Here is a 125,476-nt window from a genome sequence, read left to right on the forward strand (position 1 = left end):
AATGTACAGTTGGTTGACTTGTCTTTCCAAAATGCCCACAGTGTATGATTGGGGGTGTGTGTCTGCTTGTGCATTGTAATGGGTTGGCATCCCATCCAGGATGAACCCCACCTTGTTCTACAATTAGCTTGTAATAGGCTCCAGGCTCCTATGACCCCACACAGGATACACAATATACAGTAGATAATGAATGGATCAGAGTGTAGCTCAGTGTTTAGTAGCAAATCAACAGCTTTTTGCCTCCTAAACCATGATTCTCTCAAAAGGATGCAGGTCTCCATTTTGTATGGTTTTCATTTTGGTGAAATATTTTGTTCACAAGCAGGGTGCTTAACTGTAATGCATGTGTTCACTTCCTGTAATGGTCCGATTATCTACTAATTAGGACCTACGTAAAGGGTTTCAGACCATTACATTACAGAGCATCCTCCATCCATCCATCACACTTGGCATTTCTTTGTAAGCACGCATGGAATTATTTCTCCTGCTTATGACAAATTTGTGTTAACAAGATATATACAGTATATCTACTGTATATAATATCAAATGTTAGTATCTTTTATCTTAATTCTATGTGCTTTTTGGGAAAAAAAAACATCTAATTATACAACAAAATATATAACTTTTTCACTGTGCAATTATATATTTAAAAAAATGTAGCCAAAATTATAAAAATAATAATAAAAAAAAAACGTGTGCGCAATACTTAGTACCCCTTACTACTACCGCAGGATTTAAGAGGGCAAGTTGAAACCAGGTGCTGTTTATCATTATTCCTTGAATAATTAATCATGATCAGGTGTGCAGACCTCTATAAAAGCAGACATTTGGCAGTTTGCTGGTCTGAAGCATTAAGGTGTGTGATAACACAATGCCACAATGAGAAGATATATAAGCAGTGGTCTTAGAGAAGCAACTATTGGTGAACATCAATCTGGAAAGGGTTATAAACCATTTCCAAAGGTAAAGCATTCTAGACTGTTGCCAATCTTCCCATAAGTGGGCGTTCCAGGACATTCACCCAAAGCCCAGGCTGTGCAATGCCCTGAGAAATGCAAACAAAAAAACAAGAGCTTCATATCAGACCCTACAGGCCTCAATGGGCTTTTTACATGTTAAAGTCCATGACAGAACAATTAGAAGAAAGCTGAACAAGTAAGTTTTGTTTAAGAGTTGCCAGGAGAAAGCTACTACTGTCTAAAAAGAACAGGAAACACAACTAAAGTTTACAACTGCATCTGAACAAACCACAAGACTTCTGGACCAATGTCCTTTGCACAAATGAGACCAGAGTGGAGTTGTTGTTCCTTAATGTCCTGAGCCATACAGTATGTGTCACCTCATACCCAGTGTCAAGCACATGAGTTGGAGGGGTTATGATTTGGGCTTGTTTTTTGGGCCACAGGACCAAGTCGACTCCCAACTCCTCTTTATACCAGAGTATTGTAGGGGCAAATAGTAGGCCATCTCTCCGACTCCTGAAGTTTGGTCAAAATTGTGTCAAGCAACAGGACAATGATCTGACTAGACCTCAGCAGAATTAAAATGCTGTTGAAGGACCTTACGAGAGCTGTACATAAGGAAAAGCCCCTCAAAATCCGTCATAACGGGCCAAAATTCATCCATAACAGGCCAAAATTCATCCATAACAGGCCAAAATTCATCCATAACGGGCCAAAATTCGTCCATAACGGGCCAAAATTTGTCCACAATGATGTGAGAGACTGATAAAACCATACATAAAAGGATTACCTCAAGTTATTGCTGCTTAAGGTGAACCTAAAAGTTGTTGAAATATAGTGGGTACTTAGTATTGGCTGGATGTTTTTTGAGGTCTTTTTGGCTTAATTTTTGTTAAATAAATAATGACACCTATTTAATAATTTAAAAAAAAAACGTTATATGTTCCTGTTTGTCTGAGGTTGTACTTGCCTGTACTGAGACTGGCTATGATCAGATTTTTCATGTTTTTACACAAAAAACTGAATTAAAAGAGGGGGTACTAACTGACATAACTAGATCAATAGAGAGATTGACATTGATTTCCCTTTTGCATTTGGCTTTTTGGGGAGATTGCTGTTACTAAACCTGGCCTTTTTTTTGGAAATGGAATGCCATTGAATTAGTGCCATTACCAGTCCAGGTTTTTCAGGTTAAGGTTTTAACTAATTCTAACGTCACAGTTTGCCTCCACCCTCATGTTAGAGGAAGCTGAAGACACATGATGTCACATTTCCTTATGAAATTTGAGGAGGCAGCAGAAACTTTTTTCTTTTTTTCTGATTCTACAAACATAGAGGAGGACTGTGAACCAGTAATAGGCTAATGAGACACTGGAACAGCTTAAATGAGCTTCGAGTTGAGTGTGACCGTCAGATCATACAATTAAGACCATTTTCATAGTCATGGTAGTATTCTATTTTTGTTTTTTAAGGTGAAAGAAAAGTCTAATGGGTGGCACAGTGGTTAAGTGGTCAGCACTTTCATCTTGCACCTCTAGGGTCCAGGTTCGATTCCCAACCTTGAGGTCTGTGTGCATGGCGTTTGCATGTTCTCTCCGTGCTTGGTGGGTTTCCTCTGGGTAATCTGGTTTCCTCCACCACTCGAAAGCCATGCTGATTAGTCTAGTTGGCATTCCCAAATTGCTCAAAGTGTGTGAATGAGTGTGTGTACCTTATGCCCTAAATCTCCTGCGATAGGCACACTGAATACAGGATGAAGCGGTATAGAACATAGAGAGAAAGGTCTAATGTGGATTTGTTGCCTTTTGAGAGTAATTCAACTACTGTATCCCAACTAACTATCTTAAAACTCATCTTATAGTCCACAAAATACAGTAATATGTTTAGAAAGGTGTTTCTAGGAGAAGGAAAAAAGGAAGGTGCAAAAAAATAGTTGTATATTGAGGCATCTGTTGCTGTACAGCAGTTACAAAACCTTTCTAGATTATATTAATTTCTACAAGTGATATTTATAGAACTATACATCTTTACTGTACTGTACATATCTACTGTTTCTCTAATTGTAAAATGTCTTTTCCCCTATCCCTTCTTCTTTTTATTTTTCTTCTTTCTTTTTCCTGTTAGAGTGTGTCAGTGCAGTATCGCAGAGCTGTAGTGCCCTTTATGTTCACTAGAGGGCGAGCCTGATCTCTCCTTCTCTCTCTTTTCCTCTTCCGTCTCTTCGGTCAGGAAACTTTGGAAAGTCTGAGCTCGAGGGATGAGGGTCGTCATCGGACTCACACCTAAGGGAAAAGCATAAGACAAATTTTAAGCGAAAGACAGCAAGCGAGTCAGACATACAGACCTGCAATCAGAAATGCAGGTCTCAGTCGGTGTCACGTTGATTTGTGAATTAAACATCATTCGTCTAGAACCAAAATATGTGATGGTTGGTGAGTGAATAACTCGTCCTGCATGTTCGCTCTACTGACTCTACACACCTCTGTCCTTAAAGACAGCTTTGTGTGTGTCCTAACACTCCTGTCACCTTGGAAATTGCTGTCAAGCAAGTTGCTGTGTGTGTGTGTGTGTGTGTGTGTGTGTGTGTGTGTGTGTGTGTGTGTGTGTATGCGTGTGTGTGTGTATTCTGGGCTCTCAGGTGCTTTGGGATTTGACCTGAGCAGAGAAGAATAAAGGAGCAGGAGGCACACACACACACGCACACACACTCACTCGCACACAGCTGGTTCAGTCTCCTATTTATACTGCCACTATATTTACTCCTTCATATCATGGCAGAACAGAGTATCTCAAAATCGCAATGCAACACCGCATTTGTCATGGCATAATGCGTCTTATCATGGCATTATTAATTTTTAATCCATTTATTTCCACTCTCCAGGGTCTCTACCTCTTTAAAGACAACAACAAAAACAACAACAACTACAAGAATGACAATATGTCTCAAACAGGAGATTGGAACAGATGTAGATTACGTTTAGCATGTTAATAGGGAAGGAGAAATCAAATTATTCAAGGTAGGCAAAGTCAAAAGGCTAGAACGTTGATACAAAAAAAAGAACGCATGATAAAGGCACTTACTTTAAGTCATTTTACACAACAATTAATTCCGACCGAGTAATCTGATCAGATGAGAAGCATTACACGAGTGATGATATAGAGCGTAACGTCACTGGGATGTGTAACAATACGCATCATTCCATATCAGAAGTGTTCTAACAATCGTTAATAACACTAACAGTCAGTCACCAGCATGAAAGTAGGTCGGTACGGTCCACAGAACTGGAGAGAGCAGCTGCCTGCCAAAACCCATAGTCAGCAAGAAAACATATCTGATAACGTTATTTCATCTTAAACAACACTTTCTTTCCTTAGTTACTGCTTTTAAGTTGTCCACAATTGCCTCTGAACAGTCTGTGTTTTTTTTGTTCACGGCTAATGTGAGCTACAATGCTAACTAGCTTACTAAATCCCAAATCTCTCTCTAACCAACAAGCACTACTTGGTGTGTGGAACAAGGGATTATATTCACTAGTGCACTGCCTTTAATTTAACACTACTTGGGATTCATCTCCAGAACCTGGAAGTTGGTCGATATTGTAAAGTCTTGTAAGTATTAAAGGACCGTCCACCACCTCCATTGTTTATTCTATTGTATTTGTTTATTCTATAGATTGTTTAATCTTTTGGCAACATACTGTAGTACTGGTTTAAAGAATTTTAAACTACTTTCACTCTTGGTAGTTAAAGAAACCGATGGTTGGACAGCTGATTGCATTACAAACTTTAGAGCTTGTCGTCCTGCATGGCTCTGCGTGGTTCAACTCCCTTTTGTGTGATACTGCTTAACATAGCGGATTATTGTGTTCAATTGTGTTTGATTAGTAATCAGAAGCCTGGATGCATGTCAAGGTGCATGTGTGGTAGAATGTGTATTTGTCAGTGCCAGTGTTTGTAGGCTGCGTTGTTTGTTTGCAGTTAGAGGCTTTTACACAACTATTACACCCCTGAAAGGGTTTACCACATGGGGTTGAGCGTTGGGGATTTCAAAAGACCTTAATGACTGGTCATACTCAACCTCCATGTTGATTCTGAGGGTCCCTCTCTGATGTTTGTCAGCTTGGCATTTCTTGACTTTGGCCACTTTTTTGTAAAAGTTGCTGAATGACATTTGGAGTTTTGTGTATGCTTAGCATTGACATAGAAAATGCCCTCAATCTGTTTGGCTAGAACTACAATATGTTCTTTGGAAACATCTTGTCCATTTATCTAGGAGTGGTGATCTAAGATTGGGCAGTTACCCCAAGTTTCTTCATAAAACTAGACCAGCCACTGGATGGGAATTGGGTGCGTCAAATGCTTATGACATCCTCTGATTTTCAAAAATAATGGAACACATGGTGGGTACCTCCAGGCAGTAAAATCACATGTATGCATTTAAAAAATCTGTCTATAATTCTCATAATGGTGGTGTTGCCTTGTGACTCAAGAAATCTTTTCACCTGGTGTTGTGATTTAGGTAGAATATAAGTTGTCCTGCTGGTCGACCTTTTGAAACTTTGGCTTTGGCACATGTGGTGCAGAAAGAATTGAAAAGTAAAATGTCCAGTTAGTCTGTGGATGGCCTGAGGATTGTGTAGAATGTGTCCAATTAGTGAGTGCTGCGGTATACATTTATTATATGTAGAGCATGATCTCAGGGTTTGATTAGGCAGCTCACAGACCATTTCCTGGTCAATGTTTCTGGCTATAGTGCCAGAAAACATCATAACATCAAGTTATGTTTCTTGCTGGGTTCTCTTAGGGTACCAAGGAAGATGCTAAAGAGACGGAATAGTTCTAAATGGAATAGTGAATCAACAATCACATTTTTTGTTATCTTGGGTGATACAAGAGGTAGATTGAAATCTGATTTCAAACAGCAACCATCAGCCCTGGTGTGGGTTAAGTTGTTTAGCTGTCTTGTTCTTGTTATGGTGCGTGAGGAGGGAAAAATAATATTTGGCCCATTTTAACCAATGAAGCTATTTTTCAAGTGGTTGTTTCAATACAAGCAGTTCACAATTCCTGATGTCACAATGTCTTTTGAGTGTGAACCCTTTATGTAATTTGGGCCTCTCTCCGAAATTCTGGCACATGATGGCTCTCACACCTGTGTTGGAGGCAATTGCTTCTACCACAAATGGCTTGGATAGATCGGGGTGTTCAAGGATTGGTGCTATGTTTTATGTCTGTTGGAGTGTTTGAAAAGCTTCTTTGACTGAATTGTTCCATGTGAGGCGCTTGACCCTGTTTTCCAACAAAAACATGAGTGGGTGAGAAATTTAGCTGAAACCTCGAATGAATCTCTTCTAGAAATTAGTGATGCCAAGGAAACATTGCAGATCCTTAACAGTCTTGGGAGTGGGCCATGTTCTGACTGCAGAGGCTGTGCCGTGATCCTCTGACACTCCCTCTGAGCTAATAATATACCCCAGGAAGGAAATCTATAGCATGTGAAACAAACAATCCTCACTTTACTGAAGAGCTGATTTCTAGAAGCCTATGTGGTTCTTACTGGACATCATGAACATGAGTTTTATAAGAGAGGCAGTATATAAAAATGTCACAGTGCAGATGACAATAAAGGATCTATAAGGCATGTCCCTCAAAGTCTTGCTGATCAGAACCTGGAAATCAGAGAGGGCACATATGGCATGATGATATTCATAGTGTCTAAAACTGTTTTCCACTCATGGACTTCTTTCACTCCAAGACCATATAATCAAGACCAGATTACAGTATATGTGCTTCCTTAGTGAAGCTTTGTAAAGTTCTTGGGCGGTAGCAGCTGTTCCATTGCTGAGGTGAACAGCATTAGTGGGTATTGGCATTTAAAAGTGATTTGGTTAATTCTACAGTAATTATTGCAGGGTCTAAGGCCACACACTTTTTCTCCACAAAGAAAAAGTCAGATGGAACAATATATCCTTGCTGGAGTGCTCCTTTTATGTATTCATCCATGGTTCCTTTTTTTCTGAGAGAGAGTGGGCAAATGTGATAATGAGATGGGGTTGAGGAATTCAGCCATACAGTCACAAGGTCAATGTGGTTATAGACCATTAGCTCTTGAAACATGAATGACGTCCTGGTATTCCTCGGGTATCGCTTGTTGTTTGGCATTCTGTGGCCTCTCAATAGTACTGGAAATGAGTGTTAACTGAGGTTTCATGAGACAACTCTGAGGGTAGTAGTGTGACCAGTGTTTGAGTTCTTTCTGAGCCCAGGAGATTTGTGAGTCATGCAAACTCATACATGGAAGTGGGTGGGTATACTGTATATCTTTAGCTCTGGGATTTCCAGCACATTCTTACCCTTTGAAGTCTCTATCTCGTCTGTACTCAACCAGATGCAATGGCAGATTTAAAAACAGCTGATCCAGATGAATGTCTAAATTGATCAGTGAGTCTAGTGCCATCTTCTTGTCTTTGCATGCCATATTTTAAAGGGTGTTTGAATTTAGCCTCTTATAAAAAGGCAGCCTTGATGGTGGGCTTTTTGCATCCATGTCTACGGCTATGGTGTCGGAACTTGAGAGCATATTCGGCCACTTTGAGGAGAACATTTTGAGATAATGGGTTTCTCCCTGGTTCATGGTCAAAAGTCCTTTGAAATATATGAAGAACTGATTTTAAGGTTAGAGTTGTTCAGTGTTGTTGTTGTTGCTTGGTTAAGTATGCTGTCACAAACAGTAGACTAAAGTATGCGCAGATGCAGTTTAGGATTAAACTCAACTCAACTCAACTCATCTTTATTTGTATAGCACTTTAACAACATGAATGCCCCAAAGTGCTTCACATAAATAATAAAATAACATTGTAATCTAAAAAAATAATGAATAATAATAATAATAATAATAATAATAATAATAATAAAATAAATAAAAATAAAATAATACAAAAATAAAAGATTATTTGTAATAAATTGTAAAACAATATGTAAAAACAACATGTCATGTTGGTTTAAATGCCAGGGAAAACATGTGAGTTTTAAGATGGGACTTAAACACCCTCAATGATGTGGCCTCACGAATGGTCAATGGTAAATCATTCCATAATTTGGGAGCCGCCACAGAGAACGCCCGATTGCCCCTGAGCTTGCATTTAGTCTTGGGTACCATTAGCAAACGTTTATCTGATGATCTGAGAGACCGGGGTGGGGCATAGGGCTGGAGCAGTTCTGAGAGGTAGGAAGGGGCAAGGCCATGTAAACATTTAAACGGAACCAAGAGAATTTTAAAATTAATTCGGTACTGTACCGGGAGCCAATGAAGAGAAGCCAGAACTGGAGAGATATGTTCTCTTTTACGCATAGACGTTAATAGTCGAGCAGCAGAGTTTTGGATCAGCTGTAGCCGATGTAATGCTGTCTGAGAAACCCCAAAATACAGAGCATTACAATAATCAATGCGAGGGTCAGATTAAAGGGTCAGATGACTTGCAAACATCAACAATGGGACTTGGCAGTAATTATAATATCTAAGGCAGAAAAACGTAAAAACAAAATAAATAAAAAATAGATAGAACAGTATGCCAAAACTGATAAATTCATGTCAAGTCCTTACATGCTTCCCAAACATGGAAAGTTTGGTTGGTGATGGCCATACGCCATTTGTAGGCTGCAGTGTGTGCTAGAAGAGTCTCTAACAAATTAGAGTGACTTTCTGACACAAAAGTCATGTGAAATATCTATCAGACTAAATAATGTAGGCCTAATAAAAATTTTTCTCAAAAATGATTTTTTTTAAAAATCATCTGAACGGCCAACCACAAAGAAAAATAATGAGTAGTCTTAGAAAAAAGAACGGAGTAAAAACACAATATAAGGTATTAAAAATATACATTTCCAATAGTCCTTTCACAAATCTTTAACTCGCCCTGTAAAGTGTATCCAATTGACTGCGCTTTCTCCTGTTTTCGTTATTTTTTGTTTTTTTAACCATAACTGGCATATTTTTGGTCTCCGTCAAACATACTGCAGCTTGATAGAATTTATTTCCCATCAGTGAACTCGATACATTCTTCTTTTGATTCGTCAGAAAGCCAGCAACTACCAAGCAGGAAAATCAATTGCTAAGATTACTTACAATTTTACTATTACTTTCTTAGAGTTTAGAAAATTGTCAAAAATTCCAGATTTGTTTGTTGAACAGATTGTCTCATCATTACTGTTGTCACCTCTAACAAGAGCAAAACACTTTGACAAAAGTGTCCATTTACGTAACTCTGGAGGTAGGTCAATACACACTCACACACTAATCAAAAGAAAATAGTCAGGATGACACACTTGGAAGCAATCAAGCTGATCGAAGCTTTTAGATGCTCTCAACAGCCGAATCAGGCCACAGTGTGTGTGTGTGTGTGTGTGTGTGTGTGTGTGTGTGTGTGTGAGAGAGAGAGAGACCAAGTTTTATGTGTTTCTGGGGACCAAATGTTGTAGAGTCATTCTACTTCTTCTTTTTTTTATTGCAATATGTCCCCTTGGTTACCAAAGTTAAGACATTTAATGTTATATAACCAATATTTAAGCTGCAGCAATATACACTAATCAGCCATAACATTTAAATCACTCACTCACTCACTCACTCATCCATTATACTGCTTTATCCTGTATTCAGGGTCACTGGGGCCTGGAGCCTATCCCAGGAGGCTTAGGGCATGAGGCGGGGTACACCCTGGACAAGGTGCGAGTCCATCGCAGGGCACACACACTCATTCACACACTACAGGCAATTTGGGAATGCCAAAAAGTTCTGCATATCTTTGGACTGTGGGAGGTAACCGGAGTACCCGGAGAAAACCCACCAAGCACGGGGAGACCATGCAAACTTCATACACACAGAGACGGGAATCGAGTCTGGCCAGAAATCGAACCTGGAAACATTTAAATCATTAATGTTAAATCCCACCTAAATTTTGGGTTCCCCATGTGTCAGTGAGGTAGCTCTGCCCCCTTCGGGGAATGGCTCTGCAGGGTCTCTGGGAGCGTGCTGTGGCATGTTGTCCAACAACAGGACATTGGCAGCGGAATGCTTTGGGACCTTAGTGGACTCGTTTGTCCGGTGAATCCCACTGGCGCTCAGTCAATGCCACGGATGTGGATGAGCCATGGGTGCCCATGATCCTGTCAGTTTACTTCCAAATAATTGGTTGTTGATCAATGTTAATAGGTTAATGTTATGGCATGAATACATTGCAGTATGTTTGTGTCCTTGTCAGCTGTCCAAGCTAAAAAGAATAACCACTTCTATCTCCTTTATCTTTATCTTAAACAAAACCCCCAAATCTTCCCAACAAGAAGCCAGCTGAGAGACAGAAATGAATGTTTTAAAGGACTTGTCAAACAATGCTCAGTCTACTTCATCTGTAGCGTGTGTGTTATTACCACAAAGAAGAACTGACATGTGTCTATGCTCTGAGAAAAGAACAAAGAACCTATTTACATCACATACAATGAAAGTCTGATAGGTTGGTGAATTGTGATAAATGAAACAACATAATGTGAATTCATGGCCACATCCATTATTCTATGACAATAAATATGATCAGAAGCTTATTGTAAATGAATTCCTGTTACTTGCCTAAAGGTTACATGTCATCAAACTCAAAGAACCAGAACCTATAACCATAAATACTTCCCAAAGCTATTACAGTGTAGAGCATAGCATTGTATTTGAGAAGTCTAACAAAAGGCTGTCTAACAAAGGCTTTGTACATGTTCATTAATTCTACCGCCTGAGGGGCCCAGCTTGATTGAAAAATATTTGAATGTGAAATCACATTGTGACATTTGAACTCGTGTTGATTTTCAAAATGTAGCAGCACCAGCACTAGCTTTATAAGAGTGACTTATACGGTCGGAAAACTAATTAAAAGTAAGATATTCATGAATAGGTGACATGGTGGCACAAAGGGTACTGATGTTGGCTCACAGCTTCAAAGTCTCCACTTTGATCCTTTATCACTTAGGTTACTGTCTGCGAGGAGCTTTATATTGTCATAGTGTGTGTGAGTGTGTGTGTGTGTGTGTGTGTGTGTGTGTGTGTAGATTTTCTGCAGGTTTTCTGCTTTCTTCATACATCCCAAAAACAGGTAGGTGGACTGCTTAATCTAATTTGCCCTTGGTGAACAGTGACTTTAGCTTCTACCAAAGTCATACACTTATACTTAAGTCTTACTTTCAAGTACATACTATAATGAGGTGAAAATAACAAATAAATGATAGCTAGATGGGCTGTATGAACAAAGTCTCTATCTATCTATCTATCTATCTATCTATCTATCTATCTATCTATCTATCTATCTATCTATCTAATGTATTCACATACATACAGTAGGTATAGAAAAGAATGACATTTTGTTGCTTTGCAGCATAAAATTAAGACAGACAGTTTTTGTTTATTCAGCTGTATTTACTCAGTGCAACTTTTAACATCCAAGTAAAAGATGCCACACCAACACGTCATAAAAAATGCAATCACTGATTTGGAAAAAAATAGCCCTCTCCTAAAAACCACTTATAAACTCAATCAGATGAAGCTAATCACCTTCTCAATGGCACACTAAGCTTTGCGCATCTTTTTTTTTCTTCTTTTTTTTTTTTTTGCAGAACTGTATGGTGACCATTTGTGAACCGCAGTCTTCAAGTTATTCTAAAGATTTTCAATGTGGTTAAGTCTAGACTTTGACTAGACCATGCAAGGACATTCACCTTTTTCTTCTTCAGCAATTGTGTGGTGAGTTTTGGACAGCTGTTTGATTTGTGGTCAAAAAATTCAATTTTAGTCTCATCTACTGTATCCATCTGTGTTTTTGCAAAACTCTTGAAAAATGGCATTTTTTCCCCATATAAGCCACATTTGTGAAGAATTTGTAATATTGTTGTCACATGCACACAATGACCACTCGTAGTCATACATTCCTGCAACTGCTTCAGAGTTGCTGTTGGCCTTTTGGTATCATTTCTGACCAGTTTCCTCCTGGATATTTCATCCAGTTAGGAACAACGTCCTGATCCAGGAATGGTCTGTGTTGTACCAAATACCATCCATTTTGTAATAATCAGTGTGCTTCTAGGCAGTGATAAAGCCTTTGAAGGTTTTTTTTGTATCCATCCACTGACTTATATATTATACACAACTTGAGATCTTTTAACATTGTCTTGCCACAAATCGTTGATTGTTTGCTTCAGTTGCACTACCACAGACTGAAATGCTCCAGCTTTTTATACTTAGATAATCAAAATGACTGTAGCTGATCACAGTTGAGAGTCAAACGACTTTGTGTCATTGAGAAGGCAATTAGCTTCAGTCATATTTAGGAGGGGACTGAGCCTTTTTTTTTTCTTCTTATTTTTCTGACATGTTAGTGTTATATCTTTCACTTGGATGTTAAAAGTTGCACTAAGGAAGTACTGCTTACTAGTTAAACAAAACTGTATATATCTTCTTTTCGGGCTGCAAAGCAACAAAATGTGATTATTTTAAAGGCTTTTTTCTATACTTACTGTGCATATGTACTGTATGAATGTGTTTTTCTATCAATGTCTCTTACTCACTCACTCATCGTATGTACTGTTTTATCCTGTATACAGGCATGTGGGGGCCTGGAGCCTATTACAGTAGACTTAGGGCATGAGGCGGGGTAAACCCTGGACCAATTCATCGCAGGTCACACACACATATACAGTGGTGTGAAAAACTATTTGCCCCCTTCCTGATTTCTTATTCTTTTGCATGTTTGTCACACTTAAATGTTTCGGCTCATCAAAAACCGTTAACTATTAGTCAAAGATAACATAATTGAACACAAAATGCAGTTTTTAAATGATGGTTTTTATTATTTAAAAATAACTTAACTGTGGTTTATCACACCTGAGTTCAATTTCTGTAGTCACCCCCAGGCCTGATTACTGCCACACCTGTTTCAATCAAGAAATCACTTAAATAGGAGCTACCTGACACAGAGAAGTAGACCAAAAGCACCTCAAAAGCTAGACATCATGCCAAGATCCAAAGAAATTCAGGAACAAATGAGAACAAAAGTAATTGAGATCTATCAGTCTGGTTATAAAGCCATTTCTAAAGCTTTGGGACTCCAGCGAACCACAGTGAGAGCCATTATCCACAAATGGCAAAAACATAGAACAGTGGTGAACCCTCCCAGAAGTGGCCGGCCGACCAAAATTACCCCAAGAGCGCAGAGACAACTCATCCGAGAGGCCACAAAAGACCCCAGGACAACATCTAAAGAACTGCAGGCCTCACTTGCCTCAATTAAGGTCAGTGTTCACGACTCCACCATAAGAAAGAGACTGGGCAAAAACGGCCTGCATGGCAGATTTCCAAGGCGCAAACCACTTTTAAGCAAAAAAAACATTAAGGCTTGTGTCAATTTTGCTAAAAAACATCTCAGTGATTGCCAGGACTTTTGGGAAAATACCTTGTGGACCGACGAGACAAAAGTTGAACTTTTTGGAAGGTGCATGTCCTGTTAGATCTGGCGTAAAATTAACACAGCATTTCAGAAAAAGAACATCATACCAACAGTAAAATATGGTGGTGGTAGTGTGATGGTCTGGGGTTGTTTTGCTGCTTCAGGACCTGGAAGGCTTGCTGTGATAGATGGAACCATAAATTCTACTGTCTACCAAAAAATCCTGAAGGAGAATGTCCGGCCATCTGTTCGTCAACTCAAGCTGAAGCGATCTTGGGTGCTGCAGCAGGACAATGACCCAAAACACACCAGCAAATCCACCTCTGAATGGCTGAAGAAAAACAAAATGAAGACTTTGGAGTGGCTTAGTCAAAGTCCTGACCTGAATCCTATTGAGATGTTGTGGCATGACCTTAAAAAGGCGGTTCATGCTAGAAAACCCTCAAATAAAGCTGAATTACAACAATTCTGCAAAGATGAGTGGGCCAAAATTCCTCCAGAGCACTGTAGAAGACTCGTTGCAAGTTATCGCAAACGCTTGATTGCAGTTATTGCTGCTAAGGGTGGCCCAACCAGTTATTAGGTTCAGGGGGCAATTACTTTTTTACACAGGGACTTGTAGGTTTGGATTTTTTTTCTCCCTAAATAATAAAAACCATCATTTAAAAACTGCATTTTGTGTTTACTTGTGTTATCTTTGACTAATAGTTAAATGTGTTTGATGATCAGAAACATTTTGTGTGACAAACATGCAAAAGAATAAGAAATCAGGAAGGGGGCAAATAGTTTTTCACACCACTGTATATATATATACACACACACTTTCACACACTACAGGCAATTTGGAGACACCAATTCGCCTAATCTGCAAATCTCTGGATTGTGGAAGGAAACCAGAGTACCCGGAGGAAACCCACCAAGCACACGGAGAGCATGCAAACTCCATGCACACAGAGATGGGAATCAAACCCAGACTCTGGAGGTGCAAGGTGACAGTCCTAACCACTAAGCCGCCGTGCTATCTATGTATCTATCTAAAAGTTTTGCATTTACGTGAATTAACCAAGACAGTCGGATTTCTGGCAGTGTCTGTAGGTAGACATGTCCTCAATATGTATTTATTTGTCTCTATGACAACATTGGGGGCAGTGTAGAACATTCTACACCTTTGTCAGAGCTTCTGTTATTTTCACGTTTTTATTTTAATTGTTTGCTATCACTCTATTTTAATCAATCTGTTATTGTTGTCGAAAGCAACTGAAGTAGCATTTTGAGAGATAGATCTGTCTTTATGTAACATAGGCTGTTTATTTTACATATTTTTCATTTGCATGTTTTGCAGTATGTTTTAATCAGTCTTTGCTTTTTATTTAGAACACAGTTAACATTTCACATGTGCTTTTGATCTTATATATATATCTTATATATATCTTGTTATTTTCTAAGAAGTATGCCGAGTGTTTAGTTGTAAGTCAAAAGCACATGTGAGATGTTATATTGTTCATTGCCGTTTACTGTAGGCTAAAAATACAGAGGTATTATTATAAGTTCATAGCACACATCCCCAAACCCCCACCCCGCGCCCCCACCCCGCGCCCCCACCCCGCTACTATAAAGCACTGGCATCCAGCCTTATGCTATAAGTGTTCCCAGAATAGGCTCCAGATCTATTGCAGCTCTCACCTGGATCAGTAAATTATGAATAATATTCATGTACATATTAGATAGTATACTGTACGTTAAATACATAATAAAAAAACCACTCTGGCTTAAACACAAAATGCAAGCATGGTTTAGATGTCTGCAATATTGAAGGAAATGTAACTTTATACAGCACTATTCAAGGCATGCATTGCAACAAATCCATTGAACAGCTTTTCACCACCACCATAGCAAAATACAAAATACAGCACTCCCATACATTCAATAGATGCAACATATGTCTGGTTAGTTGTTTATTTAAAAAAATTGTGCAGAGGACTATTCTGTCTTTAAGCGAAGCATAACTCTGTCCCATAAAAATCTAAAAAGAACCTGATATTAAAAAACTAGGAACATTCACTCCAGGCCAATATTACGCATCAAAATTTTTTCTAAAGTATATTAAAAATTACAAATGATGAATCACTTATTTATCAGATGTACCGCTAAATCCTGTATACAGGGTCAATGGGGCCTGGAGCCTATTCCAGGAAACTTAGGGCACGAGACGTGGTACACCCTAGACACACACAATTTGGAAACGATTGATATAGCCTAATCTGCATGTTCTTGGACTGCGGGAGGAAACCGGAGTACCCGGAGGAAACCCACCAAACACAGGGAGAGCATGCAAACTCCATGCACACGGAGATGGAAATCAAACCCGGACCCTGGAGGTGCGAGGCGACGGTGCTAATCACTAAACCACTGTGCCGCCATCATGTAGACGCTCTTAAAAATGATTTAAATATCTACTTTCATTCATTGTATTACATTATATGGAAGACTTTTTTTTTTTTTTTTTACTTCTTTACTTTTTATTGTTACCTACTCTCTATTTCAGTGATAAGGTCATACAGTCTACTCAATCATTATCCAAAAAAAAAAAAAAAAGAATAACATCCTGTTGAAGTTCTTGCTGAGGAGAATAAACAATCCGGATGAATGCTCACTAAGTCAATTGCTAACGGTTTGAAAACAGTTGATGGATGGAGCAGCATTTTGAAGGCATTTGGTTGAAGAAAAAAACAAAAACAAACAAAAAAACTAATTTCCTTTTCTTGAACTCACTGACTAAATGTTAAAACAAGTTTATCAGGGTTTAAAAAAAAAAAAAAAGGCAAGAGAAGGGAAATGGATATACAGTATAGTAAATCATTGTGAAGTAACATAATGTCTGCAGATTTGCATCACCTCATATTTATACATTCATCAAAATATAGCAGTCAAATGTGCCACCCAAAGGGCATCTGCGTTGCCAAGAGATATATTTTAGTACGATTTTTTTTAGAACATTGAAAACAGAGACATTTACTGCATTGCTCTCTCTCTCTCTCTCTCTCTCTCTCTCTCTCTCTCCTCCAACACAGAATTCATTTCTCCATTTTTAAATGCAAGTATATTCTGCCGAATTTGTATTTCTAAGGATAATAAATGAGTGGGATGAACACCCACTACATCAAACACTAATGCTTTGATAATACAAATGCCATGATGATGGATGAGCTGCGTTTTAAAGGCACTGCCTCATTAGAAAGACAAATTTCCATTTGGAAGAAAAAACAACAAAAAAAAAAAAACACTGACAAGATGTAGTCTTATTTTTTTTCTTATTACAAGTTATTTTTTTCACCTCAAGGTACAAATTATTTAAAAATTAGCATACCTTTTTGTGTAACATAACTGTGACATTTGAGTAATTATGTTAGTTTGCGGGTAACTGACCTCTTATCTCTTACACGAAAGAAAATCCATTTCAGAAGGGCCTGCATCAAGCAAAGACAACAAATAAGGAGACTGCTGAAATGACCAGAATAGGGTTGAGGATAGTGCTGTAACATCGACATCACCGAGGATATGTTTGTGGTCAGAAAACTAATCATGTAATGTAATGCGTAATGTGTTACTGTAGGTACGCCATTAAAAAAAAAAAATTACTCTGTTATTCAGACAATTTGATCTGTGAGCCAGACAGCAGTCATTCCCAATCCATTAGTGTGTGTGTGTGTGTGAAAGTCGTCCTAAAAGCCCTGCCCCCAATGACCCTCCCCACTCTGTTATTCCTGCTTTTATACCCCTATCTCACCCATGCGGTTTGACTATGCGAGGAACGACGCGCGGAAAGATTGAAACCTAATCACAGCTCCAAAACTCGAGGTGAATCATGATGAACCGTGCTAACGGCCACCGCGCGAAACCGCATAGGTGAGCTAGGGGTATTAGTAGTTATCCTAGAGTGATGGGTGTGTCAGGGGAAGAAGGGAGGCCATGCACCCATCATGGATAGTGTTATGATCTGGGGTTGCCTCAGTTGGTCAGGTCGAGGCTCAGCAACGTTATGGGGAAATGAAATGAAGTCAGCTGATGACCTGAATGTACTAATGGAGCAGGTTATCACATCTATGCATTTGTTCTTCCCTGATGGCATGGGAATATATTCCATAGGGTTTTAAATGTAAAAGAATGATGCTGACATGAGGAATGTTTTTCCTACATGAACTGGCAACCACATTGAGTCAAATGTTAGATTGAGGGCATTTGATTTTGGCCAGTGTATACTGTAACATCCCACAGCCAGGCAAAGAACATAGTAGCAAAACCGAGGAGATAAAGATTTTATTAGATATTTTTAGGCCTGACATTGGGGCTGTGGGATTCATCAAATTTTATTGTCAATTATGATTTTGGCTTCCAACAATTATGAAATCAAGAGAATCAAGATTAAATGATTACTGTGCCGCATTCCTTTTCACAATCATCTTCTTGTTTCATGTTAGAAATTCAGCACATTTATTACAGTGTGCTCGAAAAAAAAATTACTCTCAGCCAGACTGTGGCTCATATTTATTAAAATGTTTTAATAGATTTTTTTTCAGTTACATTTTATTTATTTATTTATTTATTTTATATTAAGAAAAAGCCACTGGTAAAAAGACAACACTTTTTTAAAAAGGTCAATAATTTCCTGATTTTCAATTTCAATTTTGTTTTTCATGATTATGATTTATTTTTTTTTTTTTATTTAATTAAGCAGCCCTTCCTAACAAAACGATAAATAGAGAATGATAATAAAAATTTGACCTACTGTATGGTAACCTAAAATAGGACAAACACTAAACTACAACTGTACTGTAGGTCAAAGTTTAAACACTCCTTGATTGACACATTTTAATGACTTCTCCAGGACAATTTTTTCAAGACATGATAAAAAAAAAGTTTTTGTTCCACTCAAGAAAAAAAAAAAAGGGAAACAAGTGATCATCACTGCATGAGACCATTATGAACATGCACCTTGTGTAGAGGAAACAGCTGGTACTGTATGACGTCTCATCCTTTGAAAATGGATGTTCCCATTTACTGTGTATCATTAGAGATGTTTAGGTTAAATTTTTTTTTGTTCAGACACTAACTATTAAAACGTTGAATGATTCCTTTCCATCTGGTCTAATAGTGGTGACCTGGACAGATTAAGTTGTTCTAGTTATCAAGCACATAGATATACTGTAATTCCTTTATTCCTTACTTTGAAGAGCAAGTAATTTAAAACTACAGTACAGTGAAATTAACTGATCTTCATTGTGAACACACAGTACAGTGCCAGTCAAACGTTTGGACACAAGTTTGGATTTATTGCAAAGTTAGTGACTGACAGTAACCAAGGGGTGGAGGGGGGTGGTGATGTGGTTTGTACTATGTAGGCAAAAGTTGCGCAGAATAAACCATAGAAAGTTACATGATGTACTTTTATTTCTACAGTACTTATTCTGCTTTGCAAGTTTTCCGCAGGACAAGCAAAGATTTTTAACAAAATTTGACTTTTATACACACACACACACACACACACACACACACACACGCCTGCGCCTGCGCACACAAACGGATGTCCGGATTTATTTTTAAAGGTAAAGTGCAGATTAATTTGTTTTATTTTTACTTTATATTTTGTGTTAATTATTTTTATGTATTCATTTTTTGGGGCTGTGGAATGAATAATTTGAGTTTCCATTCTTTCTTATGGGAAAATTCGATTTAGTTTACGAGTGTTGTGAAATACTAGTCTGCTTCTGGAACGAATTATGCTCGTAATCCAAGGTTCCACTGTATTAGGTAAATTTTGGGTATCCACAGTTGAATCTTAAATAGCATTAAATGGAAATGGTCCCTTGTTCCACACATCAAGTAGTGTCCGTGATCAGGGTATAGAGAGGAATCTGAAATTCAGCCTTGTATCTAGCATGAGCCATAAACATGGACTGTTCAGAGGTGATTCGGAACGATTTAGTAACAATTACTAAAGTGTTTTCCTCCTGAAAGTGCTTTTGTGACTGGTTTTAAATGTGCATTTTAAACTGAAGTTGTATTTCTGCTGTTAGTGTACTGAATGATCGCTATAACAATCAAGCAGAGTGATTTATATGGGTAAATGTTCCAGTGCTGTTATGTTCTATATCATGACTCGTGGAATGCTTTTCCAATTAGATCACACGGTTGGAACAAACTATTGCATAATAATGCACTCATCGCGCTGTCACCTGATTGGTTGATTGGGTAATTGCATGGATGTGAGATGTTTTAGTCATTGTAGCCTTTAATTTCTTTAATCAAAACACTATCTAATGTTTTTTTTTATTTAACCTCCTAATAATACAAACATCAAAGAAACTAAGCTGCAGCTTCTTTTTCTACACTTAGATATTTGAATTGAGTTGAACATTGTACTGATTTCCTTTGACATATTTTCTTATTTCTGTGTTCCAGTGCTTTCATTGAAATATCTTTTGTTTACCATCTAATAGTGCCAATGCCGATAAGTTCCACTCAGTTTGGTCCACCCAAAAAAAAAAAAAAACATGAGAGAGTGGCTTAAACATTGGACAAACAGCATCACATACTATGTACAGTCCTGTAGTTCACCATGCTCACCATGTTTCACTTACATATAGTATCTTGATGCAATAAATCATGCAACCTGCACGTATTGGCACAGTGCTTTATGCACAAACACTCAAGTGATCATTATTAAAACCCCAAATGGTGGTTTAAAAAAAATAACTATTTTCAAAAATCCTATGACGTTTCTATACCTTTCTGATATGTAATACTTTTCATGACACTTTCAGGTGAAATCATGCCATGATTTCTAAATTCCATAATTTTTCCAGGCTTTTGATGACAATACAAAACCAGGTAAGTGCTGCATTGCAAATGTTATGTAAAACAGAAAGAGATGTATAGCTTCATTCCACATGTGATCCAAATATAATAACTATGAAAAAAACAATTGTTCTACTGTGTTAACGATTTCTGCAAACAATACATAGAATTCTCAAAGAAAAAGATCTATAATGTATATTCATCCCCTATAAACTTGTGTAGGGAAAAGCTATTTTATTTTTTAAAACTGTAATAAATTGTATAACCATACGTTATGCATATGCCCCCCCCCCCCGTATTTAAACCTCCTGATAAAGGAATAATGTTGATAATATAATGTACAACGCACCTGTTGTCTTATCTTGATAACTGTAAATGTCTCCCATGCTGTTCTGACGTGTGATGTGATGCCAGTAAGCGCTCCGTGGCAGAGATATCGACTTGGTTAATGTGTTCTCGCTTGAAAAGGTCTGAAAAGAGCAAAACAAACAGAAGAAGCCTTAACAAGATTGAACAAAACCTTGTCGATTAAACAACATTTGAACTTTTATTTGAACTTTTATTCATTTTCATTTTACAATAACACAGAACATGACAAATACTATAGAAGATACTATTTATTATTATCAAGCTTTTTTATTATTATTATTATTAGTAGTAGTATTATTATTATTAATAATAATAATAATAATAATAATAATAATAATAATAGTATTATGAATAAAACATGTGTGGAGGTCTGGGGAAATCCATCAGATTTTCCCTGATTAACCTTTCGCTAATATGAAAGGGATTGTTTTATAATAATAATAATAATAATAATAAAAAGTTAAACATAGGCAGGCGTAAATTCAATCATTCTGTTCAAAGATGTCTTAAACCTTCGAGCTAAGTGTGGTTTTCTCACGCTACCAATGTCACACATTAATCTAGTAATTGGATAGTTACGGTCTGTTAAATGTTCAACGGGCACAAGGCTTCATTAATATCCCATACCACTTACACTGTGTAAGGTCTGGAACAGGTGTGTACACTGGATTTATCAATTCTATTTGATTTTTTTATTCTATACAATTTGTGATATCTCATACAAAGCGTAAGCCAATCTACAAGGGTGAGGTAAAGGTTTCTTAAAAAGAATCATTACTGGTGATGAGACATGGATTCATCACTACGAGCCTGAGACTAAACAGCAGAGTAGGGAACGGAAACATCCTTAATCACAGACCAAGATAAAGTACAAAAGTCAACCATCAGCTGGAAAATTGATGCTTCCAGTTTTCTGTGATTCTCAAGGGGCAGTATTGGAACATTATCAGGAAAAAGGTTCAACAATCACCAATGCTCGTTATATTGAGAGATTTATTAAAGAGCGCAAGCTTAAACTTGGGATTAAACTCGGTGCACTGCTTTCGACAGGCGTTGTGATCCCACAATGCACGTCCGCATACTTCTGTCGACACTCTGCTAAAACTTTGTTTTAAAGTGTTAAAGAATCCTCCCTATAGTTCCAACCTCGTTTTGTTGGACTTTGGTCCCCTATAAGCAGCCCTATGAGGATGAAGATTCGCTTCTGATGAAGAAGTGAAGACAACAGGGCATTTAACTAAAAAAAAGGCTTAAAACATTTTTTAAGAGGGAATGATTTTAAAAGAAAATTGATGTATTTACTGTATCTTTTCTTTTTTTAAAGCTTATTAAAATAAATCTTACAGCCAAAGTGCGGATAATTTTGACTCATAACATTAAAAGTAAAAAAAGAGATTGATATGTTTTTTTAAAGGAATTTATCAGTTCTAGAGAATTTAACATTAAATCAACTTGTAATGTCGTGGGTATTGTGGCAGGCAAACCCACAGACAACTGCTCCACGGGTTTCCAGTAAGGCAGGCCCACGGCCACCTTCACGTGCAGTTGCTAGGCAACGCCACCATTATGGCAATCAGGGGGATGCACGACACCTGGAAGGATGTCTATATAGGCCCCCAACACATGGCAACAGACTGCAGACTTTTTGGTAGCACCAGGTCTACGAGCATTGCTCTGGTATAGGCAGAAGAAAAGAAAAGAAGAGAGAAGAGAAGGAAAGAAAAGAAAAGAGAAGAGAAGAGAAAACTGAAAAGAGAAAAAAAAGAAAAAAGGGAAAAAAAGAAAAGAAAAGAAAGAAAAGAAAAGAAAAAAAAAGAAAAAAAGAAAAGAAAAGAAAAAAAAAGAAAAAAGTGAAAAGAAAAGTAAAAAGAAAAGAGAAAAGTAAAAAAAGAAAAAGTGAAGAAAAAAAAGAAAAGAAAAGAAAAAAAAGAAAAGAAAAAGTGAAAAGAAAAGAGAAAACTGAAAAGAAAAGTGAAGAGAAAACTGAAAAGAAAAAAAAAAGAAAAAAGTGAAAAAAAGAAAAGAAAAGAAAAAAAAGAAAAGAAAAGAAAAGAAAAAAAAAGAAAAAAAGTGAAAAGAAAAGTAAAAAGAAAAGAGAAAAGTAAAAAAAGAAAAAGAAAAGAAAAGTAAAGAAAAAAGAAAAAAAGTGAAGTAAAATAAAAAGAAAAGAAGATAATAGTGAAAAAAGAGAAAAGTTAAAGGACTAACCCTGTCTTGAGGGAACAGGGGCGTCTTGGTTGTGTTCATGTTGGATGTTTGTCTTTTGTTTTCGTAGTGATCTTGCGTTCAATTAATAAACCCACGTTATCTCCGAACGGAAAAGCCTCCTGAAAGTGTCCACAATCACTCGCACAGCTCACACACACAGCCTCCCCTCGGACGCCCTGCATCGGGGCTCTGTATACAACACCCAGGATCGTTAGCCTCATCACCACATGCCCTCCCTCAACATTATAACACGACTGACAAAAAAGATACTGTAGATTACAACACATAACTGTTTAAATCGTACAGCTCACATACAGTACTAGGGGCAATCTGGAAACACCAATACGATTACAACTTCTGTCTTTAGATTGTAGTTGGAAGTGTATGGCATTACATATATATATATATATATATATATATAAAATGCAGCCCCATTATTTACTTGTTTTTGCTTACAGGCAGGTCTTGTTGTGTCTAGGTGCAGTATCGGGGACTGAGACGGACCAGCGAAAAGAGAGGAGACATCAACAATTGTCCCCGCCTCTAAACTCTCAAAACTCAACTCGATGCTAAGCGCATGTTGAACAGAGTTTTAAGACATATGCCAACTTTTTCAAACACAACTTTTGATATTAATGTAATTCCATAAATCCTACACAATTCGTATAACATCCAAACTCCACACACACACACAGATCAGAGCTGAGATTGTAATCCTCGTCCCTAGAAGTGCTAACTGCTAATCCACTGTGACTGCTGGACTTAATCCTATTTAAATATAATAAGATACAATCATTCGAAAATGTCTGCGTCTGTACGGAATATTTAAATGCAGGTTTTTCTTCCTGTAACAGGAAGCCAAGGTGACACCAGGTAGAAGGACTTTTCCTCACTTACACGACTGTCAATAGCATTCACGTTATACCACAAGCTAAACAAACCTGACAGTAGCTTAAAGAACTAGCTAAGCAGCAAAGATATTGACAGGAACCTTGTGCTTGCTCATACTGATGGAGAAACCTTGTCTTTGAACTGTAAAGACAGAATCGATAGAAACACTTCTCCAAGAAGTACCTGTCACGTAACCATGACCTCGCACACCTTAATGCCTCTTCAGAACGAAATTAACTCCATCTGTTTTGGTTTCTCAAGCAAGCGATGATGGGAAACGTGACCAGCTTGCAGGATGATGCACAGTAAAAGCATACCGACAAAAACAACATTTTACTGCTAACAAGCTACGGCTGCAGGTAATGAGTTCCTGATGTAGAGCAAGAACTGAACTGTGGACAGAACATATACGATCTTGGGAAGCATTAATTGGCCAATTACCGAATGTTCCCTAGACGTGAATCATCATTCGCCTTAAAGTGATAAACTATAAACTTTATCCATCCATACACCCATCTGGGAACCTCTGTAGTCCATCTCGTGCCCGTGGAGGCCAATGGTGGGTAGTGTATTTATTCCCATTTTATACTAACTATATAATAAAAATAGAAATATAAAAACTATTTGTATAGTACAGAATAGCATCGCTAGCTCAAAGGGAAGCTCTGGATCGATTTCCAGGGGACATTCAACGTATAAAAGTCACCCTATACTGTATATTGTGAAACATTTCCAAATTGGACCGTTGGAAGAGTTTTTTCCCAGGCTACTACAACGGTCATTTCCAGTTTGTAAAGTGTTCCAAGATTAGCCCCTCAACCTAGAACCCCTTGCCTAGACAGACCCCAAATAAACCCTATTTCTACCCAATAGTGTAGTCTAAAATCTGTCGCAAAACCTTAAACACATTATCACTTTACATGATGTGAGCAGAGCAGACTTTGGAGTGTGTAAGAGTGTGCTGAAGACTTTGCACATTGAAACGCTGCATGTATTATCCAAGTAGTGTACAGCAGGGGGGTTATGCATGACAGTGTTAAGGGTTTTCTCCTCATTTAACATGGTTCATTTTACTCATGCACTAATTACCATGACTTCGGCATCAGCACTGAGCCTCATGCATCTTTTTAAGTCAGTTAATGTACATCCTTACACAGAACAGCATAAAATTAATCGCCAGCATTTAGCATGCATCACCAGCATGTGTACTAGTACAGGTATTGGGCAACAGTCTGAAAATGTGTACTTGTACAAAGAGTCTAATACCAACATCTAATATGATATGGCACGATGGATGTGGCTTCATCAGCAACTTCATTAGTTAATACACACCTCCATCAGAACCGTCTTAATTTATTCTAGCATAGGTTTCTTCCATATCTACATTACAACATCATGCAGTTGCCACAGATTTGTTAGCTGTCCACCATCTCCCAAAGGTGCTCTACTGGATTGAGATCGAAGAAGAAACTAGCTTGAAATGATTTTAGCTTTGTGACATGGCATGTTAGCTGGCTGAGTGTAGTCATCAGAAGATGGGCACTCTGTAGTCTCAAATGGTTAGACATGGGCAACAAGCCTGAGGGTTAGTCCACATGAAGCCGGTGAGTTCCCTATCCGATATTTTTTTTCCCCTTGTTTTAAAAAATAATTGCGTAAAAACGGCGTCGTCTCAAGAAATATCTGCGTACACACGAAACCACTGAAAACGATATAGTATATATGCCAAACCAGTATGGGGCGCTGTAATTCTGCCATAGAGATACAATATACATGAAAAAGGAGACTTTGAGCATGCGCATAACCTTGCGCGCTGTATACGAACCAAGATTGTGTTGTCCATTATCGCTTGTTGCTCATAACAGTTGCATAGAAGCAATAGATTTTGCTGTAATAAAGCTAGTAGGCTTTGTAGCAACACGAACACAATCATGTAGCTCGCCATTATTGTTGTTACTGTTACGTGTCACGCAGCCGACACGTGATGTGATGACATCATCGTTTCACAAAATATACGGATTGGCCGTACACATGAAGACGCAAGGGTGTCGTTTTCAGATTTACCCACTTTGGGACCCGGTTTCAAAAAATAGCGGTTTCAGTCTCCTAAAACGCCGGATCCGTGTGGACGAAACGGCAATACGATAAAAAATGTATACGTATACAGCGAAACGCGTCTCCGTGTGGACAGGCCTTGAACTGGCAAGGTGGATACCAAATTCCTGACCCTACCATGCAAATGTCACAGCAGAAATCAGGCCTCACCAGAGCAGGCAAGCTTCCAACCTTCTATTGTCCAATTATGATGAGTCTACAGTATGTGAACTGCAGTCTCAGTTTCCTGTTTGTAGCTGACAGGAGTGGCTCAAGACACGTTAAGGTCTCCCGCTGTGATTCAAGGTTCCACATGTTGTGTGTTCAGAGATGCTCTTCGGCATACCTCTGTTGTAATGATATATTATTTGAGTTACTGTTGCCTTTTTCGAGACAGCTCGATCCAGTCTGGCTACGCTCCTCTGACCTCTGGCATCAACAATGCATTTTCATCCAGAGAACTGCAGCTCACTGAGTATTTCTTTTTTTTAAGACCATTCTCTTTAAACCCTAGAGATGGTTGTGCGTTAAAATCCAAGTAGATCAGCAGTTTCAGAAATACTTAGACCAGCCTGTCTGGCACCAAACAAACATGCCACGTTCAAAGTCACTTCACAAAGTCAAATCACCTTCCTTTTCCTTTCTGAAGTTCGGGTTAAACTTCAACAGATGCTAAATGCATTGAGCAGCTGCCATGTGATTGGATGATTAGATATTTGTGATATCACGTAATTAAAAAAATATATGTTTTCTTGCTTTTAGACAGTAGAAAAAGAATAGTCTCAACACATCCCTAACTGTTAGTTTCTAATGTCTGACAAAATAGTTGAATGGAAGGAAAAAATACAATTAACCTGTGACTTTTTCTCAAATTCCTGCATCATGCGTTCGTGTTGTTCCGCGATGGACAGTGTGGCGGAGTGAACTCGCTGGTAGATCACTTCTCCTTCCCTTGTCTGGAATGTGAACAATCCTTCTCCTGTATCACACATTCTGTAACACACACACACACACACACACACACACACATATGTCTTACTATACTTGGGCATATTTTACACTGAAATATTTATGTATGGCAGCTAATTTATACCGTGCATAAACCTTACTCTAACCTCAACATGATGAAAATCAGACTTTAATAAAAATATATATATATATATGTATGTTGAAATTAATTCTGCTGTTTCTGTGAAAAAAAAAAAAGAACCAAAAGGAAAGGTCCTCGGGGGGACCAGCCAAATGTTCCCACGAAGCCAAAACTGTCCTTGATAATGATATTCCAAATTTACCCCGGTTTTATTCCCCCTGTTCTGTCCCAGGTCACCTCTTTAGAGTTTAAATGCCCCATTATCTAAAAGCACCTTTATAATTTCATTAAAAAAGCTAAAATCCATTAAACTCATTTCGTCCTTGAAACAAAAGTGACTTTTCCAGCTTTATTTTTATACACTGTCTGAAAAAAGGAAAAAAAAAAGTCAGAAGGGTCAAATTATTGTGCTGCATCATGCAAAGAAAACAACAAAGGAGATTTGAAATAGCTGAAATTGGGTTAAGGACCCTTCAACAAAGTATCAAAATCTGGAAGGAGAGTGCCATACTGTCAACTTTGTCAAAGAAATATGGCTACTGTATGTTTAATAGTGAAAGTAAGATCATTTCCCTATGCACACTTAATGTCACAGGATTGGACCTAAACAGATGTGTGTCCATAAGGAAACCAGCCTGATCAGGAAAAAGGCTTGAATTTGCTATGAAGTTTAAAAACTGGTCTTTAAAGCAATAGAAAAAAGTCATGTGGTCTGATGAGTTTAGACTGACCCTTTCCGCGCGTGTGACGCACGTGTTTGGGTAAGAAGGAAAGTACGTGAAGCACTTCACCCATCATGCCTAGTGCCTACTGTACAAGCCACTGGAGCACCACCATGATCTGGGGTTGCTCAGGTCTCAGGTCTAGGCTCAGCAACGTTGCTAAGTCAGCTGATGAGCTGAATGTACTGAATGACCAGGTTATCCCAACTGTGGAGGTTTTCTTCCTTGATCGATCAGCCATACTGTATTCCAGGACTCAAACTCAGAAACAGAATTTTCTGGGAGCATGAGGAACCATCTTCTCTACAGCTCTCAACTGGACACAACATTGTGTGCTATAACAATTAATAAGAAGCAGGGGTCGTCCAATGGTTAAGGTGTTGAATTACGGAAGGTTCTAGGTTCGAACCTCATCACCACCAAGTTGCTAATGTGGGGTCCTTGAGCAAGGCCCTTAACTCTCAATTGCTCTTATGTCAAATGCAGTAAATGTAGATGCAGTAAATGATAATGGTGATTGAATATAAGCTTAGACTGTCTGACTGTTTTTGGCCAGGCGGTGTACAGTACTGTACGTTGTGTGCTGATCAACACTAACATGAAGAGAAACTGCTTCTGGCTTTGCAATGTGCATTTTTGTCCTCTATTTTTATAGGTAACAACGTGTCAGACAGAACATCCACAAGTCTCTCTGAGACACTGAAGTGAGCCGCGTCTCACAGATTAAGACAAGCAGGGAAGGATTTTAACGACTTGAGGCTTTAAGCGTCCACTCTTATTAGCCTTCCGGCTCTAAACCATGACACCAATAAATAAATAAATAAATAAATATAAGGTGAACACAATTACTGTAATAGACAACTTAAGATATCTTTTCTAGACCTGGCACAAAATTGATACTTTTATATTCTAGATTTAATAATAAAATACAAAAAATATTCATGTAGAATGGAGAAACGAAAACATTTACCTTCCAGACTCGAAAGTAAAGCATGTGGAGTCGCGTCCGTACCGTCGCAGTGAACTCAGAGGCCACATGACCAGTTTAACTCTGGCGTTATGGACGTCCCACAGGTAAATGTTCTCCTGCGTGATCTGCATCGTGCACTCGCCATAAATGTCCAGATTGGGTGTGGGCATCAGATACACGTTAAACCTCTCTGGAGACAAACAATCATAAACAATATCATCTCTCAAAAAAGAATCGATGATATTAAAATATTAAACATACTGTATAGCAACATCAGTGAGTATTAACTGAAGGCCAAATAAAGAAGATCGGATTATTATTGACGTAAAGACAGAAGCAAGGAAAAAAAAAAACAGTGTTGACACCAGCAACCCACTCAAACCTTATTATCATTATTATTTTCCTGTTATGCCATTTTCCACTCTTGAATTATTCTAGCATGTATCTGAGTCATGGCCATGAAGGCCAACCAACTGTTGCCATGGGAAATGAAAACTGGACTTTAGCAAGCCATATCAATTTGTTCCAAATAGACTAGCGCGTAACCCAAATGACTCATCACTAATTACTGCAAATGCGTTTCCTTTTCCAAGGGAAAAGCGCTGTGACGTTGCTGTTTTGCTCAAATTAAACCTGATATAATAATGAAACATTCTCCTGTAGAATGCAGAATATGTTTCACAGCACTAAAATTACTTATGAAATCTAATCAATATCTTCCTGTCTTAAAAAAAAATTATGTATGAAAGGAGAGAAAAAGAGAAAATCGCACATTAATGCTATCACAAATTATTGCTCCTATGGGTTGTGTAAACTGTTGTACTGATATTTTCATTTATTTCACACTACATTACCTGGATACCTACTGGACACACATGCACGAGAAGATGCAAGATGCTGACAGATTTTTACTGGGTTAGAAATAAGGCCGTACGCATATCTACTGTAGTTACAGATCAGCACAGCGGAGCAGTGCACCAAATTTCAGCTTGATCAGAGATACAGTACAGCTAATAAGTGACAGTTCACGGGATTAAACACTGCCCTCTATACTGTATGCGGCCGTGCATGAATATCTGCATCCTCAGACGATTTGCATTAACGCTGTCTAAGTAAATTAGGCTTTATTGGTATGTGGAACCCATGTTATTTGCAATATGCCTTATTAAGGGTTAACACAAGTTTTTTACATTATTAAGCAAGTTAGTTCAAAGGGGTTGCATCAGGAACGGCATCCGGCGTAAAAACCTGTGCCAAGTTGTTGCGCGGATCAGGTGGTCCACTGTGGCGACCCCTTGACGGGAGCAGCCGAAAGACAAACCACAACAACTTCCCCATCAAAACAAAATCAAATAAACATAAATAGTGAAACTGATTGAGACTCTGAGATGAAGTCTCGCACAGGTTGCTACTGTGCACTTATGTAAATTTACCAGAATATTAAACTGGAAAGCAGCCAAAACGGTAAGCAGAAAAACATTGCTTAACTTCTGAGATGTGTTCTGTGAAAAAGTGCTGCGGTCTAGCCACTGTGCAAAGACCACTTTACAGTATATAGGTAATAATTTGGATGCTACTGTACGATGCACCTCATGGTAATATTTTTAAATGAAAATGAAACAGAGGGGTAACGGTACAACACTAAGAGATGTATAAGATAAGATTGCATGCTCTATGTGCAGGAAGCTGTCTGTCATCAGAATTCAAACCCTGTTCAAAACATCAGGGAGCATTAATGTCGTCGGACGTTTTTTGCGATTGAAAGTTAATCGGTATAAATGCTCCGAATGAGGTTTTTGAGGTTGCAAGGTTGTGTTTGGGACATTTATTCAACGTTCTCTCAATGTCATTCAATCAAAGTCATTCGAACTATCAAAACGACTTCAGCGCTTTTACAACCAACATTGGGGTTCCAGCTGAGTAAAAGCATAAATTTATATTTCATATGAATCTAAATTCCCAGCCTGTCATACATATAAAAATAACTCCTGATTCACCGTAATGGCAAGATGTTTCTTCCTGTTTAGGTTTCTTCATCCGTTTCTGGTCCCTCTGTACGCTCACTGGTGTAAAAGGCACGATGGTGAATGAAACCAAAATGTGCAGACTGTCCTTAAAGGTACTCAATCAAGCAAGTCATGTCTGGTGTAGGAATGTGTTTTCCGTCTAATTTTCAATACTCAAACATCCATAAGAGATATGAAAGGGAAAAACAGCTTTGATGTGGTGTAATCAAGTATCATTTTGCCGCCGCAATTAAAATTTCATCTTGTCGGCGATGGCGACAGTTTTATGTGTTTGATAGATGTGTTATAGAAAAAAATAAACGGACAGAAATCTTAAACTCGCAGCAAAATGTTTTACCAAATATCAGTTCAGGATTTCAGCCTGTAGTCCTGGTGTAACAGTGACATCAGTTAAAAGCAAAAAACGTCATTAAAATCTCATAAAAACAAGCAGGATACCTAATTGGCGTCTATTTTAGTGCAGGGCTTTTAATGCGATCGTACTGAATATTACTGGAAATTGTCTCTCATTTGTCCTCAAGTGACATATTTAACTTTTGGCCTCGACTGAATCCTAAACAGTGATAGATGAAGTATTACACACATCCTCTACTTGAGAAAAAGAAGAGAGTTAAATACTACTGCAGTAAAAATAGAAGTCCTCCAGGTATATTTCTATTTAGTGGAAGTACAAAAGTAATCACCTCCCAAGGTACAAAATACTGCTTTTTACAGTGCCTTGCAAAAGTATACATACTCCTTGAACTTTTTCACACTTCGTCACGTTAAACCCACAATCGTAAATGTATTTCATTGGGATTTTATTTGATAGACCAGCACAGATTCGTGGCGCATACTGTCATTGTGAAAGAAAAAAAAAGTGGAAGAAAAAAAAAAATAATAATAATAATAAAAAAAGTGGGGCATGCATTTGTATCCAGCTTCCTTTCCTCTGATACCCCTAATTAAAATCCAGTGGAACCAATTGCCTTCAGAAGTCACCTAATTAGTAAATAGAGTGCACCTGTGCAATTTAATCTCCATATAAAAACAGCTGTTCTGTGAAGCCCTCAGAGGTTTGTTACAGAACATTAGTGAACCCAGGGAACACACCAGACAGGTCAGGGATAAAGTTGTGGAGAAGTTTAAAGCAGGGTTAGGTCCTAAAAAATATATATACAGTGGTGTGAAAAACTATTTGCCCCCTTCTTGATTTCTTATTCTTTTGCATGTTTGTCACACTTAAATGTTTCTGCTCATTAAAAACCGTTAACTATTAGTCAAAGATAACATAATTGAACACAAAATGCAGTTTTTAAATGAAGGTTTAAGTTATTAAGAAAGAAAAAAAACTCCAAATCTACATAGCCCTGTGTGAAAAAGTAATTGCCCCCTTGTTAAAAACTAACTTAACTGTGGTTTATCACACCTGAGTTCAATTTCTGTAGTCACCCCCAGGCCTGATTACTGCCACACCTGTTTCAATCAAGAAATCACTTAAATAGGAGCTACCTGACACAGAGAAGTAGACCAAAAGCACCTCAAAAGCTAGACATCATGCCAAGATCCAGAGAAATTCAGGAACAAATGAGAACAAAAGTAATTGAGATCTATCAGTCTGGTAAAGGTTATAAAGCCATTTCTAAAGCTTTGGGACTCCAGCGAACCACAGTGAGAGTCATTATCCACAAATGGCAAAATCATGGAACAGTGGTGAACCTTCCCAGGAGTGGCCGGCCGACCAAAATTACCCCAAGAGCACAGAGACAACTCATTCGAGAGGCCACAAAAGACCCCAGGACAACATCTAAAGAACTGCAGGCCTCACTTGCCTCAATTAAGGTCAGTGTTCACGACTCCACCATAAGAAAGAGACTGGGCAAAAACGGCCTGCATGGCAGATTTCCAAGGCGCAAACCACTTTTAAGCAAAAAGAACATTAAGGCTCGTCTCAATTTTGCTAAAAAACATCTCAATGATTGCCAAGACTTTTGGGAAAATACCTTGTGGACCGACGAGACAAAATTTGAACTTTTTGGAAGGTGCGTGTCCCGTTACATCTGGCGTAAAAGTAACACAACATTTCAGAAAAAGAACATCATACCAACAGTAAAATATGGTGGTGGTAGTGTGATGGTCTGGGGTTGTTTTGCTGCTTCAGGACCTGGAAGGCTTGCTGTGATAGATGGAACCATAAATTCTACTGTCTACCAAAAAATCCTGAAGGAGAATGTCTGGCCATCTGTTCGTCAACTCAAGCTGAAGCGATCTTGGGTGCTGCAGCAGGACAATGACCCAAAACACACCAGCAAATCCACCTCTGAATGGCTGAAGAAAAACAAAATGAAGACTTTGGAGTGGCCTAGTCAAAGTCCTGACCTGAATCCTATTGAGATGTTGTGGCATGACCTTAAAAAGGCGGTTCATGCTAGAAAATCCTTAAATAAAGCTGAATTACAACAATTTTGCAAAGATGAGTGGGACAAAATTCCTCCAGAGCGCTGTAAAAGACTCGTTGCAAGTTATCGCAAACGCTTGATTGCAGTTATTGCTGCTAAGGGTGGCCCAACCAGTTATTAGGTTCAGGGGGCAATTACTTTTTCACACAGGGCCATGTAGGTTTGGATTTTTTTCTCCCTAAATAATAAAAACCATCATTTAAAAACTGCATTTTGTGTTTATTTGTGTTATCTTTGACTAATAGTTAAATGTGTTTGATGATCAGAAACATTTTGTGTGACAAACAAGCAAAAGAATAAGAAATCAGGAAGGGGGCAAATAGTTTTTCACACCACTGTATATATATCCCAAGCCTTAAACATCTCACTGAGCGTTGTTTAGTCCATCACCCGAAAACAAAAAGAGTATGGAACAACTGCAGATCTACCAAGACATGGCCATCTACAGTACCTAAACCGACGACCTGAGCGAGGAGAGCGTTAATTAGAGAAGCAGCCAAGAGGCCAATGGTGACTATAGAGGAGCTGCAGAGATCCACAGCACAACAGGACAACTATTAGTTGTGCACTCCACAAATCTGGCCGCCCCATGGGATGTGATAGTAGGTACTGTATAAGAGCCCTTAGTGAGTTAATTAAATAGTAGGACACAATACCTTCACGTTCGGGTGGACAGCGTGAGATTATTACTTGGAGTACTGAAAAGTAACTAAACTAAAAATAATAAAATCAACTCTTGCCCTATCTGGACGAGTCAACCCGTTCCTGAGGGCTTTTGTGTTATTTATATGTGTCTTAACTTAGAGCCAAGAGTGCACGCTTGACAGATGGTGTGCTCCTCTCTCTCTTAATAATGCCGGCTGTTTATGTAGACGCTGGCTGGATCTTTGATCTTGTCTTGTCTTTGGCTCCGATTCCATACCAGGTGCTACCTAATGTTCTCGGGGAGTGCCAGGGATCAGGGATGCACCCACAGGTTGCATCTACAGTGTTGCTTTGCCTGCGGATCTGAATAATACAGATTGTTTTCTCGCGGTTCTGTCTTTTGCGAGACCCGCGTCGTTACACAGTCAACATGTACAGTACAGTATGTGAGTCATTACTATTAGTGAGAGCTAAATGGATGTGAAATATCAGGATTTGAGGACTTTTTTGTTCAAGATTGATCAGTTCTGCTCATGTTTTTTTTTTACCTTCACTAGAGGAAAGAAAAAATCTTAGGTGGACTGAGATCGTTTGATGGTTCGTTGAGGTCGTGATTGGCTGAATTTGTGGAAATAGTAATCTTGGTTTGTTTAAGAAGAGCTCCACTCCACCGGTTAACACTTTCAGCATCATCAGCCGCATGCACAGCTTGCAAAAACAGCTTTAATTTACCCAAGTCCAATTGTTACTGCACGGAATGAGAGCTTTATTCATTTAATAAGCTTCGCACACAATAAACTAATATAAAACACCCTGCTAGATAATGGGAATGCATAAAACTGCAAGTGATTACTAGCTCTAGCCTGCGTTGCTGTTTTTATATTAGGTTGTGGTGTAGTGACGCTTCACTGCTCAAGAATTACCAATTACTTAGCTAACTATCTGGCATGCACACACCAAAATCACGGTAATAACAGATTCATTTGCAACACATAGATGAAAGATTTGCTGCTTCAAGCTAGCATTAGATTACCCATTACCCACAAAATTGGGCTACTATTGAGCCAGACAGAAAAAGCATGTAAAAAAGGAACAACTCTTTCTTCTGTTCCACATTGTGGAAAAAATAAATCTTTCAAATAAGGCCAAGGGTGTTGAGGTGGTGAGTCAGAGTCCAGATTTTTTTTTTTTTGGTCATATTTTCCAGGTGCTCAGCTCTTTAGGCTGTTACACTTTTAAACAGTAACCGTCTATATTCACCAGGTAGATACATCTAACATACAACCAACAGGTCAGAGGAAATCAGACATAAGAAAGCAAGTAAAGCAAACCCTAATTGGCATCTTTTTTCCACTCATAAGTAAGAAAAAACAATAGATGTTGCATAATGAAGTAAAAAAATAAAAAAAGAAGAAGAATGTACGAGGAGCGTTCAAGTCAAACCAGGACTGTTTTTTTTCAGACTGCCTGCTTCAGGTCTGAAACACTGGCCTCCCAGGAACTCCTTTAGCATTAATGTCGTCAGACGTTTTGCGAATAAGAGTTAATCGGTATAAATGCTCCGAATGAGGTTTTTGAGGTTGCAAGGTTGTGTTTGGGACATTTATTTAACGTTATCTCAATGGCATTCAATCAAAGTCATTCGAACTTTCAGGGTTTCACTCACGATTCACAGTAATGCCAAGATTCAGTTTTTTTCCTGTTTAGGTTTCCGTAGCTCCGTTTCACTACATCAGGGCCATAAACAGTCTGCTTTATGTTTGAAACACTGGCCTCCCAGGAACTCCTTGAATGGCCCAAACATGTAAAAATAGCTAGGAGCGAGGTCAGGAATGTACGGTGACATGTCGAAACAGCTCCCAGTCGAGTTCCTGTAATGTGAAAATGATTGTGTGTCCAGTTCCCACAGACAGATGTGTCTCTTCTGCAAACATGTGACCAGATTTTCAGGTTTCCACTCTCTGGATTTTCACGACAGCAGTGGGGTCCGAGCCACCTCGACCGAGATCATCATTCAGGGACGTACAGCCTCCTTTAAACCGGTGGCAGCATTCAAATGTCTTACTGTGTGTGATAAGAGCCTCATCAGCATACTGTGCTTAAAGACTTTTGTTAATGTCAATCGCCTTCATTCCTAAGAAATATCATCATATCACCTGGTTTGAAAATAAGACCTGGTTTGAATCGAATACCTCCATGAAATCTTTTACTTTAAAATATGGTGCAGGAAAAGTAAAAAGTCCATCAAAATGGAAATACTATTCCAAGTAAAGAACAAATACTTTATAAAATGTACTTGAGTAACAAATTACGTTTACTTTGTTAGTGTCCACTGCTGATCCTATATGAATAGAGGTTGAAATAATTTCTACTGCTTTTACAAGTATTTCAGAGTCGCTTATCCACTATGCCAATTCAGACATAAAAATATAGAAAACAAACTTTTAAAAATACTGTAATAAGCAATAGACAATACATGAAACTGCTAAGGATCTGTTTGACCTGCAGTCAGATTATAAAAAAAGCTGTGATTCATCATTTAATTTTCTTTTTGATCTATTGATAGAATTAAATATTAACATTTAAACTTTTACTTTTTAACTTTTTTTTAAATTCCATCACCTCTGCTGCGATCCAGTCATATCCATCATTATTCACAATAACGCACTTCTTTACTTGTTCTGTTATTTAAACCCCCAGCCCACACTATACCATTTCAATTTCATAACAAAACTCGAAATGAAGTCAAGCACCTACAAATCCGAAATAGGTTCATTCAAATAACGTTTATAATTGGGTCGTTTTTGAACCGAGCATCTCATAAAGGATGGCGTTTACAAATTTGCTGATCTTCAAAGAATTAATTAGCAAGTGCTTAATTAAACACGCACCGTTCTGTTCCCTCTGCACTCCAGCTGCTAATAAATCCGGCTCACCGAGGCTGATGTCATTGATCCGACTGCCCAAGCACTCGAAACAAAGCAACTTACACCACTCCTCTGCCTCCAGCTCTGTGGACACACACACACACACACACACACACAGGTCTATGAGATTGGACAGGAACAGAACAGAAACACATAGTGAAAACTTACAGAAAGTAATGGCAAAAGTTTTTTGCTACTGAGGGTAAGTTCATGTTGAAAATCGTATCATCATCATCATCATCATCATCGTCATTGTTAGCGTCATTGGTGATGTCAGTAGATTCATTTGTGCTGTTTATTTAGGTAGCTGATGTCATAAAACTGCTGTTGCTTGGCAACTGGAAAAAAATAGCTAGGTTAAGTATGTCTTTTTGTTAAGAAAATATAAAACAACAGCGGAAAGGAATTTCTAACTCAACTAAAACTTCTTGCTAATTACACTTAGCAACAATCACTAGTTGATGCCATATTTAGATTCTTCACAAACACTCATTTCCTCGCACATTTCGAATTTTATGGATGAAAAGTAAAACAACGCACATCTGTCAAACTCCGAACTGAAAAAAAAAAAAAAACGAAACAAATTACAGTGTTTTTTCGCATTTCGTTGGAGGGTCTGCTTCCCAAACCACTGACCTTTAAGCTGGTATAAACACACACACACACACACGCCCGCCCGCCCGCACGCACGCACGAAAACACACACTTTTAAGGTTCACCGAGTGGAAGATTGGATAAACAAACACTTCATCAGCATGATTGAGCTGTGTTGCTTTCCTGCTCCTACGTGAAAGCACTGCACAATTAATTGTGTTAATTAAAAAATTTTTGGGGAGCTTCAGGATTTATTTTAAGTACGGCATGAGACAGTTCATACTAATTTTATTCAGTCATTATAGAGTGTTGCTGTAGTTGTTGCTGGTTCTGTATATTTAATGGCCTCTGTATCTGCAACGCTCCAGTTGATGCTACTTTCCTAAATGTCTAATACCTAAAGCGTAAGATTTGCTTTTTGTTTGCTGTTCAGATTTTTTAAAAAAATTATTGAATTTTGGAATTAGCTACACTTTTTTACTTGGTACTGTACAGTGCATGGAATGAAGGTATAAGATTGCGTTTATTAAATACAGTAGTGTTAAAAAGTGTTTTCTCGTTTATTAGCTTTTGAGGATCTTTTGGTCTATTTCTCATCAGGCCTGGGGGAGGCTATGGGTTATACCAGGGCTACAGGTATGTAGTTTTGGAATTTGTTTTCCCTCAATAATAAAACCTTCATCTAAAAACTGCATGATGGGGTTTACTTGTGTTATTTTCGACGAATATTCAAATTAGTTTGATGATCTGAAACATTAAATTGTGACAAACATGCAAAAAAAAAAAAGAAAGCAGTAAGGGGGCAAACACCACTGTAGACTTTAAATGCACACTAATAAGAGCATAAAAAAATGTACAGCGCCATCTTTATGAAATAATTATTTAATTTCTTAAATTTAAATTAGAATATATTAAGTAGAATATGTTCTCTTCCAGTGGGCCGACTACGGTAAAACAAAGCCTGTATGTTACATCAAGTTCAGCAAAATAAAACCCTATGAAAACCCCATAAAAATTAATTTAGTAGTTTTTACGTGATGCATGCAAAAAACAGACAGATGTGATCTATTACTCATCCCCCAAATAATTTTTCCGCAAATGTCTTAAATGTATACACACACACACCGACTTTACAGTTCTATTATATGTATAGGAAGATATATACTCACTACAACTGGAGCACTTAGGATATAGGACAGTCTGTCTGGTACTGTAAGTCCTAAATGCTCCAGTTTTAGTGAGTTTGTACCACCAGTGACCTCAGATTCAGGACTCCTGGCTAACAGTGTTACAACCCAGTGTGTTAAACCTTACACACATTACCATTTGACATGTTAACTCACTGGATGTATTTTTTCCTTTCACTATTATCTTAAAAAAAAAAAAATCTGGAGACACTTCAAGTCACTGAGATCACTTTTTTTTTCACCTATTCTGATACTTGATATAACATACCTGAAGCTTATGATCTGTCTCTGCATGATTTTATGCAATGTGCGCCTGGTGCATCATTGGCTGATTGGATACTTGCATGAATGTGCTTGGCCAATTATTTGTGCCCATTCTCTTTATGCATCGGCATACACGGCCTGGCTGAAGAAAGGTTCGCACACTCTAATGATGTTTTATCACAATGATCGGTTATACAGTAGCAAAATGTGGTGACCAATTCATGTGTGAAAATGTTTCCCCATGTTCTTTCACACTTTCAGTCCTGGAATATGGCTGTGCCACCACCAGGCTAGAGAAATGAAATTTGATTTGATAACCTGGACATTCTGTACACTCAGGTGGTCAGCTGTGTTATTGTATTGCCACATTGATGAGTCTAGACCTGAACAACTGAAGCAACATCAGATCATAGCACTGCTTTTAGAGTCTTGTACAGTTACAAGACTTTTCATGATGGGTGCATCATTCCCCTTTTGACCATGACACACCAATCACTCTGTAATAGCGTCAAAATCATATGACCACTCATATGCTTTTTTTTAATTAGTCTCACTAACAAGTGTTTTTCTTATGGCCAAACACTGATTTAGATTAAATTCTGTGAGTCTTCATCACACCGTGAAAAGCTCTTACTGTACTTCCATTTATAAATACAGCTGTGGTTTCTTTCAAATGAATTTTTTACTATGTAACTTCACCAAGCCATAAAGTGTTCTCTACAATTCCAGTTATTCATGATTCTTGTTTCTTCATGGCTGATGGTTCAGATCTATTCTTCACGGTTAAATTTTTTTTCCCTTGATGCCGGCAAACAATTTGATGCATCTGAAACAGCAACTTGTTTTTCAGTTAGGCAGGAAATTGACAGACAGACAGACCTAAATCACCCTTTCATCCTATTTTATAATTACCTGTCAGTGTGAAGCTATGTACAGTAGGGTACAGTATAGGTATTGTGTATAGCTTTCACATTCATCATTTTTATAAACCCTTACTCAATTGCGATTCATCCAGACCACCACAGATACCACCAGGTCCTTTCAGCCTCAGGCTTGCTAACTTCACTCTGAGACACATCTGAAGCAAGACAGTTATAACAGGTGTGACAATTGCACCACAGGTCTCAGCCATGATTTTTCATAACCTTGCACACAAAAGGAGCATGCACAAATCCTGGAAGCTCAGCTAATATTTAGTTTAGATTTAAGGGGACGCAACCTCACAGATTTCACAAGGACAGATTCTCCCACACACTGCAGGATATCCACCAGAGGAGAGTCTGCAGAAGGGCTGGTATTGTCATCAAGGTTCCCTCCCATCCTGCCCACTCATTGTTCCTGCTCGTGAAGTCTGGTACATGGTACCAGAGAATCATAGCCAGAAACTCCAGACTCTGTGATAGCTCATACCACCCAGTCTGTCAGCTTCATAAACAACAGCCACCCTTACAGTACCACTTCCACCTCCACGCTGTCCTTACACACACTGACACACAATGTATAAACATTGCAGTGTGCATTTTACAGGACAATACCTCTTGTAAATAGAACCAAAACTACACTTACTGCATTTCCTACCGTTTATTCTATATCCTAAACAGTTGTTATATATTTCTTTATGCTGTCTTATTCTATTCAAATACTGCACAAGCACCTTAAACAAATCCATACCGGCTCGGTGTAGGATTATTGCTAAATATGACATGCATTTTTTTTTATGTTGCATAAATGTTACTGTGTTATTAGCAAGTATTTTACTTTTATTTCTACTATGACAACATTCTAAAAGTATCATTGTGTATATAGTATTATAGTACTTTACATATAAAATTTTTTTGTAATGGGAGGTTGTGTCTATATGTTGTTTTGTATTATTGAAATATTTTTATTGCAGAGTTTTATTTGAATGTTTTTTTATGTATAAGGAGGTTATGTGTGTATTTTTTGTATTGTAAAGTCTTATCTGAATTTTGTTTTGTTTTATAAGGTTTAATTAGGCTCACTATCAAGTGTTTTTCTCATGGCCAACCAGTGGTACTAATTGTATTACAACATGTTCTGTGTTTAGTATGTGTTCTGTTAATGTTGTTTTGTGGTGCAAGGTTTTGTCTACATGTTTGTCTGAATATTGTTTTGTATTGTGAGGTTTTATCTAAATGTTTTATATTGCATGGTTTTCTCCACTAGTTGTATATTAGAAGTTTTTGTGTACATGGTTTTGTGTTGTTTTGTATTTAAATAGTTTGTCTAAATTTGGTTATGTATTAGGAAGGTTTGCCTAAATATTATTTTTGTATTGCAAGGTTTTGTCTGCATGTTTCATATTTGGAAATTTTGTCTACATGTTTTATACTGGGAGGGTTTTCTAAATGTGGTTTTGTTTTGTATTGTATAGTTTTGTTGACATGTTTTGTTTGTGTGTTAATTATTCTATTAGGAGTTTTTTTTTCGAAATGTTTTGAGTTATGAGAATTTGCTTACATGCTTTATATTTGGACGTTTTGTCTTAATGTTATTTTGTATTGGAAGGTTTTTTCTATATGTTTTGTAGTGCAAGGTCTTGTCTAAATATTGTTTTATATTGTAAGGCTTTGTTTACAAGTTCGGTTTTTACTTTGTTTAAATAAATGTTTTGTGGTGCAAAGCTTTGTCTACATGTTTTGTTTTGCAAAGTTTTGTATACATGTTTGTATTATGAGGTTTTATCTAAACGTTTTGTATTGTGGGGTTTTATCTGTAGTTCGCATTTAGAGGTTTTATATATATATTTTAAACTGTATGGTTTTGTCTACAAGTTCTTAGAATGTTTTGTGTAAAAGGTTTTTTTTTTTTTTGTTGCAAGGTTTTGTGTACATGTTTTTTCTGTTGTTTTGTCTTTTAAAAAGTGTGTCTATATTTTGTTATAGGTAGTAGGAAGGGTTGCCTAAAATTTTTTTTTGTATTGTGACGTTTTGTCTTCATGTTTCGTATCAGGAGGTTTTGTCCACATATTTTAAATGTTTTGTCTAAATGTTGTTTTGTTTTGTATTGCAGTCTTGTTTACATGTTTTGTATTAGGAGGTTTTGTTTGTGTGTTATTTTTTCTATTAAGAGGTTTTCTCTTAATTCTCATTTAAGTTATGAGAATTTGTTTACATTCTTTATATTTGGACATTTTGTCTAAATGTAAATGTTGTTTTGTATTGCAAGATCTTGTGTGAATATTGTTTTGTGGTGTAAGGCTTTGTCCACATGTTTTATTTCACAAGGTTTTGTATACATGTTTTTGTCTAAAGGTTTTGTATTGTGAGGTTTTATCTGTACTTTCGCAATTAAGAGTTTTTTTTATAGTGCAATGTTTTTTCTACAAGTTGTGTCTTAGATGGTTTTGTCTAAATGTTGTTTTGTTTTGCAAGGTTTTGTGTACATGTTGTTTTGTATTTAAAGAGTTTACCTAAATATCGTTATGTTTTAGAAAGGTTTGCATAAATATTATTTTTGTACTGCGAGGTTTTGTCCACATGCTTTGTATTAGGAGGTTTTGTCCACATGTTTTTATATTTTGTCTGAATGTGGTTTTGTTTTGTATTGTATAGTTTTGTTTACATGTTTTTTTTATTAGGAGGTTTTGTTTGTGGGTTCTTTTTTCCTATAGGAGGTTTTCTCTAAATGGTTTGTATGATGAGGATTGTCTACATGCTTTGTATTTAACTTGAGTGTTAGTCTAAATGTTATATTGTGAAGTTTTGTCTATATGTTTTGTCTAAATGTTTTTTGTGGTAAGAAATGTATTAGTTGCATGCATGTGTTACATTCAGGGGTTTAGTCTAAATGTTGTTTTGCACTTGAAGGTTTTGTCTAAATGATGTTCTGTATCGAGCTTTTTTTTCCTCTACAATGCCTATATATATATATATATATATATATATATATATATATATATATATATATATATTTGTAATCAAAACAACATGCTGTTTTGTATTTTGAGGTTTGTGTGTACATGTAACAGTATGTTTTGCGATTTATTTATTTATTTTATATATATTTTGTATTGGGAGGTTTTATGTGCATGTTATATATCAGAAGATCGGTCTATATGCTTTGTGTTGGGAGGTTTTGTCTGCTGCAACAAGATTTGTGATCCCTATCTTAAAAAGGCAGTATGATATATATTAGCGCTGATCAGTTAGAGATGTACGATAAATAACATTTATTGTTCATTTTGTCTTAATATTTATAATATGTCCCATTAATTTGGATATTACTTAAGCTGATTAACTAAGATATTAATGAAGCTCCATAACTCTTACACACAAAAGTGCCACAAGCTCTACAGCACTGATGAAGAAAATAGAATAATTATTCGAAGATTAATTAGCAAATATCAAAGCTTGTAACAGAGAGAAGTCATCAGGACCAAATGTGCAGTCGTTTGAGCCTTATTGCTCACATTTATTATTATTTTTTCCCAGGGAAAAAAATCACAACCCAGATTATGTCATTACTATGGCATAGAGCAACAATCTAAACTTTTTTATATTAAAAAAGAAAATAATAAAAAAAAAAGGTTAGGAATTTTACACAAAAGAGCAAAGCATTATGATTCGTGAGATTTTTAAGCTTTATAAAACAATGGCTGACCCACATAATGTCCTTATTCCTATAGCAGCACTATTGCTAAATATAAAAAAACAGTAGGTGCAGTTAAAAATATTTAACAAGTTACTGCACTTCGAACATAAGATGGAGGATAGAGAGGAAAAGTGCTAGTAGAGAAAATAAAAAAATGTTCCAAGTGTGTTTGAGTTCAGGAGTGTGTGTGTGCGTGTGTGTGCGTGTGTGTGTGTGTGTGTGTGCGTGTGTGTGTGTGTGTGTGTGCGTGTGTGTGTTTGAAAAGCAGGGGTGTTAAACCTAACAGCCCAAGATGAGGTGAAAAAGAAGAAGATGATGAGAAAAGATGTATAATTATCCCTGCCATGCACAGTGTCCATACTTCTACACCATTCTTTTTTCTTTCTTTCTTTCTCTTTTCAGAAATATATAAGACATAAATTCTCTTCAAACTAGAGCTGCAAGAAAAATCACATTACGATTAGTCTGACACATATTGCAGTTGCGATTTAAACTGCAACGTTTATAAGGATGTTTGCCAATATTTATTTATCACCTTTAAATTATTGTAAAAAACATATTAATGCACATTTACACATTCATACACACTTGCACTACATATTTATATATTCATTTCTGGACCACTGCACAAGACACTTTAATAAGACACTTGAATAAGACACTTTTTATGCATATTTGCACACCACAGTCACTGCCAAATTTCTACAAATTTCTATTTTTTTCTTCTATATTATGTAATATTATGCCCTTATTTGTACAGTGTTTTTTTTCTAATTAAATTTTAAAAGGTTACATTTATTTTCTTTCGTATTTCTTTTTATTCATATTTATTTCTTATGTATAAGCTTTTATTTTTTTAAGGTCACTGACGGTCGTATAAGCATTTCACTGCATTATCGTACTGTATATGACTGTGTGTGTGACAAAATTAAATTTGAATTTAAATAAATTGCTGACTATTTGTATATTACCTGTAATAAATGACACATTAATGCAATTAATAATACACAAGTCCATAATTGGACAAGTCCATACTGCGATTTAGATTTTTGTGCGATAAACTGTGCAGCACTATTTCAAACCGGTTTAATGTTATATACATTATCATGCTGATTTATATGAAGTGTTGCTTCACTTAATTTAATATGGCTGATACTGATTGATGCTCCACACTTCTGTCTAAACGTCCTAGAGAACTAAACTTCCTGACCAGAATTAAAAACTGATTAAAGTGATACCGTTGTATCCCTAAATCTCCAGGATATGTACAGTATGTATGTATATAATTATGTTTAATAGTTAACTTCTGAAACCAATAAAACGTCTTTTGACCATGGGTGCCTAAACTTTTTGATTACAACTATAAGTATGTATTATGTATATGTGTACATAATATTGTGCTATTTCTAAAATGTTAGCTTTCAGCACTCCGGCCTTGGACCTCCAGGGTCTGAGTTTGATTCCCGCCTCAGGTCTGTGTGCATGGAGTTTGCATGTTTTCTTCCTGTGCTTGGTGGGTTTTCTCCTGGTTCTCCGGTTTCCTCCTACAGTCCAAACACATGCAGGTTAGAGTCACTGCCGTTCCCAAATTGCCTGTAATGTGTGAATGACAACCAGGTGTCACACTGCCACACAACGATGGAGATATCTCCAGGGTGGGAAGAGGATCCGTTGCCGGATGACACGTAGACGGACCAAAATACAAAATAAATAAATAAACAAATAAACAAATAAATAAATAAACACAAATCTCACTATGAACATCCATTTCTCAAAATCTTTTTTTTTTTCTCCAAAAAAAGACCTTCTAAAACAGCAGTCCTTTGATTTGCCTTCTAAATTAAATGGGACGGACTTTATCTCCTGAGCACAAACGCTGCCCAACACCGCTGCCTAAGTAGGGAGTCTCTTTCTGAATGCACCGCAGGGGGAATACTTTGGAACAATAGTGCACCTCCAGAAGACCTACTTTCCTTTAAATTCTCCATGGAAAAAAAAACCAAGGTCCTTTCATGACACGTGTACGTTTACTTGTTCATGTCCTTCATGGTGCCGTGTTTATTACCGTAACCCTGATTCAGTCAGGACTCATACAGTGGGGAGGGGTATCTGTGATATCTGTGATAACCGGATTGGCTGAGACAGGACGGAACACTCAGAGGGTGATAACGATTTCTCAGCAGGAGTTTCACCCGTCTCAGCGTCACGTGCGCATGATAACTGACCTCAGCATTGCACTGACCCTCCACACACACTTCAGTCAGAGCTCCACCAACGACACAGTCATGCTCTCTTTTTATGGGAGCACAGAGCGTTCAGAATTCGAATTAAAAATGTATTAAATTCCATGCATTCCAATAACTGGAGTTCAGTTTCTTACTCGTTCATGCAATTTCTCATCGCAATAATTGGGCTGTTATTGAAATTCTGTTTACAGTGAGATTTAAATGCTTTGTGTGCAGCAAATTGGAAAATTAAATTAATTCTTTTCTGAACTGAATGGATTTCAGTTTGCCTTATAAGAGACTTGGGGGCATGCTGTTATGGAAAATGATAGAGTGGTGTAAACAAAGCTGAATTTCCCTGTTGCTGCATGAGAAGAGTTTTATTCCTCTTATACCACTGAGATATTCCAAAGATACCCATTTTTACTTTTGATCTATTTATAGCCACCCTCGGGAACATCTGCGCCATACATATACGCCAACTATATACAGTGGTCCCCTCGCCAACGTCTCTGCTTTTCCCTCTTGAATTAAGACCAAACTTTTTGTCATGTTATAGAGAAACTGCCCGGAAGACTTGTCAGAAAAAAGAACAGTCTCTTCTGCCTGTTACAAAGCACTGACATCCAAGACTCCTTCCATAGCCGATAAACAAACTGTTTCTCGTATCAAGTATTACTCACATTCTTATTCTGTTTAAGTAGCGCATCCCTGAACTAAGTCCTTGTGAATATGCTGTTACTATAGAAACAATAAGGTTTTACTTATTATGCATGCACTATGACATTAATATAAACCTGTGATTTTCATTACAGACAGAACTTCTCTCAGATCTGCTTTATAGACAAATCATGTATAAAAATAATAATAATAATTATAGCATTTGTGATGAATTGGCACCCTGTCCAATGTACCCTGTCTCGTGCCCTAAGTCTCCTGGAATAGGCTCCAGGTCCCCCATGACCCTGTATACAGAATAAAGCGGTAGAGACGATGAGTGAGTGAGTGTTATACTGTACAGTGGACAGATACTGAACAGAGAGTCGAGACACTAGCACAGGGTTGCATGGCAGAACACTTCAAAGACTTTTTAAAATACTAGATATATTATGCTTTTATTCAAATTTCATAAGCAATAGCCCATGTATAAACTCATACTGACTGACAAATGGGAATAGAATAAGGGTGCATTACAACAGATTGCATCACATCACAATGTCTTTTGTGTTTTGTTTTTTAGTTTCGTATTCGTTGCCAAAAATCTGCGCTCAGTATGCATACCAACTGTGCAGTTCCTCTAAGTATAGACCTTGTGCCTCATGAATGCCTCCACCAAGAACACTTTATATACAATTCTCAGTCAATTGTTACTCTGTGCTTCACACGCGCTTCTGCTTGTACTGTATTCTTACCCACTTTTGCTTAGTGTCCTTCCCTTACGTCATCTTTTTTATGAATTAATTAATGCAATTTAGTTGCTGTTTAAGCATTCAAACTTTACCCCTTGTTAGTCACATTTACACAATGTTTATGTCCAGTTGTAAGTTACATCCAGTTAATTCTATATTCTATTTATGCCAGTGATTACGATCTTACTGGTTTGTTACTGGTTATTGTTGCTATCTATGAGGGTGAGTCAAAAGTGATCCACATTCTGGCTGTATGAATTCTTGTTTTTTATTTACTTTAAAAAGACAAATACATAGGTTTTCGAACCTCCTAACCTCCTTGCTTTTCAAAACACTTTGTCAGTCTGTCAACAAGATTTTGTATTTCCTCATTAAAAGGTTTTAGGATAGGCTGTGAGCTACAAATGCAGTGTGTCTTCACTTATTTAATTTATATCAGAAGTGAATCTCGGTCTTCGCAGGGCTGCTTTCAGGTGACCAAACAAGTGAAAGGTGGAGCAAGATCAAAGAGGTGGAGCAAGATCAAACAGGTATAAGGTGGAGCAAGATCAAACAGGTAAAAGGTGGAGCAAGATCAAAGAGGTTAAAGATAAAGCCAGATCAAAGAGGTGGAGCAAGATTAAACAGGTAAACAGGTGGTCCAAATGAGCAAGATCAGGACTATGAGAGGGATGCAATGTTGTCATCAGCTGTGGCGCGAACAAACATCCGACTCCTTTTTGATGGCTAAAACTTTTTCATGTGTATCCTTCCTTGAACTTCTTTGTCCATATATAAACGAAGTGCGGATAATTTTTGACTCACCCTTGTATTATGTAAGGGGTCATAAACAGGTGGACTGAGCTCTGGATTACAGGTCCAGTGGACCAAATCAATTCCTAAAAACAAAACTGTAGTATAGTGGAAAAACAAACAAAATTAATGGTTGTAGTTCTAAACATAACCCAAGTCAGCTTCTTTAGCAGATACTACGTTATGTATTATTCAGTCATGAGCTGTTCATGAGTTAATAATTTGTAAAAAGGTTTACAGAGTATTTTCCCCTCTGGCCAGAAAATACTAACATCTTTAACAACATCTGAATTCATAAAACAGATCGTTTACAGGCACACATTTATTCCACATTTATTGTTCTATGTCAAACACTTTACTAGTAATAAGTTTGAATCCCAATGATGTCATGGCCAGAAGTGGAAAGTAACTAAATACATTTACTTTGTTACTGTGCTTAAGTACAGTTTTCATATCTATACTTTACTTGAGTAGTTTTATTATTTTTTATTTGACATTTTACTTTTACTCCTAATATCTGTACTTTCTACTTCACTACAATTGTGCATTACTTGCGTTACATAACCACAGTGTATTGTGTGTAGTATTTCAATCGGTAATATCGCCACCTGCTGACTATTATACGTAATTGTGAGATATTTCTTCCCTATATAAAGTAAATTGATTGATTTGTTTTTGTTTCTACACATTGTAGAATCAGCAGCAGTAACTAATAATGCTTATGGCATAAGCAGTAATCAATTTCACGGACTGCGCTCTAGCTGGAAAATAATGCAACTTATTTACAAGAAATACTTGTTAGCCTTCAACCTTCCTGGGTTGTAACTGTCATATGATAAGGGAGAGTTGGCTGCGGATGGGAAATGAAAGCGATTAAACTGTCACATAAACTAGATAGTCCTGGTTAACATTCAATAATGCGTGTTTATTCACCCTTATTTTGTTTTGCTCCTGCACTCCTGTCCCGGTTCTGTTGTGTACAACCGCTGTTCTCTTTTCTACACCGTACCTTGTCATTCTTCCTAAATCAATCTTCTTACACTTGTGTCCATCAAAGTCAGGCTCTGATCTTGTGTCGCCCTCATTAAAACAGACGACAGTCAGAAGGATGGATGGACGGTTAGATGGCTAGATGGATGGACGCCAGGTTTAGAGTAAAGGGGGAAAAAATGATTTCCGGCTTCCAGTCTCATTTTTCAGCAGATGGCAAGATATCTAACAAGTGTCAAAAAAGAGCGTCGCAGACGTGCACAACAGCTGGCAGGAATAAATAAATAAATTAATAAATGGATTTATATAAATATATATACATTTTTTTGGCTGACATACAATATATGTCTACATTTTTTGGCTCAGTGGTAGATCTCTCGCCTGTCATGCGTAGGGCCTGGGTTCGATTCCCTGCCAATGCCCAAACCCCAGCCCCTGGATGCAGTGTCCGTCACAAGCCCGGATAAAATGGAAGGGTTGGGTCAGAAAGGGCATCTGGTGTAAAACCTGTGCCAAGTTGTTGTGCGGATTAGATGGTCCTCTGTGGCGACCCCTTGATGGGAGCAACCGAAAGACTAACCAAGAATAACAATATATAGACTATAAATACTGTATATATATATAAGAGAGATGAATAATCTTTTTTAATTATTATTATTACAAGTGACTACAAATCCAAGTGCTTTCCAGACTGTGTGTGTGTGTAACAATTGATTCTTGCTCTGTGCACACCACAGCTGTGTGTGGTTTTTTTTTTCATAACGGCTTAAACAAATATCTCATTTGTAGTCCGTGTAAAAGAGCACAAGAGTATGGGTAGCATCAAACAGAGGAGATCTAGGGGGAACACTTTGTATTGCTATTGTATTGTTCTTGGAGTGTAATAGCAGATTGCAGGAATGATGTACAGATACAAGATTGAGACTGTGGTGTAAACACAATAAACATAATCAGATCAAATGAATGTAATAAATACTAATAGTTTTTTGCAACTGCATACAGATTACTGAAAGATGAGTTGTGCTGCACGGTTCCTGGTAATTAAAATGTTTTATCTGATATAAAATGAATTGCGCAATGAACATCTGAGGTTTGGAGAATTTAATCTACCATCACATTTATCTTATAAAGTCTAACTGCAGGAGGGAGGAAACAGTTCTTAAAGCAGCACTCATTACAGCAGGTATTAAACCAACACCGTGTTACATACAACGTGCTAAATCAATACTTTCATTTGACTCTGTTTGCTCATGTACTTTCACTAGTCTATTAGACAGGGCTAGTGGCAGGTCTCTGTACTGTGTGTACCAACTTTTTGCCTTTTGTGTTTTTTAGTACAGTACAAGCTATTATACTCTTTTTAATTAGCCTTGAGTTGAGCTTAGATGAATTGGATCTCATGCAGCAAATTTTTTTAACCTTTTAAACTCACAGGATCTGTCATTCGGTCCAGACGAACATCCCTCACTCTCATAACTGCATCCCGTTTTTATTAGACTCACTGGTGTTAATGAATAAATCATATTAATGACTAAATAATATGCTTTAAATGTGGTACGAGCCTTAATGTGGGGCTGCCTGGTTTTAAGTATAAATACTAGATTCAATCCTAATACCCCTATCTCACCTACGCGGTTTCACGCGGTGGCCGTAAGTACGGTTCATCATGATTTACTGCTGGTTTTGGCGCTGTGATTACGTTTCATCTTTCCAGCATGCAATCGCAGCGGCTCACGGTACCTAACAATGCATCTCACCGCAAGTCAAACCGAATAGGTGAGACAGGGGTATTACACCATTACTTTAAAAAAAAAAGCATTTGTATGTCGCCGTACTTATATCAACCCGCTGGACACAATGACAAATTAGTAAGTACAGTATAATGACACCTGGCAAGAGCGTGGCGCAATCTGATTGGACATACTAACAACTGGTTAAGGCTCAAGCGCTATGACATCAGCACGATGACGTCATGGCTACGACGACGATTTCATATCGCTATGAAAGTGTTGACGTCTGATAGTGCTGATGTCATAGTGTGTGAAGAGCCCTCTTGTTCTTCTAAGCATGAAAATCACAAGTGTGGCACGAGAGGCGATAGTCAAGGTGCTTGGGCCCGCTCATCACTGCATGCAATTACAGTATATTTACCTTTATTTGATTATTTAATATGTGTAAACATAAGGAATGTTGCTTCTGTAAGCTTTCTCTCACCTATTTCCTTTTTTCATCATACTTCTTTTAGTAGAATAATGATCGTGTCAGCATTGGTGAAACAAATTACAGTGTATAATTTGATAAAAAGTGTTCTTTTGTCTTCCTTCTGCGCAGCTTTTAAGATGATACAATTTCTGATGCAATCCTAGTTTTGCAATTATGGTCCAAAGTTTAATGAACAATTTAGCTTATCTAGCTACATCGAAAAAAATTGGAATATCAAACAGTTTGAATGACTGATTGAAGTTCCTTTGATTGAGTGGTTCCCAATGAGGGGACTGGCTTCTAAGGGATCTGTGATGCACATTTAAAGAAACGTTGATGGGAATTTAGCTAGTGGTTGAAATCTGATCTGATTGATTATTACACAGTATGTTGAGAGTGCAAAATAACAACTACACAGTTATGAGAGTAAAAACAATCTTTATTTCTCTCTATAATACCCTGCTACACTAATGCACCTAATCCCAGTGCTGGGATACCATCAAGGTAGGAAGTTTTTTTTTTTTAGTCCAACTAAGTGGTATGAGGTCGTGCCTCGTCTTATAAAAACAGAAAGACTTTGGTGTTCAAACCAGGACATTTTCCCATTAAATGAGTTCCTGGGAGGCCAGTGTTTCAACAGTGATGATGAGGATGAGGATGATAAGCAGTCTGACCATCCCTCTGGTGCACTGAGGAAACTTTCTACCATGTATTCATTTTGGTTTGATGGCTGCTTTAATCTTTTACTACACCAAGTAGTTTATTGTATTAGGTGCTTCCATGTATTCAATTATTGCTTTTTTTCATATTTTAAATACGTTTATAATAGCTCAATAGGCATTTACTCTGACTTACTCACAAGATAAATTTGATTTGTTCAACTTCTGTGCATAATAATATGCTTTAGACCATTAGATGTGCACTCTCTCTCTCTCTCTCTCTTTAGTATAATGGTAATGTGCAATACTTTTGTAAGGATAGAGAGATCGTTTACCTGAATCGCAGGCAAATGTCTTTGACGTCTCATCGCTGAAGATAATTGCCACGGCATGTTTCTTTGTCTCCCGAGGCATTCTGGTAATGTTCTTGATGTTGTGCAGCTCAGTTATCTACGCAAGTAAATGACAAAACTCATTACTGAAAAGAATAAAAAAGGGAACAAAAGACAATGAAAAAGGGACGATGTAATTATCATGGTATGTGCACCAGCTGAAAGGATTGTGCAGGTTGCAAGAATCCTACGGTTTTACCAGCAGCATAATATACTGTATATTATAGCCATTGAACAACTGTGACATAATGGAAAAGTAATTTCAGGAGGGCTGTATTATATAATGATGAGTGTAAAATTGTTAGCAGTGCAAAATTACTGTTGTACATGTATAAAAGAAACGAAACCTTGTGTTATGACTATAATCCAAATAAAATTTGGTCTGTAAACACATAACCCTAATGTTTATTATTTTCCGTGATATTCACTGTGATAAGATGTATTGTGCAATACAAGTGACTCGATACAACTTTGAGGCTCTATGTGCTTTTAATAGCGATAACCAAGCCTACAATACAGAATTAGTTATTTATCAGTCAATTTCCTTATAGGGCAAGCGAACAGGAAGCTGTGAAAATAATTCCATATGTAGGGAACGGGGACCTCTGCTGGCATGGAGGATAAACATGTTAGTTTACTGTGTGTAGCCAATTGTGTTAGTATTCTACTACCTAGACAATGTTTGTTGACTTACTGTACGAATGAGCTTGGCATACAAATTTAATTTATCTGGAGGCGAGTTCTTAAGGCGAAAATTCTTATTGCGATACAAATTTTTTGCAAAAGAAATTATCTGTAAATGCAAATTATCTATGCAGATAAACACAGATAATCCAGCCACCCGAAAATATTACCAATAATACCAATTTCCAAGACTATAATCATATTTGTGCATATAAAAACAATGACAAACATTTTGGAAGACATTTTAATGAACTTAAATAGAAAATAAAATCTAAAATAAAATCCACTGACGGAAACAATTTTTGGACGGTTTTTAGACGTACACGCAATTTAACTGGTGTTCATTTAGATTTTAAAAAAGTTCTGTACGCCCATGCCAATATCTTGCAAAATTTCAATTGTTGATGTGGAAATTCGTGATTGAGGGCATGCGTATGCCGAGGTTGCACTTTATGTACATTATATACAAAAATCTGACACAAATAATTCATCAGATTAATTGCACAAACTGTTTTAAATAACAGATTTGTTTAAATTCAACAAATTGTTAAAAAAACAAGTATTAAATGAATAAAAATGTTTTTGGCTGATTTTTATAATGCATTCAAATTTATATGTCCAACTACGGTAGGAAAGATTATGACAATATACCATGGGCCAAGAAAATATTAAACGGTAAGCTAAAAAAAAAAAGAGTGGTATTTACAGAGGAGTCACTTCACTGCTGCTTTAAACCTGACAGCGACAGCATTAAAGTGTTTAAAAGAATAATAAATGTTTTTGTTTCATATGCAGTTTTAACTACCTCAGGGACAGAGAAACCCTATGCACTTTACTCTACGTGTGACAAAATCCAGCTTCAACTTCTCTTAACAAAGAAAAAAAAATAAATAAAAAATAATAATAAATATCTAAAAACAGAAGTTCAGCTGCATTTCCCACAAACTCTGCTCTACAGAAACATTTTGACAGCAGATGTTGAATTTCCTGCCAACTGGGGACTTTGGGGGTGTAAAATCGTGTGTGTGTGTGTGTGTGTGTGTGTGTATGCTTATATTAGTCACACTCGCAGCAGACGGTACAGCTCACACTCTGGCAAATCAGAAGAAAAATCATAGTTTTGGAAAATGTGCACAGCGATAATATAATTCAACATAATTTATTTTAATATACTCTACCATATAGGTCATGCACTGTACCAGTATGACTTTTTCTTTTTATACTGATATAACTGTCTAACATTTCATTACAGTTGCTACATTTTTTAAAATAAAGGGTTCTAAATGATGTCGTGGCTGTTTTTTTTTTTCTTCTGACAATACCACAATACCATTCTATTTAAATGGAACCTGATACTGTGTGAATAAATTGGTGAATTCGTATTTGTTGTGCAGCGATGACAAAAAAAAAAGAACCACAGACACAACATGACAGTTTCTAAAATAAGAAAGTCCGACTGCATTATCAAGTGATGCCTCTATATCACAAAAGCCCAATGCCATCACATCGATCAATTTGATAGAGAGCAAAGTGTTTTTATGGCCAGAGGAATAAATGAGTTTCTAAACCTCTTGATTCTTCATGTAGCACCCGAATGCCAGACCAGAACAGAGGGCAATAACTCAAACTCAATCAATCACCATGTCCATTTAATTGCAGTCAGGACTGGTTACGCCAAGTGAATGTTAATTCAACTTAATTCAATATGTAGCATTACATTTGGTAAACACAAGATTAGAACAGGGGAAAAAAAAAAAGAATCAAATTGCTTACTATGTGCTCTACTCTTAGACTATACACTGATTATCCTTGATTTACTTGATTATCCAGAAAATATAAGTTTGTAGAATTGAATTAAAGCCTTAAAAGGAAATGACATCAGCATGCAGGTCCATATTATACAAAAAATATATATTGGTGAAGGTAGGGAGAAATACTGTACTGTATGTATGCACAAAGGGATGGAATAATGAAATAGAGATGGATATGGTTAAAGAGAGGAATATCTCTTGCTGTGTTTCACACGCTACTCACAAGTCAAAGATTTAAGACATTGTTTATTTCTATTGTCACGCATAAGTGATGGGAGTTTGCACAGATCTTTTTTCATCCCTCACTCTCTTCAAACAGCTCACTATGTACAGTAGCCAGCCTCCCGTTTTGCAGGTGGGTAAAAGGGCAGGGTTGCTAAATCTGGCATGGCTGGCGGCAAACATTCATCAATGGACCTCAGGCTTGCTCCGCTCTTTAAAATGAGACGTGGTGCCTAACTGCCAAGCGCATCGTTGAGGAGCATGCGAGAGCCGCTGTCTGCACTCTGCTTCCGTCATCACATGCTAGCAGCAAGGAGAGTGGCACAAGAAAGGGGCCATGCCACGTGCCCCATGGGCTCTAAAGGTGTGTGGAATTATCTCACTGTTTAACCGCCTGCCAGGAGACAAGCGCTGAAGAACTGCACGAGCTGCGCCAGCACTTCCAGCTTCTCAGAAAACCAGCCATCACGACACAGCCGCCTAAAGGGAAAAGGCCGCTGTCTTGACGTAATGCCCTTGTTCCCGGCCAGGAAAGCCATTCCAGACGTCGGATTTTCATGCTTGTCTCGCTCCTGAGTCTGGGCCGAAAGAGTGCTGGACGGGGACGGCGGGCCGCGACTATAGAATGTGCTGTCGAGGAATCTGGAAGAGCTCCTGTCTGAGAACCATTTCTGCCACTCTGCCATCGCTATTGCTCACCCACTGAGTGCCTATTTGCCAGCTGTGCAGACCAGCACGTGCACATCCTTACTCCTTTCTTCCCTCCCTTCCCTTCCTTTGCACATTTTCTAAATAAAACCACCCTTTTTTCATAATACCCCATCTCGTGTCTGTGGTGCACCCCAGCAAAAGATCATAGTATGGATATACAGAATAGTTGGATGGATGGATGGATGGATGGATGGATAGATGGATGGATATGCAATGGAAGGGAATGAAAGATGGTTGAACATATGGATAAATGTATGAGTAGATGGATGGTCAGACAACTCTACTCATGTCACAAGTTGTAATGTTTGTGATATCAATATTGTTTGGATGGATGGACAGAAAGATGGATGGTTGTACAGCTCTCTTACAGATTGCTCAAGTGAAACATTTAAAATATTGTTTGGATGGATGGATTTATATGGGGATGGTTATGCAGATGAATGGAGTTCATCTTTTCATTTATCTTCTATATGGGTTATCCTGTGTACAAAGTTGAGGAGGCCTGGAGCCTATCCCAGAAGGCTTTGTGAATGGGTACACCAATCCATCACAGGGCATACAGCAACACACACCCACACACTCATTACAGGCAATTTGGAAATGCCAATTTTACTAATCTGCATGTTTTTGGACTGGGGGAGGAACCCAACTATAAAAACTCTATGCATACAGACAGGAATCAAACCCATGACCCTGTACTGTAGGTGGGAGACCACAGAGATATCCATTATGCCACCAGGCCACCTACATGGCTGGAGTAATAAAAAAAAGAAATGATTGGATGGTTGGTCAGATAATCATGCTACAAGTTAATATGAGATAAAGCTATTGGATGGATGGATGGATGGATGGATGGATGGATGGATGGATGGATGGATTTGATGGATGGATGGATGGATGGATGGATGGATTTCTCAGTGAGTTTTCTTAGGTTGCGCACACCACTCACAAGCCAAACATTCGAGATATAAATAAAAAAAGTTTGACAACACTAAGACTTGCAAGGACATTGAAAGCCAGGTGAATTTCAAGAGTGCAGTCTAGAGAGAATCCACAAGTAAATAAAGTGGAGAACAAATCATCTCATAAAGCTGATATAACTTAGATTTGACATGTTCTCTCTGCAGAATATGTTTCCCTCGCAGCCACATTCTCAGCAGTGCATAAAGGTATAAAGTGTTTAAACATTTCCAGCATGGGTCTATGAGTTTTCAAAGTCTGGCAGCATCATTGAGCATGTTTTTTTTCCTGCCACCCCCCACCACCACCACCACCATGTTTATAACTTGACATTTTGGTGCACTCAGAGTGTTGCTTGTCGTTAAACCACCCCAGGCAACTGTGTCTGTCTCGTTAGGCACTTTTTCAGTGGGACCTTTCAACATGATTGCTATATTCCCTCAAATCTCAACTGTGCGAAATATCTGAACAAACTTTCGCAGTGACAAAACACCCCTGCAGATGTGTTTTTTGCACTTTAATTATAAATCAAGGAAGAAAATACTTGGCTTTTACTATCTACATCATTGTTACACGCAATTGAGGATCTGTCATGGACTTGTAGCCTAATCTCGCTGACACACTGTGAATCCTTCATGGGTCTGGACTTCCTTCCTCTTCTATTGTGTACTGCTGATCCATCATGGTCAATTGATTACATCTGCAATTGCTCTTCTCTTGTTCATCCCTGTATTCACCACCTATTGAATCCCAGCTCACTAGGAAGTGAACCAGCCTCAATTTTTGTTTTTTATTCTACTGCTAAATTATATCTTTTTCACAGTGTCTTCATAAAAGATCCAAGGCTGTTATTGCAGGGCGGTATTTGTTTGTTTCTAAAATGAAATTTTTTTTTTTTTTTTTTTTTTTTTTTTTAGATAAATGTCAAAAACATTAGCCACAAAGATGCTGCATAGGCTCAAGTTAAATCTGCTATTCTGCATCCTCTTTTCCCCTTCAAGCTTACTTCTTATTAGGAAGTATTCTCCTTTTCTCTTGAATATTACCTTCATTTTCCTTAACAATAAAAGTGAGGTAATTTCTAGTTATAAAACCTACAACTTGAAATAATGTCTCCAGTAGGAGCCATTATAGCACAATGAAGAAAAAATAAAATAAAATTACAATGTTGAAATGTCATGTTTATAAGTTACATACCCACAAGAGAGGCTCGAAAGTCTCACCAGAGTCTTATTTATTACAATAGTTTTTCGCAAGTGTGAATTATTTTTGCATTTGTTTTTCTAAGTCGTTGTTTCCGACTAACTCTAACTAATTTATCACTCACTATATTTTAGTTGATTTTAAGGACAGACTTTGTTGAGATATATTTAAAAAGCTTTTACTGATCAAAAGTTAAAATATAAGAGTCAAGTTAGAAAAACGGCCATTTATTCTCTCAGAAAACCTAAATAAAAATGTTTATAAGCCTTTGCATTACCAAGATTGTCTGGCTGGCTGGAATAGCTGGATGGCTGGATAAATGGCTGGATGGATGGATGGATAAATTTTTTGTCCGATGTATGATTAGATGGAAGGACAAATAGATAGATGGATTGGTTGCTGGAGGGATGAAAGAGTGGATAGACTGACACACAAACACACATACACACACACTGTGGATTAACAGATAGATTTGTACAAACGGATGGACAAATGTAGACATACAGTAGTTGGATGAATGTTCTGACTGATATACAAATGGATACAGGTGCATTGACAGCACCTGTTGAATGCGTAGAAGAAAGAATGGATAAATAGATGGCTGGATTGTGGGACAGATTGACACATTTATACATAAATAGATGGATTAATGGATGGACAAACAGATGAATAGATGGACGTATGGATACAGTAGGTTAATGAATGGATAGAGGGATGGATGGACAGATTTATAGGTGAATTAATAGATTATGGATGGACAGATAGATCACTGAATAGAAGAATGGGTACATGGATAGAGACAGATGGACAAACAAGTTGATTGTAGGAAAGAAACAAGCATAGAGAGATGGCTCAGTAGAGGAATGTATAGACATAGACATATAGATCTGAAAACCTTCTTCTTGTTTCTACAGAATATGACTGTTCATGCATTTAACACTGACTTTTAATAGAGATTTATTGATAAGGTTTTGCTTTTATATCACACTGTAAAGTATAATTTACATAATTACTGCTAGGTGAATAAGAAAGAGCAGCAGCATTACTGTAAAGTGCTCAGCATATTTATCAACTATTAATTTTGCACATTAACTGCAACATTTAAAAACAGAAAGAAAATAATGTTGTAACTGTTTTCATTTATGCAAACGTTTCCTAATGGAATAATAAATAATATTATGCACTAAACAATAAGCTCTGCCATATGTGAAATGAGGAAATCTAAATAAGAACCTTTTTAAGTGGATATATTAAGCAACTTATTTTAACAGGCTTACATAAACCTTATTGGTCTCCTAAATGTGTCTGTGAAGTTAAAACACAGCTCAGAAGTTAAATGCATGAAAGGAGCTGTAGGCGGCTAGGTTGATGTGATGCCAGCATGGCCAAAAGTAAAGTCGCTCCTCAGTCAGCACCCATTCAGGAAGAGTGCCCATTTAAAACTTCCTGTGTTTTGGATGGCCTAATGGCACGTCTGGCAGCACATAATGATCTACCCACTCCGATTTGTCTCTCCTACAAAAAATACACCAAACTGTCAGACAAGGGAGAAGTGTGCAAAATCCTCGGTGTTTGCTCTTCCTTAAACATATTGACTCCAAAGAGGCTCATCTAACTCCGAGCAGCCTGCTGATATAAAGTTGCCGCTGGACACTGACCAACGAATTTGATTCCTCACATTCCCTCTCGGCCAGTCACTGATGACCCTGAATCGTGCCACCTCTCCAGCCAACCTTCACCACCAACCTTTATGCCATGCACAGGACAATTCACCACCACACGACCCATATCTCTACAATACCTACTGTAACTCCACTTCTTCAAAACTTTAAATAAAAGAGCACTAATATAACCATGGTGTGGGCATCCTGCATCCACTGGCAATAGAGTTTCACCAGTGAGTTTAAAAGTCAGACCTTGCAACAGGATGGAGCTGACTGGCACGCAGCATGAGCAGTAACAAAACCTCTAGCCCTTGTCTAATTCCTGTCCTCCCTTTCAGTTGAGGTGAGAGAAGCTATAACAATGCAGGCCCCCACTTTAACCTAAGAGATAATCTAAGCCCTGCACTGTGTGCCTTTCTGGGCATTTACCTGAGCCACACCAGAGGGCCTCCAGATCCATGAAAGCAGAAACCCAGCGATATGAGGCCATGCGGTCCCCACAACGTATAAAAACCTGCTCTGATTTACGTCACTAGCTAGTGCGGTGGATGTACTGTAAATCTGAAGAGCACCAAGTGGAGACAGTAAGTGAAGTCTTTCCTGCTCCGTAGCTGTAAAGGCGGAGGACAGAAGCTTCGAGAACAACAGGGTGCATAGTCGAGAATGGAACCTTTGGAAGATGGTTGGGGTGAGAATGCAGAATAGCTTTGTTCAGTCCAGGGGCAAAGACACGACAAGCCGAAATAGCGGCTACGTACGTTCTAAGAATACTAGAGCAAGAGCCCAAAGGTCGATTTTCTTGTAGGAACTCCAACACTGAAACAATTTGGCAGTGGACGGGGTCTACATCTTTTGCTGTGCACTAATTTTTAATACATTCCATTTGAGGGCATAAGTTCTTTTAGAGGACTGACTACTTCGGGGTGGGGTTTCCAAACCCCGTGTGTCACAGCTTGCCTGCACAGCAAGTCTGCTCCCATATTCATCTGCCCATGCTCTCCAGATTCCTTGGACTGGACGGCCATCTAAGACCGCACCCCTGTCCGTAAGGGAAGCGTCTGTTGTTAGTGGCTTGCGACGACAACACAGACCTAGAGTGGGACCCAGAGTCAAGGACGAGGGTCTGAACCACATAGAAAGGATACAAAGCCCTCGGTGCGTAACCCTTATTGCCTCTGGGGATTGGCCCTTGGATGAAATTCTCTGCCTTTTAGCTACAACTGAAGCGATCTCATGTGCAGAAGGTTGAAGGGTATCACCGTGGGAACAGCTGCCATAACACTAACAGAGACCTAACACTCTTTGAAAGTAGTAAAAGTTACTTTCTGGCCTAGCTTAATCTTCGTTAGGCTATTGAAAATGAATTTGACATGCGCAGGAGACAGCTGTGCCCGAATTGCGGGCGAATCTCATCTCTTCTTTTTTTGGTTGTTCCCTTTCAGGGGTCGCCAAAGCGAATCATTTGCCTCCATCTAACCCTATCCTCTGCATCCTCTTCTCTTACACCAACTAACTTTATGTCCTCTCTCACTGCATCCATAAATCTCCTCTTTGGTCTTCCTCTAGACCTTCTGACTGGCAGTTCCAACCTCAGCATCCTTCTACCGATAAATTCACAATCTCTCCTCTGAACCAAATGTCCAAACCACCTCAATCTGCCCTTTCTAACTTTATCTTCAAAACATCTAACAGGGGTTGTCTCTCTGATAAACTCATTTTTGATCCTATCCATCCTTGTCCTTCCCAAAGAAAACCTCAACATTTTCAGCTCTGCTACCTCCAACTTTGCCTCCTGTCTTTTCTTCAGTGCCACTGTCTCTAAGCCGTAGAGCATTGCTGGTCTCATCACTGTCCTGTACACCTTTCCTTTCATTTTCGCTGATACTCTTTTATCGCACAACACACCTGACACTTTTCTCCACCCATTCCAACCTGCCTATACCCACCTCTTAACCTCCTTTGAACACTCTCCATTGCTCTGGACCGTTGACCCTAAGTACTTAAAATCCTGCACCTTTTTTACCTCTGCTCCCTGTAGCCTCACCGATCCTCTTGGGTCCCTCTCATTTACACACATGTATTCTGTCTTGCTGCGGCTAACCTTCATTCCTCTACTTTCCAGAGCATACCTCCACCTCTCCAAATTTTCCTCCACCTGTTCCCTGCTCTCGCTAAAAAGCACAATGTCATCTGCAAACATTATAGTCCATGGAGACTCCTGTCTTACCTCATCTGTCATCCTGTCCATCACCAGAGCAAACAAGAAGGGGCTTAGAGCCGATCCTTGATGCAGGCCCACCTCCACCCGGAACTCTTCTGTCACACCTACAGCACATCTCACCACTGTCTTACAGCTCTCATACATGTCCTGCACAACTCTAACATACTTCTCTGCCACTCCAGACATTCTCATACAATACCACAGCTCCTCTCTTGGCACCCTGTCATACGCTTTCTCTAAATCTACAAAGACACAATGCAACTCCCTGTTACCTTCTCTGTACTTCTCCGCCAGCATCCTCAAAGCAAATACTGCATCTGATGTACTCTTTTTAGCCATAAAAATGCTTACAAATGCTCACCTCTGCCCTTAACCTAGCTTCCACTACTCTTTCCCACAGCTTCATTGTCTGGCTCATTAGCTTTATACCTCTATAATTGCCACAGCTTTGCACATCTCCCTTATTCTTAAAAATTGGCACCAATACACTTCTCCTCTATTCCTCTGGAATCCTCTCACTCTCCAAAATCTTGTTAAACAAACTAGTCAGAAACTCTACTGCCACCTCTCCTAAGCACTTCCATACCTCCACAGGTATGTCATCAGGACCAACAGCCTTTCCACTCTTTATCCTCTTCAACGCCCTTCTCACCTCACTTCTACTAATATTTGCTACTTCCTGTTCCACATCAGTCACCTCTTCTACTCTTTGTTCTCTTTTGTTTTCCTCATTCATCAACTCCTTAAAGTACTCCTTCCATCTTCCCATCACCCTCTTGGCATCTGTCAGTACATTTCTCTATCTTTAATCACTCTAACCTGCTGCACATCCTTCCCATCTCTATCTCTCTGCCTTGCCAACCTGTACAGATCCACCTCTCCCTCCTTACTGTCTAGCCTAGCATACAAGTCCTCATATGCTCTTTGTTTGGCCTTTGCCACCTCTACCTTCACCTTACTCTGCCTCTCCCTGTACTCCTGTCTACTCTCTTCAGTCCTCTCAGTGTCCCACTTCTTCTAAGCTAGCCTCTTTGCCTGTATACACTCCTGGACTTCCTCATTCCACCATCAAGTCTTCTTGTCCACTTTCCCCTTACCTGATGATACACCAATTACCCTCCTACCTGTCTCCCTGATCACATTGGCTGTAGTCCAGTCAACTGAAAGCACCTCCTGACCACCCATAGCCTGTCTCAACTCCTCCCTAAAGACTACACAACATTCTTCCTTTCTCAGCTTCCACCACTTTATCCTCCGCTCTGCCTTTGTCCTCTTCACCTTCCTCACCACCAGGGTTATTTTACACACCACCATTCTGTGTTGTCTGGCTACACTCTCCCCTACCAACACTTTGCAGTCACTGATCTTTTTCAGACTACAACGTCGACACAAGATGTAGTCAACCTGAGTGCTTCTGCCTCCACTCTTATATGTCACCCTACAGTATGTTCCTGCCTCTTCTGGAAGAAGGTATTTACTACTGCCATTTTCATCCTGCGGCGAATCTCATATGACACCCATAATATGTCGTAATTGAGCAGGAAAGAGAATGCTTTCCGTGGCGTTGAATCTCAATCTCAAGAATTGAAGTAAGCTAGGATGACATCTCAATGTCGAAGCGCTAGCTGCTAAGACTAAGCCAGAATCAGCCAGTCATCTGTGTAATTTAGGATACGGATGCCCTGGAATCATAGAGCCAGGGCTGCATCCTTACATTTTATATATGAGCGAGGTGACATGGCTAGGCCAAATGGAAGGACCCGACACTGGTAGGCTTCGCCCGAAAGCAAACCTCAGGAATTTCCTGTGTTGTGGCAATAAAAATATGCATCCTCCGGGTGGATTGTCACAAACCAAAAGCTCTGGTTGGATAAAAAGAAAATTATTTTGGCTGTCAAAATTTTGATATTTAGCCCAAAAAAATTTAAATTGGATGCAACCCCCCCTTGTGTCCAAGAAATACTAACTATAATAGCCTGATTCTTTGTCTGGCAGGGTAACATGTTCTATGGCCCCTTTTCCCAGCAAAGCCTGTAAACTCTGCAGTGCTTTGTGCCTAAAGTGACATACCAGGCAGTAGGTTCCCCGCTGCCAGCTTCTCAAAAAGGTGCACAAATTTTGACACTTTGGCTAAATGGGGGAGGGGGAGGGGCCTTAGATGTTCAGCATCCTGAAACACGGCAGATAGAACCGAACACCTAACATTTCACTGGACACCGCAGCTCCCCGGACACTGAACCGCCTCCCTGAAGCGGACTGCAAGGCACGGCGAGTCCCGCCCCAATCTACAAGGGGGTGCTTAGCAATCCGACAATCCCAACCGCTGAGCATGATGGGAAGAAACCGTACAAAGGCCTGCTTATAGAGCTTTGCTTCCAGAAACCTAGAGGCGGCTGTGTTCACGGCTTCGCCAAAAAGGCCGGAGGAAGACGCGATCCCTGTCCTTAATGTCCATGAGGTTAGGCCACAGCCATCTCTCCGTGGTGACCATGGCAGCCATAGAATGGCCAATAGCACAGGCTGTCTGCTTGGTGGCACAGAGTGCTCAGATCTCTTAGTAGGTCAGCCTGGTATGCCTGCAAAGCCATTGTGTGTTGTGTGCAGGGCAGCACCAGCCTGACCTGATGCCTGAAAAAAGCTTTTCCCACCAACGAAGATTTTAGTCTACACAGCTTGGTGGGGAGTGTGGATTTTTTTTTAGGGAGGATGAGCTCCCAGGAGAGAAATAGCCCGTAAGCGTCTCTTCAATCTGGGGCATCATCATATAAAACCACACTTTTCACATCAATGACATTTACCAAATTAATTTCGATAGCCTGAGGATAGCATGCTCTTCCCCCAAACACTGAAAACAGAAAGCATAGAGATCGCCCTCAGCGAGATATTCTTCTACACAAAGGGACGGACAACTGTCTAACTCTACTACGGACAACTGTCTAACTGTCAACTGCCATCTTTCTGGTGAGTAATAAGACACTTTTATTTTCGCTTTCTTTTAAAAACATACTTGCACACACACATGCAACAATGCAGTCCTAAAGACAAAAAGCAAAAAGCCGAGGATGTTTCCGGTTCATGCCTATTTATAACCTTCAGGTGCACCTAATCAAATGACGTCACCTGACCGAGGTTATATATGCCAAATCTTTGGCGTGTTTGACACACAACAACCAGTCACGCGGAGAGCGTTCCCATAGCATTTTCACACAGCATTAAGTGTAGCTTTTGAAATGGAACTCTGGGTCACTAGGCTGTGTCCTCTGGGAGAAACTTTCAGTACCAGCTTTAACAAAGTGGCTCATTGTTGGAGGAGCTTCTATCCCCATTGCTTCTAGACACAGAAAGTATGGTGACTTAACCATTCCACAGGATGAGCAGCCATGCAGGCCCTTCCTGATCACCTGTGTCCATGGATATAGGAGGGATGTCCCTGTCACAAGTAAACCTTAGCCCTAGTAGACTGTAGTACATGGGCACCAGGACTAACCACCTTCCACCACCTTCCACCACCTAAGGAAAGTCCCCAGAAGTGCTATCTCTCTAAGCACTAAGTCCCCAAGAAGTGCTATTTGGGGTTGACCGATGCACTGTACCTGGGGTATCGAATTGGCCTTAGATTATTTAAGCTACCAATGAAGGTGGAAGCAGACTGCATCTATTCCAGCCAACAACAAAAAACAGGTGCTTCCGATTTAACCATGAAAGAGGTTCCAAGAGCTAAACAATTTCTTTACCAGCAACTCACTTCTTCGCGATCTGGACTTGATGAATAATAAAGATATGCTGCAATTAAATGATAGTCTGTCTGGTCGCCATTTTACCCTTGTAAAAGGCCACATTCAATGCAGTAGATGGTAAGAAGTAAACCCATGGATGGTAAAGGACATGTTTAGCCTCAGCATACTTTTATGCACAATGCTCACAATCTCTCCTTAGAACATATCCAAACCACCTCAATCTGGCCTCTCTGATATTATCTCCAAAACATCTAACATGGGTTGACCCACTGATGAACAAATTCTTGATCCCATCAACCTTCCCGAAGAGAACCTCAACACCTTTATCTCTGCTACCTCAATTCTGCCTTCTGTCTTTTCTTCAGTGCTACTTTCTTTAAGCAGTAGAGCATTGCTGGACTCACCGCTGTCTTGTACACCTTACCTTTTATTCTCGCTGATATCATTTACGTACCTGACAATTTTCTCCACCCATTTCAACCTGCTTGTACACACACCTCTTCACCATCTTTCCACACTCTCCATTGCCCTGTTGACCCTAAGTACTTAAAGTCCTGCAACTTCTTTACCTCTGTTTCCAGTGGCTTCACTTTTGTCCTTTTTATTCACACATCAGTATTCTGTATTGCTATGGCTAATCTTAATTTCTCTGCTTTCCAAAGGATACCTCCACGTCTCTAGATTTTTTTCCCCACCTGTTCCCTGCTCTTGCTACAAAGCACAATGTTATCTGCAAACATCATAGTCCATGGAGACGCCTGTCTAACCTCATCTGCCATACTGTCTATCACCAGAGCAAACTTCTGAATCTGTTGTATTCTTTCTATGCATAAAACCATATTGCTGCTCACAAATGCTCACCACTGCCTTTAACCTAGCTTCCAGTACTCTTTTCCAAAGCTTTATTGTATGGCTCATCAGCTTTATTCCTCTGTAGTTGCCATCACTCTGCACATTTCTGTTCTAAAAGATGGGCACCAATACACTTTTCCTCCATTTATCTGGGATCCTCTTACTCTGCCAAATCTTGTTAAACAGACTAGTCAGAAACTCTCCTGCCTAAGCACTTCCATACCGCCACAGGTATGTCATCAGGACCAACTGCCTTTCTACTCTTCAATGCCCCCGTCACCTCACTCTTACTGATTTTTGCTCTACTACCTGCTCCACAACAGGCAACTCTTCTACTCTTCTGTCTCTTTCATTTTCCTCATTCATCAACTCTTCAAAATACTTCTTCCATTTGCCCATCACCCTCCTGCCACCTATCAGTACATTTCCATCCCTATCTTTAATCACTCTAACAGGCTGCACATCCTTTCCATCGATATCCCTCTGCCTCGCCAACGTGTAAAGATCCACCGTTTGCTCCTTACTGTCCAATCTGGCATACAAGTCCTCATATGCTGTTTGTTAGACACAAGATGTATTCCACCTGAATGCTTCTGTCTCTACTTTTATACAGTATGTTACCCTATGTTCCTGCCTCTTCTAGAAGAACGTATTCACTGCTGTCATTTCCATCCTCTTTGAAAAGTCCACTACTATCTGTCTTGCGTTAGTCCTAAAGACCAAACTTGCCCGAATGCAATCTCATCACCTCTGTTCCCTTCCCCAAGATTAAAAATCTGCATCAACCACCTTTGGGAATGCACTGCATTACTTCTTCTAACTCACTCCAGAATTAAATCCGCATCGTACCTGTGGGGCATAACCACTAACAACATTGCTCATCACACCATCAATTTCCAGCTTTAGACCCATCAACATTCCTGATATTCTTTTTACCTCCAGAACATTTCTTACAAACTTATCTTTCAGGATAACTCATGCTCCATTTTTTCACTATCCATACCATGGTAAAACAGCTTGAATCCTACTCCTAAGCTTCTAGCCTTGCTACCTTTCCACCTGGTCTCCTGTACACAGTATATCCACCTTCCTTCTCTGCATCATGTCAACCAACTCTTTTGCATTCCCTGTCGTAGTCCTATCATTCCCTACTGTCACTCCTAAACTCTTGCCTTTGCCTTTCTCTCTCTGCATATGGACACATCTTTCTTCTTTCCTTCTTCGACCAACAGTAGCTCAATTTCCACCAGCACTCTGTAGCACCAGTGGCGGTCGTTGGAACCCAAGCCACAACAGATCCAGTATGAAAGTCCTGTTAATGATTCGCATAATTGATTTGGCAAATGTTTTACATCAGATGCCCTTCCTGCCAGAACCCTCTGCATTTATCCAGACTTGGGACTGGCACAAGAAGACATTGGATTGTGCCTCCCAGTGGTTGCATTGGCTATTATATATTAATGTCTTTCCCTAATCTCTGTCTCTATTCCTGGTTCATCTTAACAACACTCAAACCTTTCCTACTCCATAATGACTCTCTCACCTACTCTCACATTCTCCACTGTTAACCTAATGAGCCCATTTAGGCAGGAGAATCTTTAAGAATCCTACTAACTTTTATCAGACCAAAGAAACTGCTTGCATGAGTAGTAAAATGTTGCAACGTAAGACGTCCAGGTGACGTGACTCATCTTCCAAACAACCTTACCTGGATGACTGACAATCTTCACAGGCAACAGCATGAAATTTTTTTTAAACCTTTTTTTGGAGACCAATGTCAAGGCAGTAAAATACAGTACTTACATAAACGTCTTACCTTATGAAAACTTCGAAAGTAGGCAGCTTTTTCATCAGGATATTTCTCTAATCGTCGCGGGCCTTTACTTGATGCCTTTTTGAACACGAGCCAGCACCGCCTAAAGATCTGTCAAAACAGAAAAAAAATCACGACAAATGAAATATATGCTTTTTAATCAGAATTAACACACTTAACTTCATGTTTTTTTTTTTTTACATACATCACATGGTTACTTTTGTTACAGTTAGTCTTTCGGCTGCTCCAGTTGAGAAGTCGCCACAGTGGACCAACTTCGCACATGTTTTACGCTGGAGGCCCTTACCAGTGCAACCCTCTCATTTTACCTGGACTTTTGACCGGCAATGCATCGAGTGGCAGGGGTTTGGGCATTTGGTGCGAATTTAACCCAGGCTTTCCACATGGCAGGCGAGAGAAAAACCTACTACTGAGCCACCAATGTCCTCCTACTTTTGATATAATAATATTACAGTATGTGGCAAAATATACAGTACTGAAATGAAAAGACGAACAATAATTCCTTGTTGTCATCTTTGAGTTTATTTCTTCTGCAAAAAACTAACATACACACTATTAGCATGTTTATTTACCATTGTATGCATAACAAAGTGTGTGTGCACCACCTCGCTGTACAGTGTTCATATTGTTCACGTCGATTCTCAGACATATTCCGAAACAAAGGGTGCTGCAGACTCCTGCAGGAGATTGCTCATGTCATATTGACACAGTATACTTCCAAAATAGTGGAATTTCGTAACAATAGACAGTGTTATATAGACATAACAGTTTTACCTGGTGCCGTTTTATTAATTTTTTCTCGGAATTGAAATTAAAATTACAACCAATTCCTTATGAGCGGAAATAATACTTAACTATGAATGCTTTTTTCTCCATTTAAAAACCAATTTCCAACAACAACTGGATAACACAATTTCCTTTTCACTACTAGGAACACCTGAAGCTATGCTCCATCGACCAAAGCACAGGCGCGTTCAAGATACGTGAGTTTTAGTATTGCATAATTTGTATGTATACCGTACTTAAACTTCATTTAAAGTATTTTTTTTTAAAGCTGAAACATGTGGAATCTAATAAGGTCTTCTTATGTTGTATCCCATCCTCTGCATGGTTGGATGCTTTTTGCATTTTTAAATGCTTTTCTGCTCACCTCAGATGTAATAAGTGCTTACATGAGTTCCTATATGCTTCGTGGCAGCTCAAAATAATCCATTAAGAAGACCATTTTCCTCTGACCACTTTCATCAACAAGTAGACAACCAGTAGAACTAATGCTCACTCAATGTTTTTTTGTTTTTCACACCATACCGTGTAAACTCTAGTGTGAAACTCAGCAGTTTCTTATTTGTTCAGTTTTACCGCAACACAAATTTGTCTTCATTGTATAGTATATTCAATTCAATTCACTTACTCATCTTCTATACCGCTTTATCCTGTATTCAGGGTCGTGGGGACCTGGAGCCTATCCCAGGAGGCTTAGGGCATGAGGCAGGGTACACCCTGGACAGGGTTGCTGATTCATTGCAGGGTACACACACACAGTCACACACCCATTCACACACTACGGGCAATTTGGAAACGCCAATTAGCCTAAGCTGCAGATCTTTGGACTGTGGGAGGAAACCGGAGTACCCGGAGGAAACCCAACAAGCACGGGGAGAACATGCAAACTCCATAGACACAGAAACGGAAATCAAGCCTGGCCGAGGAATCAAACCAGGACCCTGGAGGTGCAAGGCGACATTGCAAACCACTACACCACTATGCCGCCAATTCGATTCAATTCAATTCAATTCAATTTTATTTGTATAGCCCTTTTAACAATTGTAATTGTCGAAAAGAAGCTTTACACAATCAAAATAATCATTTAAGTTTGTATGGAATGAAATGTGTATGAATCAAAATTGTCAGATAGTCCCTGGTGAGCAAGCCGAAGGAGACAGTGGCAAGGAAAAACTCCCTGAGATGGTAATAGGAAGAAACCTTGAGAGGAACCAGACTCAACAGGGAACCCATCCTCATCTGGGTGAAACAGAAAGCAGGAATCGATCTGCATTCATACTGTGTGTTGGGTGGCAGGCAGTTCAGTATATTTCCGGCTTTCTACTTGTGCTGTCTCTGGGTACCATGACGCGTCATGGTAATCATTTTAAAAGACAATTAAGCCGTAAGATAACACTTTAACTCTCAAGCAATGTGCAATCACTTTGTGGTAACAAAATGTTGTTTTTCTGTACTTTCTGTCACTGAGAAGAACAGGTTCTATGCTCATTTATAGCTGACGTACTGTAAAACACAAATATAGGACATGTTTGTGAGTCATCATTAAAAAATACTTTACGATGTTTATACAACAATGCAACTAAATTCAAATAACTAATTGTTAATGAAAAAAAAAAAAAACCTGTGTGAGTTTAATCCTTTGTGTATCGATTTGTCTTCTGTGCTGCAATGTCTCAATCACAGTTCATCCTATTTTATTTCTCACATATTGATTAAGGAGACTCTCTAGCTTCAAATTCCCCATAGCAGTGCTGAAGCTTTTCACACATCAAGCACTCAAATGTCACTTCAAGGTCAATTTTACAACAGGTTGTGCCTGAGAAAGTTGTTGATACGCACGAACACACCGAGACTTCACTGTATCTTTATAATGCGGCTGAACAGACAAATTCATATAAGAGTATAGGTTAATATCTACGACTACACCATATCTGCGGTCAGATTACTATTCTGAAACAACACAAAATTAGTGTTTTCTTATCATGGTGTACAGCCATACAGATATATCATCACACCCCTGCTGTCCTGTGTTTCATTCTGTCCACACTCTTTGGGCCAAATCAATAATCCAACAGCATCATAATTAACTAATGAGGTCAAAGCAGGACCGTTCACATCTGTTTAACATCTCTGATTTATTCACATAATAAAATGTCATATGTTAAAAACTGGCAGCAGTTCAGACTAAAGCAGTTTATGATGCATTAGAGAGGATGCTGGAAAACAGGGGAGTTGGATCAAAGCCATTTTTACTCCAACTCATTTCGTATCTCTCTCTCTCTCCCTCCCTCTCTCTCTATGCCCCAAATATAAATATGCACAATAATCCAGAAAAATAACTACATTAAGACATTAGCCATTTAACCTTGAGAGAATGACCATTATTCTGTGATGCATATATCTTTGACTATACAAATATCCAATCCACCATGTCATGTGCTTGCATTACAATGTATACCAAATGTATATGCAAAGCCCCAAAGTTATGGAATTGTCTTCCAATTAATGTTCAGGTCACAGACACTAGTCAAGGCTAAAAACCTATTTATTTAGCCAAGCATTTCTGCAAATAGATTTGTCTTAGATAATGGAGCAGATCTAGGGGACTCATGGACGTAGAGTATTATGGTGAACTGGTATGTTTAGATGCCGTCTTCCACACTCTCACTGATCACTCAGGTTTATTGACGGTGAAGTGATTGGTTGCTTTACATCTCAGATCCCCTTTATGTCTGTGTTTCCTTCTGGCTCTCTCTTTTAGTTATGCTGTCATGGTTCACCTTATACATTGTTTGACTGTGACCATACCTAACTGCCATCTCTCCTTCTCTTCTGCTCTTTCCTCTTCTCTTTCTTCTCCTCTCTCTCTCCCTCTCTCTCTTTCTCTCTACCTGTCTCTCTGTCGAGCTACACATGTCGCTCCTGAGCTGCCAGTGATCCTGACCTTCTCTGCTCCTGGAGCTGTCTGACTCATCCTGGTGTCCCGCATCTGGTTTGAGATCTCGTCGCATGGATGCCCCGTGTGGTCTGCCTGGGATGCGTGTCGTGACTGGCAACGGTTCCACTTTTCCACGAAGACGATCCTGTCCTCGGCTGATGCAGGCAGCTGTTCTCTGAGGACTTGTGACTTCAGTCCCTCGATAGTTCAGGACTGGAGTTTCCTACAGTCTACCTGAGCCTCCAATAACGAACTGGACTCAATTTTAACTTAAACACATCTCCTGTTATACTGAACTTCCAGTCTCACACAGTATGACTGCAGATCAATCCCTTCTATCCGTTATCACCCAAATAAGGATGGGTTCCCTGTTGAGTCTGGTTTCTCTCAAGGTTTCTTCCTATTACCTTCTACGGGAGTTTTTCCTTGCCACTGGGACAGTCTTATCATTTTGATTCATACACGTTTACATCTCATACAAACTTAAAAAATTCTTTTGATTGTGTAAAGCTGCATTTCAACAATGTCAATTGTTAGTACCATAAGGGATGGTTTGAGTAGTACAGAAACTGCTGATCTCCTAGAAACTTTACAAACAGCTCTTACAGAATGGTGCAAAAAGGCCAAAATATCTTGTGAGCCAAAGGGTCTGCAGGCTGCAACACCTTGTTGATTAGAAAGATTAGAGGAGATTGACCAGACTGGTTTGAGCTGTCAGAAAGACAGACCTTTCCAAACTGGACAGGCTGAGATTAATGAAGAACAAATGAGACAGATTTTTTTTCCCTCCCCAATCTTCAAATGTCCAGTTTGGTTGAGTCTGTGCCAATGATCGCCTCAGATCCCTGTTGAAAGCTGACAGGAGTGAAACTTGATGTGGTCTTCAGATGGTAAAGCCCATCCGCTGCAAGGTTGGATGCTTTGTGCATTCTGAGATGCTTTTCTGCTCACCACAGTTGTAAGGAGTGCTTATATGAGTTACTTTGTGCCTTTTGGCAGCTCAAATCAAGCTGCCCATTTTGCTTTTAACTCTCTATTCAAGTCAAAGTCGTTTCCACCAGTAGAACTTTGGCAAACTTTTTTGCCCCATTCTGAGTAAACTCTAAATACTCTGTGTAACAATCCCAGGAGATCAGCAGTTTCTGAAATACTTAAACCAGCCCATCTGGTACCATCAATCAGGTCACAGTTTTCACAAGAGGTACGCCTTTTCCTATTTCTGATCTTTAATATAAAGGTCTTGATCTGTATTTGTATATTTATAGAGTATAAATATTACTCTATACAAACGCCATGCCTTACGAAAATCCATCTTAAGAACTAAAATTTAGCAATAAATCTTTTTTTTTTTGCATTTAGTGCATGCTTTTTGTAATTTAACCTGGAACACAGCAAGAAGAAAAGGGAGCCACTTACAATTTAATTTTAAAGCAGCCGGTGCTAAGAGGAATCATAAATTAAGGTTAAGTGAGGGTTAATGTCTATTAATTTAATCTTTTACTTTATTTACATGTCCTTTTTTTAAGTTTTATAAGTTATAATAATATTTGGATATTATTATAGTGTTTAAAATTGGTAATATTGCTATTATATATTATTTTCTTTTGTTTTATTTGTTTCTCAAAATGAGATTTCGCCTTAAGAACTCGGTTCCGGAACTGATTAGATTCATATGCCAAGTTACCACTGTGCATACATACTGTACTGTTTATATATATATATATATATATACACACACACACACACATGTATTTATGTATCTATCTATGTATGTACTCCATGTACAGTAAAAAATAAAAAAGTATGTTATGTATATATAAATATAATGTATTTAAATGTAAGTATAGCTCGTTACTACCCACCTCTGTATATATATATATATATATATATATATATATATATATATATATATATATATATATATCTTCTTCTTTGTCTTTCGGCTGTTCCCTTTCAGGGGTCGCCACAGCGAATCATTTGCCTCCATCTAACCCTATCCTTTGCATTCTCTTCTCTCACACCAACTAACTTCATGTCCTCTCGCACTGCATCCAGTTGCCCAATTTCCACCAGCACCCTGGCGGTCGTTGTTAACCCGGGCCACGACCGATCCGGTATGGGATTTATATTCGTGATTCGCATCATTGATTTGGCAAATGTTTTACGTCGGATGCCCTTCCTGACACAACCCTCTGCATTTATCCAGACTTGGGACTGGCACAAGAAGACACTGGATTGCATTCTGTATATATATATATATATATATATATATATATATAAGTATAGCTTGTTACTACCCACAGAGGTGGGTAGTAACGAGCTATACTTATATTTAATTACGTTATATTTAATTAAGTAACACCTTTTTTTATTTTACTGTAAATGGTTAGAAAAGTAAAAGAGAAAGAGTGTAGCTGAATGTAGTGGAGGATGAGATCTAGCTCGTTACTACCCACCTCTGTATATATATATATCAAGCTATATATATAAGTATAGCTTGTTACTACCCTCTGTGGGTAGTAATGAGCTATACTTATAATCAATTACGTTATATTTAATTAAGTAACATCCTTTTTTTTTCACTTAAGCAGATTTGTGAAGAAGAAACGCTACTCATCCTCCACTACATTCAGCTACACTCTTTCCCTTTTACTTTTCTAACCATTAACATTGCTCTACACATTAGACATTCTTTATTTTTGCCAGAGAAATGCAGCCTACCACATGACTGTGTTTCACCAATCAGACGCAGTAACAATAACCACATGTAGTCACATGACCCCACAAACTTGCTGCATAGCAGGAAAAAAATCTTCAGCTTTGGTAGACAGGGAATGAAAGCATAAAAATGGCAGAGGCATCTGTCTCCAATGCTAACCACCTCTGGCCTTATATACAAAGCATGTTTTGCTTACACACAGTGCAAAAGAACAACTTCATACTGTGGTGTCTTCTCTTTCTGTCAAAACAGACAGACACTTCAGCATATGATGTGGTATATATATATATATATATATAATAAATAAATACATAAAATAAATCAGACCTTACAATGAAACAGTTACTCAGTACTTGAGTATCTTTTCACCGAATACTTTCTTACTCTTACTTAAGTAACATTTTGGATGACTACTTTTTTTCTTCTACTTGAGTAAAATAATTTACTCTTACTTAGGCTACTCTACCCACCTCTGCATATATACATAAACACACATTTATATATGTCATTAACTGAACTGGACTCTTTTGTCTATTCTTCTATTATAAGCTTTAAACTCTTATTAGCAATTATTTCGCTTTATTTAGACAGTTCAGCAGATAGCACTTCAACTCTCTAGCGATGTGTGATCATTTGAGACACATAGGACAAATGCAGTATGTGAAAGGAGTTAGGTTAGGTAAGGCCTTTATTTATTACATATACTGCAAGATGCAATTATTTTCTTTGCATGTACCTGCTTGTTACAAATTTGGGGTCAGAACATATCCATGATATGCCACCCCTAGAGCATACGGGGTTAAGTGCCTTGCCCAGGAGCCGAACAGTTGAAATTTGGTGGAGTTCCAATCAAGAACTCAGAGCCATAACATACAGAGTTAGTACTGCACCTTGCTAAACCTGTTGCATTTGCTATGGTTGGTGGATTGATTCCTACCCAGACTATTATACAGTAAACTGTCAATCTGGCTTGTTTCAGCTAGTCAGCAAGTTAGGTTTCCTTGTTAGGTAGTAAGTGTTGTTAATTTATGTTGTATGTAGCAAATTGGTCCTGGAGGAACGTTGTTTCGTTTAACTGTGTACTAAATTGTATATGGTTGAAATGATAATAAAAGCTTACTTGAACTTGACCTACTATGACAACGCCCTGTTGACAACATGGCATAAAGAAGCTGAACCTGGTAGAGTTTCAGGCCAATGTTTCTGTTAATGGAACTTTTAGTAAGGTTTTAGAGTTTCTTGGGTTCTTGTGATTTTCAACAATCTTTGTAATTGGAAAGGCTTTGTGTGAAACACGACTCTTTCGTTCTTGTTTAAATTTGCTATCAGTGACTCACTACAAAAACACAATAAATGTATGACCCTCATCCAACATATTATTCTTACTACTGTAAATTTAATATATACAGGGCCACAAAGACAACTCCAGGCTGATTTATGCATTTTGGCAGAATTGTAGGCAGTTGAGTTATTATTTTGAAAAATCATTTTAAATTCACACTGAAATATATAAAAGAAAATGTGTGTGTGTGTGTGTGTGTGTGTATATATATATATATATATATATATATATATATATATATATATATATATATATACTATTTCGGAATTTGTGGCTTTTAGACAGGTTGTCACTCACACAGCCTGATAAAGGGTGTAATGTTACCCAGCAAAGGACAATTTACAATCGATGTCCTCAAATAAAACCTTGTTGTTGATCATAGATGAATTAAAATGTTTAAAAAAAGCTCTGTATTTAATGAAGCCTTTGGAATAAATTTTTTTTATTAAATTTTTAAATTTTTATATGGAATAAAAAATAACAGACGTGCAGGGTGGTTATTAGAAAATAATAAGCAAAGGTATAACGTGATGTGGCCCAACACAAAGCTTATTTTATGGAACTGTTTCCTTCTTGTTACCATCTAATCAAAATTTATTATTTTCCCACATAAGCATGCACCAAAGTATTTTTTTTTTGCTCTCCTCATAAGCTTTAGCAAATGTCAAATCATTTGATTTTTTTTTTAAATAAATGTTAATATTAAAAGAATGACACCACACTTTTCTTTCCATTTATAGAGTATTTCAGCTTGGTCAAAAGGAGTTCTACATTAGGAATTTGGAACTGTGTAGTGATTCATAAAACCCTGTGCACTGTATATTAAAGTCATAATAAATTGTTTAATGTTTATGTACATAGGTTGCATCATAAAATATTGGCATCATAAAAAAAGTGCATAATAAAATATTGACATTTAAGGCTGATTTTTTGTTCGACCCACAAGGCAGAATAATCTTAAATTATAAATAAACATTGCTTAATGGTACATTTGCACCAAATACAGAACACATACTGGATATCTCCCACCTCCCCATGTCTTGTCTCACTGCCTGAGACAGGCTATTTATAGCTTTACACCAGTGCAGTTTGGGGACATACAGTATGGGGCTATATATAAAACCGCTATGAGTGCTTCACTCTGATTTTGCATGGAATTTATTAGAATGTCCTGATACGCATCAAAACATAACATAATGAAACATAAAATAATTCAATTATGTCCTGCATTGTTTAATTTAACACATAATCTTTGTATGTAAATGTACCTATACAATAATAATGTAAATTACACAATAATCCACTTCTTATAGTTTTCTGAATTTCGTGTGTTAAGTTCAGTAAGTAACAAATCCTGTACATCTGAATGTGCTCTCTTGTATGAAAATAATTAACAATGGGTCGGTGGAATGTGTGTCAGACACCATAACAGTCCTTAAGACTTTCACAAGAGACTCCCTTCATATGTAATTATTTGCTACGCTTACAGAGGATGCATGATTTATGTGAAGATTGTGTGCCACACAACGTCAAAGGGTCCACTGTCCATCCATCCTTCTTCTATACTGCTTATTCTGTGTATGGTATTGGGAGTTTATCTCAAGGACATGGAGGCATAAGGTGGGGTACATCCTGGATGGAGTCAAAGGACATACACACACACACATACACTCAGTCATACACTAAAAGCAATTTGGACATGCCAGTCAGCCTACACCACTGTGGTCTGGGTGAGGAAACCGGAGTACCTTGAGGAAACCCACCAAGCATGGGGAGTACATGCAAACTCCATACACAGATCTGAGGAAGATTTAACGCCCAACCCTGGAGTGGGACCACTAAGCCAACACTCATTTTAGCGCATTAACCACTAAGCCACCAGGTGTCCCAGTGTATCAGTCCTCACTATGGACATAAACTCATAAGTAAAATCGCACTTGATGCTAGAATTACAGTCAAATGTTTGTTATCTACAGTGTATCTACAGTGACTATATCAACACTATAAATCGTGTCACGTGATTGTTTAAAACAACAAATCAAGGAAATGGTTTCGTGAACAGCTTCGACTGGCTGTAAAGCATCTCTGAAAAAGAAACCCGTTCTAACCGCGCGGTGCCTTTTAGGATTAATATTCAAACACATTCTCCATTTCCTAATGCTGACAGCCAATACTCATTTGCGTGATGCATTGTGCGCGCTTTCCGCTGCTCTTCATCACCATTCGGATCCACTGGCGAGATTAATTTGTTTACCAAGCTGGTGTAGTGAATTAAGAAGAACAATGCTGTGTGAGGACGCGGTGTAATTGTGCGGCGTAGGAAAAATATTCCTCCTCCGTTCCATATTTCACTTCAGGTTAAGTAGAACAACAAGAGATACAGCATACGAGATATTAAGACAACCCAGATTAAAGAATTTCTTCCTCTATAGATAAGTGCGGATGGATTTTCTTTTGCTTTTGCAGGATGTAGGATGGTGAGGCATCATTTATAGATAATGTAGTTGACCTGTGCTTTTTGAAAAAAAGCCGGGAAATGACTTTTGACTCCTTGCCTAATGTGTTTCTTGGTGTTTCAGAAGGGTCAAATGATTGTTCTGCATCTAGAAAAGGAAAGAACTTAGGAGATTGCTGAAACTACTTGAAAAGGGTTAAAGGTAAGGCACATTATTAAAACTTTGAGGTTAAAATGTGGTCAGAAAAACATCATGAATGAGTCTGATTGGAGATCACTTAAGCATTTCATAATAAATGAATCATGAAAAAAACAACAGTAGAACCCCTGGCTATGTTAAATAGTAAAAGGAAGAACATTTCAAGGGATTGGGCCTAAACAGCTGTGTATCCTTAATAAAACTACTTATAAATGGGGGTAATTATAAAAAAGGCTTCAGTTTGCTAGGGAGGATGAAGAATGGACTGTGAAGTATGGGGAATAAGTGATTTGGTTTGATGAGTCCAGATTATCCTGTTACAGAGTGATAGAAAGAGCAAGGAGCATAAGACATTAACCCACTTATAATCTTTGGGATATGCTGGAAAAGGCTGTAAACAGTGGTCTGACTCTTTTATCAATAACGGAGAAATTAATGCGACTCTGGACTGAAACAAATGTTGACAGTGCCACGTTCATGAAAACGATGCCATGGCAGTGAAAGTAAAAAAGAAGCATAGAAATATTACAATTCGGACATTTTATATATATATATATATATATATATATATATATATATATAAGAAAGACAAAGACAGATTGCACACATTTTGTGCGTGTGCATGCGCGTGCGTGTGTGTGTGTATCAGCATGGCAATAACTCTTTTTTTTTCTCCTGCCGTTACTGTTAGATTTATGGACTTGGTGATGAGCCCATGGATGACGGTTTATTAAACAGATGGTTTATTAAAAGTCTGAGCCAAGAGCGACAATACTGTGCAAGATTTGAAGATTATACACTGCTAAGATCGTGGTGCACAGCATGTTCTGGTGTATATCATGTTTTCTAGTGGGTCCATAATATCAGCTGATATTACCATTCCACACATTTAGGAGTAAATCATGCTGATAAAGCAACAATATTGCCTACATGGGGAAAGCAAATGGATAATTGGGACCCAAATAACACTAGGAGGTGCTAATCAAGCAGGTCATCATATGGTGTGGAAGGCCACTCTTTCTGCTTTGCTGATCTAAATTAAAATTTGTGGCCGCAGTTGCAAACCTCATGACCTAACAAATCTTGAGGCGAAATATATTAAAAATGCAAAAAATATATATAAATAAAAATGTAATGCGATTGATCTGCTATATTGTTCATATCATGAAAAACAGTCACTTCCAGAGATTGTTGGTACACAGTACTTTAAAAAATTATAAATGACTTCTTTATACTTATTTTAGTGTCCATAAATTTCTAATTTTTCTTAGTATAATCACACTGGCTGCATCACGTCTGAAATTCAGTGAATGTTTAAAGGAACGACTGCAGTGGGCGTTCAAGCCACCTCGACGGGAACGTCATTCACAGACGTACGTCCTTCTTCGAAACGTTTCCACCATTCAAATGTTTTACTGCAGCTAAGAATCTCATCACCATACTGTGCTTGAAGTCTTTTGTAAATGTAAATCGGTTTTATGCCTTCATTACGCCTCAGTCTACAGTAGGTATTTGGTCTGTATCTATCACGTGACTCAGGCTGCCGCTGATGTGTGTAGTTCCATCTGTGAAAACAGGCATGCATTTCAGTTTAATTATGAGATGCAAAAAAAGACAAATCAATTGCAATGATTCCGACATCTGTGAGGCAATGAACATCTTACAGACACTACAGCACCAAATTCTTCAGCAAGACCGCTCAGTGGACAGCACATGACTGAACACTCATGCAAAGACATTCTGTCATGCAGAACTGTCCAGAACATAGGGGGGAACAAAATATAATGTCAAATCCTTAAGCAGATTCATACAAAGGTGAAGATAAATATAATGTAGTGAAGGAGTTACTGTTCTCTAAAAACACTGGCAGCATTTCCTTTACTACTGATTGCTGGGCATGGGCTTAACAACTCGTTTTATTGACTATAAAAGAATCCAGGTGGTGGCGAGTGTGTAAGGCACAGTGTGTAATTCCCATAGAGGAGAGAACACATTTAAGACATTCCAAGCCGCACACTCGGGATGTAACTGAGTATGAAGACATTATTCAGAATAAGTAGATAATGTCTTCTATATAGATCTAACTACAGGTACAAATAGGAGGTGTATTGTTTGTTTGCCAGTAATGATCAGGTCATCTGCTAGAGAGGAGAGGTTTGCAGCTGAACTTCTATCCCAAGCGACACTGCTATTGGAACTGGTATCCCAAGTGACACAACAAAGAGGTTATTATTTTGCTTTGTGCGAGAGTAAAGGGTCAGAGATTACACGAAAACAATGTTCATAAATACAAATGCGTGTTGCATTCGGTATTTTACATCTCAATGGGTGAAATAAGGCCACCATTTACTTTTTTTTTGGGGGGTGTGTGGGGGGGTGCAATTAAAAAACAAGTCCAACATAAGGCTTCAGTTAAGACCGAATATGTCCTTGAGCAGTGTAGCTGAGGCTGAAAAACTGTCAGAAGCCAGGCTTTATTCTGAAACTGCTGGCATTTCTACCCCTGCTTTTCCCCAGTGAACTTGGAGTCACACACTGGTATGTTATTAGGAAGGAAGGGAAAAGGGAGGAATGAAGGAAGGAGGGAAAGGGAAAAGGACGAATGGCAGAGGGAAGGGGAAAATAAAAAAATGAAGGAAGGAAGGAAGGAAGAAGTAAGGGAAGAAGGAATGAAGGGAGGGAGAAAAAAAGGGAGGAAGAAAAGAGAAAAGGAAGAATGGCAAGAGGGAAGGGGAAAAGAAAGAAATGAGGGAAGGAGAGAAGGAAGGAGAGAATGGAGGAAGCTGAAATGGAAGGAAAAAAGAAGGAAGAAAGAAAGTAGGCACAAAGGAATTTTTAATTGAGTATGAAAGAAAGAAAGCAAAAAATAATAAATAAATAAATAAATAAATAAATGAATAAAGGAAGAAAAGAAGGAGAGGGAGCCAACGCAGTGAGCACAAAAGGAAATTTGGAAAAACATGAAGGATAGGATACAATTATATAATAGTACAGTAGGTAAGTAAGTAAGAAGAGAAGGAAGGGGGGAAGAAAATAAAAAGAGAGGCAAACAAAAACAGAAAGAGAGACAGAGGAAAATAAAATATATTAATAAGCCCAAAACACAAAGAGAAAATAGAGATAATGAAATAATTGTACAAAAAAACACAATCCAAAAATGAATGGGAAAAAAGGAAGAAAGAAACCCTTCGACCCACACGTTGAGTCTAAATACAAATTCAGATATTAGTAACACTGAACAAAATGGGGAAAACGAGACTGCACACACTGCAGAGATGTATAGGCTTATGCACAATCGTGTCCATGGACGCCTGTCAAACTTGAAACTGCTAAAAGGAAAGTCGCATCACACCTCGCCCAAGTGCACAGCCCATTTAAGAGGCTCACGCTTGAAATCCTGCATTCCCACGCAGCCACCATGCATCATGCACACAGTTGGAGAGCTGACACATCTTCTTCATTCAGACGGGTCACGCACCAGGAGGATCCACACAATGAGAGAAACAATATTCGATAGCCTTGAGGACATTTTCCCAGATGACTGAGAGAAATGAGGTGGTATTAAGATGACTTGCTGACCCAGGCTGAAGCCTGAGAAAGCGCCAGTGCAGATATCGCCAGTGAAACCATTTACACCAACTGCAGGAGATAAAAGGCCAGGAATAAAGGCAGAGAGTCAGAGTGTCCTGGGAACCCAACTGTGAAACAGATGCACCTGAAAAGCCACACTGCTGCGTCAGAGCGGCTGGAATAGACAGGAAGACAGGCAACCCTTCTGAGTGCTGGTGACATCCCACTGTCCAGCATCCATCTCCCAATTGCCATGTATTTAACCCTAAAGGGAACATTTACGATTAAAAAGGGAGTGAAGCTTTGCTGAACAGTGTTGTCTGTTTATCAGCATGATGACGTCCAGGAAATGTGCCTCAATTAGCATCACAGGATATTGGATTTTAATACCAGAGATATTTTTTTTTTACTTTTTACTTATAAGGGGTGTCCAGATCACAAATCGAGTTCATAATGCAACATGTGAACGTCTACTGTATGTGTGCTTGTGATCTGCATGTTAATGCAAATGCAAATTGCACACGAATCATACCAAAGCATTCCTCATGGAAATATACTACAGTTTGCACTTCGTTAACAATGTTAGCATTTGTTGCTGTGTTGTTGTTTTTTTGGCTAGCATGTGCTTCCTCTGAGATGTGTGAAGCCAGCCAACTGTAGCGTTGAAACTGCTGCTTATGCTGCATCACTGGGCAGCGTTCCACTCTCAGAGGCAAGTGCTTTCTGCCCTTTTCTACTTTCATGAGCTGAAAACCACGAATGTTTGGCTAGTCGAGTTGTGAATCATATTCCGTGCGTCTATTAAATTCAATCTGCCTTTTTTTTTTTTTATTTGACCTGATTAACTAGCATATAAGTTACAGACGTCTGCTTTTCTGCAGAGTTCTGTTTTCTACCCTATTAGAAATAGTGGCTTAATGGTTAGCACTGTCGCCTCGCATCACTAGAGTCTGGGTTCGATTCCCACCTCGGGTCTGTGTCCATGAAGTTTGCATGTCCTTCTCATGCTTGGTTGGTTTCCTCCAACAGTCTAATGACATGCAGATTAGGTTGGCATTCCCGAATGAGCGTGTATGTGCATGAATAAGCATGTATGTGGATTGGCACGCCGTCCAGGGTGTAGCTTGCTCTGTTGCCCAAGTCTCCTGGGACAGGTTCCAGCCACCCCATGACCCTGTATAAAGGATAAAGCGGTATAGTTCTCCAGGGTTTGAAAGTATCAAAAATGACCAAACATATATAATAATCATTGAAATACTGTGTAACCTGTGTTGTTAATTGTTTAAATGTCATATCTTGTCCAAATGCTAACTCAAATACAAAGAAAACAATATTGCATTTTACAAGCACTGGAGGCCAATTTAAAACTATTTACCAGTGGTACATCCCCCTACATATAAATATTCGAGTTACAAACTTTCGAAGATACAAACATGCATTCGCACATGTTGAATCGCGGAAGTTAGATCACATGTGCAGTGTGCATCCCGAGTTGTCCAGATGCCATTGTAAAAGCAGCGGCGATGAAGCTGGTACTGCTAAGAAGCGCTAGGCAACAACGATAGAGACAAAAGTGAAAATAATTTATGGCAGCAATGATAAAATGATAAAAGATGGCAGACATATCTCGTTCTATTAACATAAATTGTTTAACTATTCACACAATTCTAAGAAACAGGGACAAGATGATGGAACATATTAGAGTCAAAGTATAATTAGTATTATACTGTTTATAGCTAATTGTTAGTATCCTAGTACCTAGACAATGTTTGTTAGACTTACGAACGAACTGGATTTACGAACAAGCTCTTGGAATGGAACTTGTTCGTATGTTGGGGACTTACACAGTTTTATTGTAAATTGATTCTGAATCAAGAACTGACCTATTAATTTAAAAAACCAACAAAAGGTTTGATTGAACTTTTAATTTAATCACACAGCTCTGTTGGCTAATGTCACTGACAGAACAGAGAGAGAGAGAGAGAGAAAGAGAAAAAGATAGAGAGGGAAAATGCCATCCCTCTCACCCAGAAAACAGAGCATTTTGCTTTTTTTGGCTGCTAGCCATGGATGGATGTGGCATCATCTGTAATCAAACTAGCAATCTCCTGCTGATAGGGTGAACGCTGTTCTGTTTGCATGCAAAAGCTCCTGAATCAGCTTCTGCTTGGTGGAAAAGATGACTAGACAACTACTAAAAATTAACAGCCGTGCAATCATTAAACTCTAGTAATAAATGTGATGCGTGTATCAGACTACCAATACGGAGATGCCTCCATATCACTTCTACATAATCCATTTTGTGAAGGTTCAATTTCCAACCAAGCAATCTTACCTTCCTTGTAAATTACACCAGAATCTTAAGGGGATTTTTAAATTTATTTATTTATTTTTTAACTGCTTGATGTTTGTTCCCCTTGCCCCAGACTTTAACTCATTTTAAAGCAGGGATGTCAAAGTCATATCCTGGAGGACCAGTATCCTAGAGAGCTTTGTGTTTACGTCTTCTAACACACCAAAGTCAGCTCAGGGGGGGCCTTGGGAAATAGTTAATGAGTTGAATCAGGTGTGGTAAATGGGGTAGAAAGCAGAACCCTGTAGAGAGCCGGTCTTCCAGGAAACGTGTCTGACATCCAAGGTTTGCAGCATCTGTAGCTTATGTGCGATTATCACTGTCGAGATTTTATACCACAGTGCTGCTGAATCTGCCATTTTGTTCGGTCATTCTGAAGGTGTCGATTAATTTTTTATACCCGCAGCTCTGACTTTACAGAGCAGGGCGAATAACAGGTTTATATTAACGCGCATGCTCAAATGCATGATGATGGATTTCTATAGTAACAACCTACTCAATTAAATACATTCTTTTAATATGTGTGTTTTTACTTAACTCTCTTAAGACGTTTTTTTAAAAAACATTTCATGAAAGATGTCTCTATGTCTCAGTCTTCTTTCAAGTTAAACACAAGAGAGAGGACAATTAAACCCTTACGCAAAAAAAACATTTTTATCTATATATTAACTGTTAATATCTTAAATGATTTAGGGTTCTGATCTACTGGTAAGTTGAAAAGATTAATTAATAATGTTAATATTATGAGGACATTGCTACACTAACTGATAGTAACTAATAATTAACAGAAAAAAAAAAGATATTCATATTCAAAAAAAATATTCCCAATATACAGAATATCGTATTAATATATTACAATAAATTGATAAATACATAAGGAATTTTCACTTTTCATATATTAAAAAAATACATTCAAATGTATATCTTAATAAATAAATATAAGCACAAATTTTCTATATATGGAAATGTATTATTTAATACAATATATTGCCTTTTTCTTTTTCAAGGGTAAATAGAAAGAGTATACACTGATGAGAGGAGAAAATCTATTTACGTCTGCTAAACAGGAACCAACTTAAATGTCACCAAGTTTAAACTGAAAATATGTCCTTTTTTAATATAAAATGCAGTAATTAGGTGAAAACAAACCAATAATCATATGACTGGTAGAAAATTACTGAAACACTTTCAGGTGGGCTGTTACTAGAAAACTATGGACTTTAGGGAAGTAACAGCTAGGGGTGCAACGGATCACAAAATTTACAATTTTGGATCACATCACAGGTTTTTTGGCATGGTGCAAATCATTTTTCGGATCAGCAATAAAAGGGGGGACATATCAGTTTTCAGTTACTTTTATTACTTAAAGAACACTTAAAGCAAGTGAACCTTTTCATATGGTCTTAAATAAAAACAATATACTCTAAAACTACATACTCGATACTCAGTTTCCAAATATTTTTTTCAACTTTTTTTGATTATTTCAACAGAAAATATTTTTTTCATTCATTCTTGTTCAAAAGATGAAGGTCAGCACATTCTTCCTTTAAACAATAATGAATGAAAAACTTAGACTAATTTGATTTTTAATTATCTTTGCAATAAACAATAAAGTAATTATAGTGAAACAAAATATGTGATGTTTTTGGCCCGCTTTTTATCACAGTGGGTGGATTTTCAGCACTGCACAGCGGGGGTTTGTAGGTGTGATCTGGCAACCATGCCGTGCCCAAAGTAAATGGAACAATTAAGAGTTTTTGAACGAGTGAAAATATGCTCAGTTGATGTATGCCAGAGAGCTTGAGTGAGTGAAAATATAATTTGTGTGGGGAAGAAAACTTTTTCAATTAGGATTGGGCCCAAGTATAACAACATAACAACATATTAAACTTATTAAACTTTGCACCTATTCCGCAGAATCACATCAATCCACATCACACCTGTCACTGATAATTATTATTATTAGCAGCCTACTCTATGTTATGATTTACACCAATCAGCCATAACATTAGGACCACTGACAGGTGAACTGAACAACATTAATCACCAACTGCACACTAGCAAACTGGTGACAGGGTCATGGGCATACACGGCTCACCCATACCCATGGGAATCAATTGCTCGCCTTTTTGGTCCAATCGAAGAGAAAAGCCAGTGTAGCCCAAATCATTGAAAAAGCCAATGATGGGCACGAAAGAAAGGCACCAGAACACCCAGTGCACCATCATCCACCATACAGGATCCAGCAGGCAAAGAGTCCAAGGCCACCGACCCAGCCTCTAAACTCATCGGATACCAATCCAATCAAGCACCCATGCGATGCATGAACAAACAAATCTGATCCATAAAAGCCCCAGAGACCCTGTGAAGCCATGCCCCATGGGGCCAGAGCTGCCTAGGCACAAGGGGAACCCCAAAACTTATGAGGTGGTAATGTTAATAGTTTAATGATCAGAGGGTTTTTTAACACTTGCATAATGCAGTTTCAGATCTGTTCATGGAACATTTTAATAATAAACGACATTACAAACTAAATGACAGACAGAGAGATTTTTATACCCAAGTCCCATCCCACACAGATGGCCATGCAGGTAATATATGACCAAGAATTCTTGGGTTCCTGCTAGAACTACTACTTACTGTATACAGCTTCATGTTTAAACTTACAAACATTTCTGTAATTCTAAAAAAAAAAACGTAGGTTTGCATATTATTGCAAGGTTTATTTATAAAATGCAACTACGCTTAGTCTTCCAAGTCTTCCCAGGGAAACATATTGAACTGTCTTTGTTGTGGTAATTACACATATGCTACAGAACAGATGAACGCACAGAGAGGCAAAGCTGAAGATGACTGAGTTTTCCTTTTGTCCTCTTTTCCCTTGTTTTTCTCACTCTTTGCTTGCTCTGTCCTGCTTTTCCTTCTCCTGCTGTGTGAGACTGAGATGAGCTAATGAGATGACCTTCACCTCTGTTGGCTAGTGACTGGTGGAGCACAACACACACACACCCACACACACACCCACACACACACACACACACACACACACACGCCACTCTGAAATGTGAAAAGGTTAGACATTACTTTCCAGTATCTTTCCGGTTTGTATAAACATGCACATATTTTTACTTAACATATATTCTATCCAATCGATATATATGAAATTACAAATATTTAGATTTTGAAATGTGATTATTAAAAAAAAAAAATTTAAGAAGTGTAAATGTATCTTCTTTTCAATGATTTAAAAAAATCTAAAATGTTAAATATTTCTCTTGGGAACACAGATGCCCATTAGATGGCATATTTGATTGGCATCAAGTAAGAAAGAATAGAAGGAAAAGAAATAGAAAGGAAGTAAAGAAAAAGAGATCTATGGAGCAGAAGGAAGGGAATAAGATTGAAGATGAAGAACAGAAAGGACGAATCTATGAAAGCAGGGAGGAATTTCAAGAATGGATTGGACATTAAAAACAAGAAAGAGAGAAAGAAAGGGAGACGAATGAGAGGAGAAAGAAAAGAAGGAAGGTGACTAGTAATGTAAAAGAGGACGAGGTGGAAGTGAGCAGAAGGAAGGTAATTAGGAATGAAATAAAGTTAATTAAAAGTCAAGATGAATAAAAGGACATACTGTATATATGAAGGAAAGGACAAGGTTAGGGGAGGAAGATATAATAATAATAAACTACATGAAGAAAAAAAAAAAGAAAGAACAACGGAAAAGGAAATAAGCCATTGAAGGAAGTACTGTACAGTAAGTGAGAAGGACTGCACCAGTCTCAGTAGCCTGTATCCAGACAGACAGTAATCTGAATAGCGAGCTCAGTCATTAATGCATCACAGTAATTGAATAAATTTCATGAATTTTACTTTAATCTGTGTAAAAACCCCAAAAATCAGGCCGGTAATTTCTCTTCTGTTGGAAGAGAAGGATGAATGCAGAGCATGACATTTACATCAGAACGGAGATTCATTCACATATTTATAACTCATAACTTTATGAATCATTTACATGCGTGAGCTTTATGTCCGATGTCTCCTGTTCCGATCTGAATTCCTTACATGTCCGTGACTCCTCACGCTACTTCCTGTAGTTCTCTCCGGGTTTGCTTAATCCCAGACCCAGCCCATGTCAATGTTTTGCTCCATTACAACATTCATCAGCTGTCACTTATTCAAGATCATGAATCAATACTAGAAATAAATACTTTCATAACAAACCCGAGATGTAATCATTTAAACACATTTGAGCCTTAGATCTGTCAAGAGTGATTTGTTAATAGGATGGATTTTCACGCAAGTCTAAGATTAGTCCCTACAGACCACTGTTAATCACATTTAATTAGTTTTAGGTTGCCAAATATGCCAAAAGTACCCCGTTGACACTGCAAATGCAGAGCAAAATTTCTAGCAGATACCAAACCACTCTCAGCATGTTTAGATTCATCTATCAGTTGCTTATTAAACTGTCAGGAAGCTGTTGTCCTATATTTATAATGTTGCACTTCCAAATTAATATTATACAGTATTTCATTTTCATCCCTCCCATTTCTCGGCCCAATTTTGATCAGCTGCATATTAAACCACAGCATAACTGTGACACATGCTTGCTTTGAGGGAAATGAATCCAGCCATATGCGTGCTACATCACAGAGCAGGATAACACCTTCAGAGGAAAACGCTATCCGCCCTCTTTTACATACATAAACTCACAGACATGTCACTGTGATTCACAAGAAGGAATGAATATAATGGCACTTGTTGTATCATACCCTGTTCAGTTCTGTCACCAAAATTCACAGAGGTACTAAAATTAGTATTATTAATGCAGAGACAAAAATGTCAAAAGTATGTGAACATCTAACCAGTCACACCCATATGTACATACTGTATGGGGCATCTTATTCCAGGTATGGAAGATTTCCACTTAAGATTGGAAAAAAACATCAAAAGCAATGAGAAGATTAGTAAGGTCAGGAAGTAAGGTCAAGACGAGGAGACATGGTGTGCAGTCAGTGTTCCAGTTCATCTCAAGGGTGTTCAGAGATGTCAAAGTCAGGGTTCTGACTTGAGCAGGTCACTTGAGATTTTACAACCCAACCTTGCATTTGTGACTCACAGCGGGACATTTTCCTTCTAGAACAGGCTTGGGCCTCTGTGTTACAATTTAGTTTAATCTTGATGCTAGAGCATATAAAAACATCCAGACACAAATGTGAGGGGCATAGTCAGGTGTTCACAAACGTGTGGTCATTTAGTGCATGTCATAAATAAAGAAGAGACATCAGAAAGAAAGTAAACCAGCCCACTTTTACAAATACCATACATTTATCCTTTACTATTAATCTTAACAGGGGACTAAGTGACCAGTTGGGGATTTGAGCCCCAACACTGCCAAGTTGCCACTGCTCAGCCCTTGAGCAAAGCCTTTAAACCAGTCTGCTCCAGGGGTACTGTATCCTGGCTGACCCTGTGCTCTGACCTCAGCTACCAAAATTAATTATTATTATGTATTCACCAATCATCACAAAATCATTCCATGCAATCACGATGAAAGTTAATTTAGGACTAAAAAATACTCCTACCTCAGAGTAGGACATAAAAGTAATTTCTGTAACGTTCTACTCTTACTTTCAGGGAAGAGTTGGACTGTGCCAAGGATAGCATACAGTATGACATCACTATTTATGGGACTGAGAGCCGCAGGAGAAGGCTGCAAATTATAGTACAGTAGGTGTTTAACTGTGGAAAATAGGAAAGATGAAATCAGTGCCAGTTTTGTAAAAGCTTTTTGCACATAGACAAAACTTCTAGCTGCATTACGTTATCCTAAGCAGACTTCTCCAGTCACAATTGTCTAAAGCTGTGTAGGACTGTCATAATCTAAAGAAGATGAGACCCTTTTACTTGTTGAGGAGTTAGTAAAAAAGAAATAATTAAAGGAAAATTCTGTTCTATGCTGACTTCTAAAGATTGAGTGGATAGCAATTTGTGAACCCATCAATGCCACCTGTCAGTTTGCCACACGTACCACTGAGGAGTGTGAAAAACTTTAAGCGGTGAAATTTCATCTTATAATGTAATCTCAAAATGTGTTATAAAAAATGCATGACATTTTTCTTCAAACGTGTCTTTTATGAGCTTAGTTTTACTCAATGGTATTAAAAACATCTTTTCTCTACATGCATCGCTGCCTGAACACCATTTCCTCACTTTCCCTAACCCTCTGAAGCTCTCCTACATTTTGGTGGTGATAGAAGTGATTTCCTACTTTAAGAATCTTAAGAAATGGCTTTTACTCCTACTTCTAAAACCAGGACCAAAATTTTATCACTGAGAATTTTTGGTTGAAAAAAATTGGCACATCAACATGGCACGGGTTTTACACCGTCCCATTTTGTCCTAGCTTGGGACCGGCACTGTATCTAGTGGCTGGGGTCCAGGCATTGGCTGGGAATCGAACCCGGGCCTTCAACATGGCAGGCGAGAAACCTATGACTGAGCCACCAATGCTCAGTCTATAGTGTGTACAGTATATATTATATAAACTGGGCGTATTAACCGACATAGGCCATTTAAATTGGACTCTTTAACATAGATTTAAACTGATTTATTTGCACTTTATTGAACCCAACTATCAAATCCTCTTTAAAAATCCGGTTTGTCTCAGTTGAGGGTATTCGACTGGTTTCTCTATCTTTAAACTTTTTCTGTCAGGGTATGCCAGGTCATACCCACGTCTTGAACCAAGGAATAATCACCCACAACTTCTTTCCACACTCCAGTCGACTGCTTCTGTTTTGCTGTCTCATTCAACGTCTTGAGCCCACCTGTTCCTTATCTCATTTATCACTCTCCGCTATATAACTCTCTCACAAACAACCATTTCTTGCCAAATAATTGTGTGCTTGTAGCCCAGTTTTCTCATGCCTCTTGTCAAGTTATTTGGTCTTGCTTTCACGTTGCTGACTCCTTGCCCTTGTTCACGTTTCTCGCCTCAGGGATTGGACCTGTTTGCTACACTGACAGAACTCTCTGCTTTTATCTCTTTCACCCTCGACTATGAACTCTCCTGACAATCTGGATAAATTATCACACTGACTGCATTCACGACTCTGAGCTCCCGTCTTGTACCCATGCCGAGGTCGAATTGCGTCAGGCCATCGCCCTGCAGGGAACGCAGCTGGACGCTAATCAGCAAAGTCATTGGGGATCCGCAGTATGGGACGCTAATGATCCTAGCCTGCACAAATTTTCTGAGGAGATTAGGAGGATATTTGCCCGCTCCCATTCAGACAGGGAGGCCAACTAAAACCTCAAGTCCTCTAATCAACTCATGATCACACCATAGGACACCATACCCATGAACAGTTCCTGCCTGGAACACTAACCTTTTCGATGCATCCGTTGAACTCGAGAATGCCAACCCTCTCCAGACAACGCTGCCAACCCAAGGCCCGTTAGAGGTTAATAAAAACTAAAATATGTCCTGTCCTGAAGTATGTGACACCAGAACCATGCTTTGTGTCATGCTCTGTCCTGTACTGTGAGACGGCTGAATCATGTCTTGTTGCAAGCCATGAAATCCCTAAATCATGTCCTATCCCGAACAATGCAACACTGGAATCGTGCTCTGAGTCATGCTCTGTTCTGTCCTGTAGGACAGCTGAATCATGTCCTGTTCCGAGCTCTGAGGTGCCAGAGTCCTGCTCTGCCATGTACTCTGGGACACCCGAATCATGCCCTGTTATCATCTCCAAGGACCTCGTTCAGGGTCCGGTCCGCTCCAAAAGCCTCGCTGAGGCCCCAACCTGCTCTGAGGACCTCTCTTCAAGTTAGACTTCCTCTACCCTCCACCATGTATCTGATAAACCCCCCTTCCAGGTGTCCCAGACCAAGCCTCTGGCCTCACGCCTACCATCTTCATTCGTCTGTGAGCATGGCGTCATCTCTATGAACATTCTGTGGTGCAATGGGAGACCATTTGAGATTGAGAAGGTTCAGAGAGTTGGGTTCAACAATGGTGGAAATGCAATTTGAATAAAATAAATAAATAAATAAAATAAAACTTATACCCACTTTTACATATTGTCTGGTGCAACAATTAAACAGTTAATCTGATATTAACGTTTGAAAATGTTAAATAAACACAGGGAATTTTACTGTGTGTATGTCCCTAAGCCAAACAAAATTGAAAACAACAAAACCAAGGACCATGTGTCAAATTTCCTTCTCCCAACCAAAGAGTGACATGCAGCCATTCTAGGTCATTCTTTAATGTTCAATTTTTTTTTTTTACCATGCCTTTTTTACTTCAAAAAAAGAAATCAAAAGCACTTCCTTTTACATGTAAACACCGTTTTTGTCAACCACTTTATTAAAGTGCCTGCATTTCATTGCTTTGTGCTGCTGAGCTCTGTGCCTGCGTTTCATTTCTGCTGTTTTTCAAGGGCCTGATTCATAATTAAATAGTGCATTATAGAATGGAGGTTATTCAGTAAGCAGTCTTTGATATATTAGTGTGCAATCAGAGAGATACAGTCCATATTTAATAAAATAAAAAAATAAAGAGAGAGAGAGAGAGCATAAGAGAGAGAACGAGACAGGGTGGACCGCACCTTTGAAATGCATTTAGAAATGACAAAATACTCCAGAGCGAGCTAAAAAAAAAAAGTCAGAGCAAAATGACAAATGAAAAAAGGCTAAACATTAAACGAATGACATTGCATTAACATCATAGCAAATGGCATGACCTGTAAGCAGTAAAATGTTTTATTAGGGATGCATCAGTACCCATACTAGAATACTCATTTACTCATATTCATAAAAAACACTCTGACATTCATGCCCATGACTCAGGTTTGATGTATTTTAATGCGCAGATGTCTCAGATGGGAAGAAAGGCAGCAATTTTTTACATATTTCATCACGTACTGTACTATAAACGATGCCAATCAAAGCGACTCGGACTGCAAACAGTTCGCTGTGAGAATACGTTACAGGTTCGAACAATATCTTCAATTGAGTGCGCGAGGGCAACAAACATAAGTGCACACGGCGGTATCTGTAAGTGTCGTCATTATAAACGAGCACACACAAATGAATGCCCAAGTGTGAATCAGTGAACGCACTTCTGCTGCTGCGAGCACGGAGCCTTGAGATACACACCTGCTCCACACGATCTACACTCTGCTCCAGATTTAGGGTGCAAATCACTACACCTTGTGCTTACGTTTTCCTTGCTCAGCATGCTCAGGTCAGCCATCCACACATTCTTCTATTACAGATACAGGGGTACCTTGGCATAGAACTGTATCCGTTCCGGAGGCGAATTAGTTCTAAGGGCGAAATTTCGTATTGTGAAATCATATTTTCCCAAAGGAACTAATGTACGTAAATGCACATAATCTGTTCAAGCCACCCAATATTACCCATTTTTTAACACTATAATTATATATGGCTCCATTTTCTCCTTGTTCCTAACATTTTTGGGACCCATGCACAAAATGCAAAAAAAACACAAAGAAAAAAACTTCGCTTGGCTTTCCACTAAACGCAAACTGAAAACTTGCAAAGTTTTAGTTCTTAAGGTAAAAATTCGCAAGGCTAATAGCATAGCATTTTCGACACAAATCTTCAAAAAATTGTCGCTAGCCATAGTTGTTCTGTCATCCTACTGTACATACTGTATCTTTCCCCACGGGAAATGTGTCACGGTATGTGAACTGCACAGTACCTGCAAAGTTAAACCATAGTACTGTGAAATACAGTTTTATTAATTCTGTATATATGTAGTTATATCTGTGTCTCATTAATAAGTGGAAAAGAATTTCGCCTGCACATACACAAACACACACACACACACACACATTATATTTTCCGCTGTATTTGCACGCAGACAAACGCTCACGCTCATGCTAATCTTTTGCTCATCACAGTCGCCAAATCACACTGAATAGGATTGGTGCTGAAAACCGGCCCTTCTCCAATTATAAATAGGTCAAATATCAAATCAAATTCAATTTTAATTGTCACATACACAGTCATACACAGTACGATATGCAGTGAAATGCTTATACAACCGATCCTGACCTTAAAATCTAAATTATCAATAGAAATAAAAAATAAATTAGAGAATGGAATAAAGAATGAAATATAAAAACCTTCTTACTAGAATAGAGAAAACCTGCAGAGAAAAGAACAAAAAATAAAATACAAATATAAAATATAGACATAAAATTTTTTTTTTTTAAAACCTAGCTGTACAAATATGCAAAATGTGGAAAATGTGCAAGAATGGGCAAAACTAAATGGATATAAATGTCCAGAAAGTATGCAAAAATGATTATATCATTAAAAATATCATTACTACGACTCATATTGTGCAATATAAGTATTTTCTTATCAAAACACTGAATCCAAAATATTACTCACTCACTGTCTATACCGCTTTATCCCGTATACAGTACATGGTCTCGGGGCGACCTCAAGCCTTACAAGCATCACAGGACTACAAAATGATTTTTTTAAAAATATTTTAAATATTTAGCAATTAGTGGGGCAAACTATTTGCTAAGCTTGTTTGATATAAGCTGTGCTGTTGGTAAACAGTGTGATGCTAAAGTTAAATATTCTGGTAACATGACAAACAGTTTGCTAGCATCCAACAGCGAACGCTGGACACGAGCTGAAACAAGATTCCCAGCCGTTTAGATAAAGTCAACTTTTATTACATCCTCTTGAGACCCGAATGTCCTCATATGAGGACATGACATTTTCTCCCAGCGACACCGTCTATATGTCCTTGTACTGTACCATCCTCATATGAGGACTGTGGGTATTATTCTTTTGCCAAACCATGAGGAGAAATGACTATGTACACTTCAGTCCAGGTCTCAAGAGGTTAAATAAAGCTTTCATGGATAGAAAGATTAAGAAGTACGACTCAACATTATTCTTAGTTTGGAAAAAAAAAAAAGTGTAATATCAAATCGGGGTATTTACAAAATTGTAATGTTTACAGAATTGCTAAACAAATCAAATCAGTTTATCAAGGTATTGGGATAATATCTTATCAGCTGGCCCCTAGTGATCTCAATCCCTATTACACTGTACTGTATATGGCAGTCCAGACTCCGGGCCAGATCCGGACCGCACAGTAACTCAATCTAGACCCTACAACTCATATATTAGTTATACAATTATGGAATGTAATACATTGTAAATTTACTTCTGTGAAATTTAAATCTAAAAGGGCTTATTAATAAATTTTACCTGAAATATACAGTATCTCCTGAGTTATGGCAGGCCTAACCTGAGATTAAGGTTAAACGTAACTGTTTCCCTGTTTGACCTGTATGACATCACAGCTGACGAGCCTACAGTATGACAGAGTTTAAAGGTTGGCTAATAGGTGCCTGTTTAAAACTTTGCCAGTTAATTGAATGCAGATTTTGCCATTTCTCACACTAAGGCTGCTATGCATTTTGATAGTCTTAGGGTCCATTCACATGTTGCATCTTTTGTGTGCTCAATTGTGTTATTTTAAATGGAGACAGGCAACAAGCACACTCACAGTAGAGAGTGACACCATTGTGAAACTTGTGCGATTTCTGAGATCGCACAAGAACCATCCAATCATCTTTACTCTTCCTGTCTTCCGTTTTCTTCATGCTTGAAGGATGGAAAGCACCCAAGCACTTAATTTATTTGCGGACAATAGGAAAAAAAAAAGTAACAGATCTACCTCAGGGGATTTTATTATACCCTGCAACTTCTTTGTCGTCAAGCATTGCGCTGCTCGTGGTCGTTAGGCAAGGACAGACGCCACAGGAGCGCGAACGCTTTGGAGATGATAAAGCAGCGTGGCTGGCATTTCCTATATATTTTTTACACGTTTTACTTTAAAACCATCTTGGTATTACAGTGTCTTGTTGTGTTGTCCTTTATGGTCAGTTTGTTCTATCGATTTATTCAGGCATCAAAACATTGAAAAGTTGTAGCTGTTTTGGTTCATAAACAAAAATTTCTTTTGAAACGTACAGTATTTTAAATCTTGTGGTACAACATAAGAGGGTCAATACCTCTTTGTCCACCAAAAAAAAAACATCAAGCCTCATATTGCTTTCAATTAAGTTTAATTAAATAACTGAGTATGACAGGAGCACAGTGGTGTAGTGGTTAGCGCTGTCGCTTTGCACCTCCAGGGTCCACTGGTTCGATTCCCAGCCAGACTCGGTTCCCATCTCTGTGTGCATGGAGTTTGCATGTTCTCCCCGTGCTTGGTGGGTTTCCTCTGGGTACTCTGGTTTCCTTCCGCAGTCTAAAAACCTGTAGATTAGGCTAATTGGCGTTCCCAAATTGCCCGTAGTGTGTGCCCTGCGATTGATTGGCACAGGGTGTACATGGTTTCGTGACACAGGCTCCAGGCGACCATACACCCCCCCACAGCCCCAAATACAGGACTGGATAAAGCGGTATAGATAATGAGTGGGTGAGTGAACTGTGTATGATGCATTCTATACTACAACTTAATTTAAATACTGAAATTTTTATTTTTATGTAAGACAAGGGGATCTTCAAGCACAATGATATTTGTCTCCCTTTTTTTGCCGATCTGAAAAATGATCCGACTCGTGACTCAAAAACCGTGAGCCAAGCCGTGAGTTCTGTGATCCAGCACGTTGCACCCCTCCAAGCAGCACAATGCAGCAGCTAACACAAAAGGCGAACAAGTTGCCTATAAAAGGGCTAAGTAGGTTACACATTCAGAATACAAGTTCCAACTACAGTACATATACATAAAAAAAAATTGTGACCGAAATTCTAGGTATGAATCTGTATTTATTATATATTATTACAAATACTGTAAGCTAGTAAGCAAAACTGCTTTTTATTTAGAAACTGAAAATCTAAAAAAAAATCAGCACTGGAGCTGCACGATGCGTGTTATTGATGCACCTTATTTTCCCTGTTTGAATGATTCTTTTTCCTCAGCCGTTTTTCTCTCAGAATGCCTGAGTACTTAACTACTTAAATACACATTTCCCATTGTCATTGAAAGGTCCTGTCCTCCCCATTAAAACACAAGAGGCCCGAATTCCCACCATCCAAACTAACACCCATGCATTTTGTGTGTTTTTCTCTTCCACACTCCAAAGCCACTTCATTTAAATGCTAAGTAGTTTTTTGCACTGTAACAAATTGTTTATCTGCACACATACCCCAACAGCTAAAAAAAAAAAAAAAAAAAAAGGAAAAAAAACACACTTGTCTCTAGGGAGCATGTAGGGCACACTAACCTTTAGCGGGGAACATTAGTTAAAATGTCAAAAATGAGGCAGGAGCTACACATGCACACAGGGACGCTACAAAAATAGCAGAGAAATAATGTCAAAAACGCAAATGTAGGTCAATATTGGGGTTTCTCAGTGTGTTTGGCTGCAACAGCATGCAAACATGTCCTTGTTTTAAAAGAAAGGACGTTCGTCGACCTTACTTCTGATGCAAAAGGAACAGAATCTTCCAGAAAAACTAAACTGGGGCTCTGCTTGGTTCTTTCATCCTTTACTGTACAGTAGGTGCTCTGGGGCAGGATGCTTAGAATGAATAAGACAGAAATTATTAACATTGTGGTGATGTCATTGTGCTGTAACAAATATGAGCTCAACTTACACAGGTGAATAGATGCCCGTAGTTCAATGATAAAATGCATGCAACAAAAAGATATTAATATGTAAAATACTATTATAATATACTTTGTTGACTTTCCTTTAACAGCTTTAGGTGCAACATCTAGCCTAGGTAGAGAATAAAGGCGTTTCTTTAATAGAGCTTTAAACAGCACAAAAGACTTTTTCAGAAGGCCTGTGTCAACCGGGTTGTGACTCTATTAACGTTTTAGCCGTTTCTTTAAATTAAACTATTATACGGTAGAAAGAGGGATTTCGGGATTGGCAGTTATTTGTCTCTGGGACGGTTCACCCTGAGACTGAAACTTAAGTGGCACGGATCAGTGCCAAAAATCTTTTTTTTTAAATGACTAATTAAAGAAAATGCTTATCAAACTGTGCATTTGGGTTTTCGGATATGTTAGGTAGACCCAAAGTTGTCATTACTTTTAAATCACATAAATTTTACCCCAGTGGAATATGGCAATGGTGCAAATTTGTCAATTATTATTATTGTTATTATTATAGAAACAACCAAAAACAACAATAAAACCATGTATTCATTCATATACATCTAGGAATTTGGCAAATGCCCTTATCCAGTGCGACTTACTTTTTTTTTTCTCTCATTATACATCTGAGCAATTAAGGGTTAAAGGCCTTGACTGAAGGGTGAAGGGTGATCGAAGGGTTTAAATCTTGAATGTTTTGAACCATAGTCCAATGCCTTAAAGGGGTCATACAGGCCTACATGCACTTTTTTAAGCTGTTTGAACTGAACTGTGTGTTAGGAGAGTGCGTACACAACCACTCTACGATGATAAAAAGCCGCCCAGTGATTTTCTTTTCATTTATTACAATAACATGCCCCCTCTGAAATCAGGCCAATCACAAATGCCTGTCGATGTGACGCCACACCGACAGAGGCCGCTCCTACACTAGTTAATTGACACTGGTGTTTTAGCAAAGACCCGCCCCGAGTGAGAAGAAGCTGTCGGCCATTGTTTTTCGCCGCTGGAGCAAAATGGCGCCTAAGCGAGTGTTGTGTACAGTTGTTGGATGTAATAGCGAACACAGCAGTGGTCATTCACTACCTAGGGTTAGTGACCTAGGGTACCTACCTAGGGTTAGTGACCTAGGGTACCTACCTAGGGTTAGGTATCTAAGCCACTGAGGACGCAGTGGCTGAATTTAGTTTTTAAAGCTAACGTCCCCGCCGATTTACCTAAATGCGTTCATGTTTGCGATAATAATCATTTTTCACCAGACTGCTTTATAAACGCGGGTCAATATAAAGCAGGCTTTACTAGGAAGCTGCTCCTGAAAATCGGATCTGTACTAACGCTTCGTGTTCCTGCTTCATCTTCACAAGGCTCGGTGAGTGTGATTTATTTTACTATGACTCTTTGCAGATCGCCTTTTCTAATAATCACGATGAATGCGGAGTGTAAGTTAACTTATACTCTCATAGAACATGGTTATGGCTTCTTCTCTATGTACATCCGTCTCTATATAATCCCTAATCGCCCGTTTATAATAAACAATGCATTAAGGTGATTGTCTAGTTGCAAACTGTGTACGTAGTCGGAAAACTATATTATGCTTACCTTTGTAACGTTAGATGGTTTATAACGATGTCTGTCGAAGATTAAGAAGTCATGTAAACACATCAGTAAACACATCGCGTTCCGTATCTCTCTCAGTAAGCTTCTCCGCTTTATGTTGTTGTTGCTCTCGGCAGCGCAACAGCCTGTTAATTCATGCACATGCAGTGATGAGAAAGACAAATCGAGTCGATGCATGTCCATTCTTTTAATTTCTGCGTTGTCAGGCGATATTACAAACTTCCGCGTAGGTTCCGTATTTAAATCAAACCAAAAACGACTGAAGGAAACAGGCTCGGGCTCCATATTCCATAGTTTTCCAGTTTGGACTGCATTACCCACAAAGCACTGCGTTGTGGGCAATGCTTTGTGGGTAATGCAGTCCAAAGCATTGCCCGCATTGGACTACGCTTCCGTGGCTATACCCCACGTGTGTTGTGAAGACACGCGCCACAGAACTGGGGGGGCGGGCTCGGCAGAGGTCATGAGCATTTAAATAAGCATGTACTGAAACAGGTTGCTGAGAACAGAGCTAGTTTTTACCAGTTAAAAGTAGTGTTTTTTTTACACAATAATTTTGAATTTTTAATTAACGTATAATACAAACTTTTCATTAGGACCCTAAAGATCATATTAACATTTAATGAAAAATGGGATGTGTAGGACCTTTAATCACTGAGCTACCCTAGTATTTTGCTCTATATTGGATAAAAAAAAAAAAAAACTCTTAATAATATTGCCTATGTAGTGCCGAAAACTGTCACTTCATATTGCAAAACCCTGACCCCATATATATTTATTAAAACAGACAGTAGCTATGGCTAAAAATGCTCTGGGTTTTAAGGGCTACAGATGGATATATTCCAAAACCCATGACAATGGTGACAAATTGTGGTCCGTGCATTTTTATTCTAAAACTACGGGGGTCTATTTATCCCTTGATTGTCTGCGTAAGTGCTTGAAAATAAGTTCAAGCTGCTGGAAAACAAACTGTACTCATGAGCCGAGTTCCATCGGCTCCCCAGCTGTGGCTACCAACAGAAATGCAAATCAGATTGTCGTCCAGAACCTTTTTTTTTTTCATTCTGGCTTTACACAGCAACATTTAACCAGAGTCCGTGCTTTTCTGAATTGGGTCTGGCAACGCCCCAGGGCGGAATCACACTAAGCTCCTATTGAGCATCGACTTCTGAGAGTCCAAATCGCTCTGACAGCATTATGGATTTTCCAGAAGCTGTTAACTTAGTGTGGAGATCAGGTGCTTAACGAAGTGCAATTAACAAAGGACTGAGAATCTCCCATATACCCAACTCCCACACGCAAGCTTTACATAATCGTACTTACCTAAAGAAAAAGACAGTAAATAGGATATTATGTGACCAAAAGTTTGTGAACAACTGACTGTCACACCCATATGTGGGCCTTCCCTAATCAAGCAACACAAACGTCTGGAATGTTGGAATGTAGTGTGCACTCTGTTGCATTATGAATTCGCTTAAATATTGTGGCGACCCTTCTCAGAAAAGTGAAAGCCAAAAGGAGCAAACTCTATATTAATGACTAAGAGTTTGAAATTGGCACATATCAGTCAATGGGCAGACGCCCACATATTTTTAGCCATATCTATAAGTATCTTTAGTCGTATCTTATAAATGTAGTTAATTAAATTGGTATTTGGGGTTCTGTTTGTTATGGTACGTTCTCTATTAAACCAAACAGATTTATTTATATCGGGGTCATGTGACACAGGCAGACGGCACAAAGGCCTAGTGGTTAGTTGTTAATCAGTTTCCTCCCACCGACTTTCCCGTAGTGTGTAAATGAGCATGTGAGTGTGTACATGTGAGTGTGCCCTGTTTTGGATTGGCACCCCATCCTCGTGCCCTAAGTCTCCTGGAATGGGCTCCAGGCAAACCTGTATACAGAATAAAGCGGTATAGACAATGAGTGAGAGTGAGAGTAAGTGAGGACACGGGCAAATGATTATATGACTTCTGATGGGAACTGGTTGCCCCAAAACAAATTTATGGGTTTTCACTTCATTGGGAGTAAATACTTATGCAATCAGGAGCCTTAAGATACAATTTAAAAGTTTATGTACAGTATGTAGGTTCTCCGCAGCAACCTTGTTTCCCCTCTTGTCACTGATCATCTTTCATCATATGCATCTGTTTCTAAATAGTTAATGTCTTACATTATTCTTGAATGATTTATACATCACTGTGTGCTTTAACACACACACACACACACACACACACACAAACCTTCCTTTGCAACTGGTCATGTACAGGGACTGGACTGAAAATTAGAGCCAAAAAAGTTTTATAGAAAGCCTAGAGAGCTATTCCTCAAGACTGCATAAAAATACAAGAAAGGCTGACTCTTTGAAATGAAAACATAAAGAAATGAGTGGTGGCTCAAGACTAACAGTGTGATATTGTAAATGTACTACAGTATGTAACATATAACCTTGCTTATGTCAATTTAAATTGCAGGTTAACTGCAGCAAAATATAGCGGGTGTAAACTTTTGCAAGGCACAGCATGACTATATATAATATAAAATAGTACATTTTTCTTGGTAGGATTTTTTTTTATTTGACTTTTTTGGAGGCAAATACATATCCTAATGCAAATGTCTTCAGGTCATGATAGTGCATGTTGAACCATGGAAGAAAAGGTTGGTCGAAAGTACACACTGAATGCCAGCGATACTTGTGCATTGATGCCTAAGGTAAAGAAAAACAGAAAAAGCAGAAGAGCAGCCATTCTTCAGGTGACTGAGAATGTCAAGGCAGGACGTGATCAGACTGTCAGCAAGAACAGTCTGTCCACGACCACATCGAGGGATATTATAGTAGAGTTGCAGTGCATAAACCCCTCATTACCAAGACGAATGCACATTTGGGAGTTCAGTGGTGCAAGAACCACAGAGACTGGTCTACAGAGAGCTGGAGGGGAAAAAAAAAAAGTGATAGTGTCAGATGAGTCATCCTTCGCCATATTCTCAACAAGAGCATGTGTGGCATTCATCATCACCAGAACAGTGCAGGGACGTTCTGACTGATCATCCCGTAATGATAGGTTTTCTATCCTAATGGGAGTGGTCTATTCCTGGATGACTCCGCCTCCCACCCACAAGGAAATGTCTGCTTGAACGGTTTGATGAGCATGAAATAATATGTCATGGCCTTCACGGTTACCAGATCTTAACCCCAATAACCACCAATGACAGATTGTGGAGTGACATGCTAGAAAGGGCTCGCCAACACCGTCATCAAAACATCAGCTGATGGAAAAAACTTTTGGAACAGTGCTGTTCATCATTATAGTACAGTCCCAGAGACGTATATGATTTATGTCAAGGTGCTCTGAGGCTGTTCTGGGACATTGTGGTCCAACATCTTACTAAAACACTTCCACATACACATGCAACGAGAGAGAGAGAGAGCGAAAAAGAGAGATAAAGCAATAGAGGGCAATACAAGGGATTGAGAGAGACAGTAAGAGCAAGGCAGGGTTAACAACGTCACACTAAAATGTACGGAGAGGAAACAAGATCAGTGAGGGAAAAGTACAGAAAGAAAGGCTGGGAAAATAGAAGTAGGGAGACAGACAGGACAAGTGAGACAACAATAGATGATATGGAGAAAAAAGCAAGAGGGTGGGAGACAACTGGAAAATGAGAGCTTAGAGGAAGAAACAGTCAACAAAAGTGTGGGTTAGAAAGAATGAGAGAAAGAATGTGAATAACAAACAACAACCAAACCAATGTACTGTATATCAAGGTGGATTGCTATTATTTGTGTCTTATTCATTTCAGAAAAGAGAATAAAGAAACAACAGTGAGGAAATGATGTCATCAGTTTACAGCCGATTGCATATGAGATAACGAGACCTATCATATTCCACCGATGTTCCACAATATTAAATGTAAGTATAAACAGATAAACATACAACATATGGAATGACGCTCTGTCAAAGACTATTTGCCCGTAACAGTGTTGCCCTGTTGTGTTTTATTACTTAACCCAAAAATTTAAACCTTTGAACAATATGACAGCAAAATGAGATAACTCCACTTTACTTTTTATAAAATAGTAAAATACTATATTTTCTATCGGTTTATATCTCCACCTCCAACGGTTGTGACAAAATGAATAAATCAGCCTGCAGTTCAAACTCGTGCTTTGATCGTCTTTTGTAGTGCGTCACTGGCAGCAACTTGGACCAAGAAGTGTTGGAGTGCTGAGGTTTGGTGCACACAAAACCATTTTAATTACAGATAGTGTTAAAGATCATAAGGACCATTAAAACAATAATAAAGTTCAGTTTCCTGCATCATACAGTAAGATACCTTCTGTACCATTTTTAGTTTCACTTGAAGACATAATGTTATCATAGTACATATATGCTCACTGTAATGTCCATAAGTGCATTAACTGGCTGCCTATACTGTACATCTGTAGTCCATAAGATCATTATATAGCTCAAATATCCTTATAATAAGATAATAATAATATGGAGCGAACAGAACCAGACATAGCAACGGCAACAGCTTCCCAGCACACAGCATGCACATCTCATGTCTACTGTACATAAAGCACTTGTGTATTTCTTAAGTGTTATAGCCTTATGGCTCAGCTTTTTTTCCCCTAAAAATATTACCATAACATACATCATTATGGCTCCCAAATGAGCAAAAAACATTGCTAGTAATACAGTAGCAGCAAGAGGGGGAAAAAAGAAAAGTGTTGATTTGGAAGTAAACCAGAAGGTTACACTACAGTATCCCACATTGCTTTTTTAAGTATATAATTTGGTGTTCGAAAAACATCCAAATCACACAATGTCCCACCGCACAGAATGCATAGCAGACATTACACAACACCATACATGTAGTTCCTGAATGGTGGAGTTTCTGCAATGGCTATGGCTTTTTCCTGGATCCAACATTCTCCCAAAATACTTTGAATGCATTTCATTCACTCAAGCCAGCCACTGATCACGTGACAGATACAGTAAAAGCGATGTGATGAGTGATGGCTTTTCAGGATGAGTCATTGTTTGAAACTTATAAAAATGTAGAAGTTCAATGCTTCTTCAAAAAGGATATACTGTATGGAGGTTTTTAAATGGCATGTTTTATTATAAACAACCTCTTAATATTTGCCAGAATAAGTAAACATCTATTTTTGCTGATAAACAGTTTATTTGGAAAGTTGCCAGCTAGCATGATTATCCAATAGATGCTCCCCTCAGTCTTGTATTTTGCAGATCAATGAAAGGAAAAACTCAAAAGTCAATAAATTTGCTGCTTAAGGGTTTTAAATATTTTATTTATAATTCATTTATCCACTATGGATAGGCTAATATTGTCATTAATATTATTAGTCATGTAATCCAAAAAAAAAAGATAATTATCAAAAATTATAATTTTTTATAAATAATTATATGTCATATCAATACAAGCTATTCTATCCAACTAATGCTAATTATGTTTTTAATTAATGTTTGGACAAAATAACTACTGTTGCCTCTACTAAACCATTAAAGGTTTTGGTGTAGACTATTAAAAGGTACATGCGATGCTGCAGTCTGTTTGTGCTAATCTAACCCTTGTCTTTATATTTTATCTTTACCAATAAAGTGTTTGAATTACAAATTGTTAAGCAAATGTGACAAAAACAAATGGTTTAATTACACTAGACATCCCCACCTGGTTCTGCCTCAGTGGAATTGTCCTTACATTGCTCTTTTAAATCCTCCTTCAGTTTAGTTTACCCTTGGCTTCTATTTACATTTTTGTTTTCTCTTACAAAACAGTAATTTGCTCGCTCTTGTCCCAAATGGTCAAAGCAACACAGCTGGCATTTGTAATTTGCATAAAGTTAAAACTTTTTCTCATTGTTTATTATCCCGCAATACCTTACTCACTTATTCATAGCTTTTCCATTAATAATGACCGGTCATCAAAATCAGTGACATAAACAGGACTTTTTAAACATGCGCCACGGTCTCTAGTGAAACTGAGCCTAGGGCACATTCGTACCTTTGGAGACGCTGTCGTGGGTTCTTGCCTCGCCCTGACATTTTTATTATATAGCTTTGCAGACTATAAATGTCTTCTATGCATCCATCTATGGCATGAATATAGAGCATCCTCTTTTACAGCAGAGTAATGAAATGGACAAAGAATGTGGGTCAGGCTGGAGAAAACTGCATAAAGCTGGATTAACATGACTAAGCTGAGTTGAGCCTCTGTAGATATCTGATACATTAAGATTTCGATTTATTTGGTGGATTAAAATGAGTTAATGTGATTGCAATAGAATAGTTCAGATATAAGAGATACGCAAGGTTGGAGCTAAATCTGTAAACAAGCTGTTGATCTGTTTTGATATACTGTATATTAGAGAAGGAGATAAAAATCTTTTCAGTTGCTTATCGCAATTCTTTTCTATGGCAATTCATGTATCGGCACACTGACTGCAGAATAATTTCAATTGATTTTTGTTTATATGTTTAAATGTGATGTGGTGATATGATGCAGTTCCTCTGTAATCTCACAGAAGCACTTTAATCTATTCACACATAGGCAGTAAGCACAGGATCCTATGTGTTTTTGTGCAGAAACATAAAAATCATCTGATCATAATGGGTCTTAGTATTAGGCAATTACAACCTTCCAGTCAAAAGTTTGGACACAAGTTTGGATTTATTTACAGTACTACATTCTAAAAAAAAAAATTCTAAACTAGGAAATAATACATATAACATTGGATAATTAAGTAACACAACAACAAAATTAGCTTTTTTTTAAGACATGAAATACAGCTGCTCTGGGATAGTTCTTGCAACTGGCTCTCCTGATGACCATCCTAGGAAAGTAAGACCAAAATTTACCTCTGCTGCAGAGGAGAAGTTCATTTAGAGAGAGTTATTTAGAGCAGATATCACCAATTTACAGCACCTCAGATCAGAGCTGTTATGAAGGCTTTACAGAGCAAAAGTAGCACACACATCCTAATATCACCCGTTTAAAGAAAATAATTACATATTTTGGATGCCTTCAGCATTGTTTTGTTATGAAGAAAAAAAATACATCGGGAAAGTCCATGAAATTAGAAGACGTGCACAAACTTTTGACTGGTAGTGTAAACAAAAAATGAAAAAGACAAGTTACTGCTTCAACGGGATTTAAGAGGGTAAGTTGTAGCCAGGTGCTGCTAATAATCAGCCCTTGATTAATTAATCATTAGCAGGTGTGAAGGCTTCTATAAAAGCAGAAGTTTTGCCAGTTTGCTGGTCTGGAGCTTTTAAGTGTGTGTTAGCACAATGCCAAGAGGGAAAGACATAAGCAATGCGCTAAGACAAGCAATTGCTGCAAAGGGTCTGAAAAAGGTTATAAATCCATTTTCAAACAATTTGGAGTTCAATGTTTTATAATCCTCACTGTGAGCATGTTAAATGTTAAAGTCCATCACTGCACAATTAGAAGAAGACTGACTAAATACAGTTTGTTTGGAAGGGTTGCCAAGAGTAAGCCTCTACTCTCTTCTTCTCGTCTAAAAAAACATGGAAGTATGATGCACAAAATGGCATTTGTAACCGCATCTGAATAAACCACAAGACATCTAAAACAATGTCCTATGGACAAATAGGACCAAAGTGGAGTTGTTCGGCTGTAATGCCCAGTTCCATGTTTTGAAAAAAACAAAGAGTATTTCAGCAGAAACACTTCGTACCCACTGTCAAGCACAGCGGTGGAGGGGTGATGATTTGCACTTATTTTGCAGCCATGGGACTTTGGCATTTTGCAGTTATCGAGTCGACAATGAACTCCTCTGTATATCAAAGTATTCCAAAGGCAAGTGTGAGGCCATCTGTCCAACAGTTAAAGCTGGGTCGAAATTGCATAATTGCAACAGAGCAATGATCCAAAGCACACCAGGAAATCTACATCAGAAGGGATGATAAATAAAACACAGTTTTGGAATGGCCTAATGAAAGTCCAGACTTCAACCTACAGTAACTTAAATGTTGTTGATGGACCTTAAGAGAGCTGTGCATAAGCAAATGCTGGAAAACTTTATTGAACTTAACCTATGTTGTAAAGGAAAATGGGCCAAAAATCCACCAAAATGATGTGAAAGACTGATAAAGTCATACAGGAAATACTTTCAAAGAAGTTATATGCTGCTGGAGGTGGATCTAAAAGCTGATATTATATATATTTGTAATTGGGATATTTGTAAAATCATGATACTAACAAAATCACAATAGAAATTGCCAAATATTGTATTGGATGACAACTTATGATTTCCATAATTTTGAAGCAAAAATGAATTACTGTAACAGCTGTCCTTAATTAACACTTTTCTATCAAAGTATCATCATCATTGTTGAAACGCAGTGTTTTAAAAATTTCTTTGTTACTGATCGTAATACATCCTTTAGGAATTATTTTCCTTTAAATCCAGTTTTCTTTTTAAAGTTGGACAGAAATAAATTAAGTAATAAAGGCTTGTGCCTGTAAACAAGAGCAAACTGTTATAATGAAGAGTGTTTGGGGTAAAATAATGTATGCCTGCTGTATAGTCCATTCTTAATAAATATCAGATTTTAATATAAATAAATATGTAAATGCTTAATAATTTATGCAAAATTAATGAGTGATAGAAAAGGAAACAAGTAAGAAAGTGTTCGGGTAAAAAAAATTAAGAATAATATGGAGGGTATTAAAGGAAGTTAAACAAGGAAGGACGTAGGTTAAGGAAGGTAGACGAATGAGCAATGGGACAGGCAGAAGAAATAAATACAGAATTTACTGTAAGAGAAAAGGAAAGAAAAGATCGAAAAAGGAAAGGAAAGGAAAATAGAAAATTGATAGACTTAAAAAGAAAAGAAGTAAAAAGAGATATGTAGGATTTTAAAAACAAGCAAGGTGGGAAGGCAAGGAGAAAAGAAGGAATAATAGAAAAACTAAAAGAAAAAGAGAAAGAGTAAAGGAAAAATGGACAACATAAAGACAGGAAATAAATATAGAACCTAATTGAGATAGAGATGGTACGTAAGAAAAAAAGGAGAGAAAATAAAAGGATAGACAAATTAATACAGATAAAAGAAAATTAAGAAACAATAGAGAAGAATAGAAAAATCTTAAAGAACACAAAAGGCTAAAAAAAGAAAAAGATGTTATAGTTTAAATAGATTGACATTTTGCTAGTTTTTACTAAAAATAAAAGTATTTCTATATTATTTGTTTTTTTAGCCATTATTTTATACTGTTTATTTTTATTCATCTTACATATTTTACTAAGGTGCAAATTCTGCCTTTTTTATCAACATGTTGCACTGATGCACTTTTAGTGCAGAAGTAAAAAAGAGAAAAGAAAGCAGGACAGATGAAAGGAAAATAGTGATGAGAAATAAAGCAGAGGACGGATCCGTGGTGTGTGTGTGTGTGTGTGTGTGCGCGCGCGCGCGCGCGTGTGTGTTACTAATCACAGCATTTCAGTAGAGTCCTGCCATGATCTTGATACCCTGTATCAGACTGGTACATTAGTAGTTATAACACACACACACACACACACACACACACAGAGATTAGAGTCGGATTTAATACGAAACAAGTAAGTAAAAGTATGCGGAATAAGTTTAGTGTTGCTTTTTAAGAGCGAGTGAGCACAGAAACACTAAGTGACCCTGGAGGATTTAATAATAAGCCGCTGAGCCCAAACCTGCCTGTTGTGTTTGTCCCACTTCCCCATCAGCACCATCATATAAACCTTCTAATAAACCCACAGGCGAGCACAGCTGGAATAAACACGCTGCTCCGAACCGACTTCACCTTCCGACTTTTATTCCTCTGATAAGTCTCTGAAATGCTGTTGCATCTGAATAAGAGCGAGGCACGACACGCTGGGGCTTTTATTTCAGCCTCTGCGGGAAGAAGATGTTTTAAGCCTTTTCCATCCAGATGCTGCCAGAAAATCAGTGCACAGATCTACAAGAGACAAAGCCCAAACTTACCCCCAGTTTCTTACTCCTGATCCGCACATAGCCCTGCTTCACTATGTCGTTGAAGTTGGAAGCCATCTATAGATTTCTTTGAATCGGATTTTTTTTTATTTGTTTCGCTCGTTAAGTCTGTGAGAAGTGAGAGCAGCATCCAGTCCCTCAGACAGCCGGCTCGGCCAGTACCATCTCCACACCGAGAGGGAGGGCTTCAGGGTACAGGCAACTCATCTCACTCAGCACACCCCTCTCCTGGACCGTGCCATTCCGTCCACAGCAGAGGTGGAGAAAGAATAACAATAATAATCATCATATTAATAATAATAATAATAATAATAATAATAATAATAATAATAATTATTATTATTATTATATCATATATAATTATATAAAATATTATATTGTATATATTATATTATAGCAACAATAATAATAATAATAAAATAATAATAATAAAAAAAAAATAATAATAATAATTATTATTATTATTATTATATCATATATAATTATATAAAATATAAAATATAATATTATATATATATATATATATATATATATATATATATATATATATTATAGCAACAACAACAATAAGAATAAGAATAATAAGCACTACTACCACCACAATACTACTACTACTACTACTACTAATAATAATAATAATAATAATAATAATAATAATAAAAATTATAAGCACAATAGATAGATAGATAGATAGATAGATAGATAGATAGATAGATAGATAGAAGAGTACTTGAATCCCCAAGGCAAATGTATAATAATAATAATAATAATAATAATAACTATTATTTTTACCCCAAAAACAACAATATACAGTATATACGACATATAATCTCAACAACAACAATGATGATAGATAGATAGATTACTTTAATTGTAATATTGTTACAGCAATATTATTATTATTGAAAAAATAAGAAGAGCAATAATAATAATAATAATAATAATAATAATAATAATAATAAGTACATCTACCTGCCAGTAAGGGAAACTACAGCAAATGCAAGTGCAGGTTAGCATTTTCAATAAAGTACCAGGCAAACCAATCTCATCCAACCAATTTTCAAGAGACCTAGTTCAATAGTCAGGCCAAAGGTCGGGGGGGGGGGGAAGAAGTCAATAAGCAAAAAAAAAAACGATACACATAACCATCTGCTTGATAAGGTCTGAGCAAATCAAAGATTTTGGCCAACAGCTAATAAAAAATAAAAACATCTCAAAATATTAGAATATTTTATTACCAGTTTAAGTAAATTACTAGTCATGCACTATAAATACTATGTACCTCTTGGTCTAATTCAGCACATGCATGGGGAAGACTGCTGACTAGACAGTTGTCCAGGATATGATCATTGACACTCTTGGCAAGGAGGGTACGCCACAAAAGGTCATATCTGAAAGGGCTGGCTGTTTGCAGAGTGCTGTGCTGAAGGATATTAATTGAAAGATGCCTGGAAGAGAAAAGTGTTATAGGGAAAGGTACACAAGCAACAGGTATGACCGAATCCTTAAGAAGATAGTCAGGTAAAGCTGATTTAAGACCTCGGGAGAGCTTTACAAGCAGTGGAGTGAGGCTGGAGTCAGTAAATAAGGAGCCACCAGACACAAGCGTCTTTAGGCAATGGGCTACAACTGTAGTATTCCTAGTATCCAAGTAGTGGAGGAAGTGTCTTACTCAGACTAATAAGAATAAGAACTTAACTGTTGCTTAGTGGCAACAAAGTTCTTTTTCCAGATGAAAGTAAATTTTGCATTTTAGTTTTGATAGTCAGTGTTGATTTGTGGTGCCATGTCATCTGCCGCTGTTGGTCCACTGTGTTTTATTAAGCCCAAAGTCAAAGCAGAGAACCAGAGGAAATTTTAAAGAACCTCATGCTTCCGTTTACTGACAAGCTTTATGGAGGTGCTGATTTCCTTCTTCAGCAGAACTGAGCACCTGCCAAAACTACCACTAATTGGTTTGCTGACCATGATATCACTGTGCTTGTTTGGCTGCACCTGAACCCCCAAAAGAATTATTGACAAGAGCAAAATGCGAAACACCCAATCCCAAAACACAAATGCACTGAAGGCTGGGTTTCAATAACACCTCAGCAGTGCCACAGGCTCATTGACTTCATGCCATGCCACACTGTCGCAGTAATTCTTGCTTAAGGAGCCTCATCCAAGTATTGAGTGCATAAAAAAGGGTTTAATTTAACACCTCTCCTGTTATACTGAACTTCCAGTCTCACATAGTTTTATGCAGATCAATCCCTGCTATCTGTTTTCACTCAAATGAGGATGGGTTTCCTGTTGAGTCTGGTTCCTCTCAAGGTTTCTTCCTACTACCATCTCGGGAGTTTTTCCTTGCCACTGTCGCTGTCGTCCTCGGCTTGCTTATCAGGGACAATCTTATCATTTTGATTTATACACATTCACATTTCATACAGACTTTAATAATTCTTTTGATTGTGTGAAGCTGCTTCGCGACAATGTCAATTGTTAAAAGCACTATACAAATAAAATAAAATTGAATTGAATAAATTTACTTTATTTTTAAGAAGTTCTACACTGTAAAATGTTTGATCTTAGAAAATCTTATAATCTTTTGAAATACTTGTACAATCTTTTGATGTTTTGCTTTTTTATTTTAATGAGCTGTAAGCTGTATTTACAAAATGAAAAAAATATGATTTGGATATTTCACATTAAATGTATTAAATCTTGAATATATTTTATTTTAAATTTAATAACAAAAGAAAATGTACTTTTTTTCACAATATTCTACAGTAATTTATTTAAAATCTACTATAGGTGTGTCAGTTGATTGTGTGTTACGGTTAATTTGATTTGAGTTTCTAACAATTGCCAATTTTCGGTTGATTTTTACATCCAACTAAGTTTAATGTGTTTTGATTTAATGTTGTTATTTTGGCTGCTCCCATCATGGGGTCACTGCAGTAGACCATCTGATTCACATACAATTTGGCACAGGTCTTATGCCAGATGTCCTTCCTGACATTACCCTCCCATTCTATTCAGCCATGGGACCGGCACTAGGTTTGGGCAATGGTTGAGAATTGAACTTGGGCCTTGTGTGTGACAGGCAAGAAGCCTACCACTGGGCTACCAATTTCGCTCAGGAAGCACTGTTTTCCTGCATCTAAATGGAATTTCTGACTAAATTATGGCAAATTCCAAAAAACAAAAAAAACAAAAAAAAAAAAAGTGACTTAAATTCAGGCCTCCTCATCATGTGACACTGGGGCATCCAAACTTGGCACTGTTGTCTTATGGGTTATGGATGAGACCTTCTCGAATTGTGAAAAAATTAATAATGGATTTTAAAACCAGTCTGATTTCCTATGACTAAAATCTCCACATGTGCTTTCAAACAGAATGCTACTTGTCACATTTTTATCATTTCAAGCAATAATGTCTTATTTTAAGCCATCATCACATAAAACAGTTTTAACTGTCTATGATACGTGCAGCAGGTTTGAAAGCGAACCTGTAAATTACATTCTTTCTAAAAGTTAGCTAATGTTAGATTTAAAAAAGTTGATTGTTGTATGATGTTTTATATCAAGGATTAATGTAAGTGTTACAATGTATTGCTAGCATGTGTCAGGAGCTATAGTGATGTTCTTGAACATATCTCATTCAGGTTGTGATAAGTTTTTAAAAGAAGTTTCTATTTTATTTTTGTTATAATGTGACAATGTTCAACTGGATTAAATGCAATACATGTTTTTATGTAATGTTAAGTTTGGGTGTATCTGACGAAATAGTTTTGTTTCCTTTAATTAAATGAAGATTTGTGCCATTTTGGAATAATCAGATTGGAGAATGGCAAGGTTAACCTCAAACCACAAAAGAAATCATATTTCTGCTTGAACTTGTTTAGTACAAACTATATCTGCAAGTATGTGTTAAACTATCAGTGTGCAGAGATTATTTTATTCATCTTTTAAAATTCAAATAATTTACAACATTAAAATTTAATTGTGGTTTGTTAAATTATCATATGTTACACAATTCAAGTTCATGCATTTTTGTTTTATTTTCAGGTTTAGGGCAACAGACCCTTAAAAAGTCTGTGCCATGTGTTGCACCCGTTAGAAACATGAATTTTCCTACATGGAGTGCTTATGGTATATTGGCTTGGATATACGTAGGCTGTGTATGAAGAAAGTCACTGATGTTCATCACTCATCATATTAAGCCATGAGTGCTTATTTTCCAAGTAGATGAAATGTCTGGTAGGAGACTGTGCGGGCAGATGCTGGTGGTGTGTGGGCCCAAGTGATGAGTATTCCTCTCAGGGGGTTCGGAAGGTTTATAGGGCAGCCTTTGGGGTCTTGTTGTGGCTGAGCTCACTGTTTATCTCCCAGCCCACTGCTCCCTGAAAGCATGATAGGGAAGGATGTGTTCATCTCTATGTTCTCTAAGGGCCTCACGAAGACGGGCCAACATTGTTTATGACCCAGGAAGAAATAAGAGTGTGAACTAGAATTTTGTGAAAAAGAGAGCCCATTAGACTTGGCCAGGGTTAGGTAATTTGGTCAGTCTAGTCTGACTGCCAGTATTTCAAAGTTCCTGTCATAATTAAATTTTGCTGAGGACAGTTTTTTTTTTTTTAAGATGGACCCAACAGGATAAGCTTAGGTTTGTCCTCAGAACATTAAATAGAACCTACAGTAGAATGGCATTGACTCATGTTGTTGATGTTAAGTCATGCTTTACTGTAACTTATAATTTCTTATATACGAGGAGTGTTCACTTGAAACCAGGACTTTGATTGTAAAGAATAACAGAACACAGTTCTTGGAGTAATACCTCCCTATATTTCCTATACTGTTTACATAATCACCTGCTACACTAATGCACTTATGCCAGTGTTGCTTACCATTATACCATTATGGTAGAAAGTTGTCTTAGTGTGCTGGAGAAACGATCAGACTGCCTGCTTCAAATCTAAAATGCTGGCCTCCCAGGAACTCCTTTAATGGCCCAAACAAGTGGAAACTACTTGGAATGAGGTCTGGGGATGTGGCAATAATTCCCAGCTGTAATGTCCAAGTGATGTTTCTGGATGATTGTGTACAAAGAGACATGCATCTAGAGACATCTAGAGATGAAGATGCATCTCTTCCGCACATTGGCAACAAGTCCATTTTCAAGGATGTTCACAGGAATGACTGCTGCGGGCTCCGAGGCACCTCAGCCGAGATCCTCAATTACGGACATATTGTGTACTTTAAAATGTTTTCACTGTACAGATGTTTTACTGCGCCTAAGAGTCTCATCACTGTACTGTCTTGAAGTCTTGTGTAATTGTCAATGGATTTTGCGCCTTTATTCATGAAAAGTCCCTTTTTGACTTGCAAGAAAAGAAAGCATAAAGATGGACAGAAAACAAAAAATGAAATGGAAAAAGAAAAGAGAAAAAAGACCGGAAGATTGAATGTGACTGATTACAGCAGCAGTAGCTGAGAGCCAGTTTGGAAGCTAAACGCACATCAACTTTTTCATAAAGTGTCATTTGAAAATAACTGCAGCGTAACATACAGCTGTGCGGATGTGTAAAAGCATGTGAGAGTGAGTAAGCGTGTGAACCATCAGCTTGTTCGCCTGTTCTTCAATCAAATATTAAATAATCAGAAGACAGAAACATGAATTCAGCATTTTCGCTCTGACAGGATGAGGACAAGGGACTTGTGTTTGATGAGGGTTTGCAAGACAAAATGGTGTTGACAGCTGTGCAAAATGAAAAGAAGAGGAGATTTTCAAGCAATGATTTAAAGAGAATTTAGCTGGGCATTTTCACATTTTCACAAAAATTTAGGAAAGTAAAATGAAATCAAGAAACGCATGACTATTATATTTGACATATTGTAATTGTTTATTTGCAGTCTAGAACATCAGCTTTTTATATTGTAAGTGAAATAGATTTATATTTCAATGTAAAGTAAATAACAATTTACACTAAATTAATTATTTAATAATTTATATGTATACTAATTAATGTATTATAGTTAATAATTAATTAGTCAGTAGAGTTGACGGTTTTAATATAAAATAAGACTGAGGCATTACTGAAATAAAGTAGATTTTGTTTAGTTTATCAATAATTACTTACTTATGAACTGTACCTAGTCCCTATCCTGTGTAGGGTCGTGGGAGGCTTGGTGCTTATCCCCGGTCACTCGGGGCAGTAGGCGGGGTACATCCTGGATAGGGTGCCACTCCATCACCGGGCACTTTGGAATCTCCAATTAGCCGAATCTACATGTCTTTGAACAGTGGCAGGAACCTGGAAAACCCAGTAGAAACCCCCCAAAAAAACATGCAAACTATTTATTAATAAGCAATAGTTTAAATTTGTATTGTCCTCCATTCTTCTTTTAGTCTATCACTTGTATTATTTTCCTTCCTTTACTCCCTTGTCTGCTTTAACTCACTATTCATTTTAACTTCCTTCTTTCCATTTCCCATGACTTTAATTTCCTTCTTTGCATTTGTTTCCCCTTTACTTCCTTGTTTCCTTTCTTCCCTATTTAATAGTCTGCATGTCAATTTCCTACTTTCTTAATTCATCAGCCTGTTTTCTTCCCTTTTCCTGCCTAAGTCATTTTTCCATGATTCCATCCTTTCTTCCATTCCTCCTTCCTTGCCCTTTTCATTTACCATTACTTTGATTTACTGAGTTTAACTGTACGTCCAAGCCAGTTATCTGTTAGGAATGAATGATTGGTTTAACAAAATTAGACAAGGCCTTGTAAATGTTAGTAAGTTCCCATGTTATGTATTAGATCTTCACATTTAGGAAACTAACACAAGATTTAATTATTAATTTATTAAACTAAAATAACATTTTAACAGCACTCACTGACTGCTGATCCAGGGTTTAGAGAAAAACAATCACTCAGTTTCCAAAAAACGCTTGAAACTGTACAGGAGCTCCGAGACAAATGTGGCTCAAATGTACTGTCTCACACACACACACACACACACACATACACACACACACACACACACCAAATCCTTTCTATAAACATCCCTTTAAATTACTCGATTATTTAGTAGTGTCGCATAGATTTGCTAATGTGGTTTGGGATATTGTGCGACTTGCTGTAGTCAATAAACATAAACAAATCCATGTCATATTACTGTAATGCCAATTATTGTCATATTAAATAAACTTTCTCGCAAATGGAAAATAGACATGGTTGTTATAATTCCCGATTCACAGAGTTGGATAAAATATTATAGAAACAAGGTGTTTTATTATTTTTTTATGTAGATCAATTAGTATTCTTTTTTGCCTGAAAAGGAAGAGGGGGGAAAGGCTTTATGCCTTCCTTGCTTCCTTTGCTTTTGATTTGAGCCTCTGATATTTTAATCCAATCAGAGAGCAAAGCGGAACTCATAAAGCACAATTCATCCGCTCGTACAGAGGAGCACAAACACAATTTCACATGAACAACAATGAGCTCAAAAGGATGCAAATGTTATGCAGATAAAAGGAGTAGCATGATACACAACAAAAAGATTTTAAATAAGAGAACAGAAATTGCATTTATTTTTTCATAGATTTTGCATGCGAGAGTAAGTAAAAAACGCATAGATAATAATAATAATAATGATAATAATTTTTATTATTATTTTTATTATTATTATTTTTATTATTATGAGTAGTAGTATGCAATATAAAGGCAGTATTTCAAGTACAGAGCTTATGATAAAACTCTAACCAGCTGTAATTATTGATTAACAATAATATTAATATTAATTACAATAGTAATAATAATAAATATGACATTATCAATTATATATAATAATATTATTATAATTATTATTATTCATAAATAATAATAATAATAATAATAATTATTATTATTATTATTATTATTATTATTATTAATATTATTATTATTATCACATAACGTTTTTCCACTGTGCTCTTCCTGCTGTTATGATTCTTGCTGTTCTCTCTTTTTTCATTTTGGTTAAATGTTTTTCTGATTTTCTTTTTATTTGTCTTCTTTAATAAGTTAATATATCTTATGCATGCGATTTCATTGCAGGAGATTCCATCATCTTGTCCAGTGCATATAAATACAACACCTACATCTGGACAGGATTTAGCCTAACTCCTGTATGTTACAGTAAATCAAACCAACCTCTTGCTGACTGCTGTTTATTATGTCTTTTGTCAGGTGTTATGTTTAAATACCTGTCAGCTGTTGTATTCTGTTAGAATTAATAGTACATCGTTAAATGAATCTATCTACCAGCCCTTTGTCTTCCATGTCAGAACCAAGGACCAGCCTATAGAGGGAGACATTGTGCTAACCTTTTTCCTTTTAAATAAACCTTCATCCTCATCAACTGATTTGTATTGGTCAGAATCCAGATCCTTTATTTGGACCACCAAATTCCCCCCAATTCCCCCTCATTTTACCGCTATATTTACTATAAATATATTGAATACTGTATATTTTAATCAGTATTCAAATTGTAACATGGCAGCTTATTGTTTAGCAGTTTCGCCTCACACCTCCAGGGTTGTGGGTTTAAATCTTGCCTCTGGTTTGTACAGTATGCATGGATTTTGCATGTTCTCCCAAATAACTCTGGGTACTTTGGTTTCCCCTTCACAGATGAAAGGTATTATAGCATGATTGGTGTTTCCAGATTGCCCTTACTGTATGAATATATGTGTGCATTTATACCATACATACCTGCAGTTTGCAAAGATGTTAGGGTCCTCATCAACATATCTTCTTCTCCACAGATTAACCATTGGGTGAGAATGAAATTTAGGATAGACATATGTACAGTACATTAAAGGACCAGCGCTTGAAGCCAGCAGTACAGGGACGGATGGTTTAAATAGTAGGCTATCAAGGCAAAGAAAACCTCCCTACCCCACCTCCTGTCATGCAGAGATTCAAATCAGATACATTTATTGTAATGTTGATCAAATTTCTAAAGATAATAATTCAAGTCAACAAGGGAACCACGGGTGACGCTTACATCAACTATTGTATGAGAAATAAACAATATGGTATGAAGGAGCCACACTGGGGCTGGTTTCTTTTCATTCTAGTCCAGACTGCAATTTTATGCAGCTTTAGTTGATGGACTGAAATGTCCCTGTGGAGTTGATTGCCATTCTGGCTAGTTTTTCAGCACCCTTCGCTGTCATATCCATAATAGGCTGGCCCACTTCCTTCTTAATCGATAAGATATAATGCCTTGTTTTTAGTCTTAATAGTTTCACTGTCAAGCTATTGCTGGATGTGGAAGATTTGTGACTCCCATCTAATATAATGATCAGCGCTCACTGTATGGCATTGAATTTATTTGTGACGGGAAAAAAATTGAAGTATACTGTATATTACACCTAAAAGATATATAATACAATAATATGTGAATACAATGCATTCATAATTTTTTACTCATGAACTCATGAAGATGTAAATCTGGTGTGATCAGTGTCACATACAAAGAATAATTAACTAGATTCCAATAAAATAAGAATAATACATTCAATATACACTTGGATGATATACATCTATTTTAATTATTTTGTAACTCCTGTATATTATATGGTATTTTTTTTAATATGTGAATATACACTGATCAGTCATAACATTATGCCCACTTGTCTTAAAACTGAGTAGCCCCCCCCCCCCCTCTTTGCCACCAACAGTAATGACCTGTGTGTTACGACATACTGTACTGTATATCTATCAGAACCAGCATTAACCTCTTCCTCAATTTGAGCTATGTGCTTGAGTAGTGCTTCTTTAGGATCAGAATACACAGGCCAGCCTTTACTCCCCATGTGCATCACTAAGCCTTGGCCACCTATGACCCTGTCTCCAGTTCAGCGGTTTTCCATCCTTGGATCACTTTTGGTACAGTATGTCCTGACCCAGCTGTCTAGCCATCACAATTTGGCTCTTCTCACAGTAGGTACATTTTCAATATCTCATTACAATGCCAGCTGGAAGTAGGTGGGATACATTAGGCAGCAAGTGAACCTTTTTTCCTGAAGTTGATGTGTAAGGATTTGAGTGACTTTAACAAGGGACAAATTGTGATCGCTAGAGGATTGACTCAGGGCAATTTCAAAAACTGCAGCTTTTGTGGGATGTTCCTGGCCTGCAGTGGTCAGGAACTACCAGAAGTGATCCAAGAATGGAAAACCTGTGTACTTAAAACAGGGTCATGGGTGGCCATGGTTTAATGATGGACATGGAGAGTGAATGCTTGCTCGTGTAGTCTGATCCAGGAAAAGGTTAATTCTGGTTGTGAAAGAAAGGTTTCTCAACACACAGTGCATTTATAACTGATCGGTATACAGTACATTAGTGTAAAAGCCCTTTTACTGGTGTAGAACCTGACATTAGTACAAAACATATTTTCTTTTAATGATTGATATGTTTACATGAAAAAAATGATGGAGAGAAAAAAACAGATCCTTTTCAGGTAAACATTTAAAGGTCATTAGTGATGGAGGTGGATATGGACTTCTCATGGTTGGTCAAACCTGGATATTTAAATGTAAAAACAGCCACACTCGCTTAGTGTGTTTATGTGTGTAGAAAAATAGCTTAACTAATAATCTGCTCTCCCTGTCAAGCTCTGTTGAGGGCCCTGGGGCTCTGTTAATACCAATGGTCACACACAGGTAGGCGTATTTAAAAAAACATAGGTTTCAGGACATGAGTCGAGTTTGGATCTTTGCTTGATTTATGCATTTAGGTGTTTTGCTGGCAGTGTTCAGTATCTCACCATAAGCTGTAAAACAAGCTTCTTATACTTACTGTATGCGTTCTTACTTGAAAAACTGAACTGTGAAAACAAGTAAAACACATATCTCATTTTGCGTTCATGCAGCTGTTCACATAACTCCATATTTTCGTACTGCACACTGATAGAAAATATTTTGCGCATGTTCTTTAAGTCAAACAATTAATTTGACAAAATATCAGTGTGATATTTGAGTGATTTTTTTTTTTTTACTTCATCTCCCACTGTTTTGTCACACTGAATAAATTTAGCCTGCAGTTCTGTTTGTGGTTATTGAAGTATGAAATTTAGCATCATTTGCGTATTTGTTGTATGAGTTTTAATAAAAATGTAGCCAATTTATGCTTTGATTTGATTTTGTAGTGAGTCAAACAGAAAGTAGTGGCAGCTAATTAGATTAGATTAGATTTAATTCAATTCGGTCAGGTTAGGTTAGGTTAGGTTAGGTTAGGTTAGGTTAAACTTCGATCACAATGTTCTTAAGAACGACAGGTTTGTACGAAGCTCCCTGATACTATGAATTCAGACATTTGTGGCAGGAATGGTAGTTTTTACAGCCCCCTTTGAGAGTTGGTACGGCTGCCCTTTAATTCCAAAAAACAATTTAAGGCATTCTCGAGAAAAAAAGTTGACTTTTCTATAGTACGGTGGCCATAGACTTTTTACATTGGCCTTAAGGTTGCCTTAGCACCTTCCTACCGCCTACATAAGTCTATGTTACAAAAAAGTTTGTCTTAAAGTGCCCCTATTATGCCATTTTAAAGGTTGCTAATATTGCTTAATGAGTCTCTTAAAACAGGTTTACATGTATGCAAGGTCAAAAAACACTTCAGTTTTCTCCAAAAATTGATTTAATTTTACCCCCTTTCTAAATGATTCGTAAATGACTCGTGTGAAGCAGTTTGAAGATTGTCTAAACCCCTCCTTTCCGTGAGCCCTCACTGCTGTGATTGGTCAGATGGTGCGGTCCTTTATGATTGGTCTACCACTACAGAGTGTGTCGGAAAACGAAACGCCCATTACCCCAACTGTACGACAGCTTTGGAGACCCGTCAATACATAGAAAAGATGGCGTTGGTTTTACCCTATCAATTCGAGCCGGAGTCTGACATTGAAAGGGTTGAATTGGCACATCGACAACAACTTTGCGAGTGTGGGCTTGCTGTAAAAGAGCAAGGGGCATGCGCACTTCGCGAGTGTTAAGTTCAGTTTTGGTGAATGGTGGAAAATAAACAGTTAGAAAGGATTTTGTGTGCTCTCGTTTTTATTGTTTTTTTTATATTACTAAGTGTTTAAGCGAACGCGGCATGAATGCTCGGTCACATTAACAAGAGTGTGGTAACGTTAATTGTAAGATGGCGGGCAAGTTATTCTTGAGGTAGAACGTGGGTGGAAATTATGCAAATATGTCACGTAGTGAGGTGGATCCGTAACAGAGAAAAATTAGATTTGCTAACGACTCGTTTAGGCGAATGTGAGCCGACTCTTTTTTTTTAAAAAAACAAAAACTTCATTTATCATGCACTGTCAGCGTCACAGATAGTGCAGATAGTTTATGTTTACATACAGCTACATGGCACACTGCATGAAAGATAATATTTGAAAAAGCATAATAGGGGCACTTTAAGGTGGGCACTTTACGGCACTCTATCAGGAAGAGATGGATCAGTTTGTATGAATACCATACGAATATCAATTTATACGGTGCTCATACGAATGCCGTAAGATACAAATTAGATAAAAATTATATAAGAATGGTTTCTGGATAGTGCTGTCCTCCGAGTGTGTTACGTGCGTGAGCGAGCAGTTCGCAAAGATGCAGTCGGCTAGCGTCACGTGATTCGGAAGAAACATGCGATAGTCTTTGGTCCTTCCGACTGAGTGGTAGTAGTAGCCTTAATGTGGGAGCGTCCCTAGTGATGGAGAGGAATTGGAAATAACTAAATTAGGAAAAAATTCTGGGGAAAATCCCCCCCAAAAAAGAATAGTTTCCTGCAGCATACCTACAGCCACCGTAGGAATATCGGCTGTAAATGACATCGTACGTGGTTGTTAGGTTGTTCCGAAGGCGCTCCCAAGGTGGCTCTATGAAGAATGGATTTCATTCCACATGCTGAGAAAATTTTGGACAAGACCATCAACCTGGCAAAGAACTTATGACTAAGCTACAAACACTGGATTCTTAAAAAGGCTGCGTTAAAAAGATTTTAGAAAATGCACACTGTATGGTGTTAGTAGCCATTCGTATGGGTATTTGTAACCGCTGCTTTAGATTAGATTAGATTAGATTAGATTAGATTAGATTAGTTTAGATTAGATTAGATTAGATTAGACATGTACAGACCCAATGAAATGCAGTTAGGATCTAACCAGAAATGCACAAGTGGCCTATTTACAATAAATAGCAATATTATAAATGAGGGTATGAGTCCGGAGGGGTGAGAGTGATTGTGGAAATAGGTCAAGAACAAAAATATTTTCTTGCATACAAATTCTTTTTAATTACAACAATTCTTGAAGATCATTTAATTTTAATTTTTAATTCTCTTAGGTACATGATGACTCCTTATGATTCATCAGGAATGCACCGTTTAACCAAACATTTTCCCACACAAAGGGTTCGCATCTCATGTTTTATGTACACAAATCACTCATGTATATTTTATGTTCGGTAACATTACTAACACTAAAGTAACCCACTAAGGTTTCTTACACATATTACATGGTATACAAAAACGTCCAAATCACACAATGTTCTATTTCACAGAACGTATCACAGATATTAAGCGACCTATACCTGTCATTTATTACTGCTGAAGTGACTTCAATGGCAGTAACAGAGTGTAAACATCCTTTGATGTGGCCTTTAAGCAACATTGTCCTTTACAACTTAAACATCTGGCAGCTACGTGTCATGCCTTGCTTAAAACCTAGAACTTTAAAGCTTATACAATAAGGTTATATAGGAGGTTTCAGACTTCGAAAGTCTGAAAATGTCTTTTTAAGCATTCTGTTTAACCTGTTCATATAAATTAGGGGAAACAGTGTTCACAATGCCTACTGTACATTACATGCATTGGTTAGGAAGGTTTGTTTAAAGCAGGGCAATATCAATGTTCGTGTGGGCCTTAAGCTAAAACGTTTTTATTTGTAATGTATTATTATTATTATTATTATTATTATTTATTCTAATACTTAACCACAACAATCTAGACTATGCACATATATAATATTTTATAAGGAAAATGTATAGGTGATATACCATAAACTGGTATTTGTATAAAATTGTTTGCACAGCTGTCCTACACTATGATGTTCATAAAATAATACTAGATTAAATAAGTACATAAAGTGAATAATTTATTGATTAAAACAACAAATATGTGCCATCTTACTGCTTTGTGGCATTCTCTCAAAAATCACTTAAATTGAACTACATAATTTTTTCTCACCGCTTTTTTAGAAATTATTTTCTGGCCACTGCCAACACTTAATGTTTTGCAAAAACCATTGATCTCAGACCCAAGGGCTTTAACCCCAACTAGCCCCCATTATATTTTGGGTCTGGTTAAGCTATAAATGTACTCCTGCTGCCTGGCATGATGTCGGTGCCTGATGCTGACACAGTTCTGCTGCCATGGCTCGACTTACCCTCCAGACCTGCCTGATTTATCCTGATTCATAATACTTCATTCTGCTTGCAGCTTTAGCACTTGAGACTGATGCTTTCTATTGTGCATTGTACCACATCAACACCCTAAAGATTTAAACTTCTAAAAACAGCTTGTGCCCAAGGAGCACTTCAGTGGATAATGTCATCCGGATATTGATTTGTTATATATTTTTACCCAGGAAATGCTGCTGTAATCATAAACCTGCACTCATACAGGCCACATTTACATGTGTTTGATCCTACCATTCTTTAAGCACTCTTGAAAATGTGGGACTTCCAAAAAATTCCAAATTGTTAAAAAAAATCTAAAAAACACTACTACAACACATTACAGTGGTGTGGAAAACTATTTGCCCCCTTCCTGATTTCTTATTCTTTTGCATGTTTGTCACACTTAAATGTTTCTGCTCATCAAAAAACGTTAACTATTAGCCAAAGATAACATAATTAAACACAAAATGCAGTTTTTAAATGAAGGTTTACGTTATTAAGGGGAAAAAAAACTCCAAATCTACATGGCCCTGTGTGAAAAAGTAATTGCCCCCCCTTATTAAAAAATAAGTTAACTGTGGTTTATCACACCTGAGTTCAATTTCTGTAGTCACCCCCAGGCCTGATTACTGCCACACCTGTTTCAATCAAGAAATCACTTAAATAGGAGCAACCTGACACAGAGAAGTAGACCAAAAGCACCTCAAAAGCTAGACATCATGCCAAGATTCAAAGAAATTAAGGAACAAATGAGAACAAAAGTAATTGAGATCTATCAGTCTGGTAAAGGTTATAAAGCCATTTCTAAAGCTTTGGAACTCCAGCGAACCACAGTGAGAGCCATTATTCACAAATGGCAATAACATGGAACAGTGGTGAACCTTCCCAGGAGTGGCCGGCCGACCAAAATTACCCCAAGAGCGCAGAGACAACTCATCCGAGAGGCCACAAAAGACCCCTGGGCAACATCTAAAGAACTGCAGGCCTCACTTGCCTCAATTAAGGTCAGTGTTCACGACTCCACCATAAGAAAGAGACTGGGCAAAAACGGCCTGCATGGCAGAGCCTTTAGAACATTAAGGCTCGTCTCAATTTTGCTAAAAAAACATCTCAATGATTGCCAAGACTTTTGGGAAAATACCTTGTGGACCGACGAGACAAAAGTTGAACTTTTTGGAAAGTGCGTGTCCCGTTACATCTGGCGTAAAAGTAACACAGCATTTCAGAAAAAGAACATCATACCAACAGTAAAATATGGTGGTGGTAGTGTGATGGTCTGGGGTTGTTTTGCTGTTTCAGGACCTGGAGGGCTTGCTGTGATAGATGGAACCATGAATTCAACTGTCTACCAAAAAATCCTGAAGGAGAATGTCCGGCCATCTGTTCATCAACTCAAGCTGAAGCGATCTTGGGTGCTGCAGCAGGACAATGA

General features: G+C 38.0%; 1 protein-coding gene across 2 annotated transcripts; it reads right to left on the reverse strand.

Annotated features, from left to right (window-relative positions):
• Positions 1-3,092: 3,092 nt before the first annotated feature.
• dok6 (docking protein 6) lies at positions 3,093-109,631 on the reverse strand. 2 transcript variants are annotated; one of them, XM_053488107.1, is made up of 8 exons: positions 109,566-109,631; positions 67,881-67,988; positions 51,943-52,057; positions 36,636-36,755; positions 28,635-28,824; positions 26,707-26,845; positions 20,640-20,760; positions 3,093-3,244 (listed from the first exon to the last, which is right to left on the reverse strand). In XM_053488107.1, exons 1-8 carry the CDS (start codon positions 109,629-109,631, stop codon positions 3,093-3,095), a joined length of 1,011 nt encoding a protein of 336 aa, XP_053344082.1. The 2 variants fall into 2 exon arrangements, with proteins under 2 accessions (XP_053344082.1, XP_053344083.1); XM_053488108.1 differs by having other exon boundaries at positions 3,093-3,237; positions 20,636-20,760.
• Between the last annotated feature and the right edge of the window lie 15,845 nt (positions 109,632-125,476).

This window comes from Clarias gariepinus, chromosome 26 (genome assembly GCF_024256425.1).
Source record: "Clarias gariepinus isolate MV-2021 ecotype Netherlands chromosome 26, CGAR_prim_01v2, whole genome shotgun sequence".
In the NCBI taxonomy this organism is placed as follows: domain Eukaryota; kingdom Metazoa; phylum Chordata; class Actinopteri; order Siluriformes; family Clariidae; genus Clarias; species Clarias gariepinus.

Excerpts from the sequence above, each read along its gene's own strand:
- dok6 (XM_053488107.1), bottom strand. The coding sequence starts at position 109,631 with ATGGCTTCCAACTTCAACGACATAGTGAAGCAGGGCTATGTGCGGATC. Across the intron at positions 20,761-26,706 it reads AATTTGAGAAAAAGTCACAG|ACCTTTTCAAGCGAGAACAC; the intron begins GTTAATTGTATT and ends TGCTCTTTTCAG. Across the intron at positions 3,245-20,639 it reads TTATCAAGATAAGACAACAG|GTGTGAGTCCGATGACGACC; the intron begins GTGCGTTGTACA and ends CTTTTCCCTTAG.